The 144,179-nt window shown below is 31.9% G+C and overlaps 1 protein-coding gene across 2 annotated transcripts; it reads right to left on the bottom strand.

The window, feature by feature from the left end:
- Positions 1-27,310: 27,310 nt before the first annotated feature.
- Positions 27,311-127,347, bottom strand: Mccc2 (methylcrotonyl-CoA carboxylase subunit 2). Of its 2 annotated transcripts, XM_085827444.1 has the most exons (18): positions 127,089-127,135; positions 119,857-119,923; positions 119,097-119,254; positions 114,402-114,486; positions 109,983-110,084; positions 99,656-99,783; positions 87,282-87,394; positions 72,287-72,400; positions 63,051-63,115; positions 55,955-56,060; positions 55,688-55,783; positions 49,168-49,240; positions 46,452-46,528; positions 41,098-41,164; positions 40,415-40,571; positions 39,371-39,485; positions 35,905-35,990; positions 27,311-27,500 (listed from the first exon to the last, which is right to left on the bottom strand). In XM_085827444.1, the coding sequence occupies exons 3-18, from the start codon at positions 119,134-119,136 to the stop codon at positions 27,383-27,385; spliced, it is 1,542 nt and encodes a 513-aa protein (XP_085683570.1). In that variant the 5' UTR covers positions 119,137-119,254; positions 119,857-119,923; positions 127,089-127,135; the 3' UTR covers positions 27,311-27,382. The 2 variants fall into 2 exon arrangements, with proteins under 2 accessions (XP_085683570.1, XP_035213920.2); XM_035358029.2 differs by lacking the exon at positions 119,097-119,254 and having other exon boundaries at positions 127,089-127,347.
- Between the last annotated feature and the right edge of the window lie 16,832 nt (positions 127,348-144,179).

Raw genomic sequence — 144,179 nt, 5'->3', positions numbered from 1 at the left:
CCTGCTGCTCCTCCTTCTGCTCCTCTTTCTGCTGCTCCTCCTCCTCCTGGTCCTCCTCTTGCTGTTCTCCTACTACTCCTACTTGCTCCACCTATTTATAACCAATATTAGTTTATTGTTGTTATTGATTTTGAAGAAAAGTAATGCGAAAGCTCACTTGTTCCACCAGATAGTTCATGAGACTTGAGCAGCATGACTCAGCAACAGATAAGAGGAACACTTCAGATAAGGAAATACTTCAGCAACAGATAAGAGCTATAATACAGATGAATAAGACAACACAATAATATATGACACCTAGATCTGGAAAGAATAACGAATATATTGTTTCGGATTTTGTATTTAGTTAGCAAGTTTTGGTAGAATTGTAATTAAAACCGTTTTACTTCCCCGGGTAATGCAGCGCGTGACGAGTTTTAAGAGAAGCTACGCCGAAAAAATAAAAATACTGCGGCACGCGGCATTTAATAAATCTGGTAATTTATATTTAAACGGAATGAATGTAATTGACTTCTGTGCTAGCTGTGACAGTAGTTCTATTCTTTTGCTTTCCAGAAATCTCGAGAAAACGGAAATTACCAGAACCTTCTCGTCTATATATATAAAGAAGAAAGTCTGTGTGTTTGGTTGTCCTCTAGTAACTCAGTCAGTACTATAGCTATCGTCACCAAAGTTTCTACAATTCCAGCAAAAGACAACTGAAGCTTATGATTTTTCTGATGATTATTTTTCTGAACAAGTAGTCATACGTAGTCATGGATCTATTTTATCTTTTGCATAATTTATTGAATAAAATATAATAAAGCCATACACAAGCGTAGAAAGGATACCATAATTATATAATTACAATTAATGCCTTACGTACAATATTCCATAATTACAAGTTTACATTTCACATAGCTAAAGACAGGGGAAAAAAAGAGAGAGCCGGTAGATGACACTTAACTAGAAACAGAAGCAAGCATCAGAAAAGTGAAGATTACGATATTGATGTTAAATTAAGAATGCTGTAGCTAGTTAATTTCTCAACACAAGGTCATAATACTCTGTTTTTAATATAAATTTAGAATTTAGTTACAGTTTCAGTTTATTCCAAGTAAATGAAAGATCTTAGTAAAGGAAATACTGCAATCACGAAAAATTCCGGTTATAATATTTCAAAGAAATATCCATTTTCACCGCTATCGAATGCAATATAACGATGTTTTGGCGTAATATATGTACGTAAGGACTAAATAAAGGATTGTTTTTCTCAAAACGCATTAATAAAACTGATTTAAAATGGATGCAGAAGAGATTTTTTTCTTCAGGTCTGTACGTAAGTACGTATGTATCTCGCTTAACTCAAAAACGAGTACCCTCAGAACGTTGAGATTTTGTGTATAGGACTGCTATAGCATGTAGATGTGCACCTTGTATTTTGGTTGCAATCTCCCGCACCAAACGTGTATAACCCTTAACTTCCCAATTTTTTTAAATTTCTATGAAAAAATTATATCAGCTACTTCTTAAGTAATAATAAAAGGAAAAAATATCTTTTTTAAAAAAAACTAAGCAGTTTTAAATTGAATTTCAGTCATTTTTTTTTTGTTTGTTGCAGAAGTGCAACATTGCGCAGTAGTGCTGTAAAATTACAAAACTTTTTTTTCTATGAGGATTTTATTATTCATTGTTATAAATTGCTTTAGCCTTACATACAATGAAAACTTTTAAAGCAGTTATTGACTTTGTTGTAAAACGTCCCCTACTTTACACTTTTCGCACTCAGTTTGAGTGTAGCTCTTGCAGTTTGGAAACTTGTACCGTATTCTTTTCTGACCATATTGGCCAATGATATATACCATCTCTACGAATGTCCTTACATGGAACGGATTGGGCAGTCCCTTTGCATCTTTTAGTCTGAGACATTTGTTCTATTGAAGTATTACTAGGTCTTCCTCTTTTAGCATTTCGATCGTACTCCATTTTGCATAAGCATGATGCAACTTCAGATTTGAATTTTTGTAAATTCATTAGATTTTTTTTATTATTTTCAGATTTCTTCATTGTTTCTTTAATTCGATCAAATCCAAGCTCTTCTGACCAGTATGCTCTATAATTTGGCAGGTGAACTAGAGATGCATAAATGCAAATACCCAAATATTAATTTATTTCATTCTCTGATATAGTCAAAGGCTTACTTGGATTCTTTCGAATAGCATATCGTTTGCTGTCTTTATAAATGTTACTTATGATCTCTTCCGTCCATAAGTATTTAAAAAATTGGTACGTAGTGTCAAATCCGTAATTTCTCTTGGGAGCGTGTCATCTCTATGGAATTTTATTACTTCTTCAATCAATGAAATGTTTTGGTTTTTCCATAAAATATTCTGAGACAATGTTTTATTATTCTTAACAGTTAAATTTAAAAAAGGTTCTTTCACTGAAATATACCAGCGGCCGAGCGGTAAAGTCGCTAAATACTGATAGTTCGGTCCGAAGTTCGAATCCCACGAACGGGGCTGGCTGCATCGTCTTCCCCATGTGTAACTTGTATACAAGCCAGTTTCCCTTAGAAAATCCTCCACGAAGGCATCCCTCCCCGCAGGCAGATAACTCTCGAGGCTTTGCCATAATCACACACACACACTGACTGAAATATTTCTATCAAATTTATTATCATCATCATCATCGGATTTTTTTATATTCTGAATTGTATTTTGTGAAACAATACTATTTTCACAGTCGCTATCCAAATCATCGTTAGATGACACACAATCAGGTAAAAAATGAACATCATCAGCAGAGTATTCAAGACCATCCTCACTTAAATCACTTCATTTGTCCAAATTATTCATATATCTAACAATTTCATCTAGGGTTAGTATACGCTTTTTGGCCATGTCAAAATGGTAACCAAAGACCGATGTTGCAGACCTGCAACATATAATTAAAATCAAATTTCTTTCAAACATTTTTCATTAGAAAATCAAAATTACTTTTAAATGAACATAAAATGTTTAAATTTCTTAGCTGGTAATGGTTTTCGTCAATAAACAAGGGGAAGTATAAAATATAATGGATTCTTTTTATAGCAAAAACACAGTTCTTGAGGCATCAGAGATTTTTATAATTCTTGTGATTTCTGGAAAAAATGTGCTGCTATCTAGTGACAAAATTAGTATGTATTTCGTTGCAGTAATCTTTTTTTCTTAGATAAGTGATTTGTAGGTAATTAAAAAAAATATTGAGTCTGTTAAATTAAAATAAATCATATGTTGCAGAAATGCAACAGTGGGAAGTTAAGGGATAAATATATATATATATATAGCCACTCTGTTAACCGGCTCAGTGATCTCAGTTTCTTTACTCTTATATGTTTGTAAGTTTTGAATTGTTTGCTTTAAAAATGATTGAATTATGTTGCTAGTATATTCCGGTTAACGTTTTTATGCCTTTAGTTAATCTGCATGCAATAGTTGTAGAATTATCAGCAATTTAAGAGTTGTTTTAAAAGTACGGCTAAATTTTTTTTAAAACCATAGCAGCCATATTTGTTCATATTTTGAAACTGAGCGGAATACTGAATGAAGTTAGTTTCTGCACCTTCAGTGTCTTTTTTGCCGTGGGGGACGGCAAAAGTTTTGCGCACCGAAAAATCTGCCTTCTTGCCTGCTGGCGGAACTGCTTGTTTTTGCGTAGAAGCTCTAAATTTAATTGTAAAAATTGGTTTTTAAATTGTTTTAATGTTGTTTTTTTCCCTATATTTTTTCAGTTTTTAATGAAGATAGTTTGATGTGTTATCTATTTTTTCCTTGCCGCGAAGTGAGAACTGAATTAATTGAATATATTTCTGAATATTTTTAATTTAATTTTACTTAAATAAAAGTTGTTAATTATACGCTTCAAATTTTGCATGTTTTATATTTTCTAAGCAATAAAATGAGATTTTATTTTTATTTTAATTTTAAATTTTAATTTTATTTTACTTTTGTTTTTGTTTCTGCGGGTTGTATTCGTTTGTGTAAAACAAAATTTGATTGCCAATATTAACAATAAAAACATGTTCCGTGTGGATTTCGCTCTACCACACGGAAGTATGGTACTTAAAAAATTAAGAATTTGTAACGTGTAACAACTGGAATTGGGAATGTTTTGTATCGGCATATATTTATTCTTTATGTGCTGAGAAGCTGTTGCAATTCAACGTCGTAGTTAAGTTTGCTTTTTTTTTTTTTTTTTTTTTTTTTTTTTTTTAGCAATGATAATAAACATACATTTTTTAAATGTAGCAAATAAATGTCGCCATTCAAAATTATTATTGTATTCTCAAATTAAATATATTTCATCACTTTAAGGGCACATGTACTATTTTGCTATTTTTCATTTTCTATTTTTTGTTTTGTTTATTTAATTAGTACTCCTTCTTGGTGTTTTTGCACGTGGTAAGACTACTAAGCCATGGGCTCGCTCGACCCTCTCAAGTGGCTGTCATTTCTGAAGAACTTTAGTGAGGTAAACCAGGCAGCTATTGCAGGTTCTAGTTTACCAGTTACCCAAAAAGGGCCATGTGGCGGATTACTGAATACTGATTCTTACATTCAAGGGCCTACACGTACGGTGGCGCGTACCCTTGAATTAACAGGGCATACAATTACAATTTCCAAATAATCGAAAAAAAATTCTAAAAAAAATTACTAATGATTCTAAAAAAAATTCTAAAAAATCCCTCTTTTTCATTAATAGTTTATAATTATTATGTACCTGAGATGTTTTCAATATTTCAATTGCTTATAACAAATGCTTTTTAGTAATTTGTATTAATATTGGTTTAATTTGCTTAAATATTTCGAATCAGCAGAAAGAAGAAAAAATTTCACACTAAATTCTTAGAAATAAATTTTCCACAAAAAAAAAAAAAAAAAAGAAAAGAAAAAGAAAAAAATTGTTTCTAAATTTTCAGTCAAATTAGTTTTTTTATCTGCATATCTTTATTTAGTAGCAAATGACATAAATAGGCTTTCGACTTTCAAATAGTATATTGAGAGAAAATCATATGATGCATTCTGTACATTTTTAGAATATTAATATATTCTAAAAATGTACTATTCTAAAAATGTACAGAATGCATCATCAAAATATACGAATTAAATATTTTTTAGAAACATGTTCTCAAAAAAAGAAAAAGTCTGGAGCGCAAAATAGAAAAAAGGAAATTGTAACGAGAGGAAGCTAATCAGAAACTGGTGGGATCTCTAAATAATCAATAGTATTAGAAACACAATAGGATTCGACCAGTTGTATAGGTAGGATGGGGCAAGGGGGGACATCCGTCCCCGGGAGCAGCATCCAGGGGACGCCAAATTGGTGATACACATTTCAGAATGAAATGAATTCTTGGAGTACAGAAAGAGGCGCAAAATCTTTATGTGTCCCCGGGCGCTTAAAATCTTAACTATGCCCCTGGATTAGACGGACAAGCAATTGGACTAGGATCGTCAACATCAACTTCTGTTTTGGAATTTCATAATGAAAATTTATCTTAAAATGTAAATTCATCAGTTATATGATCAAGAAGAGGAATTATTCAATTATGGCAAAGCACACGAGGGCTATCTGCCTAAAGGGAGAGAGGCCTTCGTGGAGGACTTTCCGAGGGAAACTGGCTCGTATACACGTTACACATGGGGAAAACCACGAAAACGCCCATGCAGCCAGCCCGTTCGCGGGATTCGAACCTCAGACCGAACTACCAGTGTTCAGCGTCTTTACCGCTCGGACGCTGGTATATGATTAAGAAGAAGCCACGATTTGTACCAATAGAAAACTTACATGTTGACGTAGAAAATTTGCTGGGTAATAACGTAATATCTCAAAACGAAGATTTTGACTTTGAATTAAACGATCCAGCTATCTGGCCTGATACAATTTCTATAAAAATTAGAAGTTATTTAATTAAAAATGGCCCTCCCCGCTCGATAACCAAAAAATTTTCGAGAGATAATCCTGGCAGAAAGTTTTCAGAATCGTTCTATTACAGAACATTACCAAATGGAGAAAAAGTATTTAGAAATTATTTAGTATATTCAAATTTCGGAAACGCAGTTTTTTGCTGCCCTTGTAAACTATTCAGTGAGAAGCATTCACAGCTTATTAAGGATGGATGTAATGATTGCGCACATTTAAGCCACATTTTGAAAATACATGAAAGCAGTCAACTTAAACATAGCTTAAAATGCAGTGAACTCAAAATGTCTTTGCGTAACTTATGTACTGTTGATGCAGCTCAACAAAGACTTTATGATGCAGAAAAGGTTTACTGGCAATCGATTTCTGAACGGCTTTATTTATTTAATTCAATATTTAGCCCGACAATGCCTTGTATTTAGAGGTTCTTCGAAAGAGTTGTATCATAGTGATAATGGGAATTTTTTAATGTTGGTTGAAACCATAGCAAAATTTGATCCAGTAATCGCTGAACATCTCCACAAAATTCAAACATCTCTAAACAATAACATTGCTCATTACTTAGGGGATCAAATTCAGAATAAAATTATAAGTATTATTTCAGAAGGAATTAAAAAGCATTTATTATTACATGATTAAATCGTCAAAATATTACCTACTAATTCGGGATACTACACCTAATGTCAGTCATACCGAGCAGTTGACTGTTGTAATTCGAATTGTTTATAAGAACGAGAAAACCAATAAAGCCCAAATTGAAGAACATCTTTTAGGATTTCAATCTGTCGACGTCACTATTGGACAGGGTCTGTTTGAATTCATAAATGGACCTTTATGTCCATTTATATGTTAAAATCGAGAGAACTAAATTTAGCATATTTACGAGACCAATGGTGCTAATATGAGAGGAAAGCACAGAGGATTGCAACAAAAAATTATTGAAAATTATTCCCCGCTCTGCCTTCTCTAAATTTAGTTGTAAATGATTCAGCTAAAATTTCCTTCGAAACAGTTAATTTCTTCGGAGTACTTGCAGGTATAACTACTTTTCTTCATCCGTTAAACGTTGGTCAATTTTGCAACAGTATGTTGAAAATATTACTTTAAAGCCACTCTCCAACACCAGATGAGAAAGTAGAATTCAGGCTTTAAGACCGTTGGAAAACGATTTGAAGGGAAATCTGAGAGAGTTAATAAATATTTAAGAAGATCAAACAAGAGACATGTAATCAAGAACTCAAGCAATAAAGTTGATTCAGATACTAGTTTCGTCGCTTAAATGAATTTGTTCCATTAACATCTGGCACGATATTTTAAATTTAGTAAATGTGGTAAATGAAATAATGCAAAATTCTAAATGTGATTTACAAATCGTGACTGACAATTTACGAAATATTATATCAGAACTCAATAATGGTAGATCAGGTGAAGTGCATGAACATGCAATTGCCAATGCAAGTATCGTTGTTGATAATTTTGGGGTGGATACTGATTTTCCAAAAAGTCGAAACAGGTTTAAAAAGAAACTTTCAAGATGAACAAACCAATCAACAATCCGAGACAAAAATTTAAGATTGAATTTTACAATATAATATTAGACACTACTAGTTCTTCAATTACTGAAATATTCAGTCAATTAAAAGTACATTACAATTACTTCAAGGTAGTACGCTATATACCTAATTTAAAAAACTGGAGTGACAATGAAATTTTAAAGCATTGTAAAGAATTAGAACAAAAATTAATAGATACTAAAAATGTTAATGAGAAGGATATTGATGGATTAAATTTATTCGAAGAAATAAAATCTTTGCGATGTTTTACCAAAGAGGATATGTCACCTACTGATGTTTAAATTGTATTTATGAAAACAATCTTACCGATACATTTCCAAATATTTCAGTAGCTTTACGGATTTCTTTTTAACCCTGCCAGTTTCGGTGGCTACTGGAGAACGAAGTTTTTCAAAACTTAAAACTACATGCGATCTATGTACTATGGAGCAGGAGAGATGATCAGACTTGTCAATTATATCCGTAGAGAAAGAAATTTTGGATAAATTAAATATAAAGGAATTGATACGCGCGTTTGTAGCTGCTAAAGCTAAGAGAATAAATACTTGAATATACGTATTTTCTAATTTTTATATTTTTCTGAAAAAATGTTTTATCATTGCTTTGTTTTTAAAATTTATGAAATAATAAAAAAACAATAAGACTAACACGTGTTTTATTTAATATTATAATTTTAAAGCTTTTCAGTTCGAAAGTCAAATTTTGAATATTATAAAAGAGTATTTCACATATAATTTGAAGCACATATCAGTGCAACAGAACCACTTAAATAAAATTCCAATTTGAACAAGCCGAATTCCAATTTGAACAAGGGCGCCTAATACCCACGCGCAGGCCCTGATAACAATATTAGGCCACCGTGAAAACCAAAGATCAATGGCCGATTTTTTTTTTTTTTTGTGAAATTCGATATGAATAAATGTAAATAAATATTAATCTTATCAGAGACAGAGAAGTGTTATTAGCATACCTAAGTGCACTTATGTCATTACGTTACCTTCACGCTCTACATCAATAATTTTTTCGATATTTCAAATATTATCTTTAAATGAATCTTTAATGAATTTTAATTTAAAATGAATGATGAATAGTTAAATTTCAACATACAGCGTCTCATAAAAGTGATGGGACACTTGTGCTTTACAAAAGGAAACTGTAATAAAATAAATTTTTTAAAAAAATGTAAAATTTTTTGTGGGTGTGTTTCATACTTAAATTTAGTAACAATTATTACATAACATACATTTTCTCAAAATATTAAAATATTAATTTAATAAAAATACAATTGTTCAGAACGGAGCAAAAAATGGCTCACATAAGTGATGGGACACCATTAGATACTACTAACGTACTACAATAAAAATATTTTTGAGGTTTTTATTTTTACTCAAAAGCAATTGGCAATGATTTATAAAATCGTCTGCAGTATTTCTCTCTAGTTTGTTTTGGAAATTTTGTGTTTTTTAGCTTTGTGCAGCCATGAATGCTAAACGAAAAGAAACTTTGCCTGAAATTCGAAAATTAGTTATTAATTTGCATATTGAACGTGGAAAATCTATTAGAGAAACTGCTGAAACAGTTAACATAAGTCATTCAATAGTTTTCAATATCATTAAACGATATAAAAAGAATCATATGATTCAGGATAAAAGAAGACCTGGCAGACCATCAAAGCTATCCAATGGAATAAAGCGAATTATCGTTCGAAATATTAAAAAAAAATCCAAGAATGAGTGCTCCTAAAGTTGCTGCTGATTTACAAGCATTATATGGAGTAATTGTTAAACCTGAGACTATTAGAAGAGTAATTCGGTCTGCTGGATATCACGATAGAGCAGCCAGGAAAAAACTCTTCGTGAGTGAAAAGAATAGAAAACTCAGACTGGCTTTCGCAAAATCCAACATAAATAACAATTCTGATTACTGGAATGAAGTTATATTTGCTGATGAGAGTAAATTTAATATATTTGGTTCTGATGGTAGAATCTTGGTGTGGAGAAAACCCAGGGAAGAACTTCGCAAACAGAACTTGGTGCCAACAGTAAAACATAGTGGAGAATGAGTCATGGTATGGGGGTGTCAATGTCATCCGCTGGAGTTGGTAATCTCGTTTTTATTGACAGTATAATGGATCAATACAAGTATATTGACATTTTAAATCAAAATTTGAAATCTTCAGCACGAAAATTGAAACTTCATAACGTTTTTAAATTCTACCAAGACAATGGCCCCAAGCACACTGCTTTGAACGTTAGACTCTGGCTTCTGTATAACTATCCTAAAATAATAAAAACACCACCAAAATCTCCAGACTTAAATCCCATAGAGAATATTTGGCAAGAATTGGAATCAAGAATTCGCAAACACACCATTTCTTCAAAGCAACAATTAAAGTCAGTGCTTCAAGAAGAATGGGGTAAAATCGCTCCAGAAATCATAAAAAAATTAGTCGAATCCATACCAAGAAAATTAAATCATGTTTTAAAAGTAAAGGGAAATCCAACAAAATATTAAAACCTTTTAAAAAGTAAAATTTTTGGATAAATATTTGATGGAAAAGTAAGTGTCCCATCACTTATGTGAGCCATTTTTTGCTCCGTTCTAAACAATTGTATTTTTATTAAATTAATATTTTAATATTTTGAGAAAATGTATGTTATGTAATAATTGTTAGTAAATTTAAATATGAAACACACCCACAAAAAAATTTTACATGTTTTTTTAATTTATTTTACTACAGTTTCCTTTTGTAAAGCACAAGTGTCCCATCACTTTTGTGAGACACTGTAGTTTATTTCATCCGGTCATGTTCACTTCAGATACCGAGCTTTTACTATATCTTTTTAAAGAAGTAATCATTTTCAAATCTAGAGGTAACTCTTGTAATATATTTTCATTTAAAACGGAAAATAATGACAAGAAACTTCACCTGCGAAAACTCTCAACGGATCTTTCGAGAGTCCGAATTATGAGTGTTAAATTAAAATTAAACCTATAGAAATTCACATCTAAAAATAGCAAGAGTTACTTACCAATTCCTCTTATATTCGTCATATATTTTCGTATTTCTAAAAATTTCCGACAGCAGTCGACAAAGTATCTCAGCAAATTGAATTTTAGAATTTATTTACATGGTTACTCATAAAAGTATAAACAGAATAAAATGAGCGGGCGTTTGGAACGCACTGCCATTTCCAAACGATTCTGTAAGTAATCCAGAGAGATACCACTACATGATTACAGTTCATTTATATACAACGATATTACAAGAATGTTACTGAGTAGAAAAGTAATCCATTAGAAATACATTTTAAGTCAATATTTAGTACAAGAGCTTTGCAAATAAATTTGAAAAATACATGTGTTCGCAAACGAATTCGAGCCACAGTATATCAAAAGTCCCATAAAAAATACAATATTACGTTCCATAATAAAACGAAGAAAATTAGCTTTTAGACTATATCGAAACTTATAAACTTTTGAAATCGAAAAAACAAGAGAATAACACGGTAGATTTTATAGCTAATAATTTCAAACACTAACAATTATTCTCTTCGGAAAGAAGAAAACACGTTCTTTTGACCATTTAACTATTTAAACGTATTTTAAACATTTTAATCAGTTAAAAAATTTGATGGTTAAAAAGGTTAAAAATTTTATGCAAATTTTATTTAAAAGAATTTCTTTGCGCTCTGCCCAGTGTTGCAAACAGTAAATTTCTGATACGTTTAGAACGAAGATATGTGTGAAAAATCGTTTAAACGTTAATTAAAAATTCCAAAACAAAATTTTGAAGAGTGGAAGGTAAAAAAAACCGCTTCACCACATTATACTCATAAATAAACAGTATAAAAACAAAAACTCTTATTATGCCAGATTAACTAAGCAGAAAAATTGGATAATTATATTTTCAAAATAAAATTTTTAGTGAAAGAAAAGTCGATAAATATAATAACAATGAACCATAAAAAGTTTCAGTTAAAAGTGCTACGTCAGCGCGATTTCAGTCCGTCCTACTTTCGTTTATTTGATAGCAGGGGTTTTACGTCTTGTTATGGAGCTTTATTTATATTTCTAAGTTTTATAATTTTTTTTACCCTGCTGGAAATTTTTTTTCCCGCAATGCCGACGTGGTGTCGGCAATGCACCCGTTTTTTGTTAAGACGTTTTAATATTTTTTTTGTTCTTTTTTTTTAGAATAATTTATTAGACGAGGTTTTTTTTCCCTCTAGGTGCAGTAGTGGACGTCCAACACGCTCTCGTAGCACTCCGCTCAAGGTAACCGTGAAATTCAGTATATATAGCAGTAGAAACTTCACTATTTTTTTGCGTGGTGATTAAAACATTTGTAACAGTGAGTGATGAAAAAAATATTTGTGACTTCGAATTATATTATGTGAATATTGATGAAAAACTTTTTAAGTTTACTACAGAGATAAATTTGCTATATATTCCTTCGTATGTTAGAAAAATTAATGTACTAAACGATTTATCAATATCTTTTGGGATAGATGGCGCTACAGTAAATTCAAAATGCAATGTTTACGTATAAGAATAGTTACTAAATTCTATAAATTAATGAAAGTTTTCATAATATAATATTTTCGTAATGTACGTAAAGTAATATAGTTTATGATTAGTTTAAATTGTTTTCTTCAAAGCATTATGAATAATTCAATAATTTTAAACATATATCGTGTACTCTGTAAATATAAAACCCGAAATTATTGATATCACTTAATTCCGAATTATTCCTCTGAAGTTCATTAATTATAATTACAGAGTAAACAAATCAAATACTGGATTTCAGAAGTTAAAAGTTGAATGTAATACGCATATGATGATATCGCTTAATCATCACGCGTAAGGTGTTCTGTACCACATGCAATATTAGTTAGGTCAGTATTGAAAAATATCTTGAATTATGTTTTATTACATTCATATTTATTTGCAATTCAGTTTTTTTTACATGTTATAAAATGCGTTTAATGAAGAATAAATATTATTTTGATGTCAGACGTACTGAGTTTGTTTCTGTGTCTCAATTTAATCTCATGTTGATTGAGTGGTTAATTTATTATGAAATTAACAAAAATCTGTGTATAAATTGTGTTGTATTTATCATAAGTATAAATCTAGACTTTTTTATTTATCATAAGTATAAATCTAGACTTTTTTTAGTGTAATTATATTAGCAATATTTAAAAATTAATCTCAGAGACAAATTCTTAGAGTAAAGCAGTTATATCTTAAATTGGTATCAGTGAAGTATGAAAATGTATAAATTAAATTAAAAATATTTTTATCTCTGAAGTATTTGAAGCTCTGATGCCTGATTTATGAAGTGATTAATTTCTGTGGGTAATAATATATGAATTTGTCTGCAGAAATTTTATATTCTGATTGATTCTATGGATAAAATGTTTATCATCAATGAGTTTTGATACTTTAGTAAAAGAAAGTTCATTATATTTAGTGAAATATGTCTAAAATAATAAATAATTAAAAGTGCTATTTCTTAGGTAATAAATTACTCTTTCATAATTCAACATATTTCTGTCTTCTAAGGCACTGCTATCAATTCCCACTGCAATTTTTTTCCCCCATGAAACACTGACCAGGATCTGTGTCGTAAATCTCTTTGTCACATTTCATAGATTATTTCTTACTGCCATCAAAACTGCTCAGCTACTGTTTTGCAAATTTACTTATCAAATTTTATTTTTGGTGCATTTTGTTCTCATATGTAAATCGGAATAATGCATATTCAAAGGTCTTGGATTAACTGCTAAATATATCAATGAAATAACTCTACTATAATCATGTACTTTAAGCATATGTGCCATTGATTTTTCTTATCATAAAAATATTCATTTATTTTTTGTTGTTGTGACTAATCTCACCTGTCTCATCTAATTAAAAAATGCCAACAAATTTTATCATTGCAAAGTGTATAAGATTGCATCTGCCATTGGCTTTGGGCACAGTACAATTTTGTTCACTTCCACCCCAATTTCAAGGAAAACCATCTGGAGGAGAGGATGTACAGTTCGAGGCTCTTTCGCCCATCTTTTGGCTGGCCATATATTTAGAGTATCCCCGTGATTTACAACAACCATGCCTTCTCTGGTATTCAAACCTGAGCCCTTCGGTACAGTAGTCAGAGTCATTAAACACTATATCATTGAATAGCATTTATTTATTTAGTATGTGGTACAAACACAATATATACTTTTACTACTTAGTTTCTCAGTATAAATATAATATAAATAACAATGTGTAGTGTCTAACAATAATAGTTGATCATTAATAGAAGATTTTACTTTGTTTATAAAAAATTATAAACTTAATTATTATTTTCAAGGATTTAATTTCTATATCTGTTAATTTTCAGATGTTTGAAGAAAAGAACATCAGTAGCCATGTTTTTTTTTTTTTTTTTTTTTTTACTTTACATCCTTAAATCTCTGTTATTTATAATTAATCATTTAATCATTTGCTTGAAATTTATGAAGCTGGTAGTTCAGTCTGAGGTTCGAATCCCGCGAACCGGGCTGGCTGCATGGGAGTTTTCATGGTTTTCCCCATATGTAACATGTATATGAGCCAGTTTTCCCCCTTAGGCAGATAGCCCGAGCGGGCTTTACTGTATTCACAATACATCACACACCACTTGAAATTTATAAAATAATAAGTAATAAAATTTATTGATTTTCGATAATTTGCTTGAATGATGTGCATCTTTGAAGCAAATTATCTATAAATTAAATTAATATTGATGTATTTGTATGCAAACCAAATGTTACATCATTAGGATAGCTCATTAGGTTTGATAACTACATAAAGTATAAGCTATTACACCTTTATCTAGGGTTTTATAACCTAGGCTATCTCAGCTTTCTCTTCTATTATTGTGTTTAAAAATTATGAAATTTATACTTCTTATTAGTAACATACGTTTCATACTAGCTATCATTCAGCTATACAAAATAACGTAAATAATCCACTTCATTATTATATTTTTAATTATTTATTAGAAAATTTATTTACAGAATAATTTTATGCATTTATTTGTAGCCAAATTATAATAGTTTCTTCATACATTCTTCTTCCTTTACATGCAAACAATTCAACTGAGTATTTTTCACATTTATTATAATACCTATTTCTGTTTATAAAACATAACACTTCCTCAAGCTTATTTATTTTTATGTGCTATAAATTTTCTCTAGCTATGATTATGTGCAAGAATAGTCCTAGTATTACACAGGTCATTTCATCAGCAAAATTGTTATAAAAGATAGTCTTAGATATGTCTGTTATTTTTATTAATAACTGATTTAGCATTAATAAAATCGGTTGATCTTTACATTATGGTAACTTGGCGATTTTTTGGCGAAAATTTGGCAACCAACTCTCCTACAGCAACCCTCTATTTTTTTTCCCCCACCGCCATTTTATCTTCACGAAGTAAAGACATGTTTCTTTTCTTCTTATCTACTGAACACTTCTTCCAACAATCTACTAGCCGAATTACACTTATGCTAGAAATTTTATCAAACAAAACTGCTTAATCATGACAAATATTCACTGCAAAATTGGGAAAAAGTGCACAATACCATACACCTTACGTGTTTTTCAAAATAACACATACACATAAACCATGTACACGCCGACTTATTTTTACTTAAAAAAACATCCCAGAATTGCACAAAAATGGCATTGCGCACACTCTTCACTATATCCATGTACACTGCTTTTTTCTCATAAATTAGAAAAATTTCACGAAAATACATGACAATTTTCTCAATCTTTAAACCCGGTAAAAAGAACATATGTGAAATTACCTGATCGCGAAAACGTATTTACCCTTTACAAATATGAACATTTCCACATATAAAATAAATAAAATATCCAAAAACTTTTACCTCTAAATCATCTATTACATTATACACGTCACCAACGAATTCATACCGCAAGCATTACAAATATTTAAATTATTTCCATGCACGTTTATTTCAACTTAAACGTATACCAAATTCCTACAAACATAAAATTCACAAAATAACTATCATTTAATTAAAATATCACTAAACCATGTACATGTCGACTTATTTTAAAAAAAAATCCCAGAATTGCACAAAAATGGCATTGCGCACACTCTTCACTATATCCATGTACACTGTTTTTTTCTCATAAATTAGAAAAATTTCACGAAAATACATGACAATTTTCTCAATCTTTAAACCCGGTAAAAAGAACATATATGAAATTACCTGATCGCGAAAAAGTACTTACCCTTTACAAATATTAACATTTCCACATATAAAATAAATAAAATATCCAAAAATTTCTAAATCATCTATTACATTATACACGTCACCAACGAATTCATACCGCAAGTATTACAAATACTTAGTATCAAATATTTAAATTATTTCCATGCACGTTTATTTCAACTTAAACGTATACCAAATTCCTACAAACGTAAAATTCACAAAATAACTATCATTTCATTAAAATATAATTAAATTCAAAAACACTACTTAAAATATAAATGAGCACATACATTAAATTAATAAAAATTACCTTACAATCCTAATTACTTTAAACTAAATCATTGCTAATAACAATTTTCCCAATAATACCAAATTCCTTTCCACCTTACATTTAGAACAATGCATAAAAATAATATCCTCAAATAATTAAAAATACTAACTTACCTAATCTTCTTCAGAATCTTGATTACGTGGCGGATACACTTTTCTAATTCATTCGATAAAATTATTCAAAGATTTTTTCTGCGAATTTTTCCTCCATACTTCCTCCGCTAAATAAAAAGCAAACTTCTCTTTATCACAATGCCTAAATACCCATTTCGAATCACTTTAGTTAGGGCCATGGGATCCAAAAATTACACAACACTGTTTCACACAACACAGAATAAAGCTAAATACAAAATTTCCACATTTTTTCCCGATTTTCCCTCTTTTCCGATTAAAGAACCGTAATTCGTCCATTAATATCACATGACATATCCCATGATCTCCGATTTCCCTCACGCAAAATAATGCATAATCGGAACTGAGTACTGCTCACATTATTACCAAAGTCCCAGGTAGTAACCTTTATCGCCTCCAAAATGTCGCCAAACTACCAGTTACCATATTGTAAAGATCAACCATAAAATCATTATTTACCTTTCAAAGAGGGCACATATTTAAATTATTAATTTAAACTTGATCATAAGTAGGCAATAGTATAAAGAATGACAGTTTTTTATGATCCAGTTAAAAAGCATTGTAAGTTTTCATGAGACAAATGGTAACTTAATAACTAGCATGTACTAAATAATGTAAACCATGGAAGCCAGTTTTGTATGTAAGATCCTGTTCTGCTTGAAAGAACCTCAGCATAAGTGTTCAATTTGTTCTGTGACCATGCTCTTCTTATAACCAATATTCTTGTATCCTGAACGTAAGCCAGTCTTCTCATATCCTGAAACAATGTATTTTGTACTGACTACTTTTCTTTTACTACACTGGTACTACTTTTCTGTGGCCTATGCAACTAGCTCAGAATATATGTCATTGGTTGATATGCACATTATTTTACTGGGTTTAGATACGATTTTCAATTATCTATTCCTTATCATTTATTGAAACATAACTGTGACATAAATCAATCATTTGGCATGAATGCAGTGTTCTTCATCATTAACAAACCTGTTTTCTTAAATATTGTTATTTTATGAAATATTCTTTAACTATTAACTGTGGATGTCTAGTTTTTTAAAATTTTAAGCTGACAGTGTATGTAATTATTTCACTGATGTTTGCAGTCAAGCTTGACAATTTTCCATTGTGTAACTAACTAACTATACTATGAAGGAAAATTATATATACAGGGTGTTTCATAGATCATGGGACAAACTTGGAGGGGTGGTGGAGCATACTAAAACATACATTTTTTGTATAGGAATGTAGGGTCTAAAGTGACGGGTTAAGGCAGGACACAAAAAAACGACACAAGAGGAAAATGTATTTATGTACGAAAACAACGCAAAGTGCCTCTTTGCAGCAATACAGTATTCACAATAAATGTTCAAAAAAGGGAACACTAACAGTAATAGGAACTACAGCTGTGATTGGCTGGTAATGCAACGGTAGTGAGCTGGACCAGAGGATCATTCACAACTCCGATGTCGAGCGTGATGTTTGAGTTTACGCACAGGGAAAAAGCTGACTTGCATCTCATGTATGGTGCTGCTGATGGGAACAGCAGAGCAGCGCTATGGTTGTACCAGGAATGGTTTCTGAACAGGCGTATGCGGAAGCACACAATGTTCGAGAGATTGCATTGGACTCTATGTGAAAACGGGTCATTTGAAGCCACCTCTGACACTAGGAGTGGAAGAAGAAGTGCACGACAACCTCGCATTGAAGAATCCTTCTTGAACATTGTGCATGAATCACCTCAGACAAGTGCAAGAGCTATTGCACATCATCTGCAGCTGAGTAATTCCACCGTTTGGAGAGTATTGCATGAAAATAGTTTGCACCAATACTATTTGCAGAGAGTCCAAGCTTGCAAGAGACAGATTACTCTCTTCGAGTTTATTTCTGTCATTGTTTCTTGCAGCAGTGTATGGCGCAGGAGGATTTCCCACCAGATGTGCTATTCAAGAAGGAGGCAACTTTCTCACAGGACGGCATCTTCAATAGCCACAACATGCACGTGTGGACAACTCATAATCTACATGGCACACATCCACATGCATTCCAAACCCATGAATGTGTGGGCGGGTATTGTTAACAACTATCTCATAGGCCCATACCTCTTACCTGCATGTACAAATGACTTATTTTTTTGCAAGAGGTGCTACCAGAATTGCTGAGGATGTTCCGGCTGTCATTCGTGATCGCATGTGACTCCAAGCATGACGGTACACCAGCCCATAACCACGTGCGGGTCCGCAATTACTTGGATGGGACATTTCCGGGCCGATGGATTGGCCGTGGTGAACCCGTTCAATGGCCACACCATTCGGCAGATTCATCCAGCTTGGATTTTTTTTTTTTTTTTTTTTTTTTTTTATGGGGCCATCTGAAGAGCATCATTTACGAGAACATCATTGCGTGACTATCCATTGCGGCTGCGAGGGTACGCAAAATGCCTGTCGTTTTTCAAAATGTTCGTCAATCCGTTCTGCGACATTACCAAGCATGCATTACTGCTGGTGGTCACAATTTTGAACATTTGTGAAAACTGTATTGTTACGAAGAAGCACTTTGCATTGAATTTGTACATAAACACATTTTCCTATTGTGTCATTTTTTTGCGTTTCTGCCTTAACCCGTCACTTTAGACCCTACATTCCTATAAAAAAATTCTTTTTTTAGTATGCTTCACCACCCCTCCAAATTTGTCCCATGATCTATGAAACACCCTGTATAATATTTTGAAGTATATGATGCAGTTTTATACCTTATATAGTTCACGCCCTTTATAAAGGCCTCTCATATTTCTAAAATCATTATTAAAAATGGTCATTATAACAAAAGTTATTTAACCCTTTTGACTACGAAATTTTTTTTAATTACTCTGTTTTTATCCAAGTGAAGAAAATATGTCATAAATAAGGAAAATTTAGTATTTGGGATTTTTTTGACAAACAGTTTTCAAGCCAAAAGCTGGGGACACATATGTCCCAGCCGTAATTAATGGTGGGATACATACGTCCTACACATAGCGATCGACTTGCAAATACGTACTAAACGTGTGATGTGGGTCTGTTTCATGATTGGGTCGTGGGACTGTTTTGCATTTTAGAGGCATCAATCACCCTTACTGTTTATCTGAACAAGTTGGAATAATTTAAAATTCCATAGGTCAAACACTTGTAAACTGACAATCCTGCTGCAGAGGTACAGTGCCTCTCTTCACTGGCTACGATCATTAGGAGGACTTTGGACATCTTATTTCTAGGTCACTTGGATTTGTCGAGGAGAACCCATTGCCTGGCCTCCTGAAATTACCCCAGTAAACTTTTTCCTGAAATTACCCCAGTAAACTTTTTTCTTTGGGGCTTTGTGAAGCATGTGCATGAAGTGCAAGCTTGCATTTGCGCAGCACTTGAACACTTTATAGATGACATGCTAGGTTGGACATGGACGAACTAGAAGATATCCTGCATGCTACAGATAGTGCACACATTGAACTTCGTTATATGGCTATTAAAACTTTGTGTAAAAATTATGTCGCAAACCACACCTTTTTATCTCTATTAGTCACTGGATTGGTCAAGGAGGATCTATTTCTGACTTATTGAAAGTATCATTTGAATCAAACTTGACATCAAAGTTGAAAATATCATTTTGGAACACCCTGGATATATGTGGACAGGCATTATCATGTTGAAAAACATGGCAGGGCAACACCATGTGTACTACAATGGGTCACAAGAAGACATTAACGTAATGTTGGCCAGTTAGCATAATGTGCAGAATGACTAAAAGTGACCAGGTGGTAATGTCAGGCTTGATGGAAGTATGTCACCTCCACATAGGGCATTGGCCTGACTGCACCTGTACGTGGATATGATAGTCATCTGAATCAAGCAAGAAACTGGATTCATTACAGAAAATTAGACTCCCTTCAACTGCATTCTAACTGGAACAAGTGCAACACTACAGCAAATATCATTATCAATGAGATGGCATTAATAGTAAATGTAGTAAGGTTTGCCAATAATATTGTGCACCCTCTGCAAGTTGTTGCATGACATCAACATGAATCATCCACTTTTACGTGACATCAAACATCCCAGAGTTATAGAAAGGTTCTGCTCAATGGTTTAGTCTGTACATCAAGTCATCCTGTGTGACATACCTCTGCCCACAGAAGGACACTGTGTTGAAACCACTGCTGGCAACATCATCTCACCAATTCATCACTTTGACCCTCATAATCGGCAGTTCAGCTGCATTGACCACCCTTCTTCCAGAAGGCAGTGATGCATCCTCTCTGGAAGTCGCTCACTAGTTTCCAAGGCATTTTCTTTGTCTATGGTGAGCAGCTATAGACAAGGAGAGTGCTCAGTGAAATTATGTACAGAAATCGCTTTGAATTTACATGACAAGCAAGCACTGAACCTTTTATACCTGCTGGTATTCTTAATTCGAGTGTGCTTTGCACTGGAGTGGGCCGAATAAACATGTTATTTTTAATCAATATACCTTGGAAAAGTTGCCTAATGCCTAGTTAAGCAATTTTTTTTTTTTTTTAAATATTTCAAATAAAATTTTATCTTTTGTTTGTGCATCACACTCAGAATTTTATAAAATGATGGAATTTTTTTTTTTTTTTTTTTTTAAATTTTTTTTATAGTTACTAAATTTTAAGGCATAAGGAACATGAAAAAAAATTTTAAATCTGTAATTTCAAATTATTTATTGTTTGTAAAAAGAGCTAAAAAATGCTATTTTTGGTAAAAATAGCAATGTCTTGTAATTTTTGCTATAAATATTTTGAAGTGGTGACTGTAATTATCAAATATTTTGTAACTGTGAATACTGTGTATGTGACGACCGATTCAGACAATTCTCACGTTGTTGACAAAAACAAAATAACAGGAGGAAAAACTTGTAATAACAGAAATGATTTGCAGAATCAGTAATTAGAAAAATTAATTCAAAGTATTATCAAAATTCTGAAAAATAAAACCATTATTCTGCCATACAAGAACAGAATCAGAATATATCGGCCATCTTTTTTCCCTTTACAGGACTTGCTAAAAATATAACTTTAACTATAATTCCCCATTTGACAACACAAGAGATTTCTCTTGAAGAATTTGAGTAATAGAACTGTAATTAATATTGGTTTGAAAACTGGTGTTATCTATCATATCTAATTGCTCATTGGTGAAACCACTGCAATGGACTACATATCTTTTGAAACTTCAATGAACTGTCATGAACTTGCCCAAGTTTTTCTCTTCCAGAAATCTTCACAGGAAAATGCTAGTGAGGCAGTTTTATTTGATATAATAAAAAATTACTTAATCATCTTTAAAGTAACAGCCATTTGAACACACATTTGCCCTAATGTTCTTGAAAATGATCTTTTTGTTATGTCACATACCTTTGTCATATTGTTTTGGATAGCTTGAACTAACTGAAAATACAGTCTTTTGTTGAACCATCTTGATAAGGCAGGATGAGACACCTGTTAAAAAAGGTAGTTCTGGCATAATAAAGATATATTTTTAATCAAAGAAACCCAAGCTTCAAAATATGACATTACACTGAATTGCCAAAAAATGCTTCACCTACAACTGAAATTGCACTGTCCTTGATGACCTTACATCGCTGCAAGTGTCATTTATATGAAGTAACTTTTCTGTATATTTTGGTATAATTTCCATGAAAATATTTTTTTAAAGTGTAGGGTCATAATAAAAAAGTATACATTTTCAGTAATCGATGTGAAAAAGAACATATTAAAAGATTTGCTTAAATCTGAAAGGCACATAGATGTGAACTTTTAGCTTTGATGTTATTACATAGGTGTTTATACATGTCACATGATCTAATGGATAAAATTGCCACATCTGCAGTGGAGAAAGCATTCTGTATTTTATTACTCAGCAAAATGGAATCTGTTAGCATTAAACTTGACCAAGCTTCTGATAATTACTTCCAAGCAGATATTCAATCTAGGTACAATTGTTATCGGGATCAGATTCAAATATCGCCAAAATCTGACGAAAAATTCGCAGTACAAAAATAATCAGCAAAATATCTATGATACAGTTAAGTTGAAGAAAGATCCAAGGGAAAAATAACTTAAAAGATGTTTGTAAAATTAAATATTTTTAATGTAACTTAAACAAGTTGCCAAAGAAATAAAAAAAAAAAATCTGTTAGCAAATTAAGATTGATGTGGAGGCATAAAATTGAGAATATCATTTAAAATGTCTGAAAACATTTGTGCTTTAGAACGCTACTAATTGCATATGCTACTCAAATAAGAATTTAATTGGTTATGGTCAGTGCTGCATTGACGTTTATTTCGCCATTCCACACTGCCTCATAACCTTTCAATAGTAACGCAGAAATGTTCAAATCTAGCCTCTTTATTCTTCGATGTTAAACCATTTCCAATAGTCTCAGAACATTACAGTGGCATCAATAATATTTTCTTCATTAACTTTAAACTAATTTCTGGCATAGCGGTTAGGCACAGCAAGCAAAAAAAACATTCTTTTGTTTCTCTGCAAGTCCCATTGGGATGGAAGGATAGGACCAGAGCTGTTTTTTCAAAGCAAAAACAGACAATATTACCAGTGATGCCTATTTTAACTGATGGTCTACATTTATGACACATTAATGTATTGTTTACAGGTTTCCCTTACATAACTGTTCTAACCAACAACAGTGCATTGATTCATATCAAGTTCAATTGATGTTAATTCAATAACATCAATTGAATCGTTCGTAGTGATCGAACTACTAAGAAACTACATATCGTATTCAACGCGTCTTCACATGGACCTGGTGAAATCTCGTTAAATGACTGCTTGCATATTTGTCCAAATTTGTATCCTGACATTCTTGAACTTCTGTTGGCCTTCAGGCTTCATCCTGTAGCATTTACAAGTAACATAAAGCAGGCGTTTCTTCAAATAGAAGTAGATGAGAAGGACAGAGATGTAACGCGTTTTCTGTTTACTAAAAACCCATTCGATGATCCACAAAATTTTATAACTCATCGGTTCACACGTGTGTTATTTGGCGTAAATAGCAGTCCATTTTTACTGGCTGCAACCATTAAACACCATTTGAAACAATATGAGAAAACCTACCCTGCCACTTGCGAATTTCTAAATGATCACATTTATGTAGATGACATCATTGGAGGACACCAAAACGTTGAACTTGCTTTCAATACCAGTTTAGAATGCATCAACATTTTTAGAGATACTAGTATGATTCTACATAAATGGCACACCAATTCTCAAGAACTGCGCGAATTACGGATTAAAGAAGGTATTGAATCCGAGGAATCTAGTCATGTTTCGGAAGCTAGAAATCCTCCATTGAAAGTGTTAGGAGTCGCTTGGGACAACCAAAGTGACATAATTTATTTTGATGTAAAAAATTTGATAAAATTTCTATCAAAATAAGTTAATACTAGACATTTTGTCATACAAGCAATAGGACGAATTTTTGATCCTGTAGGTCTACTATCACCGTTTGTACTTAGAGTCAAAATCATATTGCAACAAATTTGGACACTTGCTTTAGATTGGGATGATGAACTACCAGAAAATTTATGTTCTGTTTGGAAAACATGGTGCAAAGAAGCTTCCAGTTTAGACGAAATCAGTATTCCACAATATTATTTTTCTGCAATCGGTAATAGTGATGTGGAAAGGATTGAACTGCACTGTTTTTCTGACGCTAGCAAAAAGGCGTATGGTACAGTAGCGTATCTGCGTACAATTTCTAGCAATGAACAAATATTTATGGTTTTTGTTGCTTCAAAGACTAGAGTAGCACCTTTAAAACCGCTCACTTTACCTAGGTTGGAACTAATGGGAGCTCTTTTATCAGCCAAACTGGGCACTAGCATCACTAAAATTTTGAAGTTACAACTTTCTCGTTTTTTTTTTTTTTTTTTTTTTTTTTTTTTTTTTTTTTTTTTTGACTGATTCAAAAATCACACTTTTCTGGATAAAAGACTGTGCCAAGAAATTTAAGCTTTTCGTTAAAAATCGTATTCAGGAAATACAAAATTTGACATCCCCAGAAAATTGGCATTATTGTCCCGGTAAATGTAATCCCGCTGATTTGGCTTCGAGAGGAGCTAAACTTCATGATTTGAAAAACAATCCTATCTGGTTTCAAGGACCAGAATGGCTTAGAATGTTGTCTGAATTGTGGCCTTGACAGAATGAAGAGAAACCTGTCATTGAGGAAGAATTAGAATACCGCAAGAATATTAATGGTATTTATGAATTTGTGTGCACAGCAGTTGAAGAAAGGATTATAGACATCTCAAAATATAGTAATTTAAGAAAATTGTTGAGAATAACTGGTTGGATAAAGAGATTCATCGGTAAAATTAGGAAAACAATCCATGTGACAGGTCCATTAACGACTGAAGAAATAGAAGATGCCGAAAATTATTGGATTCGATCTGAACAAGAACGTTTTTATACCAAAGAAATTGAGTCTCTGAAGAGAGCGAATAAAGTCGAAAAGAAATCCTCTTTATATCTTTTTAACCCATTTTTAGCCCAGAACGGGATACTGAGAGCAGGTGGAAGATTAGAACATTCTAGTTTGTCACATGATGAAAAACATCTGGCAATTCTTTCAAGAGACTCCTGGCTAACGAATTTGATAGTAGAAAGTACACATGTTAAAATGATGCATGGAGGAGTAGCAACGACCTTAGCTGAAACTAGAAGTCGCTTTTGGATCCCAGAAGGACGTCAATTTATCAAGAAAATAATACACAAGTGTCTTATTTGCAAAAGGTATTCATTGAAGTCTGCTGACCAGACCACTTCTCAACTTCCAGAAGATAGAATCAATGAGACACCACCATTCTACGTGTCTAGTATCAATTTTGCTGGACCGATTTACGTAAAAAACATCGAAGGAAGTCAAAAAGCCTATGTAACATTATTTACATGCGCTATCACTAGAGCCATACATCTGGAACTTGTAACAAATCTCTCTACGGATTCTTTCTTGATGGCTGAAAAAAAAACTGCTGATAAACTGATTCCTTATCCTTCAAACCAATTTTATGTAAGCTTTTTTTCTTGGCATGTCATATTTTCACATCCCCATTTCAGTGCTTGCTTCATTTTAAGCTTTCTTGTGCATGTTCTTTAAGAGTGAATATTTCCTTGTTCCAGAAGAAATTGTGTGGAAGATGTTCCACCATTAGTAAGTCCCAAAGTTTTGTAGCCGCAGTAAATACAATAATAATAAAAACACAAGTGAGTTACCTTTATAATCTGTATTCTTGTTGCCAATTTTAAATGGCATTTTTAAAATTTTAACATTGTACTGACTTTAAGGTAAAACATTGGTGACTTCATATGAATCAATCTATTTGCACGTTTAGGAAGATATTTGGTGATGACTCTGGTCTCGATAACAGAACAAAACCTCTATCCTGCAAAACAACTTCTAACAAACCCAAGAAAATCAACAATGGAAAACCTAATGATGAATGAAGTACATCTAAATTCCACTACATAAAAGTTTGGAAAATTTTTATTGCAATGACTGTAGACCTTAAATGAGCTCAACAAAATCTTTTGATTTCTATACCACACCGAGAAATCATTTTAAAAACAGTGTTTTTGCTGATCACCTTGTAATCACTTATAAGGTAATATTTTATATATGTGGAAAAGTAAACAAGCAACATATTTAGTTTTAGGGATTTGAAAATTCCTAAACAGCATTACCATACAAACTATATTTTGTTAAGATAAAACATATTTTGTAAAATTCATTGTACATTTATAGTAAAAAAGTGTGTGGTTCTTTCTTTTTTTCGTAGTTGACTATTACTGATGTCGTAAATCTCTTTTTTCAATATATTAAATGAGTTGATACCACTACTGGAGAAGGATAATGACGGCTCCATTCTCCCATTAAATGGAGGTCCATCATAGCAGCATATTGATAAAAAAGAATACAGTAGAAATTCAAAGAAAATCTTCATATATGGTTCTCAGATTGTGGCCTCCTTGAAGTCCTAACTCCTTGATTGTTTTATAGGGATATGTGACAAGCAGGCTTTTTTTCACTCTCTAAATTTAAATCAACTGGAGTGATGTATCACAGCTTCTATTTCTGCATTTGACTCAAATGGATAAGATAGTCAGATTTGTCAAAAACTGGATCACCACATAGATAATATGATTAGCAAAGCATTCAGATGAAGGTTTTACAGTCAGGACCAGCATAAGCCATGTTGCTAGGCAGGCAGCCAGCCAGCAATGAAACTATATCATAAAACTGGAATAAGGATTTTGTTTAAATATTCTTATTGTTCAACTTTATGCAACTTGTACTCACGAAAGCACACATGAACTAACATCCAGTCGATGATTTCAAGTCTACTACCAAGCACAACTTTACCTTCCTTGATTGGCTGTTCAAAAAGTATGAATGAAGCTAAGGTACTACTATCCCCAACGAGTACACGTATAGAATATTTTAAAATTGCTTCAATAGATTAACACAATTTGTGCAATTTAATAGAAGTAATACATAATATCTTACACGTATTTATATAAATTATTGAAATGGTACATTTCTTTTGAAATAACCCAGTACTTTACATTCATTTAATTCATTCCATTAGTTTTCAATTCTATATGTTTAGCGCATGTAGATACGATTCCACAATCGTAACTACTTTTATTATAAAATTTTGTAACTAAAACAAATAATAAGATGATCAAAGAACATGCTTATTTTAAATAATGGATATAAATGTGATATGGGGTGCCTACAATCACTGTTTTATATAACAAAGTTTGCATATAAAAACGTTATGATTTTCTGCTCTATTATAATTCTAAAAATTATCACATTAAGGCTTATCAAAACTGTAACAAAGTGATTTGGAAGAATAATAGAATTTATTTCTACCGTTATATAATTACCATATTCAATTAAAAGATCATTTTAAAACCAATTATTGAAAGAATTGTGCCTTAATGGAAGCAAATGTTAAAGAATATAGAAAAATATTTCATAATATTTTTATTATATAAAATAAATGTAGTAATAATATGTACAATATAACAGTTTTTCTTCTTCTTACATTCTAAAGACCCCAAATGTAGTGTCTTCAATGTGTGCATTCAGAGCTGCACTTAAACTGAGTCCAAGGACTTTTCTTGTGTCTACTGGGTCAATAATTCCATCGTCCCATAACCTTAAATAAGAAAATTACATTTACTTTGATATAAAAAAATCATTTAGGTAGCTACAATGGAGAAAATATTTAAGATTTACTTTCAAGCATTTTCAGAATAAGCAGGTAACATATCAATAACAAAACAAATAAATAATTAAATTTAAGTATTTCCTTTTAAAATGGCAAACTAATTTAAAAAGTAGATTTGGTGTATAACTCATTCTTATAGTGATAATTATTTGTTTTCTTAAACTATTAAATTTACATAATAATGTTAAATATTCATACAGACAAGATATCAAATGTTTTTAAAGAATTAAAAAGTATGACAGTACTTGCATAAGTAATAATTTATTACTTGATATTCTTCTCTCTGACATTTATCAATTAATATTTCAGAACAATATATTAAATAGACAAATAAATTACATATGACAAGTTGCCAAATAAAAAATTTCTAAATTTTATAATTGCATGGAGAATTTTTCAATAGCCTCTTTCAAATCAGATGGAAGTAAAACTTTTTTCCTTCACATAAATTCTTTTCATCCACAAAATTGCTTGAAAAATTTATACATGAAATTTAAACCCTTAAATAAAAATTCTTGATTATATGTCTGTTCTTAAGACTGTCTTACATACAGACTTTTAAAACATTTTTGCTGCAGCAAAAATCATTACTACTCCGTTTTCAGGGGGCTTTAAAAAATCACCAAACTATTACTGACGCCAGTGTGATTCTCAGTTGTGGTGAACCTAAGACAATGACGAGTTCGATTTCACAGAATTGACTTGAATTTCTTTTTCACTTCAATTTTTCACAAGAAATAAATATTTATTTAAAGCTTCCCCCCTCCACTTGCCATGAATTTCACAATTAGGAAACTGCCATGCATGGAAAGTCTGGCACTGATTTATTTCAAAAAAAGAGGCATCATCAAAAATAAACAGTTAAGCTTAACCCCTTAACTGGTTTGCCCGTACAGTGTACGGGCTACTGATCATTGGGCACATCTGGTTTGCCTGTATGGTGTATGTGCATCGATATTTCCCCCTTTCTTATTTTGATTTGCCCGTATTTTTAATATATTGAAAGAGAGGCTTTAGTATTAGAAGATTTCAATAGATGGCATAGCTTGTCCATACTATTTAAAATCATTCTAACCAGTTTTTTTCTTTTGTTACCAGAAGTCGAAAATATTTTGCATTCTTGGTTCTTGAAAGTTTTGCTACACGGTTTTTTGGTTGTGAATTCAAAACTCTTTAGTTATGGATGATATAATAGATAATGATACTCTATTGTTAGATGCTTCTGATGATTTGGATACAAATTCAGAACTGTCTTGTAAATTTTTGGATAATTCTTCAGATGACACGTGTAGTGAGATCAGCTCTGATGAAAACTTGACTTCTGCTAGAAATTTTATTGAAAATTGATGTAAAAAACCCGCCTCTTCCGTGTCCCAGGTTCAATTTTACTGGTGTTCCAGCAGTAAATATACAAATTGATGGTACTTCTGATGAACTACAATTTTATGAAGCATTTATTGATTCTTCTTTGATGAATAAAACTGTGGAAGAAACAAACAGATATGTGACACAGTGCATCCAGTCAAGCACTGCAAAAAAATTCTCAAGAAGTAAATTTTGGGAACAAACAACTCAGGAAGAGATGCATATATTTTTTGCTCTGGTTATACTGCAAGGAATTATAAGGAAGCCCGCAGATGATCAGTACTGGAGTAAGAGACATTCCACGTACACGCCTTTTTTTCCCCAAATAATGACTCATCGTCGATTTCACCTTTTGCAATGATACTTACATTTTTTGGATAATTCAGCATTTGATGCACAAAGTCATGAATGCCCAAAATTAGTGAAATTGTGGCCAGTTTTGAAACATTTAAATGAGAAGTTTCGCTCAACTGTGACACCACAACGTGATGTAACTATGGATGAAAGCCTTATGCTTTTCAAAGGAAGATTAGGGTGGAAGCAGTATATTCCCTTAAAAAGAGCAAGATTTGGAATAAAATGCTTTATGCTGTGCGAATCGATTTCTGGTTATGTATGCTCTGTAATAATATACGCAGGCAAAAACACAATTCTGAAACCAGAGTTTTCAAATCTATGTATTTCATCACAAGTTGTTATGACAATGATGCATCCATTACTGCATAAAGGATATTGTCTTACGACGGATAACTATTATTCGTCGCCAGAATTAGCTGATAAATTAATTTCGTGTCGAACGGATACATATGGCACCCTGAATCTAAAGAGAAAAGAAGTCCCAAAGGAAATGCAAAAGAAAAAACTAAAAAAAGGAGAAATCATTGCATTTCAGAGAGGAAAAGTTACTGTTACAAAGTGGATGGACAAAAAGAATGTTTCATTACTGTCTACTATTCATAATACTGCAAAGGTAGAAATACAGGTCCGCTCTGAAACGAAACAGAAACCAAAAATTATTATGGATTACAATAACACAATGGGAGGAGTAGACCGCATGAACCAAAATTTGAAAAATTTTGAAGTTATTAGAAAAAGAGGAAAAAAATATTATAGAAAAATTTTTTTCCACATTTTTTATATTGCCGTATGGAACTCGTATGTCGTATATTGTAAAAAAGGTGGAAAGAAAACTCAGTTACAGTTCAGACTTGATCTTGTTGACAGAATTATCGAGAAATACCATTCTGGGATGACTTCCAAATATGGACGACCTGGTTCTAAGCCTAATCCTTTGAGACTGACCGAGAGACACTTCGTAGAAGTTATTGCTCCAACAGAGAAAAAACTTAGACCTGCCAGACAATGCGTTGTATGCTGTTCCAGGAGGAATGAAAGTGGAAAGAGAATCCGAAAGGAAACACGGTATTTCTGTCCTGATTGTGATGTAGGACTTTGTCTGACACCGTGTTTTAAATTGTATCACACAAAAAAGGCCTACTCAACAATGGTATTGGAAGTATGAATTTTTAAGGTATGATAAGTTTTCTTTTAGATTCACAGTTCGTGAGATCTGTATAATAGGCTTCACTGCATATACTCCGTGATTACAAAAAGCCAACATGTAGGGGCATTTGTGTTACAAAGTTATAAAATAAAAAAATGCTTAAATTCATTATTTATCAAAATTTTTTAAAAAATTCTTTCATTTTCCTTTTATACTAAGTTAGGCCTTTAATTATATGCAATAAAAAATATGCTTTTTTTTTTTTTTTTTTTTTTTTTTTTTTTGAAACATTTCTGGGAAACAATTGACCAGTTAAGGGGTTAAAGATCATGAAATGAAATTGAGTTTTGAACAAAACACCTTAAATTGGTATTGCAGAAAAGAATCTTGCAATGAGTGAAAAGGATTGCAAAGGCAAAATTGGTGTGAAGGTTTAAAAATCCCTTTCCTCACAATTGTGAGGTTCATACATGTATTTCTGGTATTAGGAGATGACATCAACTGAATTTTGCAAATTACAACTTAAAATGAGCCACAATACAACCGTTGATTTGAACAGTTATATGCAGAAAATTTGCACAGCAGCTTTAAGAGCCTGGCCAACAGTTAAATCAGCAGAAGCGATGAAACAGACAAAAGCCTTTTCACTAGGAGAAAGAACAACATTGGGTGGGTTCTTCTACAACAATGGGTTTTTGGTGGATTGTGTAGAGAATCCAATGGATGCATTTTAGTTTCAGTTCCTTATTGATTGGCAAAAACTTTATTGGCTCTCCTTAAGGAAAATGTTATGGAAGGAACAACAATTTAAATGGATTGTTAGAAGGCGTGTACATTGGATGAACTGCGAGATGCCGGCTTCAAACATTTCACTGTGAACCACAAATTTCATTTTGTTGATCCAGAAACTAGATGTCACACCCAGATGATAGAGCATCTGTAGATAGGGTTGTCATGCAACCTGGAAAACCAGAAAAAGTCAGGGAATTCAAAAATTGGCCAAAAAAAATCAGGGAATTCCATACAGCGATCGCCAAAAGAGCGATTTTTACACCAACTTTGGAAGAGATCAATTTCTTGGTGAAATATGTATCACATGAGCGTCATTTGGGAAGCTGACATAGAGCTAAGTTTTACAGTTTTAGAAAGCCAAAGTAAGTTTTTCAGCAAATTTGGTTTCCAATAACCTCTAGAATCTACAGATTTACGTGCAGTACATGTTGAATGAAAGAAAATACCTTTCCATTCTCGTATAAAACAAAACTGGTTTGATCTTAGTTTACGGTACACACGGGATTTTGCGACATTATCATGAGCAGTAAACCAGATATTTATGATGAGCAGTAAATGGGTCAATTTGGTGCTCGTGACAATTTTCAAAAATTGTGCCAAGGTCATACCGTATACTAGGATTTTACAATAAAATCTTTTAAACCCCCCTTTTTTTTCTTTTTAATAACAGGGTTGCCACTCAAACAGGAGAATGAAATTCCCTGACTTTTCCAGGTGTGTTTCAAGAAAATTCCAGTCTATCCGCGTAATGTACGTTGGCTGTACTAAGAGGTAAATTAATTATGGTATTACTTGTATTGTGTAGCAAATTCACTTAATTATTTAATAAATCCCAGAGGACATTTATTCTTAATTATTCTTGGTATACTTTGTTTGATAATTTTGTTTAGTTTTCCACTTAAGAAACTTAATAAAATTTAAGATATATATATTGGATAACAAATGTATGTTTTATTTAATTATTACTCATGATCATCACCAGTTCAACACAAGGCTAATCCGGTCCTTATAAATCACAATGCAATGCTAAATAGTTAGGTTAGATTTTAGGTAAATTTAATTTGCGTGAGGTATGTTCTTAAAAGGCACCTTAACTTGAAAACACAAATATAATTATAATAGTTGTTGTTTTCTCCACTGAAGATTGAAATTAGAATCTTCCCAATCTGGAATAAAATAAGGCTTTTTTTGCAGACATTCTGCAGCTAAACGAAAGAAAGAAATCTATTTTAATAAATTGAGGTATTTTATATTTATTTCGCAGCATACATAAGGAAAAAATATGTGCATTAAATTTGGTATGTCATCATACTCCTATAATTAATTTCAGGATTATGCCAGAGAAAATTTCCTGAAATTTGGAAATATTATTTACTAATAATAAATAAATTTAGAGGGAAGAAGCAACATTAAATTATATGAATAACATAAAAATAATTACTTAAAAATTGAATTAGAATAATCAACGATATTTTAGCGAATATAGTTATATTACATGGCTAGCCTAGATGACTGATTACTATTTTTTTATTTTACTGAAAAATAGCAAGGTATTTATTAAAAAGAAAAAAAAAGGTTTAAAAAGATTTTGTGGTAAAATTCTAGTATACGGTAAGGCTTTGGCACGATTTTGAAAATTGTCGCCAAGACCAAAATGACCCGTTTACTGCGCATCAAGATGTCGCCAAATCCCATTATTATTCTAACCAAAGAAAGTCTATGTAAAGAAGAAAAGGTTCCATACAAGTAAAATGCTATTACGCCGCTAGAATGCGGAGGGAAAATTTGCCAAGGGATTTGGCGACGGAACCTGGCGGCCAGAATTTCCCTCTCCGCGATGTGTACAGGAAATTGAGAAACACGTGTTAAGAAGAAACGCTTTTTGACAAAAAGAAAACTACGAAAATCCGTTTTTAAATTATTGCGAAAAATCCAAGAAGAAACGTTTTATCAAAGGACGTTTCTTCTTGGATTTTTCGCAATAATTTTAAAAACGGATTTTTTTTTTTTTTTTTTTTTTTTCCCTGAAAATAACTAATCCATGAATTAATTTACTTGCGCCAAAAAATATTTTCTTTTCCTTTAGAGTTTAACCACTTGTGCTAAGACTAAACTTCACGGTTGCGGTGCAGTGCGCTACAATATAACAAGCGGTAAAGTGTCTCATTTACGCCGCTCCGCATCTGCGAGTGCAATCCAGAGCTGTAATTCGAGAAATAAACAATCTCGTTGTTAGGCGACATGTGCACCACGTTATTTTCATTTTTGCGATAAATGCTTATCGACGTGTTCACGTCGCTCGCGGTTTGAGACAAAAGCATCTTGACGTGCGTCGCACGTCTTTTTAGCGCAAGTGGTTAAAGAAATTTTAAACGATATTCATTTTATGAACTCTTGATAACGTGACCTTCGAACTTCGACACCGGTTTCGAGCTTTGGCAACAGATATATCAGACATGCACAGCTGTTTTCCCTCTATGATGGAACGGAGCCACAGCCACGTCTGTTGCAGAGAGGTTTTCCTTCTTTACAATACATATTCTTTGATTCTAACCTCCATGGTACCGTATACTAGGATTAAACCCATTTTGTTTTATACGAGAACCGGTACTTTCTTTAGCTCATGCACTGCACATGCGATTCTCGAGAATATTGGAAACCAAAAGTTGCTTTGCCTTTCTAAAAGACAATCAAATTGGAGCTGCGAAAATTGGCTCTATGCCAGCTACCCGAATGACACTCACGTGATACATAATTCGCCAAAAAAGTTACCTCTTCCGACGTCGGCGCAAAAATCGCTTTTTTTGGCTGGATCGTTGTATGAACTTCCCTGACTTTTCCAGATTTTGACAAAAATACTTATATTGCCTGACTTTTCCCTGAATATTTTGGTCAATTTTCGAATTCCCTGACTTTTCCCGGTTCTCCAGGTTTTCCAGGTAGCGTGGCAACCCTGTAATAAACACCTTATTCATCATTTTCAGTAAAATAAAAAAAATAGTAATCAGTCATGTAAGCTGACTATTTAATATAACTATATTAACCAAAATATCATGGATTATTGTAATTCAGTTTTTTAGTCTTTAAGTAATTAACTTTATTTTAATGTTATTCGTATCAATAAAAGTGGCTTCTTCCATCTAAATTTATTTATTATTAGTTAATAATAATTTTAATACACAATTTTCTCTGGCATACTAATGAATCTAATTCTAGCACTATAACCATCACGAAATTTTATGCACATATTTTTTGCTTATGCATCCTGCTAAAAAATACATGAATTTATTTTAAAATATCATTAAATAGATTTTTTTCTATCGTTTCTTTTCGCAAAAGGTCTGCAAAAAATAGACATTTTTTTAAAATCCAGATTGGGCAGATTCTAATCTCAATCATCAGTGGAGAAAGCAATTCCTATTATAGTTATAATAGTAATGCTTTGGAAAATATATATATATAAATATACAAGTTATATGTAATTGGAACATTTTTTGGTTTACAAGTGGTACAATTAATTTGTCTCTCAGCACAGCCAAGCACGCACTACGTGTATAGGTTAGCATTTTCTTAAAACACACCTGGAAAAGTCAGAGAATTTCATTCTCCTGTTTGAGTGGCAACCCTGTGTAGAAAAGCGTAAAATGGTGTAACAAGCAGCATCGAGACACGGCTCAAAAACACTCAAATTGTACTTGTCTGAGTTTATATGGTGATGAATCATAAATTTGATGTTGGAAGGTATTAAAAATTTTATGCCTCCTCAGTAAATTAATAATTCAAGATTAAGATCTAGATTTCAGATATTTGCCTTATTTTGCGTTTAGCGAAAAAAATTTAACCATTGCAAACAGCCCTTAGAAACAAAGTAGTACCCAAACATCTAAGTAATGATAATTACACCTTAAATATATGAATCTTAAAAACTTGCATAAGCTAGTTTTTCAGCAGGAATAACTTATTTGGTAATGTTTTTCATCAATTATATAAGATCGAAAGTTCCAAACGATCATTTGGAATATGAAATATATTTATTTAAACTGTTACAAAAGAACTAATTGTGCATTTTTTTAATTATAAGCTGTTTGTCACTCATACTGAAAGCATTGTTTTAAAAAAAATCTGATGTGGATGCCACGACATTAAATTATACACATTTTTACTGCACTTTATTTAAACTTATTTCCTTGAATTTTATTAGAGATATATTTGCAACAAAAAAGGATGGTGCACAACTACATGTTATAGCAGTCCCATATACAAAATTTCAATGTTCTACGGCTACTCGTACTGAGTTATCTAAGCTACATACGTACATACAGATATCAAGGAAAAAACCTCTTCCTAGTCCATTTTAAAATCCTTTTTGGCAAAAATTTATTCTGTCTGTACATACAAATGTCACACAAAAACATCTTCAAATGGTTTTGAAAGTGGTTGAAATGGATATTTTCATTGAAATATAATCCCCTAAATTTTTTGTGATTACAATACTTCCTTTACTTCGTACAAGGAAGTAAAAAGGTTGAATAAATATAAGTAAAACTTAATTGGGAGTGTAATAGTTTAGTATTCATCATTAACATGAGTTTTAAATTTGATAATATGTTATTACATCACTAAAATAATCTATCTCTATCTTCATTATAATAGCCTCAAAATACTGCTTACCTAGCAGATGAGTAATAAGGATGCCCTTCTTCTTCAAATCTTTCAATGATAGGGTTTTTCAAAGCACGTTCTTCTTCATCAGTCCACTGTAATACATGAAGATTTTATACACAAATTGCAAACTTTTCTGATATATAGTAGTAATCATAGGAAAATGAATGTCTCAAATTTTCATTTTCATATTCCTGAATAACACTTTTAGAAACTGTTAGAATTTTAAAACAGTGGCATAGAGTATTTAATGATGAATAAAATATTTATTCTACTTTTTCTTCCCCAAAAGCATCAAACTGTTTTATATCAGTTTAGACTAGAAACAAAAAACAAAAAAATAAATAAACAAAATAAATCAGATTTTATATTAAGCCCAAAGGGGTATTTTTTCAACGTTTTGTGTGTTACCTTTATTTATTATATATCATATGCTTCGCACTTAATTACAAAATTCAATTCAACAGCAATATCACAATATAATTTTAAAGAACTTTAGAATTTCTGATACACAGTCTCACATGCTGGAGATTTTTTTTCCCCCTATACAGTGTTGCCAATCCCCCCCCTCCATACAGTGTTGCCATTGCTCACTTTGAAATCATTGAGTTTGTTAATCAAAATAATCAAAAATTTGTTAAAGTATTACAAAATATGAAATCGATAATAAAACAAATTCCAAACTAGGGCTTCCAGATACCCATATTCGGTGGAGGATTATGTTATTCAAAATTGGAGGGCTTTGGGTACTGTTGTTTTATCACAATATGCAAGACATACATATATTTATGCAGATTCTTCATTCTTTAAATTCTTTCAATATAAAACAGGGTGATAATATATGGTAGCAATAATTTGAAAAGTGAAATGGACATTTGAAGTTTTCAACACCAAATGCCAAAACAAAATTAATAGCCCTTCTGGGTTAATGCCCTTTGGGCTAAAAAATAAAATAATTATTCTTAGAAAATATTGAAAAACATTTTTAATTTTCAACTTTCTATTCCAAATAGACACATGAATTCATTTTTAAATCAGCTGATATAAGGAATTTTCAGTAATTCATGACTTATCGATGAAAAAAATTTTTGAGAATTTGTAACTTAAAACGCCCATCCAGCCAACAGTTCGCCTGGAATTGAACCCAGGTTAGAACTACCAGTGTTCAGTGATTTTACTGGTGGACTATCTGCTATTCTCCAAGCATGACCTTGTGGTCCTCCTACATTTACAAAAAATTGTAATTAATTGCATATATAGCACTGCAGGTGAAAATCTCGTAATTTAGAAATTACGTATGGGAGTTATCTATCATTTTTTCTCCCACGACTAACAGTTTATGAATTTTTTGCCAGTTACCCTGCTTATAGACTTCTCATAATACTTAGCAACAAAAAGAGAATTTCAATCCAAACATAGAGCTGCTATACACAAATCCACACATTCATCCGTCTCATTAATGAAAGTACTGACATTTATTTAATGTTTAGTTAATAAAATAGATTACCCAACCTTGAATTATTAAAAATGAATATAAATTTTCTTATATTAGCTTAATTATTTAATTCCAAAATACAATTAAATTAATATTAATTGATTGTATTTTAAGCACACTATCAGTAACATATGCTAAAATAATCTCTTTTCAATGGGGCAAGAGTAAAGCAGTCCCCACTTGAAAAAAGTCTGAAAACTCCTGCTTTAAATAGTTGCGAACATGAGCATACTCATATATACACAAATATTAAATGATTGGCCTTTTTGTTTAAAAGTACACAAGCTTACATATGGCCACTAGTAGTCTTAACTGTTCATAAATAATTACAAACTAGACCTAAATATCTACTATTTATGTTATTACAAAATGTTCTGTTTTGCACTTCTTTAGGCATAGTTTTTACATTATGTACTGATTTTATTAGAAAAGTATTATTTCTTAGCTATATGATGAAAAAATTTTGTTAACCAAAAGACATGGTGATATATTTATCATTATCACTGTTATTGTTGAGGGCATTTATTTTCATTAATTTCATTGCAATTAAATTTTTCATTCATTTCATTTCAGTTTAGTTAAATTTATTTTCACTGTTTTCAAGTTATTAAATTTTCATCACTTCCATGCTGTTTACAATGCTGAAGAATTTGAAACATGAAAGTTTGTCTTTTTATTAATTACTCTTTTATAATAATGTTCAGCTTACTTTTCTCTTTCAACAATTCAAGTAACATTTTAATAATTCTCTAATATTTTTTACTGATGATAATGGTAATTGTTATCAAAAGCATGAAACTGTGATTTTCTTTTAAATATGTAATTTTTAAATATAATACAATTGGTAATACAATCAACAGTACCTGCACATTGCTGACACCTGTACAAGAGTTTATGAAATAATTTCCTGGCAATGCAGAACAAAGACATGCAACATCATCACAGATCCATTACCATTCTGTATAGTCAACAGAATTTGTTTTACGTTCATAGCTTTATGTGATTAATGCCAAATTCTATGCACCAACTGACACAAAATGATTGGATTGTTAACTATCAGATCAAGCACTGAGACTGCATTTTGCAAACACCCAGTGACAAATATTGCATGAATGGCTTTTAGGCATACAGTTCTTGACTGATGATGGTATTTCCTGCACTAACATATACTCACATTACACTTTTATCATAAATTATGCATGAAGTTTTCAATATATTAGCTACACTTGAATGTGAATTATCTGTGTTTGGCCATACAGAAATGCATTAAATCACAGCATTTATTTTGAGGTGCATTGTACTCAAAATAAATGCTGTGATAACTGATGCAGTGCATCTATAAAAGTTCGGGAACAATGAATTGTTCTCTTCTGATTTTGTAGGGAAGTTTCATAATCATATCTCATGTATGCAGTGTGCCAATTTACTTTCCACTTTATTGCTCATACATAGCTGCCTACCTCAAAATCTTAAAAACTGGAAGATTTTTTGGCAAGAGAACCAAGACGTTTTTCACACTGTGTGGTTACACCATTTTGAAGGAATTTCAAACTGACTTCAATTTACGTTATAATGCGTGGTTTAAGTAATTGAAAATTCATAATTAAATTCTGATGTAAAATGTAGATATTCTAAATCTTATGTATTTTATCTAATTTCATTTTTAAATTTTTATACATTTTTATACTGAAAAAATCCATAGCAGTGAAATTATTTTTTAAAGCTTTTATTTATCAAAATAATTTCAAATAGTTTAAAAGTAATGTACATAATATTTGTGTGGACTTAAATATTATGTATTAAACTTAGTAATGTACCATATATTGAAGTAAACAAAGTTAAATAGAAATATTTGACTGATTAAACATTGCTTGAATCCTCATATAAAAATCTATATTAAAATACTGATAAAATATTTTAGTATAGATTTTAAAACTTTTGAAATGATTATTTATATATTTTCAATTAAAAAGAACCTACAGATTTTCCTTCTCTTTGACGCTGGTCTCGAGTAATCTGAGCTAGGACATTTGCTGCTTGTTCTCCTCCCATTACAGAAATTCTTGCATTTGGCCACATGTAAAGGAATCTTGGGCTAAAATAAAAAAGAGAAACAAATATTTACAGAAAAAAATCCTTATAAATTATTTTCATTAAATAAATTTATGTATTGTTTTAATATACTTATGTTAAAATGATCTGAAGCATGCATTTAAAATTATGACCATTATTCCATAACAAAGGGTTAATAATAAATGCAAAATATCAGATAATTTATATATATATTTTTTCTTACAAATTATTTTGAAAAAAGTATATTATTCCACAACATTATGTATTCATGATGACTGCAAATTTGCTGACTTACATGTCAATATGTGCAAATTAAAAAGAAAAATATAAAAATGAAATCTTTTTTTATTATTATTTATCAACCTATCTAAACAAAAAATTTGTTTTGATGACCACCATTTTTATAAAATAAAAATATTGTTTTGACTTAAGCTGCTGGACTATTCAAAAATAATGAATTATTTAACTCATTAGTTTATTATGCTTATGATATCATTAGTTTATTATGCTTATACAAAATCAGATGAGCTAATGCTCATCTAAACTAATTATGCAGTCAAGATAATTATTTTACTTCAATTACCATTTGTACTTTCTTCTATCCATATTCATTAAAATACAACAAAATTAATTAAATTAATTTAATTTCTTTGAAATGTGTGCCAAATATACTGTTACAGGAGAAAAAAGTTTTACTTTGTAATTCATATCAATACTGAGAGTAAACTCTTTGCTTTTCTATCTGTTAATTCTCAACTTTATAAAATTAGATTAAAGAAAACACAAAATTTTAAGTATACTGATATTTTCTAAATTTATTTTTGCCATATATTTTGTATTCCATCAATACATGGACTAAAATTATCTAATGATCATTACATAAATACAACATGCAATAAAAATGGCATGGATATGTATTGTTCCTCCAACAAATATGAAACCTGTACTTACGAATAAGCTCTACCACACATGCCATAATTTCCAGCACCATATGAACCACCAATTATCAAAGTCAATTTAGGAACTTTAGCACAAGCTACAGCTGTAACCATTTTGGCACCATGTTTTGCAATTCCTCCAGCTTCTGCTTCCCTTCCAACCATGAATCCTGAATTAGCATGAAAAAGAAATCATATAATATATGTAATGTTAAGAAAACACTAATTGTTTCTTTTACAAGCAAGGAACAAACCATCTTATGGAAGATTTTTTAATGAGATATTTGAATCACACTAAAATATTATGCAAGATAAACATAAGTTCTAAGATTTATTCAAATTGAAATCTATCACTATTTACTATATATAAAAGTAAAATTAGTCATTCATTCCATTTTTGCATTTAATTTTTAAAACACTTATTTCATCAATTCCATATAATATATGGAACAAATTTATTCATATATTTAATTAAAGCAACATTACGTATATTAGCTGGACAAGAAAAGCATAACCATATAATAAAAAACTGTGCATCACTACACTGGTGTCATATGCAATGTGTTTAATATCTGATAGATGATCTAAAAAGGCAAATAATTTTCTTGCATTGTTAGCACTTTATTTATAACTCTTCTGATAAGTAAGTATTATAAATTTTTAAGAGAGAAATTGGTTCATTAATGAGCAACATACCAGTTATATTCTGAAGAAATATTAAGGGAATCTTTCTTTTGCAACACAGTTCAATAAAATGTGTGCCCTAAAAAAATTTAGTCCTTTCATTAATGAAAAAAAATACATATATATTTATTATTTAACATAAAAATGCATATCTGCTTTTCAGGATATCTTACTTTATAATTTTAAATCCATAAAATCTTATTGCAAAAAAATAACAAAATATATTTTTAAAAAATCAAAATCACAGTAAATGTGGATATGACAAAAAAAAAGAATTTGGGGGTTTCATGCTATTTCTATGCTTGTTTAAGCTACAACACAGCTATTAAGGCGAAGCTCTCATAGATAACAGCACTGAACTTAAAAACTGATAGCAAATACTCTCTTTGGTCTTGTATAATTTTAATCCAGTTGCCAAGAAATCTCTAGCACCTTCCATTTCTCAAAATTACTGGAAGGCATATAAAGTTACATCTAAAGGCCAAATACAGTTACATATAGGGATGAATTATGGAAGCACCGTATGAATAAGTTATACAGGGAAGAGACCAAAATGTTGCCAAGTTCGCCGACTTTTGGCAATTTCTCACCACATTTGGTGACAAAAATCAGATGGCGATATCTCGCCAATTTAGTGCGACAGCCATTTACTTAATGTTAAATGTAGGCTTGCCTCCTGTAATCTTATTTTTCCAGCAGAGCTTCGTCTCTTTCAAGCATTACATGTTACATTACAAAAATATTAGTTTCACATATAATTTCATTAAAATTATTAAACACATACATATATAACTTAATTGCTCATTTATTTTTTGGCACCATTTTTTTAAATAGATATATATATATATTTTAATATATATAATATATATATATTTTTAATATATATAAGTTGTATATGTGTGTGTGTGTATACATATATATATATATATACACACATATACAACTTAATTGTTCTTTTATTTTTGGGCACCATTTTTTTATTTTCTCCCCTCTATCATTATTTGTTTCCTGACAGAATTCTACATACAGCAGGTGCAACACCCAAGGAAGGTTATAGATCATAAAGTAAGGCTAAACAAGCATATGTTAAGAAGCTACAGAGCATTTTTATCAGATAAGGGACAAAATAAAGAGATGATGAAATGATCTTCTTTCTAGCATTTCCAAATAGACAAAGATTCTTATTCGTTGATTTAACTCTCTTCAGTTTATATAGGTGAAAATGTATTGCATAAAAACACGAGAAAAACTGTAAATGCAAATTATTCTGCATTGAAGATATAAAGTAAGTATTATTGGAAAAATACAGAACAAGAGTAATTAAGCTGCCAAGGAGACAAACCCAAATATACTTGAGGAAAAAACAAAACTTGATCATTTTTGCTCTTAAAAAAATAGATGAATAAACTGAACAGAGAGAAAGATAGCACAAAGATGCTGAAAAGGCACAGCAGAAACGGCAAAAAAGGTTAACTCTAAAAAAAATCTACTGGTATCTGAGTAAATACTCCTCATACTGACTAGTGTTGTTTGTTTGATTATGATAAAGTATGTGAGGTTTATCTGCCTAAGAAATAATCTTGTGGAGGATTTTCTAAGGGAAATTGGCTCATATATGTATTACCAATGAGAAAAATGACACATATGTTCATGAATTTGCAAACCTTTTTGAACTCAAATGACTGATTGGAAAAGTCATTTGAGCAGTAAGGAATAAAATTTTCTCACAAAAGAAGTATCCTAAAATCGGGGAGTTTAAATATTTGATGCTGAAATGTGGAAATTGTTTAGGATGATGTCTTTTATTAATATTGTGGAAAATATCTTTTCAACAATGATTACATTTGGTTGTTTTATATATTAAAATTTAAAGGCATAATGTGCACAAAGAAAAAAGAAAAAAAAAAAAAAAAGGTGTCAAATGTGTGAACAATAGTTCTTACATGCATGAACATAAAATGAAAAATATATCTTAAACTTCTGATAATTGTTATAGTAGACTTTGACTATATTTATTTATTCTGCAACGTTTTGTATCAAAATTTATTTATAAAGAAAATTCTGAAAAAATGTACCTGATGATGAAATCTTTTTCTTCCAGAATTTGTATTACAATCTAGATTTTTTATGAGCCTAATGCAGTATACTCCAATTATATTATGAATACTATCCAAACATGATAATATTAAAACTTTTCATGATGGAAGATCAAGTACTCTATAAAATATATAATGAGATATCAGTTATAGGAAAGATAATTTTATACGAGTTTGTTATTTATAATGTTTAATTATCACAATTTATATTAACTAATGGCATAAATTTTATGGCTTAATTATGAAATAATTTTATGACATATTAGTTTATAATTTGCAAATTATTTAATATTAAGAGGAAATTTATGAAAAATCATAGTTATCATAAAAAAGTGATTCAAATTAGTTATAAAAGCATCAAATAATTATGAAATTCAGCAGAAAAAAAATCCTAAAATTTTTATTAACAGAATTACCTCTTTCTCCTGTATTAATTTCCATAATAAATTAACAGTACATAAAACTGATATATGCTTAAATAGAGTTATGCTTAAATTTCATTACATTAAGATGTGTTACTTTTGAGTAAGTGCACTCATAAAAAATGCTTAAAGTATATGATTCAGTTCATGAATGTTGAAAATATACTGATCCAGAAAACATATGGAATCAAAATATTAACTTGTTTTTTCAGTGGGAAGGTCTAGTTTTAACCACTGAAATTCCATCAGCTAAGTTTATCATCGTATTTTATAAAACAGTTGTAAATACACCTATCCCTCAATAAAACACACACATCACAGAAGATAGGTTCTGCACAAAACCGTGTAAATCAAAATCTTGGGTTTTGCACACTAAATGTGCATAATTTAATTATTTATTTACATAAAACAAAAGTAACACATCTGAAAATAAATTAAGTTATCCTTCGTTCATAAAATAACAAATATATGTAGGTAATAGAAGTACATATTTAATTTATTTTGCATTAGGAAAATAAAGATCGTTCAAAAAAATTATTAAAAGTTTAATCACTTTCATGAACTAGTAGTCTTTTCTTCTTGATTAGTATGATGTCACTTCCATCACTTGAGCATTCTTGATAAGATTCTGCTTCAATGGTTGACAAATTGGGGAAGATCTCAGATCAACAAGACTTTTTAGTGAAATCCATAATTAACAATTGCCTAGGTTTATTTCCTAAATCTTTGTAAACCTCCTCATATTGATTTAAGCATTAAGCTCCCGTTGGAATCAGAGAGCTTGTTCAACATTCATGTCATATTGTAAAAAATGGTTACCGAATTTTCTTTCCAGTTCAAGAATTGGGCACAGCAGAGTCAATGCTGATGACTCTTACTGTGAATGCAACTGGTTCAGATTGCTCTTCATCAATGTTTATTTGTTTCATGAATCATGTTAACTAACTCATCCTCATTTAGTACTTCATCAACCATTATTTCTTCAATATCTGCCTGAGCTAAATCCTCAAAACTTTCTCCTATAGTTTGGGCCAATTTAGTGATCTGAGAATATTCATGCTCTAATGTCATCTATCATTCTCATCTTTAGCAGCATCCGGTCATGTTGCTTTCCAGCATGTGTTGAGTGTTGATTGTTTAATCTGAGCACATGACAGTCCAACATGCTTAACACAATCTAAGATTGTAAATTTCTTCCAAGCATCCATAAGAGTAAGAGATTCATCATTCTTCATTTGTTCTAAAATATACTTGAAGGTTTGTTTGATATACAATGTTGAAATTGTCCTTAAAAGTCAAAATTATTCCTCGATCTAATGGCTGTAATAAGGAAGTTGTATTCTTTGGTAAAAAGACAACTTCTACATTTTTGTGTTGTAAATCTTGAAGACGACCAGGGGTATTATCAATTAATAGAAGAGCCTTAAAAGGCAATCCCTTTTTACTTAAATAATTTTTGACATCTGAAACAAACATGTTATGAAACCATTCATTGAAAGCTATGGCAGTGACCCATGCTTTCTTACTAGCCATCCAATAAACGAGAAGGCTATTTATGTTTATTTCTTTAAATGTTTTTTTTTTTTTAATATAAATGTTTGTAACCATTCTTTCAGGCATTTTTTCCCAGAACAACCCAGGTGCATCAGCACTGATCAGAAGTGTAGGAGCTGGCGGCAATGATTTCAGCAAATCTTGCTGGATATAGTTGTGTTGCATCCGAATCGGCAGATGCACTTTCTCCTTTCAATCTTAGATGTAAAGAAGATCTTTGTTTAAACCAACCATGACTTGAGGAAAAAGATACCTTTTTCCCATCAGACGAAGTCGACGGTGACTGATTCTTAAGTGCTTTATAAATCTTTAAAGCTTTATTTGTGGTAGCTTATTTGTGTAGGTAAAGTATAACTTGGAATCCGTTTTTGATTTTGGTCTTCTCTCCATATCACTAATGCCTTTCCCATATTTTTCATTGTATCATCTCTTACATATGAAATTGTGCTCTTACTGCTGCAAGTTCAGGCTGCTACACTTTTTCTAATAGAGTCTCCATTTTTTCTAATTGTCCTTATTGTGACTTTATTCACGGAGTAAAATTTAAGCAAAATCTATTGCTCTTTTTCTATTACGTAGACGATCTAAATTTAAATTTTTGTTTCTAAAGAAATAACTTTTCTTTTTACTTGATTTTTTTCAAATTCTTTGACATTATAAAACCTTAAAAAATTTGTGTAAATTATAAAAATGCCGCAAAAAATATAAATGTTGAAAACTTACCAGTAAACATTCAAATACGTAGGTAAAAATGATGTAAGCTTTGCTGCTAAAATACTGATACTGCACTAGTTCACATGAACCAAATAGCTTTACTGTTATGAAATACTTATGTATACTTTGGGGAATTCCCATCCTTGTTGTTGCCACCATCGAAATTACCAAAGGAATGAGATTTAAAAATGGCTTCAAATACATGTATTTGCGTATATGCAGCCGAATATACCTTTTTACCAAGTTTTTAAAATCTGTTCATTTTTAAACTGTGTAAAACTCAAATTTTGTAAAATGAGTACAGTGTAAATCGAGGGATAGGTGTACTTTATCAAATCTTTAAAATAACTACATTAAAATTGAAAATACATATATTTTTTAATGAAAAATTTAATACAAAACATGACACTTAGCAGAAAAACCATTCCTACTATATTGAACTATTATATTATAAATTTGTTTCCTAATGTTCTATTACTTATTCAGAACTCTGTGTATTAATACTTTCATTATATTATTCTGAGTCATAAGAGCAAAAATTTGAAACTCAATGTTTAGTGTGATATAATTTCTTAATTACCTTTAATGCAGATTCTGAAAATAACACACCATTGTTTCCTATTACACCTACAGGATATCCATAAAGACGACCAAATCCTAAAAAAAAAGAATTTGACATTACTTTCTCAAGCCAAATGTATTCTGAATGAGTAAAATTTATTTTTTTAAACAGAAAATTATGCAAAGAGTACTTTTGTTTCCAAATACAAAATTTCATTTTCTTTTTTCTTTTATTATTTTTTATTCCTTTCCCATTTTATATTACATATTTTCAGTTTTTAAAATATAGTATTAAAAATTATACTGAACATGTAATATTAAGAAAACTTGTGTTTAGTTTGAACTATGAAAACAACAACTTTAATAAATTTGTCTAGGTAACATATTTAACTGATTAAATTTTCAAGATCACAGGTTAATGCAAGCACAAGAGCCATTTCAAATGTGAAATACTGGTACATTAATAACTAGTGTAACCGGCAGAATTTTGAAAGCAAATGTGCATGCATTGTGTCGTACAGGTCTGGATGTCAGTTTGTGGCATGGAGTTCCATGCCTGTTGCCCTTGGTCAGTCAATACAGGAACGGTTAATACTGCTTGTGTCTCCAATGATGTCTCATACATGCTCGATTGGAGAAACATTTGGTGATCTAGCAGGCTAAGTCGACACTCTGTAGAGCACACTGTGTTACAACAGCGGTATATGGGCTAGCATTATCCTTTTGAAAAACATCCCCTTAAATGCTGTTCATGAATGGCAGCAAAACAGCTTAAATCCCCCGATGTTATAATATTATACTTATTTATACCTTCCAATAAAGTATTACATTCCAGCTCATTAACTAGTATATATTCTACTGTCAGTCGATGCATACGCATAAAATTCACTAAAATGTTTTCACTGCAACAGTGCATCATTATGAAACTGATAAGAAAAGAAATCACATTATACAATGTATCCATAGGTCTCTGGATATTTAATACTGTAAATTAAATATTGTTACTATAATTCCCATCACACTGTTTCACAATTTAAGGCCACTGCCTTCACAGTAAAAAGTAATGGACACACTATTCAAATATACTCCATGGTCAGAGATTATAACTCTCCATGGTCCAAAGTGCATCTTAAGTTGCTGGTTGCGAGTTGTGTCTTGAGTTGCTGGTTCACCCAAGCAAAAAGGCCTTGAGCACAAAGGGTTAAAAAGAGCATGAAAATCATTTAAAGTTTAATTTTTATGGCTATTCAATAACTTTTTTAGAAGTTTTGTAATTAATGACTTAATAAAAAAAAATTGTTATCATATACTAAATTCTAACTGACTACTGTTATTTTACACAAATATATTTTTCACAATTTACAGTCATACATCATTGAAAAAAATGACAAATTACACATGCACAGCTGCCAAACCTGTACTATGAAAACTGGGCGATTTTCATGTTGTAAGGCAATGGTGACTTTTAACTCCATTGAACAAACTTGACTTAACAAATTTTGTAATGCATAATTAAGGTTAATAAACTATAACATAACTTTGATGTGGAATAATAATGAATTTTAACATTTAATTCATTATTCTAAATTTTAAATTAATAGCTTTTGGAAGAAGGACTAATTGCATATGATTTTGTAATTTTCTTAAAATTTTATATTCAAGAAAATTAAAATAGGGACAGAAAGCTTATATTTATCAAAGCACTTTTAAATGTTATGAAAATGAAATCAATAACTATTGTGTACATTATAAATTTGGAAAAACTTAGTGAAAATAGACGTATTTATGTATTAAGCATTAAAACAGTTTAGATTAAATAAAAAATTAATCAGCAATTTAAAAAATTAATCAAAAAATCAATAAATAATCTGCATGAAACATAATTCACTCAGATTAAATGTCATTTAGAAATGATAATGCTGTCCACTAACTTAGTTTTCTTTTAAGAATTTATCAAAACTACCCTTTCCTTCCAAACTTTACCAATTAACTGCCAAATTTTGTTTTAAAGACAGGTTCTTTTTATGTCCGGCCAGCATGACTGGAATTTTGCACTAAAAATAAAACCAATTATTGTTAGCAATCATGCATTTTTTATGGATTCTTATTTGGAGAAATAGCAATTACCATCCAGTTTCTGAATAAAATCCAATAGAACATATTCTAAATAGAATCCAACACTGCACTTGTCACACCTATTTTTTATGCATGTTTTGCACACAGTGGGTTTTCTTCTTTTCATAAGACATGTCGATCCGCAAATGTATTGTCTGTTGTATAACAAACTGTCTGTTGCAATTGTCCAGGAAAAAACAATATGCTAAAACCACTGGAGCAAAATTAAATTCAAGTAAACATTTCGAGTCACAATATATAAATTGTAATAAAATATGATCTCACCAGTATATAAAATCTTCATATGAGGATCACAGTGACAATGGATTACTAATACACAATTCTTTTAGAATCACCTTTGAAAACAAGGTTCTTATCATATAAATTAAGAATCTCAAGATTTAACGGTGACTTAATGAAAATCAGGAATTTCAGAATTGTATCAGAAGGTTGTACACTCTGCATACGCAATAAATCAGAATAATAATGCCACGTATGAATTCTTTTCCTCAATATATTTAAGATTAAAGATTACTTTTGCATTAATAAGCAACATAATCAGCACAAGTCTAAAGAATTGTGTCATTTTTCTCAGCAGTATAAATACAATAAACAAATACCTGTTACTAATGTATCTCCATACAATGCTTTGAATTCGTCAAATTCACTTCCATCCACTATCCTAGCTATTACCTATTGTTTAAATAAATAAGTCATTCATTGTCAGTATTCACTGCATAATGACAGTTTATTCAATTTTCTTAAATATAGCTGAATTACTAGATTTAAAGATATGCCAAGATTCAAAATCATGCAAAATATTCATTAGTATTCATTGTAATTTATCCATGTACTAGGCTAGCTTTAAACTATTTACAAAGAACCTTTCTTAACCTGAGGAGAAAACCACTACTGCTTAAAACTTAACATTATAACTAACTTCATATATTGCTTAAAAAATAACAGTTTGGAAAATTTTTCATATTTAAAAAATATGATTTCCTACCAAGCTGCTTTTTCTATTCTGATCAAAAATATATGTATAAAAATGATGGCATTGCAATTTATTTATTTTTTTAAGTATATATTGGGTCATATAAAAAGTCTCCGTACTTTTTTGCCAATAGATGGTATTGATTGCTTATATATCTGGCAGCACTCACCCTATTGTCTCAAATGAACGTGTGTTTAAAAGGTGACATTCAGCTTCCACTGTTTGTAAAGATAGTTTTCTAATCTGTTGCTTGTATCAAAAGTTATATTAATTTCAAAATGAGTGAAATAGCTGAAGAAATATGGTATGTGATGCTTTTTTTACTATAAAAAAGGTAAGATCATTTCAAAAACATGTCAAAAAATTTGTGAAGTATATGGTGAGAATGCTCTGAGTGAACGAAGGACCCAGCAGTGGTTTGCTTGATTCCACTCCTGAAATTTTGATGTTCAGATTGAAAGGAATTGCCCATTATGAGCTGCTGCAACCTGGTGAAATCATCAATTCGGCCCTGTACAGTGCACAACTCGACAGTTTCAAAGAAGCAATACAGAAAGGGCAACCAGACTTGGCAAACAAAAAGCGAGTTGTGTTCCATCATGACAATGCACGGCTATGCACATTTTTGATGACTTGGAACAAATTGACGGAACTTGGTTGGGAAGTTTTGACGCACCCACGGTATAGCATGGACTTTGCACCATCTGACTACCATTTGTTTCGTTCTCTGCACAACTCTCTTGATGGTAAAAAACTGAAGTGCCACTGAAAATCACTTGGTCAAGTTCTTCAACTATAAATCACAGAACTTCTACACCGATGAAATTATGAAGCTACTCAAAAAATGGCCAAAGGTCATAGATAATAATGGCCAATATGTAGTTGATTAAAATTGATTTTCAATAAAGAAAATTTTTGTTTAAAAATGTACAAAAAAAGCACAGAGATTTTTTATATGACCTAATATTTAATCTTTCATGGAAACCTTTTACCAAACTTGCATGCTCACCCCCTAAATACATACTATTTTTTGTCCACCATTTTAAGGTTTTTCACATTTAGTTGAGCTTCTCATTCAATTTCAAAGCCTAATTGTAGCTAAGCAGTAAGACTGCTGGAAACTGGTAGTTCAATCCTGGTAAAAAAATCCTCACAAACAAGGTGGCTACGCGGGAGCTTTTGAGGCTTTTCCCATTTGTAATGCAAATACAAGCCTGTTTTCCTTAAAAAGTACTACCTGTAAGCATTCCTCATCTTAGACAATTAGCCCTCATGTGCTTTGCCATAATCCAAATAATCTTTAACTTAATCTACTGGCTGTTTCATCATGTGTTATAGAATTTGGTTTGGCCTTTTTCTGCCTTTCTGAAGTATATACAAGAAGCTTTTCCCCTTAATTATGCATTTATGCCTTGCTGTATTTAAACAAATCAGTTTTATGCTAAAGAATTGTAAAGTTGCAACAAAGCATAAATCTCAGTTCATGTAATCCAAATTTTTACACAATAAAAAGTTATTTCAACCACAAATAAAAAGTTATTTCAACCACAACAGTAAATGAAGCTTTCAGCTGAATAAAAGGCACATTTTTTTCATTTTTATGACCTATTAAAAATACCTTTTAGCTCAATAGAAATTTTAGTGAAAGCATTTTATGTTTTGTCACTTACTGTAGAAATAAAATAACTTGATTCGTGGCTCAGTGTGAAAAAAGTGCTATATCTTTACATTTGATAAAATTGTAAACTGCACATTAAAGATCTTATTATTTAGCTATAATCACTTCAGATATCAGATGAATTGAAACATGGATATAATGTTTGTTCAATACCATTGAAAAATCTAAACTTTTAAAACACTGATTAAGAAATTAACTAATTTAAGAAAACCAGTTTCAATAAAAAAAATCAAGTTTAATATATTTATTCATTCAGAAAATGTTATAAAAGATAACATAATTTATAATGGAAATATAATAAATTATACACATTAAAACACCATGCCTTTGCCTTCTTTTTATCAATACACTTTCAAACAAATTTAATTTAACTACTTTAGTAATTCATTTAGTTATTTAGAAACTTAAAAAAAATTAAATGCTGTGTTAATTAAATTGACTTTGTAATATGTAACAGCACACTGTTACACATTTAATTATCATGATTAATATTTAATAGTGAACTTATTTAAGTAATTTAATTCTTCACTTTATGCAGTCAAGCAGTTTTAATTACCTAGGGCTTTGGCTCTAGGTAATTAAATGTAAGTAAGCTAATTAATTTAATGTCAGGAAAAAGGCTCAATTTTGTGGAAAAAAATAGGAATAAATAATGAGAACTCTTTTATATAACAATTATAAAATTACCCAGAACAGTAGGCAATTCTTGGCCATGGCCAGGTTAATCAGTAGACAAACAAGACAAATGTCTAGGGTCCATAATTCAAAAGAACAGAGGAAAATAATAATAATAAACTTTAATTTTTTTATAACACAAATAAATGCTATTTTGATACATATACATGACAGTTCTAAATGTGTGTAAAGTACACGAACTCAAACAAAAATGGGACAGTTGTATATGCCCCATTCCACTCGGTTAATTGATGAAATTCAACTCGCATTTTCAATGTTCAAAAAGCATGACTTAGGATACATATTAGAATTCTTTATATAGTGTTGTTCTAACATGCAAATTAGCACCTGCGTCCATCTTTTGCAGAATTTGCCCTTTTTGCACTACCGTCAATGCAATGTGTTTACGTTTTTCAACGTTGCAAGCAGCAAAATCATGAGAGCGTTTCTTATCTGTAATTGTATTAAAATGTGCTGAAATTAAAAATATTCTTAATTTATCCACAAAATATCTGGATTAAAAAAGGGAGACAGCACCAAATAATCTCGTGAAATAACAAAGTTCAGAAAATACAACAATGTGAATCACGAACTTGAAAGAAGAGTTGAGTGAATCGTCTGCTTTTTTACCTCGATGCAGATTAGGGGGGGGGGCTTTTATCATGATGTCGATAATTTGGTATTTCCGTTATGACTCATTATTATTCGTTAATTATGACGTCATTTATTTGGTAAATATTTTTTCTTCGATATTTCATACTCAATGTTGTGGTTTCCGGAACCTATAAACTGAATGTTTATATTTTGAGAGGCAACGCGGATTTCAGGAGTTGGCGGATTTTCGGTATTTGACTGTAATCACTTAGCAAACTTCTCAGTTTAAGGTAACCTTTTCACTTTCACTTTTTGATTTTTTTTTGCAAATGTGGAAAAAAGAATTCAGCATTTGTTCTTTCTTGCAAATATTTTTACTCTATACTGTATTTTTTAATCACGGTCACTACTTATAGATATTTTTTTTTTTTCATTTTAGATTTTTATTTAAATAATATTATGTGGTTGAACTATATTTCTTTAACTAAATATTTTTTTTAAATTTCTGTTTATTCATTCGTACTGTGTACTTTAAGCAATTTATATAAATGTTTTTTTTTAAGCACATGAATTGCATTTTGTTCAAAAGAATATTTTGTGATCACATCATAATGCATTTGAAAACTGCATATTCTAAAAGAGAAAATACAGTAAAGCACAGTTAATATGTCTCTCAATGGGCCCTTTAGAAAGTATATATAGATTAGAATAATATATAATTGATGCATTATAATAATATGTATACACGAAATTTTCTATTGCTTTGAACAGTTTCACCATCGTGTTTCATTAATATATTACTATTTCAGAATTAGTTCAAATTTTCCATTTCTGAAATCACGAAAATCAAATGGTATAACATAATTTTAAAGAAAAGGGGGGGGAAGAAAAACTAAATTTTATGCCAAAAATAATTTTTTTTCTTCTAAATGCCTTGATGATGCCTTGAATTTTTTTTTTATTATTATTATTATTATTATTATTATTATTATTATTCCTTTAAGAAAATCTTAATGCTTTAATGACTTTTGTGAGACATTCTGCAGATACATTTCCAATTATCCACCCTTTTTACTTCCTTGTACGAAGTAAAAAGGAAATATTGTAATCACGAAAAGTTTCAGGCAGCATATTTCAATAAAAATATACATTTCAACCGCTATTGAATGAAATTTAACGATGTTTTTGCGTGACATCTGTACGTAAGGACAGAATAAAAGACTCTTTTCCTCTAAAAAAATTATAAAACTGCTTTAAAATGAATTCTGAAGAGAATTTTTCGTGGTGTCTATATGTACTGTAATATTTTGTTATTTAACAAATAACTATATTAATTACTGAAGTGGCAACGACATATTTGTATAAGGTAACTGTTGCTCAGCAATGTAAGAAATTGGTTTAAAATTAGATTCTGAAAGTTTTACCAGCTAGTAGTCATATGAAAATTTTGCCACTAAAGAATTTTATTCAAATTATCTATCTCCGTAAAATAAAAATAAAATTTATGTTTTACTAAGAAGATTATCTGTTACTAAAAAGATTTACTAAGAAGATTATCTGTTATTTTGTCAATTACTGCAAAATACATTACAGTATGTACGAACGTACGTATCTTGCATAACTCAATAACGAGTAGCCTCAGAATATCGAAATTTTGTATATAGAACTGCTATAACAGGTAGATGTGCACCTTGTATTTTGATTGCAAGTGGCCGTACCAAACATATATAAATATATTTATATATATTTATATATGTTTGGTGGATATATTTATATATATCCACTCCGTTACCCGGCACAGTGATCTCAGATTCTTTACTCTTATATGTTTCTAAATTGTGCATTTTTTGCTATAAAAATGATTGTTTTATGCCTTTAGGAAATCTGCAAGCAATATTTTTAGAATTATCAACAATTTAAAAGCTGTTTAAGTGCGGTTAAGCCTAATTTTTAAATATCATAGCAGACATGTTTGTTTACATTTGAAACAGCAGAATAGTAGATTTGTTGCCAATCTAGAGAGACTAAGCTTCGCCACAACAAAGATAATGCCTTCATTTATTATTGCGAATTAAATCATCCTTAATCCTTTCTGGAATTTTTTCGAGGAAATAAGTATTTAAGATTTACTTCATAATTTTTAATACAGATATTTTGAATTTTTATGTATGTTTGCCTTGTCGCAAAGTGAGAACTGAATTAATTGAATGAGAAATACTCAATCGTCTGTGAAAAACTGTTTCGTTTTTGTTTAGTTTGCTCAATTTCTTTTATACATCGTTAGAGCATGTGGCAACGATAAGATAATTCTTCAAATGTTATACATTTTGTGCATTCTGAATTATAATATGAATGAAATATTAAGTGAACTTAGTGCCAGAGTGTCGCTGTGGTAAACAAATATAGTGAATTTTAAAGAGTGCATTTCTTCTATTGTGGTTTATGAGCCATCGACGAAGTAGATTTAATTCAATCCAATCAGTTTAGAGGAAATGCAAGAAAAAAAATGTGTATAATTTAATGTTCCATACAAGGAAGTCATGTGATGTACACATCAGATTTTTTTATTTACTGTGTAGCATAAGTACTTTTGAAACAGCTTGGTTTCTGTGGCAGTCTTATAAGAACAGGTATCACCTGCTGTTTCATCTGTATTTGATCACAGTAAAATAATGAAGAGATTTTAACCATGATACTGAACATCTTCAAAGGCTAAACATTTTGAAGGCATAAGATGGAAGAGAAGATTGGTTTCATCAACACTGGAAATGTCTTTAGTTGACATTTTTATACTTCTTTGGATGAAGTATTCAATCGTCAATAGATCTGGCTGAGACAACTTTGGATTCTCTGCCTATGATATGACACTCTATGCTGTAATTTAAATTATACAGCCATTCAGTTAAAAGAACAGTTGCCCTTCATATTCACTTGTAGTGTTATTTCTTGTGTCTTTTCCTTTAGCATAGGCCAATTAAATGGAATATTTGAGCATCAGGAGATTTTTTTTAATATTTTGAATACTTTTATCATCTTTAAAATTGTAAATAATTAAATTTTGAAGAGAACTTGTCATCAATTTATAGCAACTTGCTGTGTTCCAAAAATTTTAATATAATTTAAATATACTAAAAATTTTATACTAAAAGGAAGAAATAACTATTAAAAAAATTCTATATTGTAAAAAATGAAATCTTACTTCCCGAACATCAAAAGTCTTTTTCAAGTTTTCCCCAACAATGCCATACAGATCATGAGCAGGAAACTTTGGCTCTTCATATTTCACAACAGTAACCTTATAGACATACAAAAAACAAATACTTAGAATTTTAAGATATTTCTAAGAAATTTATAATTTAAATAATTTAGTAATTATTTTTACTAAAGTTAATTATTCCATTTATTCCTTATTATATTTTTATAAAAACACAAAAACAAAGTACATTTTACAGAATAAATAACATACATTTTCATGAACAGGTTGCTTTCTGTTGAGATTATTCACTATTCTACGTGTTAAATGTAAAGCATGTTCATCATCTGTTGCATAATAATCTGTAACTCCTGATTTCCTGATAAAGAACAAAGATTTATCGTTAATTTGAAATAACGAGTAATTTATGATAAAATCATTTTCTATAACATGTCTCTAAATAATTTATGTCATACTCTGAAAATTTCTTTACAGAAGATAAAAAGCAACTAAACAAATCTCAGTTTAATAAGAATAATTTTTAAGTAGGTACACATTGTACCCTACTTTAGAATATTTTGAATTTCTTATTCATAATCAAATATTTTCAAAATAAAAATCTAGTAATACATCAAAGACATAAAATCATTATTATACTTTGTAACTAAAAGTAACACTTAAACTTTATTATGCCAATGTTAAAAAATTAATACCAAATCAAATCAATCATGGTTACACTAGATTATTTGATTAAAGCAAAACATACAAGGGCTATCTGCTTAAGGAAAATGCCTTTGTGGGGGACCTTCTAAGAGAAACTGGCTTGTATTTACGTTACACATGGAAAAAAATTATAAAACTATTCATGAAACCAGCTTTTTTGCCCAAGTTCAAATCTGGGTTGAATTATCAGTATTCAGTAGGCTTAAAACTCAGCCACTGGTGAGGCATATAAAGCACTGAATGAGAGAATATATTGTTTAAATAATTATTTAATATTGTTGTTTCTTACGGCTTTATTCGAAAATCAATCCATTTACATCAGGACCCTTAACCCCCCCCCAAAAAAAATCAATATTACATCACAAAAATTTTAAAATACTTAAGAATTACAGCACTAAAATCTTTATAATACCAAAAAAAAATTAAGAGGTAAAAATTTTGCAATTAAAATCTTAAAAAATCCTCAGTGATTAGAGGTGAAACAACTGTGTGCTCAGGACCCTAGCCATCCAATACCCTAGCCATCCAATACAACTGGTGAACCAGTTCCCTTACCAGTTCAACCATACAACCAGTTCCCTAGCCATCCAATACAACTGGTGAACATCACCACTATATTGTTACTTATTGTCAAGGTCTGGACAGACGAGCAAGAACTGCTTACTTATAGTGTCTGTTTTACAAATAGGACTATATGTTCCCACTGTGGATATGTTCTCACGCCTCTACGAAGGACCTGATGGCAAAACACCCTTAGCTAGAGGTACCCTCTACAGCGAAGTGCTAAAAAGGAGACCAAGTCAACGCACAGCTGAAAATGATGAAGGTCAGTCTGGGCCCCGAGAAGATAAACTGCAGGATCTCATCGAAAAAATACTGCAACTACTCACAAGCATCAAGAAAGCCAAAACTACTGCCGAAAAGCTCTCAATCGGCTTCAAAGCTGCAGTTTACCTAATGAAAATTGCTGAAGAAGAATTCTAGAGTTCTGCATTCCAGTGTCGAGGAGAATCTTTAACTTTCTCAACTGTTCTACATCGCTTCAATGTCCCTTAACAGGATTCCTAAGCAGCATCGTTCGGGGTCAGCTCTTTGGAGGGTGACCTCCCACATGACTGGCTCCAGCGAATCAGATGTTAGCACCTTCGAATCTCGCGCTTTTCGATGATTTGCAGGACTGTTCGTACCAGCTTATCGCTTTCTACCTGTTTCGGCAGAATTTACAGCTCTCGTAACCCAAGATTAAGTACTTTTTATGTTGTGTAATTATATTTTTCTTTCTCACAACTATTCTAGGTCCTCATCTTGGTTATTTCCTGTCATCAATCGAAACTTCTAGCTGTTCTACAAGGGGTAGGGCCTTCGGCCTAGGTACCCTGGTGTACCAAACACCGCTCCACTGGGGAAGTGCTACGAGTCAGTATGCCTATTCTACTAAGATGTTCCGCTAAGCATGTAGAGAGAATAGGTTTCTTGGAAGCAGGCAAGATGAAAACTCAGCAACCGCCTTCGCCAGGAATTGAACAACGGACCTCTGAAATACTGGCCCAGCGTGCAGAACCACTACACCACGAAGGCACATTAGGAAGGCGGGAGAAATACCTTATAAGCAGTCGTGCCCTATATGCAATCTGAAATTAGCCATAACCTCTCTTACATGGCCTGCGAACGAACTCATTCCAATCATTCCTGATATTGAGTTTACCCTTCAATTAAATTGATAGTTCTGTGTTGTAAGCTGCCAAAAGATTCTCTCGTATGCTTCTTCTAAGGGAATTCAAAGGAATGGAACTCTAAATAAATAACTCTGTACCCCTCTTTGCCAAGAGATCTGCGATTTCATTGCCATCAATACCGATGTGGGATGGCATCCACTGAAATTCTACTGCTTCACTGTTCCTATTTAGTTCTCTGATATCTCATTTTATTTTTGACACAAGAGGAGGCTCAGAGTGGAGATGAAGAGCTATTCCCTCTATAGGCAACTCAGAATCAACAAGAATGTAATGATGGCCTTTGTAAAAAACTCAATTCTAGATTTCAAATTAGACACAGCCCCCCCCCACACACACACAAAAATAAAAGACTTCTGCATCAAAGTCTGAAAAATGTTGACCCACTGGAATCAACAGTTTGCAGTATACACCTGCGCAAGCAGCATTATTCATTCTAGAGCCATCTGTAAATTTGTGTATCCATTACGGTTCAGGATAGTTGGTCAAATGGTTTTCAATTTCACTGCTCACTATTGGGCAATAACTATCCTGAACATCAATGGATATGTGTACACTAATTATTTAATATAGCTAATCGAATTATCAAATCACCAAAAAAAATATTAAGAAGTTGATATCTTTTAAAAATCAATGCAGGTAGGTTATTTAATTAACTAATATAATACTAGGTTGTAATGAGATGTTTTGCATTAAAATAAATATTTCAATAACCTTCATCTATGAATCATCATATTAGTATATTTTCCTTTCATAATTTCAACTTTTATTTACAGGACAAAGAGATACACGCTCATTTGAAATGGAAAATTTTAATAAGTAATTTAAATTAAAATTAACAAATTTAAGTTTATTAATTTGATATACCAGTTCTCAAATTGTGAATGCATAAATAAGCTCTGGAAATGCAAGTAGCTCTCGAGAAAAATTTGGCAATATAAGAAGAAGAAAAACAAAAAAGTTGCATAGAATTTTTTAAATGAATATACTTTCCTTTGATTGACTGCTGAACATGCTTGCCTATGTTGACAAACTATTATTTTCCTTGAGGCATGCATTACTGAATTTTGATATTTCACTTAAGGCTTATTCTTTTGATACATTCTGATTATCCGCAACCCCATGAAATGCTTCCAACTGATTGCGACTTTATGAATTGACAGAAAAATGCTTATTTGGTTTAATTTTACAGCTCATGAGTACTGTTATACTCATAAAATAATAATGAAAATGATTATTTTATAAGAAACAATTAAATTTATGAGGAAAACAAAAGTCTGTAAGGTCAATATTTATATAATTTTAGTTGACGCAAAATGATAGATAAATACAAAACAAAGAAATCCACATGTACTGAAACATGAGTTTGGATTAGCTATCATCGCATATCTACTCTAACCCGGCGAACAAACTGGCTGCATGGGTGTTTTCATGATTTTTCACAGGTATAATGTTTATGCAGTACCTTGTGGATGCATACGCGAATAAAGCCGGTTAAAATCACCGGACACTGGTAGTTTGGTCCAACTTTCGAATCCTGGTGAATGGGCTGGCTGTATGGGTGATTTCGTGACTTTCCGCATGTGTAACGTGTACGCAGTATCTTGTGGATGCATACATGAATACAGCGAGTGCAACTCAGGTAAAATCGCTGAACACTGGTAGTTCGGCCCAAATTTCGAATCCTGCCAAAAGAAAGACGGCGCAGCCCGCTGCATTAACGGCTGAGCGGTAATCACTGTATTAGTAGTTCGGTCCAAGTTTCGAATGCTGGCGAAATTTAACATGTGAAATCTTTTAGATATGAACACTGGTAGTTCAGTCCAACTTTCGAATAAAGGCCAACGAAAGCGGGCTTCAGCAAGCTCAGCTAGCGGGCTTGCCTGCTAGTATCTACTCTAAAATATTACAGTGACAAGGCAGTTCTCCTGCCCAAACCTAGAGATGCATATAATCATTCTTTTATTATTTTTGAAGTACCCAAATATAAATCTAAAAAGGCAATTTTGCTATAAATAAATAAGAAGATAATCACAAAGAGCATACTATACACATAAAATTCTATACATTTGTCTTAAACTAAATATTAATTATATGATCATCATTTAAAAATTGGCAATTCTACTTTAAATTTTTCCTCATTTGATAATAAGTATTGATCTAGAATCAATACTCCTTGTCAATGCCATAAAAAAAATTTTTGTTCCTAAATTCCAAAGGCTCACACCCCAATCAGCTAGTCACACCCATCTTCTTAATCGTCCCACTGTAAATACTGATCCCAATGTTAATATCTTTAATAATAATATTTCGGAGGATCAGATGAAAGTATTAAAATATATCTTCAACTTTTTACATCTAAACCTTGAAATCCTCAAATCATTGCCCCTATTGAAAAGGCTTTTAAATTCTTTAAAATTTCAGAAACAAAAAAAGATACAATCTGCCACTTAATTATTCATAACAGAATTTTAATAACAAATCATTTGTTTTGAATCTTAACCAAAAGAAAATACAGGCCTTATGTGAAATTTATTATAATTTTTGAAGCAGATAAGGGCGGACAGATCATTATTATGGACAAATACACATATATTGATGGAGTAACAAAACTGATAACTGAAGGCCCATACTGCTCGATCCCTAAAGATCCTCCATCTTCTGATTTTACAAAAGCAGCTGATAATTCTTCTCATTTAATCCAAACTCAGTTTAAAAAATCACTTAATAATTGTGCTAGGTGTTATGCTCTCCCTAATGCCCACAAAATTGGAATTTCCTTTCGACCTCTAATTTCCAGCTTAGGAAAAGCCGTCAGATCCTTTGGCCAAATACTTCATTTCCATATTTTCTTCTTTGCTTTCTAACATTATTCACAATGTAAAAAATTATTCTGAAGTCGCCATTAAATTTAAACATATTTCTCTCTTGCACATCATTATGTTTTCTTTTGATGTTAAATCACTGTTTACAAATGTTCCAGTCGAAGGAGTACTAAAATGTCTTGAAACTAGACTTTGAGAATTATATTTTGCACATAATGAAATTGAAGAGTTAATTTCTTTTAACTTAAGTCTCTTTGAGTCAGACCTACTTTATTTTCCAAAATGAATATTATTGCTAAATTGAAGGATTAGGTATGAATAATCTTCTTAGTCCCGTACTTGCTGATGCTCTATTTTGAGGTCAGATTATTTGAAAAACCATATTTTCATCTCTAAATTCGTAATCAGATGACAAGTTCATACTTTTTGGTGGTAATAAAGAAGATTTATCGCAGATTTTATCTATTATAAATTCAACTGACTCCATCCAGTTCACTTTTAAAACTAAATCTGACAACGGCCTTCTCTTTCCTGATATTCTTATTATCTGCAATGAATCTGATTTCAGCACTATGGTAAACCCTTTTCTATTTGTTTGCCATCAAAGCATCAAAGCCTATGTTCCCTATCAAAGCAATTGGCTTCTTTTTACTGTTATATATTTCACGCTTCTGGAGTTTATTTTTCTGAGCTTTTGCTTGCTAATGAACTCAATTATGTGAGATCAGTTGACAACCTGACCAAAGTCTCCCCCCCCCATGTCATTGATAAAGGCCTTTGAAAAATGTTCATCTTGTCATTAAAGAAGATGTTCCACAGTTTGAAATAACATTAATAACCTTGTTGTGCTTCCATTTCATCCTTCTGTCAGTTACAAAAGTGCAAATTCCCCAAAAGTTCAATTTTCAAATCATTGTTTTGCCTATCAATAAAATCCTTAGTTTGATTATTAAAGATGTCATTTCTGACTTTAATTCATGGGGACTTCATTGCATATTTTGTCATTGTGGTTTGAGATATATCGGCCAAACTAAAAGAGTGTTAGAGTTTTGCATCAAGGATATAAATCTTGTGTCCAAAAAATAGACAAGTTTTCAAAAGCTAATCATAGAAATTTAATCATAATTTTGACTTTTGAGTCTGCAAAAATTATCCAAAAAGCTTTTTCTTTCGGTGAGTTGGACTTTCCTGAAACTTTTCACACTAGCAAAAGTTTATCTTGTTTAGTTAATGACTTTAAATTCAATCCAATCCTTCTTAATGCTTTTAAAATTCTATTAACTTAATTTTTCAATTTTAGTTACTATTTCTGCTGACAGATGGCACTACCTTCTCGTTCTCTTTACTCATGTTGGGTATGAATACAGCTGTGGCTTTCCCTTCATTGCAAATGTCTTGTCCTGTTGGCCCTTGAAATTAATAGTCTTGTTAAAACCTACAACAAACGCAAGACTTTTACTTTGTTAATTTCATGCATCTTATTTTTCCTGTTCATACCATCATTACTAAGATGATGGAAAGGAAAAAAAATGCCTGTTTTTATAGATAAGTTTTTCAATAAATTAGAAATGATCTCATTTCCTTTGGTAATAATTTTAAAAAAAAAAGTACCATCTGCAAAATTTTATCACAGAGGTTAGTCATTTACTAACACTCTGTTTAAAAAAAAAAAAAGTTTAACAACTAAAACTTTGAAATATTCTAATGACAGGGAGCAAAAAAATGTAAATGCTAGATTAATTCTGCCAATTAAAGCAAGGAAAAAGATCTCATTACATATAGCATTACATTTTTCATTTTGGTTAATTAACTTTTTGTTAATCAGGAAATCTATTTTAAGAATATAAAATCATGATTTATATCTGCTGATATCGTAAGTTTTCTCTTTGCTTTTACATGACTGAAGGGTCTTCAAAGTGATGTTACACAATTAAAAACATGTGTTTACTTTTACAAATATCCCATAATTAAGTGTTAAAATCAATTTTTACCAAATTTTAAAACGTCAAACAGAGCATTACTAACATATTATTCATAATGCTATTAATCATGACATAAGGAAAGAAACACAAGACAGAAAAACTATACCTGCAATGTAAATCAGCACCACCTAAGTCTTCAGAAGATATTTCTTCTCCAGTTGCTGCTTTCACCTGGATAAATAAATCTTGTATTATAAAATATCATAATTTTTTTACATCAGAATCACTAATGTCTGCAAGTAAGATGCAAGTCAAAATAAATAATGTAATCTAACAGATATAGAGATAACCGTACTACATACAAAAGACAACATAATTATTATTACAGAATACAAGTGCTTAGTTTCTACAAGCTACTTTAACAACTGAACATTTTTATTAAAGTGGCTTAATTATTTAAATTACAAAATGAAGTAGCGATCTTGGATTTATTTTTATTTATGCACACAATAAAAATACATCTTGAAGGAGTTTACATTAAAAACTACCATTGCTGAAGGAAGGGATACACACCCACAATGATTTTACTGTCACACTGAACCAAAACTTTACCATTACTGTCCACACTGAACCAAAATTTCAATGTTGATGAGTAAAAAGATCACAGCTACAGAGAAAAGCTGGTACATAGAACCATTTTTTATATTCAAAATAAATCATTCATTAACCATCTCATAAATCTCCACTGTTTTCTGGTATTCATAAGAAACACCCTGGCAGTTTACTTCCAGCTAATGACCTCCGATAAATTTAAAGCAGCGTGTCAAAGAACTTACTGAATGTGCTATAAAGTTATGCTAGGTTCTTTGAATACAGCAAAGCACACAGGGGGTTATCTGCCTAAGGGAGAAGATGTCTTCAGAAGAGCTGTTAAAGAGAATTGGCTCGAATTTCCATCACACATGAAGAAAACCATGAAAACCAACCAAACAATGAATCTGTTCACCTGGAATCAAACCTAGGTCAAACTCCTAGTATTCAAGCAGTCTTAATCACTCAAATACTGGTTGAGTCAAATGTGCAATAAAACCTCTTGCTGTAAAAATATATTCATGAATTTGAATACTGTTTCTTATTAATAAATTGAATTTAACACCTTACAACTGAAGGCTGAAGTCAGAGACAAAGGATTTGTAAATACAATAAATTAACAGAGAAAATTAATAAAACATTTCAAGTACTGGTACTTTTTGTACCATAACTCCTCAACAATAAAGATTTCTTTTAAATCTGTTTTTTGCCTTCACAAAAAATATACAGCATAAATATACAGTCTGGCAACTAAAATGGATTTTTTTTTTTTTTTTTTTTTTTTTTTTTTAATGACCAGTCTATGGGAGGAGAATGCAAACCTAAATCAGAATAAATTCAAGACTAACATTTAACAGCTAAAAATATAATAGATTTGAAATGCATGGAAAAAAGTAAATTACTGTTAAGAGGCAGATGGTTAAACATTGATAAGGTATGTCTTATAAATAACATGAATTAGATGCATTATTAATTATATCAATAAGATATATTATTAAAAAATAAATTACTAAGTACAGGTACTGTATCTAGATTGTTTAGTTAGTTGCTTAATTTATGCCTAGTAGAATGGATATTTGTGAGGTTGCATGGATGATAAATTCCTACATAACTTAATGATGAGAAAATGGAAAGAAATTAACTATAGATTTCTATTGACAAAACTTTGGAATGCTTTTAAAATAAGAGCATTAACACTGCATAACATCTGATAATGCACATTAACATTATATTTTTTAAATTTTTTAACTAGTTGTAGGGAAAATAAATGGTAATTTCATTTGATAGATTGTCAGATAATATTTAATAATAATGTTTTTAATAAATTTTTTAACAAGCACACAAATGTTTTCCACCAAAAAGAACAGCTCAGCATAAAAATTTAAAACATATTCTTCCCTGAAATAAAAAGCTTTGCATATTTGTGTTCCACTGAATACATGATTTCTGGTACTGTTAATTTCCCTTACTTTCCAAGCCAGATCTGAATAATTTCCTTGCCCCAATATACTAAACTAGTTATCTGTTAATTTGAACAACAATAATTTTATATGTTTACTAAAAACACAATAAAGTAACTGAGGACATTTCTTAAATTATAAAAAAATCTATTTTATCTCATTCACTGTAAAGTATATGAAAGAAATACTCATAGAAGATATTCAACTATACCATTCAGAAAAGAAAATAAGATTTTTAAAGAGAAATATAAAAGTCTCATATTCCCAAAGAAAATTATAATGATATATTACTCACTATTAACTATTAAGGTGTTTTAAAAGAAAATTGAGGAGTTAAGAATTATAATTATATCAAACTGGTAAAAGTGTTTAATTAATAAATTTTATTTACTATAAAATATAATAAATAACACAATGTGGTAACTAAGTTACTTCACTTATTTCTTTCTTAAATGCACTCAGAACTCTAAGTATTCTAATAAAAGAGTTACATTTTTATAGAGAAAGGCAATTTACATTTCTATAAAGAAACTCAATAATACGTGGAAAGAATCATTTTAGTTGATAAAACTACATCTATGAAAAAAATTTCTTCCAGAAAACTTTAAAAGATTACAATAACTTTCATTTATTAACTATAAAATATAGAGATACCATTTATAAATTAGTTTTTAAACTTAACATATGGTCATTATATGTCAAAGAGAATTACATGCAATATTCTGCAAAATTAAACAGTTTGATAACGGAAAATGAAATAAACTTAGACGACAATGCTAAAAATTGTGCAATGGAGCACCTTTTTCAATTGAAGAAAACTATAATAGCATATTTTTAAGCAAAAACTAAATATAAATGGATAAAAAAACCCATTTGAGTACTATGATAAAGGAACAACTTATTGGCATATCAATAGATTCGATGTTAAAATCCAAATTTAAGCACAAGTAGCTCCTAAATTTTTGGCTGTAGATCCATGAAGTCCTAGAAGTTTCTCACACAGCTATAAACATTTTAATGCTATTTGGAACAATATATTCAAGCAAAAAATCTATCTCGACATATGTGACAAAGGTTCCAATTTTCTCAAATTTTTTTTAAGAGTTTATAATTTCCTTGACTTTTTGCTGATAATTTTTTATTCCCTTTGTTTTCCAGGATTTTTCAAGAGAATTTGTATGCATGTTGAATTAACTTCTTTGTAAAATATTTAAATTTTTTACAAGAAAAAATAGGAAATGGTATCAAAAGCTAAAAATGCTTTCAAACAGATCAATTTATTGCACTTATTTTTCCCTTTATTCTAAATATATGAACATTTTGAAGAAACAAAAGGAATATGGAGGACAAAAGATATATGGAAAAGGAACAAAAGGAATATGCATGTCAAAAGGAATATGGAGGTATCAAACTTGACATTAAACTGACTGTTATGTATTAATTCCATTTCTACACCCTGATGTACTTATATGGGTTTCAACAGTTCTGTTTCAGTTTGATCTAGAATGCATTTAAATAATGCTAGGCATAAGAACAAACATGGATAATTTTATTTTTCATCTTTCCTGCTTCAGTATTTTACCTCATGCAAAATATTTAATTCTCTAATTTCATAGCTTGAAAAAGAGATCTTTCGTGGAGAACATATATGCACACATACACATATCTATATCCAAAAGGCTTAACTTAATAATTTAGTAGAAGTAGACTAAACCATCCTAGGAAAATCTGAAAATGTATTACAAGAAACCTATCACATTTTAAAAACATGAAGCAAAAGTTAAGATGATCCCACACAATTTTTTTGTTGGAGGAGGGGGGGGAATTATTTAAAGTGAACTTACTAATCATATTAAAATTTTATAACATATTTTAGATTATTCATATTTTTATGCTTCAGACCAATTTCTCAAGGGGATCTGAAACATTAAAACCTGAATAATTCAAGAGAACAAGATCATATTTTGTTCTGCATGACCTTTTGAGCAATTAAAGAAAAAATAATAAAATAAACAAAATGAAAATGAAAAGTTATATACAATCTTTACAAGCCAAGCTCACAAAGTTTGTGATTACCCCAACATGAAAATGTCTTGCACATATAAAATAATAATCCTTAAAAATAGAAATTACCATTAAAAATATAAAATACAATGGCAAAGAAATATATATATAATATGTAATAGGATGACTTGTAGAAAGCTTCAACAGATTGCTGATGGTTCTTTGCATTGTAACTTGGAGAAGCTTTACTGTGTAGTTAGAAAGATGACACTTCAAAACAGACGTAGCCGCAAATTCCACAAATAATTTTACTCCTTGATAACTAATTCTTAGGATACATATTCCTTTTCATTGCACATCCTCATTGTACACCTATACACCCCACAATTTTATGCAGATTATATTTTTAGAACCATGGATAATAGATAGCAGAGGTTAAGAGTCAGTGTCAGTGAGCTAAATAGCATCTTGGGTGCAAGGCAGCTGAAGCTAAAGCGTGCACGTATCCAATATGGAAGCTCACCAAGAAAGGTTTTAGTTCTTGAAATTTTGAGTTTAGTTCCGAATTAGCTATGCCATCAGCATTATGCACACCATACAAGATGGATTGATCTAGAAATAATACAGCACAGAAAACTTATTAGAATTTTTTAATTTTTTCCTACAAAGATCAAATAACAGTACTTTCTAAAAGTATAATTTCACCGTATAAAAGTTCTCTGTACGATGATTTTATGCATGTCCTTGTCTACAGAAACACATTTGAAAAAATTCATTGAATTATTTATACTTATTTGCATTATTCACAGCACTCTCAAGTAAAAATTTAAAAATATATAACCACGATTTTCATGCAATCTATATGATAAAAATATGTGTGAGTCTGTCTGTTTGTTTGTGGCATTATCTCCTCCAGTACGGCCAACAGTTGAGCTTCAAGAGCGGCGAGGAGTTCAGTTGAGTCCCGGATTCCAAAAATTCGAGGGAAGCATTGAATTCCAAAAATTCGAGGGAAGCATATCAATAGATTCGATGTTAAAATCCAAATTTAAAGATAAACTTACAGTAATCGGAAAATGTTTCATGTGTTGAGAATTTTTTTTTATTTTGAGAGAAATTTTTATCAGCTTTATGCTTATATTTTGCAGTATTCGACCATTTTCATTGTCGAATGACTTTAACTAGCTATGCTATTAATTAAAAACTTGGAAAAATGGTAATTTTTGCACTAATTTTTTCAATTGGCAACAGTCTTGCACGCTTGAAATAAAAATCTGCTTTATTTCAAAAAGTCTGGCCACTACTCTGTTAATAAAAAATTTGTAAGTTTGATAAAATATGAAGTAAAAATAAAACTGCCAAACATTAAACATATTATTATTATATAAGGTCATATATACATGTTGAAGAAAGCATGCGACTGCATGTGCCATCACTGTAAGTCGAAAATTTTCTCTTACAACATCAGCATTTTAAATAAATAGCCGCTGTTGGCAATTTTATGTTTCAGGTTAGTATAATTGATATAATATGTTATTTCCCCATTAATTATTTAATTAATATTGAAAAAATGTTCTTACATTACATTAAATTTAAATCATAACGTCATATGCATTAACGCGAAATGTTGAATTTTTTTGTTTCCTAGTTTAGCAATACAAAAATTATTTACGTATTAGTTGTTGCTTGGAAAGAATAAACTAATTTCTTTTACACTGAAATGTTTTCATACATTTGTTTTCAGGGGTATGTAGAACTTATAAATTTTGCTTTGGCTGCAGCCTGTTCATTTGGTGAGCTTGCCCGCTAGTGATATTTATATTTATTTCTAGTTTTAACCAACAAGATCAATGCTTATGCATTTACAGATCTTCAAATGTTATAGAATATGATATGAAATTAGCTTTGTCTCCACTTCCTTTTCCTTCCTACAAGGAAGTAAAAAAGGGGGGAATATTATTTTTACAACAAATGCAAGGTCAGAATTTTTACATTTTGAAAGCAACTGCTTTATGTTGAATTTTTATTTTCAAATTTTCCTTTTTTAACAAAAACTTGAAAATAACATTGTAGAGACATTAGGTTAATTGGAAAAGCCAGAGAGATGAAAATTGCCTTTGCCAGGAATCGAACCATGGACCTCTGAAATACAGGTTCAGTGTGCTGACCACTACACCACGAAGACACGCTAGGAAGGCGGAAGAAATACCTTACAACATGCTGCTACATGGATAAATATTATGACTATCGACCCATAATTGATAAATACATTGCCAACCTATGACACTCAAAAATCAGGAGATTTTTCACAATGTTAAAAAGACTTTTTAAATGATAAAAATATAGTTTTTAATAATGAATTAACTTTAAATAGTTACTCATTCTTAAATGCAAGCAACACAAACGTACCTTACACATAAAAAACTTTTTTATTACTTGCATTGTTTAAGAAAAAAAAGACACTTTAATCAGTTTTCGTACAAACGTTATAAACAGTGGCAGATTTTGCTTTCGTTAAGAAAGAAACTTCATAATTTTGTTCATGGCAATTGCCACGTAGGCCTTCTTTCACTAATAAAAGTTTTTCTAGTGTGTCATGACTAATATTAGATCTACATTTAGTCCTCGTTTTCGCAACAACACTGAAAATCCTCTCACACTCTGCATTATTATGGTGAACTGCCAAGATGGCCAACATAATTCTAGACAGTTCACTATATTTTAAAATTCCATCAGCACCTTTCGGTTCTCCAATTAAACTCCACTGGGTGTCAATCCTAGCTGATTTTCTAACTTCATCCAAGTTTCCTTATTGTAAACTGCAAAATTGCGACTGCAATATTATCAGTGGCAACATCAATATCATTATCTTTCATGACTAAATGAAGTAACACATGAAATCTGTTCAAAAAGTACCTTATATCAGAAAAAGATGCATTTGCTAGAGCAGAAACATCAGCAACTTTAGCATGCAAAATCACTTCGTCGTTGACTAGAAATTTATGTAGTATGTAATCACATACTCAACAGAAGTAACTTCTCACATGAAGAATAAAACTTATTTTTGTCCTCTTCTGAAAGTTCTTCCACTACTTTTGTAGTTGCAGCTCCTATTACCAAATCTTCATCTTTCTTCTGATTTTCTATTTCACCATAAATCACATCATATATAGAATAATTACAAGACAAAACACAGACTGGTTTTACAAGCCTTGATAAAATGTCTTTAAACAGATCATAAATCATTGATTGCAAAACATGAATTAATGGAATCCTGCTTTGTAGAACTGTGTTAATATCATCGAATGATGGCAGAATGAATTGTAAAAAAAAGCAAAAAGCTTTGTTAAGGTCCGAAGGAAAAAACATAAATATTCGTTCTTCACGAGATAAACTTACAGTAATCGGAAAATGTTTCGTGTGTTGAGAAATTTTTTTTATTTTGAGAGAAATTTGTATCAGCTTTATGCTTATATTTTGCAGTATTATTTTCAAAACTGCCAGCTGAATTGCTGAATGGTGCAGAAATTACTTTAATTTTCTCAAAGCTGTTTTTAACAATGGAAGTAGTAACTACATCTCCATTTACTTTAGGTATTTTATAACTTTCAATAGAGCCTTTTATCTTAACTCTCGAAGCATTTACTTCTTTAAAAAATACAAGTGGGTTTCATTGATCAAGGATTCTAGATAAGCATTTCTTTAAAGACAGCCAGTGTGTACACACATTTAAAAATTTTTCTCATTTCAGTATTATGCAGCTGTTGGAACTGTTTCAATTTTTCCTTCCTTTTAGAAGTCCTTTCAAGATAATAATAAATATCAACAATGTGTTCATCCACATTTATTGGAAAAAGAAGCTGCCCCTTTTTCAGCTGCTAAATTTAAGAGGTGCCAGGTGCACCTCATAAAATGCCTGCAACACCAGTCTTCAAGCCTACCATTAATCGGCACCAAGTGCTAAGCAATTACCCAGAGGGACTGCATTTTCTTTTAAAGTTTTAATAATTAGCTGTGCTATATTAAAGCCTGTCGAATGTCCTTCTAAAGTGGGGACAGAAAGTAAACTGCACTCAATTTCTGAAGACTCTGAATTAAAGAAAGAAACAACAATTGGATACAGTTTTGAATCGGTATTATTGCTTCCATCCGTAGAGAGGCAGAACGGAGCTGTTTTATTGCAATCAATAACTGAAGATTTATTTTTCAAACCCATTTTTTTAACAAATGCACATGTTTTGGTCCTTGCACTTGAGTATTTCTTGGTGATTTTACTATTGGGAAGCATTTTCTAAATAAAGCTGCAGCATGATCCAATGCATTCAGTGGCAGATTGTGCTCCAGTAAAAAGGCAGAGAACCAAAATTCTGCATTAATAACTTTTGGGTCGGTCCTTTGTATCCGAAGAAAAATTTAATTTTTCGTTTTTTCAAAACAACTCATGTTGTCCTTGTGTTTTTGTGTACGCACATATTTGAGAACATCCGCCCTTCTATCATGCGAAATCAAAAAATTGCAACAACAGACGGTACACATCGCAAATTTATTACATTTCCTTGGGGAAATAATGGAAGGAAAGTCAACTGTGTACGATTTTTGAAACGTACACAAGTTTTTTTACCTTTCTCACAGACATAACAAAAGATGATAATTTCTAAAACTATTTCTCAAAGGCACGTGTACTCGCACAACTCAGTACAAGATGAACGAAATAACTAAAAAACATCCAAATAACAGCCTTGAGCTTGCTTTATGCTCATTGGCTAATATATGCCAGATGACACGCAGTGGAGTTCGATGCCCATTGAAGCAGAAATTCTCATCTGATTCACAAGGTTTTGTTTTAGATATTATCTAGAAAAAATTCAATTGCTTTCAGACGTCTAAAATCCCCGCCCCTCTTTTTGTGTGTGTGTGTGTGTGTGTTCATATAACAATGGATTAAGCCAAGTTCCAATAAAACTCGTAAGAAATTTTAAGAATAAGAAAAAGTCGGGAAAAATATATTGTATATCAGGTTGGCGGGAGAGCAGTCGAAAATCGGGAGTCTTCCACTTTAATCGGGAGAGTTGGCAACTCTGTAAATATTATAACTACTGCATGGGAACTCTTGTTAAAAATATCAGATTTCAAATTTTGTTGGCAGGACCACTTACACAAAACAAGGAAGAAAAGAGCTGAGATGTAAAGAAACAAACATCTAACAGTCTATCTACAAGTTAAAATAACTGCCAAAATCTGCATTACCCTATTTTAAATGTCAAAATTTGTTAAGATGGTTTTATATACAAAGGAATAATAGAAATAATAAATATTAGTTAGAATTTATAAGCATTCAATAACTCACCAAAGGTGGGCCACCTAGAAATATTGTTCCTTGCTGTTTAACGATAATGCTTTCATCAGCCATTGCTGGAACATAAGCACCTCCAGCAGTACAACTGCCCATCACAACAGCTATCTAAGAATAGTGAAATGCATTTTAAGTCACACATTCATTATTAATAAATGAAAAATGATCAAAAGAGGCTAAAAGTCAAAATTGATATCATTTGTCATGTAACAACAGCTAAATTTTTATTTAAAAAGTTAAAAGTAAGTTATAAAAACAAAAGACTCCCATTTCTATCAAAATTCATTACAACTTCTGCATTACATTTCATATTTGTATTATGTTTTTATTAATATCATATCTTTATACATAAATATTTAAAATTTTTTTATTTAAAAAACTTCATTACCATGGATTTGCTCATTCATTCACTATTTTTTTAGTTAATCTAAATGCACAAAAATTAATCACTTTAAAAGCGAATGTGATAAATACAGCAATAAAAAATGTAACCTAGATATAAAAGTTTTAAAATGATTTTACAGCTGCACTAGGAAATAATTCTTTTCACTTAATTCACATCTACAATCTGTTCATCTTTTGAAACATTTTGTATCATTATAATAAAATAAACTAAAAATATATATATATATATATATATATATATATATTATTTTTTTTTATTTTTAAAAACAGTATATTCAACCGGCTGGGGGGAAAATAATAAAACTGCTACAAAAAACAGTATGTAATCAAATAAGCTACGTTATTTAAAGTATTCTTACATCCCTAAAAGTTTGCTGGTCACCATTTAACTACGGCTCCCAATTTCGATTCAGTCCTCTGTGCTCATAGATTCATCTGAACACAGAAATCTATCTAAGTGTTTTAAACCAAGTCTAGCTCCAGGCATAGGTAAAACAAGCAGCTGCCCAGGGCCCTAATTTATGAAAAAGACCAGGTAACTTGTTTTCACAAGCAACAATTAAATAAAGGTATTAATATGTTTAATTTATATGACACACTAATTATACTGATTTCCTCAAGTGCTGAAAATGCAACAGCTAGGCTTGTTTTAAACAATTCTGTTTTATCCATATGGTGACAACAACTTGGATATGGGCTTATTCCTACTTGAACATAATTATGTAAAAAAAAAGTATACCCATACAAAACTGTTTTATTGATATGGATATTGAAAAATGAGTGATCTGCTGACAGCTCTAGCTTCAACTCTAAGAACAAACTGGAATATCAGCTGCCAGACATGCCAATTCACCTGATATCAAAACAAATTTGACCATTGCTCTTTTGCATGAATGGTATTCACTTCCAATTGCAGTATTAAAAAAATTAGTGCATAGCCTTCCTCATATACTGGTAGTTGTAATCCGAGTAAAAGTCATAATATCATCGCATCAATTCCTTACTTTCTTGCACAAATAAACAATATGCCAAGACACTTCTGGATACATAAGTTGCCTAGATACTTCTAGATATATCAGGTATTCTGACAATTCTGATTTTAAAAAAATGTGCTTCACATTCATAAAGCTTAGCAGACAAACTAGCCTAATATCATGTTCATTGGAAGAGTTCACATTCATTTTATTCCACTGAAGTAATAGTTGAATATACAACTCGAATGAACAAGACAACTTCTGTCCTAAGGCTGCCACTAAACGCCAATCAGAATTAAGTGCCGTCCCGCCACATGAACAATCTACCATGTTGCGACCCCACAGAGCAAGGACAGACAAGGCAGTACCAGTACGGTCCCTGCCGAGCCTTACTCTGTCCCGAGGACCCTCAGGCTTTCTGTGAAGTTTGTTTGTTTGCCCCCGTGGTTGAGACTGCCTAGGTACAGATCCTAACCAGTACTTTCCAGGGATTTCCCTGAGTCAACCCCTGGGGTGAAGTTGAATATACAGTAGAACATAAGTTAACAAACAAAATTTCTAAATGAAAAATGTCTTGGATGACAAATGATATCTCAAGATACGAAAAAGTTAACTGGTAACAAATAATATTCCAGCATACATTTAATATGGTGGAGGAAATACCTTTCCAGCGATGAGAAACAGGGATGAGAAAATCATGTGTGTGATCCCTGTAAGTCATTGTTTTCAAGCTTTTACAATGAGTCACACGATATTGTCTGACATCGCAGACGCAATAATTTGCTTCAATTGACAGTACAAGAGACATAACTTCACGATCACTGTCAAGAGATTTTACATTCCAGATGTAATGAATCACAGGATGTAAAATACTACTGAAAAATTAAGGAGGCGTGGCTAATTCAGTCGGCAGATTTTTTTTTCTAACCGAACAATATGCCAGAATGCTCTTGAACTCTCCTCTACAGAGACCACACTACCTGAAAAATGGGGAAAACAATCAAGGAATTCGAAAATTGACCTAAAAAAATTGGGGAAAAGTCAGGGAATTTAAATATTTAGTCAAAATCTGGAAAAGTCAGGGAATTTCATATGGTGATCCCCAAAAGAGCGAGTTTTGTGCCAATGTTGGAATCAATCACTTTCTTGCAAACTGTTTTGCGTGAGCATCATTCAAGCAGCTGGCCTAGAGGCAATTTTCACAGCTCCAATAAGATTGTCTTTTAGAAAGGCAAAGCGAGGCTCCAGTAACCTCGAGAATTGAGAGACTCACATGTGCATATTTAGTGCATGTCAAACTAAAGAATATACCTTCCCATTCACATAAAAAACAAAATCAGTTTAATCCTAGTACACTGGATTTGGTGCCATTTTGAGGAACAGTAAATCCATCATTTTGGTGTTGGTGACAATTTTCAAGATCGTGTCTAGGCTGTTGTTGCATATACTAGGATTTTATTGCGAAATCTTTTACACTTTCTTTTTAACAAATGCCTTATTTGCCATTTTGCAGTAAAATAAAAAAACAGTAATCAGTCATCTAGGCTAACCATTTTATAAAACAATGTTTGCCAAAAAATTTTATATTATTGTAATTCAATTTTTAAGTAATTAACTTTATTTTAAGATTATTCATATCTTTTAATGTTGCTTCTTCCCTCTAAGTTTATTTATTATTAGTTAATAATACTTCCAAACTTCAGGCAATTTTCTCTGGCATAATCATGAAACTAATTCTAGCAATATGATGACATACTATGATGAAATTTAATGCACACATTTTTTTCTTATGTATGCTACTAAATAAATATAAACTACTTATGTAATCATAAGTCATATGTAATTGGAAAATTTTTGTGTTTCCAAGTGGTTCCATAATTAATTTACCTTTCAGGACAGCCAACACATACTACATGGATAGACTGAAATTTTCTTAAAATACACCTGGGAAAGTTATGGAATTTCATTCTCCTGTTTGAGTGGCAACCCTGTGGTAAGCAACCTCATAAATCTACTAATCATTATATGGAGTCAGAAAAGCTACCTGCCGCCAGTTACTTACAATGGTAACCATACAAATCATGTTATGGCTAAGAAAATGTGAGATACAATTTGATCTGCCCACAATTACCAACCATATCACAAAATGTTCGCATACTGTAGCAAATTTAGACTCGTCAACTTTACCACATGTCTCAGATTTAACCTTTTACATGCTACACTATGATCCAGGAATAAAAGGCACAACTAATTCATCAAATTCACAGTAGAATACACCCATAAAGACTATAAAACAAAAAACAAAATTGCAGTAAAAAAGTTTAACTCTATAATTTCCTGAATGTTCCATTTTTGGAACATTGGCAGGTAACGTTTCCTTTTTTTTTTAGCTTCATCAAAACAAAGTGTTGTATGACAAAGCTTTTAAAATTTCATGCCATAATTGTTCTTTACTAAACAATTGTTTTAAACAATTTGATGTGAAATTACTAAAATTTAAGTAAAACTCATCAAAAAAATTTACATAATTTTTATTTACATAAATTAATGTGTGTAATTATTGAATATTTTATAAGAAATGCAATGCAAAATGGATAAAGAAACAATAAAATCAATTTTACACTTACACAAGCTTGACTAACAATATACATAATATGTATAAATGCAATTTTAAAAATGTAAAATAACTTACCAATAAAAAGTAAAATATTTTATCCTTTAGAAGGCACGTGGGATTTCAACCAGTAGCACAAAAAATATAAAACAATCTAACACACTAATTTTTTGTAATCCTTTTTAGCAGTTTTTCAATGTCCATGGCATTGTGACATTCAGTGTCCATAACAGTGTATGTGGAGCTTGTTTTTGCATTCAGAATACATGTTTGTAGTGTTTTTTGGCACACTACACTATGCCCTTGTGATGATGAAACTATTAATGTGTGTCTGATTTTCTTGCAGACATCGACTGATATAGACAGCGTTGTAAATTAATCAGGCATTTGAGAATAAATAAATAAAATGTTTTTTCTAATTCACTTCTGGTAACCATAGAAATGCCAAGATGCGTGCACGTCAAACACGTCAACTATGTTAATCACGTGATATTCATTTATCCCATGATCCTCTTGTTCTATAGTTATTATAAGGCTTCTGTATGTGCTTGTATTAACAGTAAAGCATCCCATCACTTATATTATTTTAGTTGCAGTAGAATAAATATGTTATTTGTGTTTAAATCTGCATCGTATTATTTATGGATAAATCCCTCATATCATCATCAATAAAGTTTCAGAGACAACTGCCGCTACTGAATGCACAAAAGGTAAGCTGCTTTCGCTATCTTTATTCTTCATACAGTGTCCAGGTATAAAGTGAGTTCTAGCTCGAAGCAAATTCAAAGTAACTTCTCTTCTAAAATTCCTTGTGTTATTTCTAATACGCTTTTTTTTTTCTTTTTTAATGCCTGTGTGTGTGTAAATCAGCGTGTGAGATCCACCCAGCAGCCACAATTATATTCAGTCTGTTCATGCATAAGCTCCAGTATCATTTTTTGATACGAAATTTTTGGTCGATAACTCCGTTCATTACTTCATTACATAATTTTATAATGTAAGGTTGGGGAATATCAACTTTTTTTTTTTTTTTTTTTTTTAAAAAAGCTCAGGCATACCTTTTTGCTGTTCTTAAAAGTTTGTGAACAATAAAATTTGATGCAATAGTTACAACAGAGCTATCGTTCCAACGGCACATGTAAACTTCTCCCTCGCAATGGTAATCAAATTTTCCATGCTGAAATTTGGACATTTCTATTTCTGTTTTAAGAGGACATTGTTCTGTTCTGGAATCTCTTACTGTACCGATTGCCTTAAGCCTTTGTTAGATAAATCTGTCAGCAGACTGAGCAACATAAAAAAGTTATCGAAAAATACTTTTGTGTTTCTCTGGATTCTCAATAAAAGATAATTGTCTGGAGACAACTTTTGATCCAAGCGGTAAATTTTCATTTTTTGAACATTTTCCACTGTAGATAGACATGGCAAAAGGATAACCATTTACTAGGCAGAGCATTCAAACTTTGAAATGAAAGCGAATTGGTTTTCCATGTATGAACATCTTAGCAGAATGAACCATGGATTCATTAATACTCAGGTTTCAATGGAAAAATCCAAATTGACAAAAATTACTTTCAATCTATTCATAAAAGGGAGAGATTTGAAGCACACGTGGTCATTTATAACAAAAGAAACAAGCAGCTATTGGAGCTCAAAACAGGAAAATGCAGCTGAAACCAATTACTACCACCCATTGGAGAGTGAGATGAGACCCCCTTCAATCCTCTTCCCCACTTTCTTTAGAAATAAATGACACATTAATACCTCTCAAAAAAGAGCACGTTTACGAGATATGATCACTGAACATATTTAAAGCTAATAAAGAAAAATATACCTGTGATATCACTGATTTTGTGCATTATTACAAGCCAATGTTCCTTTTTTGGAACAATGCAGTTTTATGCAATAGTGAGTTATTGTTATTAATTGAATTTCTTTTACTAAATCATTAAACTTGTCCTTTGCAAGTAAGATCAGAAAATTTTGTGGTGAACTTGAATTTTTAGGAATTTTGCAGAATTTTTTCCTTAAATACTGTAAAAATTGAAAAAAAAAAAAAAAAAAAAAAGGCAACTTTTGGAAATTATTTACTTTTAAATACTCATATTTGAAAGATTAATTTTAGCACAAAAAATCAACCATACCTTCTATAATAAACGGTAATTTTCTCAAAATGACAGATATGATAGTTTATTTTTTAAAACATATTAACATTATAGCATTATAGCAAATCCATAAACTCTTATCAGAATTATAATTATGTGACAAGAAACCTAGCTTCCTTTCGAAACAAATGAGAGTCAAACAAAATACATGATAATTTTCTAAAAAATTTGTGGCTACAAAGACTTCCTTGCAATATGCAAGCAATTTTATCCACTTCGGATCCAGATTTAGTTAGTCTATTTCGGATAGCAGATAAGGTTTGGGAAATCACAAATCATGCACAACTATTTGCGCAGCATCAAATATTGAACAAAATTCAGATTTAAGTTCAGCACTAAGCTTAATGACTATACAAATAGAGAATCTCATTAAGCAAGTTGAAAAACTGTCTCAAAAACAGTACAATAAAAATCCAAGATATCGCAATAGCTACAATCATTCAAAAAGTAGGCAACACAATTTGCACACAAATCATGCCAACATTGTTGTAGTTATTATCACCAAAAGTTTAAATCTGATGCTCCTAAATGTATCCCTCCATGCTTGTTTCAGGAGGAAAACTAAATTCCAAAGCAAGTCATGGATACTGGAATAGCAGCTAACACTTTCCAACAAATTACACATATATGACAAACATGAAGTTTCTTGTAGACCCAGGTTGACATATCCTATCCTGCATTCCAATGCCAAAAGGAAAAAATATCACTGCTACTACGCTACAGCTATTAGCTTCAAATAATACTAAAATTAAAACATACAAGCAACTAACTTTAACTTTTGATCACAGGCAATTTTTTAAATGAGATTTCATAACAGCCAATAATAGGCACCGACTTTCTCACACATTTTAGATTTCTAGTTAGATTTTAGATTTCGATTTCAAAAAAAAAAAAAAAAAAAAAGTCCATACATTAAAAACTCTTGCTAATAGTGGCAAATTAGAGCACAGCACTCAACTGAATGTTAAGATCATTTCAGAATGCTCTCCATATCACCAAATTCTTAGACAATTTCCAGAATTAACTAATCCTTCTATTCATAGCAAAGCAATCAAACATGATGCAGTTCATTATATTGAAACAAAAGGACAACCAGTTCACTCCAAAGCAAGACAGCTCTGGCCCGAAGTTTATCAGGAAACAAAAATGGAGTTTGAATTTATGATAGAACAGGGAATTTATCAACTTTCTAGAAGAAACTGGTTGTCATCTCTACACATAGTACATAAAAAGGCTACCAGTTGGAGATTACAGAGCAGTTAATTCAATCACAGTTTTTGATTCATATCCTATTCCACGTATACAAGATTTCGCTCAATCTCTTCATGGCAAAACAGTGTTTTATAAATTAGACATTGCAAGGGCTTATCATCTATGAAAAGTACATACCTAAAACAGCAGTAATTACACCTTTGAGTCTTTTTGAGTTTCCTTACTTGAATTTTGGACTCAAAAATTATACTCAAACATTCCAGCATTTCATGGATGAAATGTTACGAAGACTAGATTTTTGTTACACATACCTAGATGACATTCTAGTATTCTCAGAAAATGAAACACTTCATAAACAACATATTTCCAAAGTTTTACATTAACAAATATGGACTTAAGTTAAATACTTCAAAATATGTTTTAGGGCTTCCAGAAATAGAATTCTTAGGCCATTTAATAATAAAGAATGACACTAAACTTTTACCTGAATGGGTAGATGCAATCCTGAACTTAAAAAAAATAATAATAATAAGGCGAAAGATGTAAGGAAGTTTTTAGGCTTACTAAATTTTTACCGTAGGTACTAAATGCATCTCTAATTCTTTCAAGTTGATGCATCAAACTGCACTGTTGGTGGATCTCTAAATAAAGTTGCTAAACAAGGACTCAAACATCTAGCATTTTATTCTAAACAATTACTGAGGCAAAATACAATGCCTATGATATAGAATTATCAACAATATGTTCATCCATTCGCAAATTTAGATACATGCTAAAGAGACATAAATTTATACGATTTACCGACCATAAACCATTAATATTTGCTTTCAAACAAAAACTTGAAAAATGCTCCCCACGTCAAACTCGTCAACTAGACTTTATTTCTCAATTCATAACTGATATTCAGTACAATAAAGAAACTGATAACATTACCTCGCATTCATAAAATTAAAATTATTGGTCCTATTGATTACGAAGAAATTCCTCAAGCACAATCAAGAGATGATGTGTTAAAAGAAATAATTAACATTAACAATTCTTTACAAATGAAAAAGGTTAAGCTTCCAAATTCAGAAATAAAATTATACTGTGATATATCTACTGGCATAGCAAAACCCTATATTCCCAAGGCATTTCGAAAATCGTATTTTAATTGTGTACATAATTTAGCCCGTCCAGCCATTTGAACAACATCAAAATTAGTTCGTAGTCGACATGTGTGGCCAAATATCAACAAAGATGTCACGAACTGGGAAAGACAGTGTATTTCATGCCAGAAATCTAAGATACACAAACATACTTCAACCCTTTCACAATCATTTAGTGAAATTTCTATGCAATTTCAACATATTCATATAAATCTCATCAGCCCACTTCCACCTTCCAATGGATTCACATATTGCCTATACACAGCTATCGATCAGTTTACTAGATGGACGGAAGCTATCCCACCCATTGATAATCAAGCTACAACGGTAGCGGAGGCCTGCTTTGGAGTGCCAGCTACTATTGTTAATTCATTGACAAGGATGTCAATTCAAGTCTTGCTTATTTAAAATTCTAACTAAATTCCTAGACATGCAATGAATATGTACAACTGCTCATCAAAGCAATGACTTAATTGAGGAATTTCACCATCCATTCAAATCCACATTAACCCATTTTATCCCAATTTATTTATTTTGTTCAAATTTGAAAAGAATGATATTTTCTAAGGTTAATTAAACCTAAACAAACTAAATATAACAAAATTAGACAATATTTTATATTTTATATAAGAAATCTGGCCCGTCCTCTAAATAGGACACTGGGATAAAGGGGATAAAATTTGCACTTACATGTTTTTAGTGTTTTCTTCAATGATGAAAAGTGATTTCCGTGTACAAATTTTACTTTATTCGACTAATACTTTCTTATTTACAAGATAGTTCACTTTTCAGATGAATTTCACTCTAATCTTGGTGGAAAGGACCAAAGCAAACTTGACAAAGTGTTTTGTCACATTTGCCACAATGTTTTTTTTTTGGTTTTCCTCTGCAGCCCTTTCTTTGACAATGACGCTGTTTTTCTCGCTTTAGTAAAAAATGACCAACACTATCTTTACGGATGTCTCCTTTTGCATCAGAAGGTACAGTCCAAATCCTAGCTTTACCTTTTCAACTTATCACAGCTTAACTTTTTCAACTTATAAGATTTCAACTTATCACAGTTTCTTTTAGATAAACTGTTGTTACAGTTCTTCGGAACTCCTTCAAGTTTAGAGCTTCATTTTTGTTCAGAGTCTTATCCAGGTGTTTACTATAGCCATATCCAGTGAACATATAAAAAGTGGCCAGAACCACTTTTTTCCACGAAATTTAATGGAATAAAGTCCAGCAAAACAGTCGGTGATCCACACCGCCCATATGTTTGTTGTAGAATTAATCAAATTTGGCATCTTTATGTTAACAGTATCTTTTTGTCCTCTCACTCGCCTCTTCAGATCAAAGAATGGTTCTAAAGTGCTGAAATTTGTAGCAACAGTGACAGTACTATTATCATTCCATCGCACCAGGAAAATCTCAGATTTCTCGTCAAATGCAAAATCAGACGTGCCTCTTTCTTTCTTCCGCATAGACTTAGATTCTTCTAAAGGAAGCTCGTGGTTTAGCCGATTTTCTCATATGGTTACTGTAGCTCGAAAACTCTGTTCATCAAGACTTTTCAAAAGATAAATTATTAAAAAAGTTATCAAAATATAAAGTGTAGATTGAAGGATTCACAATATTCTGTGTTAGTTTCATCACAAACCGAGTACCAAGAGGAGTATCATTTCTCGCATCAGATTCTTTATAGCAATAGAGAGAAAAATTGTAACAATATCCCTCGCTCCCACAGAGAGCCCAAAGTTTATATCCAAAACGTATAGGCTTGCCTCGGATAAACTGTTTCAGACTATTCCTACCATAATACATGACGATCATTTTATCAATTCTTAGATTTGCAGAGAAGTGTCCAAATTTCATAAAATTATTATTGAGTATGGCAAACAAAGGTTTTACTTTGAAGGATCGATCCTGGGCATGCTGACTGACAGTTCAGTTGTCCACAAAGTATAAATAAGATTCCAACTTTCGGAAGCAGTTTCGTGACATGGCATTTTTCACCAGGGTAATGCCAAGGTCTTCAGCATCTGACCAGTAGTCACGTTCGCAGGTATTTGAATGATAACCAGTTAGAAGCAAAATTCTGATAAAAACACGTATTTTGTTGACAGTGGTCAAATTGTGTTCGTGTTTTACATCTGTTGCATATCGCACAGTTTCTTTTACAATGAAATCATAGACTTCACTGGAATAAAACTGTTCAGAAAGCTCTGATGGAGTTTTATCTTTCAATGCAGTTTCCATCTGCTTGAGCAAGTCACTTGCAATTGATTCATCCTGTGTTTTCCATTTTGTATATTGTGGTGATTTATTCTTTATCCAAGATGACTGGTGTCTTTTAGCTTTTTTTCTACTCTTTGCTGTGGAAATACTAGAGCTTGTGGACAGTTCAGGCTGGAAACTATCTCCAGTTATAACCTCCAGAGACCCAGGAACATTGGTTAGAATAATCTCACCAGTATTTACTTCATTCTCATCCCCTTCATCTTCGTCAGTTAGTTCACTGGCATCTGGTGGTAACACAGCAATTTCAACTTCACTCTCATCTGAATAACTATTGAATAGTTCTAATTCTTCCTCTAACTTCAGAAACCTTTGCACTGACATAACTCAGCAGGGGTGAAACACTAGAATTTTTTTCTCTTATTTATAAAGAGGGAAAGAACGCGTCAATTTCGTACTTATCGTCCCATTGTCCTATTTAGAGGACAGTTAAAAACAATGCGCTAAAACTCACCTACCGTATATACCCGCGTATAATTCGATACCGATAAAGTACTACATTTATTCAGAATCATCTGAGAAAAAAAAGTAAATATACGATAAAAAATACCTAGGTAAATAAACAAAATCAAAATCCTTCAACGTCCGATTCATGGTCAGATTCGCCAAACATTTCATAGAACTCTTCTGTCATCATTGGCTCGTCATCATACATATTTTCAGTCTCGAACTCTGTACTGTTACAATCACTACTAGAGCCTTCGTCGTCATTTTCACTTTCAAAAACAGCATCATCTTCCGTGCCGTCTAGTTCGTTGCTAATACAACATTTTTTAAATGATTTTATAATCATTTCAGAGAGTATTTTATTTCAAGCATCTTTAACCCACTGAGCAATTAATGTAATATCGGGCTTTTTAATATTGCCTTCTAGAATTTGAAGTTGATCGTATATAGTAACCTTCTAGAATTTGTTCCGGAAAAGATTCGCGTACGTAAAATCTATCTGCATTTTCCCTTTTTAAAAGTTAAAAGAAATATTCAAAACAAGTTCAGTTATTGCGTGGGCTATTTTTTTTTTAATTTTGATGTGTACGCCTGTTAACAAAAGTATTTCATGAATGAACAATAACTATTATAAAGCCTTATACATACGTAAAAACTATCTGCATTTCTCTTTTCTTGGCGTGTTGGCGAAACTTTTTTTATTGCTCGATATTGATCGGTTGTTCGGGGGCCGAAAATTCTTTGGTTTAATCGAAACTTACTATAGTTAAAGTATGAAACTCTGTGATTAGTTCGTCACATAATTTAAGTCATGAAATTACTTCAAGTAAGTGACTTATTTGATAAGTCGTCCAATTTGAGTGCGGGAAGAAAACAACTGCATTATATAATGAAATTTTTGAACTTCCGATTCTTTTAATTTTTTATGGCCCTGCGTATAAGTCGACCCCCCCCCCCACTTTAAAGTCTTTTTTTTGTCCAAAATATCTCGACTTAAACGCGGGTATATACGGTAATAACAATAAAGCTTTCATTAATCACCAGGATGATAAGGAAAGAGTACTTTCACATACAATATACCCATCTGAGTGTCCAAAGTAAACTGAAAACGAATTCTGCTACCACAAAGAGATGATACAAAACACGCCCACTAATGCGATGAATAATCAAAATGTCCAGAGGTAGGAGGATGGGGCGAGACACATAACTCACACTAGCAGATGCTAATACATATCCCTACATATTCCAGCTGGCAAAATATTCGCACCAAGCAAATACTGATTTCTACATGCTATTTTTCAGCTGTCCTATAAATAGGACAGTGGAATAAAATGGGTTAATGTGTCACCCAAAAATGGACGGAAGTTTTACCAACTGTGCTACCTGGGTTGAGACAGCTCTCAAAGATACCATCGGTAGCACTCCCATTGAAATTGTGTACGGAACTACCATTAAATTCCCGGGTGACTTTTTCAGCACATCGAATGTTGCAACTGATCCTGTTGAATACATAGAACAACTTCGAAGTTGCATGCAGCAGCTTAAACCAAAAACAACTGGATCACATACAGCAAAAGCAGTCTTTATTCACAAAGATTTAAAAATGTGTTCACCTGTGTTTGTGCAATGCGATGCAGTACAATAGCCACTATAACCAAGCGACGACGGCCCCTTTAAAGTTCTCAAAGATGGTGCAAAAGTGTTAAAATTATCCATTCATGGAAAAATTAATTTAGTCTCAACTCTGATGCTTTGAAACCCACATCAGCCTATCATGCATTTCCCAGATTTTTTATGTACCATCACGATGATACTGGAGGGAGAGTATGTGGCAGACCCCACAGGGATGAGAAATTGTGTGTGCGGTTCCCGCAAGTCCCTGTTTTGACTTAGCAGACACAATAATTTCTTCCAGTTGACAGTACATGAGACATAACTTCACGACAACTGTCAACAGATTTTAGCGTTCTGCACTGTGTCTGTCATCAAAACCTTCAGATTACAGGAGAGCTGACAAACAAATGGTCCTTGTTTTTCCTCTGATATCATTTCAGATATAACGAATCACAGGATGAAAAATACTACTGAAAAATTAAGGAGGTGTGGCTATATCAGTCTGCAGATTTTTTCCAACCGAACAATATGCCAGAATGCTCTTGAACAAGAATAGAAGAGAAACACGCCAATGTGACAATCAAAATCACAATAACAACCTTGTATTTAGCGTACATATATTAAAACACTCAATCAATTTCGAGGGCAGCTAAAGATCCTTCCTCATCAGGAGAATGAAATTACTAGAAAGGGGAAAAAAGAAAAAAAATAAAGCATTGGCAAAGGAGTCTCAGAAACACGTGGTCATTATCAGCACTGCAAATGGTCGTAACCAGATTTTGAATCAGAGTTACACTGGCCACCTACTTTAACTGAGCCAGGCTATCTGATCAAACATATAACACATAGACTAAAACGCAAAAAAATCAGCGAAGTCATAAAATAGGGAGCGAGGGGCAACTGCACCTTCACACACCAAGGACTATGCTTTGTTACAATAATTATTCTATGTTTCCCATGTTATCAGCTATTGTAATAGAGCTTCTCGTAATTGTAACAAATATGTTTTGAGTTAAAAAATGCAGTAAGTACTACATAGCCTTACAAATGTACTAATCATTATATGGAGCCAAAAGCGCTATCTGTCGCCGGTTTACCACACCTTTATAAGAAGTAGATAAAAGAGAAGATGTTCCTAATTATTTTATCCACAAAATTTATGCAAAATAAAGTAAGATGCAAAAATTCATAGAATATTATCTCCCTGATAAATGTAAGACACGGCATAAACAATTTCAGTGACAATGCCATGTCCTGCTATAAGAATATTTTAAAACATTTACAAAGAAACAAATTACAGAGGACAAATTTTTAATGATACATACGCTCAGCAATTCTTAAGTAGAAGCAAACAACGTTAAAAGAAAGTAAAAAAAAAAAAAAAAAAAACAGACAGACAACAGCTACCTCAGATTTCACTTTCAAAAACATTTTACATCTTTGGCTTCTTCACTATTTTCTGCTTAACGATTTTTTATAGAGATATGATAAAATTTAATTCAAGATTCTCTTTTTTTTCCATGTTTATTACTGCATTATATACTGCATATGTATGAGATTTAATGAACTCCATTGGTTTTGCATCATGAGCTTGATATAGACTCATTCTACTCTCTACTCAGAGCACTCTTTTCTACACACTTACTTGAGATACAGGAACACATTAGTTCATTTTACATTAATTCCTCAGTGAAAATTGTTTCAGTTCATGAATATTTCGGATGATGAACTATTTTCAGGAATGAATTGAGTTCATGAACAAAGGTTTCACTATATGTATTATAATAGAATTTGTGCATTATTTATTTTCAGCATTTTGGATATACATTTGTGATAGTGAAGCGCAGAAATGAGTAACAAGAACATGAAGTAAAACAGAATTTTTAAAGTGAAATCTAAATTCAAATGCACTCATAAACATCTATGAGCTTCAGTAGAAGAATACAGATTTAATTTGAAAGCTATGGAATTAACAACCATTAATGATTTCAAAAAATATCTCAACTCCTAAAACATGAAAACTGTTCTTTCTTATATAATAACAGTCTGCAATATAGTGAATGTTTATAATTCTACCTCTAAAAACTTATAAAATATTAAGAAGCTTATTAAAAAAGTTTGAAACATTACCTGTGGTATTCCTTGAGCAGACATTACAGCTTGATTATAAAAAATCCTACCAAAATGTGTTATATCCGGAAAGACATCAGCTTGACGAGGTAAATTTGCACCTCCTGAATCAACTTCATATGAAAATTAAAAGTAATAATCAGAATACAAAGAAGATTTGTTTAAGTCAAATGTCAAACATTTATTTTGAAATTAACAATGATCTTTAGCTAATAAATTAATTATAAGGTTATAGTAGACTTTAAGGTACCCCTTGTATTATGGCGAAGTTGTTGTTTCATTTATCACCAAGTTGTTGTTTCATTTATTGCCAAGTTGTTCTTTCATTTATGGTAGCCTGAGTAGTTGAATGTTATGGAAACCCTATTGTGACATAATCAGGTGCATGATTCTGGGAAATTTTGAATCATGAGATGTTTTGTAAGAGCTTTGGTGGTATGTGTTGGTTTTATTGTTTAGACGGTAGAATGGCTGACTGTAGTACGATTAATTTGACGTTTCTGTACAATTTGGAACGAAAGGTAAAAAGAGCGTTAATTGACTAGTGTGTAAATGAAGGTTTACTTAGTAGCCATTATAAGTGTCCTGTATGTAGGAAGGATATGTAACTAGTCGAACGTAAAAACCATTTAGATGGATTTTAATGGGTTTGTAGGAAGAAAGGTTCAGATGTGGCAATGCCTATATATGGATTCCAGTTCAGATAATTTTAGGAAGTTTTTGGATGCTGTTAAGGAATTTTGTATGCCACAGACTAAAGACGAAGGAACTTCTAAATAGGAGTAAGTGGATATTTGCGTAAATGTATAACATGTTTTTCTTTTTTTATGTTATTTTATTGTTTGGTTTAAAATGTAGTTTATTGAGATTATGTATAAGGGGCAAGAAAGTGCACAATGCCATTTTTGTGCAATTCGGGGATTTTTTTTAAAGTGAAAATAGGTCAATGTGTACATGGATACCGAATTTGTGCAATTCCTTGTCTTTTTATTTGGGCTTTGTGTAGCATCGATTTTTGGCACAAAAATTGCCGTTATGCAAGCCAAAATAATAAGTCAAAGAATTACACAAACTCGGTATCCATGTACTGCCAAAAATCACCAAGTTTCGTCGAGGGGTACCCTAAAATATACTTTTATCAATTATAATTTAAAATAATCACCTTAATACAAAGAAGATTAATTAAAATTAAATACCAAACATCCAAACATTTATTTTAAAATTAACTAAAATTTTTATCAGATAAGATCCTGGAAGAATTTCAGCTATTAATTTTGAGAAATTTCATGCCAAATAAATCGATAACTTGTATTATGTATGTTTAGGAATATAAAATTGCATTTTCTTATTTATATTTATTTCCTTCTAACTTATTTTGCAAAATTTGGATGAAATATTACATAGAAGAACAAATATTCTGTTCAGTAGAGTAAAAAATATGGCAACTATTAATTTATTACCATTTAATTCAACATATATAATTTTTAATCCTTTAAGCTCAGTACTTTTTATTGTTAGTATCCTACATCTGACTTAAGAAATATGTTCAAATTATATCATATGAAAACATAACTAATATCTTAAAAAGTAAAGTACCATTTATATACCATTCAAAGCATAAATTTACAGCACTGTATCTATTTAATTCAGTATTTTTGGTACTTGTGCATTATCTCATCGACCGTAAAACTGTTCCCAAGTAGCATTATTTAGCACAAATTATGGATAAGTATGAAATGGCAACACAATGATAACATCTACATTTTTGTTTCATGTAGCCCAACTGAGTCACAATAAACCTCATTTTGTTTTTATGAACAAAGATATATATTAATATTTTTTCTTGCATGAAAAAAGAAGGGATTAAAATTTTGGGATTTGCCTTTTACAAAATACTAAACAGTAGTAGATCATTTTCAAAGTTATGATATTCTACCTAACTTAAAAAAGTGCATATTAATGGACACGATATGGTCAGCTGAATACGGCTGATGAAACAGTAACAGCCAGGAACAATTATTATTTTTACTTCCTTGTACGAAGTAAAGTAAGTTTTATAATCATGAAAAATTCCAGTTTAAAATATCCATTTTCACCGCTATCTAATGCAATTTAACAATGTTTTTGCATGACATCTCTATGTCATCAATGAATTAAAAATTAATTCACCAAATGAATTATAAAACTGATTTAAAACGGATTCAGAAGAGATTTTTCCATGGTGTCTGTACGTACTTAATTACGTGCGTACATATGTATGTATTTATCTCGCATAACTCAAAAACTAGTAGCCTCAGAACATTGAAATTTTGTATATAGGACTGCTATAATATGTAGTTGTGGAACTCCATTTTTGGTGGTAATTGGCTGCACCAAAGTACATAAATAAATATATATACAAACTAATAATTCATAATAATTTATAAAAAGAAAACTTTCCATATACCATCCCCAAAGAATAGAAATTCAATTTAAAACTGTGAACTAAGATAACAAAAACATTTTTTAGTCAGTATCTTAATTAGTATTTGAAATTAGAATTTTCTAGACCTCCTTTGCTTTAAAAACATAAAAATTTGCAAAGAAAATTTTTAATTGCAAAAATACCAAAATCAAAAGTAAAGTATAGAAAAAGTAGCCACTGTCATTGATCACAGATTAACCCTCTGGCTGCTCATCCTGCAATTTCCACAGGACACTCAAATGTAGCAAAATCTGCTCATCCAGCAATTTCCGCGGGCATGTGTTTTTCCTTCTTTATTGAATAGCACATCCCTTTTCTTCCCAGTTTAACCACTGAAATAAATTATATAGAGTATTGGACGTTTATTTTACGTTTTGGCCAACAAATATCGTTAGTTGTCCACTAAACTGCGGCATTTGAAGACACGCAGTATTACCGCTTAAACTCCACTTTTTGCACTTTTTTCTTACAGAAATGACTGCTAGAAAATATTCAGCGATTATCTTGATTATTTAATTACATTATTGAATTATTAATAATTAGATTGATTATTAGTTAGATTTATTGAATCTGGTGCAAAGACTGTGAAGTTGGACTTTGCCTTGAATCCTGTTTTGAACTCTATCATACTAAACTGCATTTCTAAGATATTTTTTCCTCAGTGCTTTATATTTTCTTAAATTTTATATATTTTACTTTTTTTATATTATGCAATAAATAGAAAACTGTAATTCAACTGAAATTTATGTAAAAAAAATTTTTTTGGTGATAACATCTGAAATTAGTTTCTCTGACAACTTAGTTTCTCATGATAAAAATCTATATAAGAAAATATTTTCTAGAAAGGAAAAATGCATTTTTCAATTCTCCAATATATATAGATTTAAAATATGAAAAAAAAATTAAAAAATTTTTGAAGTGATTTTGGTTTACAAATTGAGCAGTCAGAGGGGTTAATCGACTTATTAAGGGGAATAAAGTAATCAGAGGTTATTTAAGTTATCAGAGGGTTAATCGACTTATTAAGGGGAATAAACTAATCAGCCAGAGCCAGATTTAGACTTGATAAGGCCCTAAGCTATTTAAGATATGGGGGCCCTTTATAGATCTGTTATACTATATTTATACAATATTTTAATTTTGGGGGGCTCCCAAGAAGGTGGGGGGCATAAAGTTATAGCTTATGTAGCTTATACGTAAATCCTGAACTGCAATCTACCTACCATCAATTAACAATAACTAAATTAAGAGAGAGCGTTTCGTCTTATTTTAAAGTAAGCATCAAATTTTTTGCTACATCCAAATCTTACGTCACAAAATATTACTCAATCAAAATAAAGACATTATTTAATTTAAGCCAAAAGAATCCTGTTAAACAAAAAATAAATAGCAAATAACCTTTAAAATTAAAGTTGTTCACTAAGAATACAACTAAACGAGATGCTCACCTTAGAAGATACATCCCCGGCACTCATTTTCAAACTCAAATACAAGAGTAAAAACAAAAGTATACATTTTGAACATTAAAAAGTAATTCAAATCTTAACAAGATTAAAATAAACTCTCAATAATAATCCTAAGAAGATTATTATTAACAGCCTACTCTCTGTGTATTATCTCCAAGAAACTTACCAGTTTTCTCACCAATTTAAGGCTAAACTTTCTGAAATAGAGAACTACACTTTAACAACAACTCTTTTACATTCCATCACTTAATAACTTGCACTTCTTTCACTTACTCACTCCACTCACTTAATACTTACATTCCATTACTTAATACTTGCATTCCATCATTTAATATTTAATACTTAATACTTTTACATTCCATCACTTAAATTTACACTACATCACTTAAATTTTACATTCCATACTTAAACGTTTAATTACGTTTATCTAGGATATATGTATTTATTATGTTTATCTATGATCTAGGAACTCTTAATAATTCAAAATCTTAAGAAGATTAAACTAAAACTATTAATAAAGATTATTACTAACAATGTACTCTCTACATCTCCAAGAAACTTACCAGTTTTCTTGCCAATTTAAGGCTAAACTTTCTTAAATAGAGAAATACACTTTCCAACAATCCTTTTATATTTCTTTTACATACTTGCATTTCCAGCCATTTGGTTCAAAAATTTTGCAGGCAAGTTAGTTAATTTTAATTTCCTAGTTTGATATTTAAATTTCTAATTAACACCTAGTTTTAAACTTAAATTGTAAGGATTATATCATTTTGTCTTAAGATTTTGAATTACTTTTTAATGTTCTTGTGGTGATGGCGATAAGGAGCGCGCCTTGCACCCTCCGATAAGTGTGGCAACCCTAGAGGAGAAGTTTTTTTACGAGTAGCGAGCAGAGCGAAACAGGCAGGCTGTCGGGGAGTATGCGCGATGTTCCTAAATAAAGCTTAATTTTTATTGTGCACTATGTCTTGTTAATATTTATATTAATGCAGTAAGAACATAATCTGTGATATGGAATTCGAGGATTGGTGGTAAAACATAACAGGAAATCTCCATAATGGTAACCCGGACTGTGTTAAATCGTATGAACAGTTCTCAAGCACTTTCGGTTTTGACTACAAGCCATCACTCAAGATCTCCAAACCAGAAGTAATGGATTACATCGGTTTTCGTCCTCCGAATCACAGATGAGTAGTAATTATAGATCATTTTATAATTCTGTTTATAACTTATCATTTAATTTCATTTTCTATAGTTAAATTTTTGCTTTTATTTTGGCTTAAAAACCTTGCACAATGTCTGATGTTCATGCCGTCCAAATTCCGGTTTATAACCGATCAGACCCATCTTTATGGTTTATTATGTGTGAAAGTACCTTTGCTCTTGCACCCCCAAACCTATCACAGAATCCATTACTAAATATAATTATATAGTTTCTCATCTTCCTCCAGATATTGCATCAATAGTACGGGATTTACTTATGAAACCAGACCCTATTGATCCATATACAAAGCTCAAAACTGAGTTAATAAATCGTTCAGGAGAATCTTCTCAGCAAGAAATTCGCCAATTATTATCTGGAGAAGAATTAGGTTCTCGAAAACCTTCCGATTTGCTTAGAAATATGAAGCGTCGAGCAGAATCTTTAAATGTTCCTGATAACTTAATGTTAGAATTATTCCTTCAACGTTTGCCTTCGACTGTTCAGTCTATTTTGGCAGCGGTTTCCAATTTAACTGTAGATAAAGCTGCAGAAATTGCCGACAGAATTTTAGAAGTAAATCCAACCCCAGGGACTTGTGCCGTTTCTCGCACAGTCGATCAGTCTCTTGAGGATAAATTATTTAAACAAATAGAAAAATTAAACAAACGTATTGATCGCATTTCTCTTTCTCGTGGTCGCTCGCCAAATCGCGGAGATCGCAATAAGGAAAGAAGCAATTCCAAAAGGAGAGATTATTCTGTTTGCTGGTATCATAGACGTTTTGGGAAAAAGTGTATAGATGACAAATGTACAAAACCTTGTTCATGGCAGGGAAACGAAACCAGCAAAGAATAGAGGCGACTTATTCTTTGCCTCAAGTTTCACGTCACCTGTTCATTCGTGACCGTAGAACAAACCTTTCATTCTTGGTCGATACCGGCTCTGACGTGTCCTTACTTCCAGCAAATAATTCTCAAAAACAGAATTCGTCCCAACAAACACTTTTCGCTGCTAATTCTTCTACTATTCATGTTTATGGTCAAAAAACACTTTCTTTGGATTTCAAATTAAGACGACAGTTTACATGGACTTTTCTTATAGCAAATGTTAGTACACCCATTCTTGGAGCAGATTTTCTCCATTTCTTTGAATTAGTGCCTGATCTCAGAAACAAATGTCTCAAAGATTTAAAAACGCATTTTAAAACCGTCGGTTGCGTGAAAAATGCAAGCATTTATTCAGTAAAAACTGTATTTAGTGATACACCATATCACAAAATTTTAAAAGAATTTCCTTCAGTTACTAGATTACCAGATCCTAACCAACCTGTTAAACATAACACCGTTCATTATATCATAACTAAAGGTCCACCTGTGGTTGCAAAAACTTGTCGGTTGGCTCCAGATCGCTTTAAAATAGCAAAACAAGAATTTCAAACTATGATGCAATTGGGGCATTTGAGACCTTCGAGCAGCAATTATGCATCCCCACTTCACATGGTTCCAAAAAAGGGCAGTCTGGAATGGAGACCTGTAGGAGATTATCGAGCATTGAACGCTCAAACAATAAAAGACCCTATTCCATGCTTAGCCGATTTTACTGCTGCATTGCATGGTACTAAAATTTTTAGTCATGTCGACCTGATTAAGGCATACCATCAAATACCAATTAACCCAGCCGACATCCACAAAACCGCCATATGCACACCATTCGGTTTATTCGAAAGTACCCGTATGCAATTCGGCTTATGCAATGCATCCGCGACTTTTCAACGCTTTATAGATGAAGTCACGCGGGATTTAGAAGGTGTTTACGCTTTTGTCGATGACTTGCTCATAGCCTCTAAAGATTCTGAGGAACATTGCAGGCATTTGAAAGCTTTATTTTCCAAACTTCAGGAATATGGACTTTGCATAAATGTTTCAAAATGCACCTTTGGTCAAACGTTTATTGATTTCTTAGGTTTTCACCTTAGTGAAAACGGAATTGAACCTCTTCCTGACAAAGTCAAATGTATTTTAGATTTTCCTCAACCTACCACTCTCACTCAGCTTTGCCGATTTTTAGGCATGTTTAACTTTTACAGATGTTTCATACCTAAAGCAGCACATATTCTTTCTCCTTTAATAAAATTGTTAGAAGGCTATATTAATAAAAAGAAGTCTCGTTCTCGTGTTCAGGATTCATCCCCACAATTAAATTGGAACGAGAATGCTGAACAAGCCTTTATTGCTGCCAAAAATGCCATTGCTCAGGCTACCCTTTTGAGACACCCTATTCCCGGAGCCCAGCTAAGCATCTGGGTAGATGCCTCAGACGTCGCAATAGGCGGCACACTTATGCAGTTGTCTCAACAAACATGGGAACCTATAGCATTTTTCTCTATGAAACTCAATAAAAGTGAACAGAAATGGTCCGCGTACGATAGGGAATTATTTTCAATTTATTCTGCAATTAAGAAATTCCGACACATGTTAGAGGGCAGAAATTTTATAATTTATACGGATCAAAAACCGTAAATATACGCTTTTAAACAGAACCCTCATAAATGTTCACCTCGACAATTGCGCCATTTAGATTTTATTTCTCAGTACTCTACTGATATTAGGCATGTGCAAGGTTCAAAAAACGTCGTTGCTGACACTCTTTCAAGAATCGAAATTGATTCCATAACAAAATCTCCATTTTTGGATTTTAAAAAATTTTCAGAAGCTCAACGGCATGATCCGGAGGTACAAGACCTTCTCAAAAACAACACATCATCTTTGAAACTGGAATTTAAACCGTGCCAATATTCTGATGGTAATATTCTTTGTGACATATCAACAGACATTCCTCGTCCATTTGTTCCGAATTCCTTTCGCAGACTCATCTTTAATCATCTGCATAATCTGTCACATCCAGGAATTGCAGCTACTACGAAACTTATTTGTTTTCGTTATGTATGGCCGGATATGAAACATCATATCAAAAATTTGGTGAAATCCTGTGAATCTTGCCAAAAATCGAAAATTACTAGGCATACTAAAGCACCACTGGGCACATTCTCTCTTCCTGATGCACGTTTTTCAGAAATCCATATGGATATCGTCGGACCGTTACCTCCATCAGAAGAGACGTGTACCTTTTGACTCTAATAGATAGATTCTCCAGATGGCCTGAAGCCATTCCCATCCCAGATATGAAAACGGAAACCATTTGCAGAGCCATCTTCAACTGTTGGATATCTCGTTTTGGCTGCCCATCGATCATAACAACAGACCAAGGTTCTCAAATGAGATCCGCACTTTTTGCAGAATTTACGCGCATTTTGGGTACAAACAGAATCACAACAACAGCCTATCATCCAATGTCCAACGGCATTGTTGAACGATTTTATCGACATTTAAAATCTTCTCTCAAGGCTCACGAGACCAATAACTGGACTGAAACACTACCAGTTGTTATGCTTGGTATTCGGACAGCCGTAAAGGAAGATCTACAATCATCTTGTGCTGAACTGGTGTACGGCACAACTCTCAAGCTGCCTAGTGATATGATAACGTCATCTAAGATATCTCCGTATGACACACAATTTATCACGAATCTTCGGCATAGAATGCAACAATTGAATCCAATAGCAACATCTGCACATTGCCAAGAAAAATGTTACGTAAGTGCTACCTTAAAATCGTGTACGCATGTATACTTACGTGTCGATCGAGTAAAGCCACCTCTGTGCCAACCATATACAGGTCCGCATAAAGTTCTTTCTAGAACGAACAAAACTTTCACAATTGATATTAATGGTCTAAAATCTACTGTGTCTATAGACCGTGTGAAACCAGCCTATTTGCTTTCGGACTCTAATTTGCCTGAACTGAAAACAAATAAAGACTTAAAGGCAGTTCAGCAGAATAAATCTGCAAACGAACTCTCTAATACACAAACTGTCACCAGATCGGGAAGACATGTTCACTTCCCTAAGAAACTTGCTTCTTACATAACAATTTAAAATATTTTTTTTAAATTCATATCTTAACATATTTCTTGTTATTTCATGTTTATTATATGTGTCAATACCTTGTTATATATTGAATTGCATTTTAATCTTTTCTAATTTTATATTCTAATTTTGTAATCATAAAAAAAAATACCCGACAGCACGGATACTCTGAGATAATTTCATAACCTATGTCGTTCCTTTGAATAGCCATTAAAGGAACTGGGGGGAAACTCTGTGGTGATGGTGATAAGGAGCACGCCTTGCGCCCTCCGATAAGTGTGGCAACCCTAGAGGAGAAGTTTTTTTACGAGTAGCGAGCAGAGCGAAACAGGCAGGCTGTCGGGGAGTATGCGCGATGTTCCTAAATAAAGCTTAATTTTTATTGTGCACTATGTCTTGTTAATATTTATATTAATGCAGTAAGAACATAATCTGTGATATGGAATTCGAGGATTGGTGGTAAAACATAACAGGAAATCTCCATATTCTAATACTTTTCTTTTTACTTTTGTATTAGAAATTGAAAATGAGAGTGTCGGGAATATATCTTCTAAAGTGAGCATCCCATTTAGTTGTATTCTTAGTGAGCAACTTTAATTTTAAAGATTATTTTCTATTTATTTTGTTTAACAGAATTCTTATGGCTTAAATGAACTAATGTTTTTATTTTGATTGAGTATTATTTTGTGACTTAAGATTTTGATATTGCAAAAAACTTGATGCTTACTTTGAAGTAAGACAAAACACTCTCTCTTAATTTAGTTATTGTTAATTGATGGTAGATTAGTTTATTCTCCTTGCTAAGTCGATTACTCTACAATCAATGACAAAGGCTACTTTTTCTATACTTAAAATTTTTACTTTTGATTTTGGTATTTTTGCAATTAAAAATTTTCTTTGCATATTTTTACGTTTTTAAAGCAAAGGAGGTCTAGAAAATACTAATTTCAAATACAAATTAAAATACTGACTAAAAAAAAAAGCTTTTTGTATTCCTAATTCAGGATTTTAAATTGAATTTCTGTTCCTTGCAAGATGGTATATGGAAAGTTTTCTTATAAATTATTATGAATTATCAGTTTATTATTTGGCAGCTTTAGCACAAGTCATAGGCTTTTTAATTTACTTTTAATTACGTTTATCTAGGATTTATGTAGGGCCAATGTTGAACACCAGATGGTGGACAGATTGCTCATTGTATAATTCTTTTAATGTTTTTTGCTTGTCAGTTGGCAGTGAAATGAGTTAGATTCTAGACACAGTGAAAGAATGACAACGATAAAGACGTAAATAAAAGTGTATCACAAAAGTTAATTCAGTTTATGTTAACTTATTTGTAAAAATGTAAATATACTTTAAATGTAATTAAATATGCTGTTATATAAACCTCCCAATGCTCAGTGAGCTAACTTTTTTTTTTTTTTTTTTTTTAATTTTTATATGTTGGTAAATTACGCATTTTTTCCTTTAAAAATGATTGAATTATGTTTTCTTATCTTCCGGTTAAGTTTTTATGCCTTTAGTTAATCTGCAGGCAATAATTGTAGAATTATCAACAATTTTTGTTTACCATATTTATTTACATTTGAAACTTAGCAGAATAGTGAATTAAATCAGCTTCTGCACCTTCACAGTCTTTTTGCCAAATGGAACCAAAATTAAACTCATTTTTGTGCACCGAAAAGTCTGCTTTGTTGCCTGCTGGCCGAATTGCTTGTTTTTGCATAGAAACTCCAATTTTAGCTGTAAAAATGGTTTTTTAATTATTTTAACTGTACTTGGTGTTTTATTTTTTCCCCTTTATTTTTCAATTTTTATGAAGATATTTTATGTATTTTTGCTTTGCCGTGAACTGAGAATTATTTGAATGAGAAATATACCTCTAATGAAATCTGAAGAAATAAGTTTAAATGAATTGCAGCAAAAGTGTATATAGTTCAATATTCTGTACAAGAAAGTCATGTGGTGTACACATCATAATTTTTTGTTTTTAGAGAAAAGCTATAAATTAACTGTTAAAGCTGTAATTTTTCTTGTATTATAAAAAGATTAAATTTGGAACCTACCTTCAATAAAACATCAAGCAGTGGATTAATTTCAAAGTTATGGAATCCTACCACTTAACAGTTTCATTTTCCTCTCATATTGTGACCAAAAATAAGCATATTTTTTATAAACAATTTTGCATTCTAATTGATTATATGAATTTAAATCAGCAGTCAAAACTGTTACAAATATTGCATTTATTAATTCAAGATAATTTTTAATTATGCTGAAATTAAGGCATTTTTACTTAAAGCTGGCTTTTTTCTCACGAAACTGTACAACTGGAAAGAACATTTAACAGGCGACAAATGTGAAAGAAATTGTGGCGGTGGTGGAAGAGGATTACTAGTATCCATTTCTTAAGTTCCATGCCTAAATAAGATCATCTGAACTTTCCGTTTCCTCATCATTACTGCAGAATTCAGATAAAGAACTTTCAGGACTGCCCTAATCATTTATAGAAAATTCAGATTTGCTATCTGATCCAATATCAGAATTATATTTTGTTATGAGCTTTTCACTGTCACCCATCGTTCTTTTATTTCATGACAAAATTGGGAAGTAATACTATTCGCAAAGCCTAATACACTGAGCATGTGCAAACGAAATTGTTGAATTTCTCCCCCTAATGAAAAGTGGTAAAACCTATCCTTGAATTGATTTTACGATTCAATCTCTCCTGGATTACTAGAGACATCTATTAGAAACATTGCAAAACACAAAAATGAAGTGAGTCTGTTGTTTATTAAACAACTGATTGTTTATTAAATAAACAAATGTTAATTCCTTCAAAATTCTGTAGGAACACTGGCACAAATTTCCACCAACTTCCATGGTAGTCAGTTTTCACAGTTGATGGGATAATACATAAGCACCATATTTTCTTTCTCAGGAAAAATTTTTAACCTTCCCAGTTTTACATCCAAAACACACTGCAATGATTCCTATTATTCACAGCAATGTCTTAAATTTATTAGTTATATAGTCACTTTAACATTTAATTAATATGCAGTCATATCACATAATAAAGAGATAATAAGTAATTTCAAATTTTAAAGTAGTAAAACTTTTACCGCTAAAATTATTTCTTTCATGTAGATGACCAGATTTAAATATTGTCTGATTTTGAAGAGAAACAGAAATGACAAGCACCTTATTAAATCAAAATTTCTTTGAAAAAAAATTATACTGGCACAGTTTTCTTACCCAGATAAATACAAGGAAGTTTATTTTCTTGAGCAATTTCTTGGGCCCTTAAATGTTTTTTAACAGTCACAGGATAGTAAGTTCCTCCTTTTACAGTTGCATCATTGGCAATCACCATACATTTCACACTGAAATCAGATAGTAATTCTTTTAAACATAATACAATTTACACAAGAGAACTCAACCATATACTTAGAATCACTTCAAAAAAAAAAAAAAAAAAAAAAAGACTCAAACACAAAATATTAAGACAAAAATTATATAAAAAATTATGAAGATAATAGTCTTATCAAATATCATTATAAAGTAAATAAAAGACAACTGCATAATATACAATAACCTTTCATCTTATGTTCCACAGTCTTCACTCCCCTCCCCCTTTTTTTTTGGATAATCAATATCTTCTTTGCACTATGTCTCCGACATCTTCCTTTAATTTACTGATCTTTTCTTTTACTTCTTTTTTCATCTTCAAAATAATAGAGAAGTTGTTATTTTGGCATTTATGATTTCGCTCCTTCATCTTAGTATAATTCACAATAACTTAATTCTCAGTTAACAGTAACTATATCTATTACTATTACTTTTGCACATTCTTTCTAGTCATTTAGTGACAAGCACTAAAAAGATCTCATTCTAGTACCAGTTTTTGCATTTTAGTAGTTTACAGAAATCTAAATACACAAGCCAGATGAAAAAAAAAAAAAACTTTGAATCTCTCTCACGGGTTTTAACAATTTTTACAGGTAAAAATAATAAAATAACTAAAACCAGAAGACACTGTTTTATTCTGTTCAACAATGAATTATAAAGCCACTCATTCAACAAAGGCTAAAATTACTGAGTACATAAATTTCATAATACTTTAGTCTACAAGCTGCTGTAAAGAACGCTCCTGAACTCTACTAGAAAGACCTATGATGCTCTTGACTAGAGAGAACGTCGTTAGCAAACTCCTCACAGTACGAGTACTATAATTCATTTTAACACCTTATTTAAAGAACTGTGAATGGCAACGACTTAACTGAGAATTACGCATGCGTAAAGAGATGAGATTTCTGTGAGACGCCTGTCAGAGAAGAGTGTTGAAAAAGCTCCGCCAGCGAGCTGAGGTGTGGAGACTAAATTTGTCCAGTGATGACGAGTGCTATCTTCGTTAACGTCTCTGATCGTGTCACCAACTCGGATATGTACTCAAGTTTTTCTAAATGTATTAATTAAATGTTGTATCTGTGTTACGTTGTGTGAATAAAAGTGATGGATCACCACTACCAGTGTTGATACTGAAGCATCCACGACGTCACAGACAAAAGAAATAAAAAAATTGGAGGTTTCACCGAGATTTGTGTGACAAGAAACCAGGTATGTGTTCTCCACAATATTCATTTCCAGGCCTGAAGTGTATAATGTAGTTATTTATTACTTATTCGGGAAATCAATTCCCAAAGCAGAAGTAGCACATCAGTGCATACGAGTTTAAGCAATGTGTTTGGTTTATATATCTAACAAGATATTTTCCTTTTGTGGTACATTCGGGAAAACATTTTCCCATTAACACGTAGCACATCAGTGCATTTTATAGCACGTCAGTGCATAAGAGTTTTTGAAAACAATCAAAGTATTGCGTTTATATATCTAACGAGATATTTTTCTTTTGTATGATAATGGGAAAAATCCATTCCCGTAAATAAACAGCACATCAGTGTATTTATGTTTAATGTTTCGTTATAAACTGGTGCAATAGAATCTGAACTGTTTATTTTGTGTATATGTGAAAGCACATCAGTGCAATATTGCAATTTTCATTTCTAAGTCATTAGAAGAAAATTTATGTTAAATTCTTGTGTAAGAAATAAGTAGTTGAATATATTAAAAACTTGATACTTTGGTTTTCTCATGAAAGCACACCAGTGCTGTATTTTAATATGATGTGTTTTTTCTGATAAGTAGAATGTTAAATTTTTATCATTACATTTTACATTTTAAAGCTTTGAGCAGTAAAGAAATGTTCTAATAGTGTTCTGATTTAAACCTGCGCCTATCGAATTTATGTAGTAATTGCGTTGGCCATATGGTTGCCAGCGGAAGTAGCTGTCATGAAAACGAAGTTAATTAAAGGTGTTTATATTTATTGGCGACACTCTGGTTTTTTTTTCTGTCTGGCTGTACTAAATGAAAAGAATTTGTTATTTTTTTTATACGAAGTATTCAGTAAGGTTGTTTATTTGTTTTATGTTTGAATGGAAATAAATCCACAGTGATTAATGCTTTTATTAACCTTTTATTTTTATTTGCCTAATTTTGTAAATAAGAAGAAAGTGTTTTTTTATATCTCTGATATATTTTTATGTGTATTATTTGTGAATAACTATTTGAGTTCTTATTTGTTTTGAACAATTACTTTTGTGAAAATGGCATTTTTGGGAAAAGCTAAGAAAAGGGATCTATTCCTTGTCGCTTCAGAACTTGGGGAAATAGCTTTAGAAGATATGAAAGTGATAGATTTAAAATAATTAATAACGAATAGTAAAAATTATGAGGAAGAATTTGTTAAAAATTTGTTAGAAAGTATTATGACTGATAGGATAGAAAAGGAAACCTTAGAGAAACAAACAAGAGCGAAAGAATTACAGTTAGAACAGGAAGCTAGGGAGAGGGAATTTCAGATAATACAACAAAATAAAGAAATTGAAAAGCAACAGTTAGAACTAGAATGCCTTAAAGCAAAACAGAACACTGAATCTGCTAAACCTGGAGGTGAAACGGTATTTAATCAGAATTTTCAGAAACTTATGCCCAAGTTTAATTTAAAAACTGATGATATCAGTTTATTCTTAGAACTTTTTGAGAGGCAAGCTAAAGTTTTAAAATTGCCCACGGATCAATGGGTGTCATATCTCATTGGTGTCCTTCCGGTTGAGGTAAATAATATAATTGCTAGGGAACCTGAAGAACAGGCTAGAGATTACCAACATATTAAAGAATTACTACTTAAAAGATTTAAGTTAAGTGCCGAGAAGTTCCGGAAACTTTTTGTTAAGACTCAAAAAAAACTGGATTCTACGTGGTACGATTTTTATCACGAAATTAAAACATTTTTAGATGGGTGGCTCAAGGGATTAAAAATCGAAACATTTGAGCAACTCAAGGATTTAATGTTGGTAGATCAGATTAAAAGGTGCACGCCTAATGAGTTTAAGGAACATTTTATAGATGAATGGGCCATGATCACTTCACCAAGACAGTTGGTGGGTAAAATAGAGGAATTTGAAGATGCGAAAAAGACGATGGTTGGGAAAACGAAATTGGGTGAACTGAAAACGAAAATATCAGGTAGACAAATGGTTGTTTTTCAGTCCACTGGTAACGTTTTCAAAAATAAAAAAAACTCTCAAGGCACACAATTTAAAAAAGATGATGGTGCACGCAATGTTGGGAAAAAGTCGGACTCGAATTTTGATAGGAGAAAAAGACTCCAGTGCTATGAATGTGGATCTTTTGATCATTTACGTCCTCAGTGCCCTAATTTTAAAACTAAAAAGGCAGATTTGTATCAAGTAAGCGGGAGATCAGAAAAGAATCTGTTAGATCCCTATACGTTAAATGTAAGAGTAAATGGTTTTGAAGTACCTATTCTAAGAGATACAGGAGCAACGGTAGATATTATTTGTCAGAAATATGTAGACAGAGATAGAATGAAGGGAGAACATGTATGGGTTCGACATTTGTTGGATGATCATATGACTTGTTTACCTGTTGCTGAAGTAGATATTGAATGCGATTTGGGTACAGTAACCACCAAAGCAGCTGTTATAGGAGACCACTTAGACCAAGGGCGATATATATTAGGCAACAAGACAGCGGCTCTTCTCAGAGGAACTGAGAAAAATTATTCGTTGTATGTCGGTGATGTTAATGTGGTCGTTACTCGATCTCAAGCACGACAATTTAAGGAAGCGGAAAATTTATGTGAGACGAATCAAAATTCTGAGCAGAATGAGTTAGAATTGGAAGAGGAGGACGATGCTCATGAGAGGTCAGAAAACGGAGAGATATTGCCTCCTGTCGACCTTTGTGTCCCCACAAGTCCTGCAATTCAAATTGACTCAAGTACTTTCATTGATGAACAACAAAAAAGTAAAGAACTTGCCCCTTTATTAGAACTAGTAAAAAGCGGAAGTAAAACAAGTTATGGGATTAAAAATGGGGTTTTAGTAAAAAAGAAGGTAAATAAGTTAGGAGGAAAAGAACATTTAATTGTTGTTCCAGAAAACCTCAGAGAGCAAATTAAAGCAATTAGTCATGAAGGAACTTCAGGTCACTTAGGAGTTCTGAAAACAAAAGACCGGTTACTAAGACATTTTTTCTGGCCAAATTGTTATAAAGACATTGAGGAATTCGTTAAAACATGCGACTCCTGTCAATGTGTGGGAAAAACAAATGACAAAAGGCACCGTTGGTAATAGTAACCGTTGGTAATCCTGTGATATCGGAAGTCTTTAGTAAGGTTAATGTAGATGCTTGCGGGCCTATGCCTACATCTACTGAAGGTAATAAATATCTTATTACAGTTATATGCTTAGCATCTAAATATCCTGACGCCGTCCCGGTACTGGATATAACGTCGAAATCTGTTGTAAGTGCACTCTTGCAGGTATTTAGTCGGATGGGTTTTCCAAGGGAGGTTCAAACTGATCAAGGAAAATCGTTCATGAGTCGCTTAACCGTTGAATTTTTGAAGAGGTTTGGTATAAAAATTTCCAGAAGTTCAGTTTACCACCCCCAGATCAATCCTGTAGAACGGTTCCATAGGTCAATAAAAAGGGTCTTAAAGGTATTATGTATTAAAGCTGCCCCAAATTGGGAAGTACAATTACCTGCTGCTCTCTTTGCCCTGCGAACAGTAACGCATGATAGTACAGGATTTAGTCCAGCTGAATTAGTGTACGGGACCAACCTCAGAACACCTGTCGCATTATTGTATGAGAAATGGTTAGATCCTCAGGAAAAAGAAGATACCGTAATAGAATATGTTTTCGAATTAATCAATAGGTTAAAGAAAAGTAGAGAATTAGCTACAGAGAAAATGGAAGAGGTGAGAGACAAAAGGAAGAAATGGTATGACAAAAATGCCGTGAAAAGGGAATTCCAGCAAGGAGATTCTGTATTAGTATTAGCAGTGAATCAACCCCATAAACTCGCTCCTCAATGGAAAGGGCCGGGAAAAATAGAGAAAAGATTATCAGCAACAAACTATGTGGTTAGTTTTGAAGGGAATCAGGAAGGGAATAAAGTGTATCACATCAATATGTTAAAACCTTATCATAAGAGACCTGAACTTTTGAATATGGTGCTCCTTGACAATGAGGAGATAGTTGAACCCTCGGAATTAGAGGAGGATTTTCCTTATATGTTAACCGACTCCAATGTGTTTGATTTTAATGAAATAATAGCAAAAGATAATCTTAAAGACTTAGTGATGAACAAATCCTGCAGTTGGGAAAGTTGTTGGTAAAGTTTTCTGCTATATTTTCGAATATTCCAGGGAAAACAAATTTAATCGAACATGATATCGAACTAATCGATGACAAACGCGTACAGCATAAGCCTTATAGAATGACAAATCGACAGAACGAAATTCTTAAAGTCGAGATTGAAAAAATGTTAAAATACAAGATTATTGAACCAGGACCCTCTGAGTATACTTCACCCATTATCCTTGTTGAAGCACCAGGTAGGGATCCTAGGCCGTGTATTGATTACAGAAAGTTAAACGAAATAACGCGTACTGAGTTCTACCCAATCCCCAATATAGAGCAACGTGTTGAAACTGTTGCAGCAGCCAAATTTATCACCTTGATAGACTTAACTAAAGGTTATTGGCAAATTCCGCTGACCCCTAGGGCTCAGAAAATCGCTGCATTTGCTACAAATTTTGGCGTATATAGGCCATTGCGAATGCCATTTGGGCTTAAAAATGCTCCTTATTATTTTAGTAACATGATGAGCGAAATATTGTGCGGATGTGAGAAATATGCGACCCCTTACTTAGATGATATTGCTATTTTTTCTGAAACGTGGGAGGAACATTTACAACATTTACATGAAATTTTAGAAAGAATAAGAAAAGCCAATTTAACTATTAAACCCTCTAAGTGCAAGTTTGCACAAGAAGAAGTGCAATATCTCGGTCACATAGTAGGTCGAGGAAAACGTTCTCCAGCAGAACTAAAAATCGAAGCGGTTCAAAATTTTCCTGTTCCCACAACTAAAACTGAGATTAGAGCTTTCTTAGGGTTAGCTGGATACTACAGACAATATATACCCATGTTTTCTGCTATAGCCGCACCTTTGACAGATTTGTTAAAAGGGAATAACAAAAAGGGTAAAATTGTTTGGAATGATGAATGTAATGAATCATTCAAATCGTTAAAAGAAAAGCTATCTAGTAGGCCTGTGCTACATGCACCCGATTTTTCTAAACCATTTATACTACAGACAGATGCATCAGATCAAGGATATGGTGTTGTTTTAGCCCAGAAGGATGATAAAGGAAAAGAACATCCCATATTGTATCTCAGTAAAAAATTTACTGATAGTGAGCGGAAGTATTCCTCCACTGAAAAAGAGTGTGCTGCAATTCTGTATGGAATAAAAAAATTGAAAGGGTATATAGATGGGCAGACTAAATTTTCAATTCAAACGGACCATAATCCCCTAGTATGGCTAAAAAATAATGCAGGTAGAAATGGTCGATTATTACGCTGGGCCTTAGCTTTGCAATCTTATAATTTTACGATACATCATAAAAAGGGAAGTGACAACTTAAATGTAGACTGCTTAAGTAGAAACTCTGTACATGCCAGTTAAATAGACTAGTTATCATTTCTTTTAAATTGTCTTGTTATTTGATTATGTATATTGTATTTTTTTTTAAATTCATACTATATAGTAAATTGTTAGCTTTATTTTTACAGAGAAAACTTTTTATTTTGGTTTTTCATATATTGTATGTGTATTTTTATTGTGTTCTTTTTATGATGGCCTGGTTATGAGAGTGGAGAACCTTTGTAACAGTGTGGTTTAGAATTAACTGGTAAAATGTTGAACAATCTGTATTGAAACCAGAAACTGTGAACTGTGAAGGTTTACTTCTCCTGTGTCCGGAGAAACAAAAACTGGAGGCGGAAGGTGTTTGTTTGTAGCGAACGCCTGCCTGAACTTCTATTTTATCCTGCAAAGTTTTGTTTCCTCTGTGTCCGAGGAAAACAAAATCTGGAGGCAGAAGGAGTTAGTCTGTAAAGAACGCTCCTGAACTCTACTAGAAAGACCTATAATGCTCTTGACTAGAGAGAACGTCGTTAGCAAACTCCTCACAGTACGAGTACTATAATTCATTTTAACACCTTATTTAAAGAACTGTGAATGGCAACGACTTAACTGAGAATTACGCATGCGTAAAGAGATGAGATTTCTGTGAGACGCCTGTCAAAGAAGAGTGTTGAAAAAGCTCCGCCAGCGAGCTGAGGTGTGGAGACTAAATTTGTCCAGTGATGACGAGTGCTATCTTCGTTAACGTCTCTGATCGTGTCACCAACTCGGATATGTACTCAAGTTTTTCTAAATGTATTAATTAAATGTTGTATCTGTGTTACGTTGTGTGAATAAAAGTGATGGATCACCACTACCAGTGTTGATACTGAAGCATCCACGACGTCACACTAGGCTATTAACTGACTCAAACATCTAACATCAGCATAATCTATATTCTCGACCAAAGGAAAGAGAATGGACTACCAGAACATTCTCATATCTTCTAGAAGTTTCCAAAATATTATCAAATTGGTGAGAAATAGCAGCCTGTCACCAACTTGATCACAAAATCTGTTACCAGAAACAGAGAGTGTTTTTCCCCCTTTTGGGGGGACAGATTGTGAACAGTTAACAGTGTAACACAGTCCATTAATCTATACAAGGCCAGATGTGGTGGTCTCTATATTATAGAGGCCCCTAATAGATGAGCCACCATCGCCTCCTATGAAGGCACAGAGAGTTACAACCATGCCTTCTCCGAGATTCGAACCCAGGCTCTTCAGTATCGCAGCCAGGCTCCCCTAACCACTATACTGTTGGGCGGCCCAGAACCAGAGAGTTCAACAGCATATATCTTCTGTTCTATTTCATCTATTTACATAGTTTCAATGTATGTTCACAAAAAGCTACAAAATAATCATGTGATTAAATATGTAAAAAGATATTAAATCCCTATGAATTAAAAAATAATGTAATATATAATTATTAAACATAAAATTATAATAAAATAAGGCAAAAATAAATAAAAACAAAGAGACAAAGTTACAAAATAGAAAAAAAAAAAACATACAACAAAACATAAGCAAATTATGCAACCATTTGCATAAAATTCATGTTGCCAAATTTATTCGCATATTCCACCTTCCATAATCCCCCCCCAGTTTTTGCAACATATGATTTAAAAACTTCTGATTTAGCATAGCAATGTAAAATGTATGTAAAAGTTGATGTATTAATGCAACCACCTTAGCAGAAGTTGCTAAATCTTCAAAATGTGCCAAATCTGGTACCCATGCCCATAACCATTCTTTGGCAACCATCCCCATAACAATCTTTCAGTCAAGCAATGCCACCATTTTCGTATGTGTTCTTTTTTGTTGTATTTCAAGTTCCAATGATTTTTTTATAAATAAACTGTGATATTTTTTTGCCTTAGCTTTAAAATAAGAGTTTGGGGAATTTACCAGCAATGGACGAAACTGTAGTAAAATTTCTGCAAGAATACAGAATTGTGCGGAAAATTTCCAAAGGGTACAAGGAGGATATGCATTTCTTCGATAACTGCTATTGCCGAAGATTGTGTGAAGCTGAGTCTTTACAATTCTTCGATGTTTTTAAAGAAAAACAGATTGCTATGTACTTTGAGAGAAGAATAGCACAAAAAATTAAAGAACAAATTGAAGAAGAATACAAAAGCTTTATTTTTTATGTATGACATAATTATTTACTAACTCAAATTTGTATTTTAAATTGCCACAGAATGTTTTCTTTTCACATATTGATAATGTTTATTGACTTACAATAAATATCGATACTTTAGGAATCTCTTAGAAACTGCACAAAAACCACCCAATAGGTAAACTTTACCTCTTCATCTGTAAAAAGGCATTAAATTTTGCCAAAGTGGTTGCATTAATACATAAGTACCCAAATAGAAAAGTATATTGTACACATAAAAAGAATATTATTGAAACTGATAAGCCATCTGAAATACATAATATTAGTATGCTTTTTAATGAGCTATGCTCATCATTTAAGCTATCTTTTCAAAAATAGTACACAACACTTATTTTCCCCTCACTGATTTTCAGCTTGTAAAATTAGCAGGAAAAGGGGAGGGGAATGCATGAGTAAATACGATACATAAAAAGATCTGCTGAAATTAATTTTGATATTATGCATTATCCCACCATAAAAGTTGGTAACACGGTAAAAACGTAAAAATCCTGCCAAAGTTGTGCTTATTCTTCTTCTTCTGTTGAATTCTGAACTGCGTAAATCTGTTGAATTCTGAACTGCACTTACCTGCAACTCTTGCAATAAAATATTTATCCTCCTCTCTGTAAAATCCATAAAATAGCCACTGATGTGGAAAATATTTGACCTGCTTTGTTTTTGAGGTACATAAAAAAGGTTTTCATCAATCTCTACTATTTGTTGGCCCATCACATTAGCTGGAAGCTCTAATTAAAATACTGTGGGTACAACAGGGTAATCATCCCACGGGTTCCTCCATATTTAATTGTTCTAATCAAACATGTGATCACAATCAGTCACATATGTGGCCTCGAACTGTGTCTGTAACCTTTCCAAATGACATTTTTGTCACAAATTTTCCCTTTGTTTGTTGTTTTTTTTTTTCCATAGTTCTAAAAGAAAGTGCAGATATATGAGTATATTGCAATATCACACTTATTCAAAATTGGTGCTAAATCATGCTACTTGGTGACAGCTTTACACTTGATGGAACAATATTTGAGTACCTTTAGTTTAAAAATGCAAATTTTTCATGCTCATCTCTTTAAATTTTTCTAGTATGAAAATTATTGCACATACAAATATGTAATAAAACTTCACTCATTTTAAGACCTAAAAAATAACTGTATATAGAATAAATTTTATTTTTTAATATAATTTGGCTTTAAAATTGTTTTAATCAAAGTTGTAAATTAATTCGTATTATAAACTACAATTCTCTCAGAAGGTAAAATAAAAATATAAATAAATCCATTACCCACGTATAATTCCAACACCAGTCACGATACCGGCAGCTGGAACTTCTTCTGAACCATAAAGATTATAGGCAGCTAATTGTCCTATTTCTAAAAAAGGAGATCTGAAAAATAAAGATCAGAAAATAATATAATAAAAACTTTTAAAAATTTCAAATTATTTGCATACTCTCACTCATAAGAAAAAAGCTTCAAAACAAAACAATTTATCATTCTTTGCTCATTAAATTATTATGAAATAGCATTTATACATCATTTAAAAACTGATAACTAAAAACTTTAATCTAGTCTGCTTGCAGAAGTTTTACAATTTATGATCATTTAAACTGCATTTATTCTATGCTAAACAGAAAGCTATTTTTCATATTTTGGTTTAACAAAAGTATTGTTCCAAAAATCACAGAGAACGTTACAAATACAAAAGTCACAATTTTTTTTAATAATGAAATCTATCAAATGTAAATTTAAATAAAATACATAAGCAATTATTTTCTCAAACAATCAAAAAAATTTATGCTATCACTTTCCAAATGCAAATGTGAGATTAAAAACAAATGTGGCATAATTCAAGACTGGTAAAAAAAAATTACGAATACTTTTCAAAATTCTTTTGAGAGAAAGGTATAGATTATTGAACAGCGTAATAAAAGCTTAAATTTAAAGCATATGATTTCAATATTTTTCAAGTTCTGCTGAAATCTAATGGCAGACAATTAATGTTTGCACGTTTATAAAATATTTCCTTTAATTCATATATTCAGACACTTTGAAAGAAATCCATATTCAAGAATTTGTTAAAATATTTAAATATGACTTCATAAAAATTAACAAGAATTACATTAAACCTTCTATACCCAAGTAGAAAGAATTATTTGATACAAATTTTAAAAATCAAACTCACTAAAATATTTTTATATATGAAAAGTTTATATAAAAATTATACTGTTATGAATTCGAATGTATAAAGTGGCATTTAATCTTGAAAGGATGATTTTCAGTAAACCACATAGCCAGACAAGACGATAGGCATGTTCAACAGAAGACAGTTCTACAGACTGAAACAAGGTATGGAGAAGGCCACTGGCTAAAGCTCAGAAAATTAAATGATCATCCAAGGTTCAGTTTCAACCAAACGAAAAGATTGACTGCATGGGATTTTTGTGATTTTTCCCATATGTAATGTAAATGTAGAGTAATTTCACTTAAAAAGGCATTTTTTGCCTTAAGCTAGCAAAGGCAAATCTTTAAGTTTGATATGGAAAAAGTAATAATTCTCTATATACATTCATTTGTTAAGAACACGCTCAAATCACGTGAAGTAGTATATATTGAAATATCAAATAATTACAAATTACAAAAGTAAAAAATATTGGTACAGCTCCAGGGATTATAAAGTATTAATCACTATAAAACAGGTGTTAAAAAAATGGTTTCTTATAAAAAAACAGTTATCTTTTCTGATTATCCACTTACCCCTCTCCAAAGTATTCACAAAGCAATGCATTATGTCAGCGAAACAGTTATGTGGACCCCCATGTATGGACATAGCCGCCGTGCACTCAGATTTCCACCTTTCAAATCCGACAATATTTTTCTAATTAGTACTTTTGCATTAAGTAATTTTTCCCCATAACAAATCATAATGGCCACATGATCAACAGCAATGAAAAAAGAAAAAAAATGCAGAGAAATTTCTTGAAAAGAGTCAGATTTGGTTAGGGATGTTTCTTGTTTTTTTAATGTTATCGATTCATAGCTCTTCTATGGAATTCTTGGTGCAACTACCAATAGCTGTTGCCTTTCGTGAAAAATTAGTCACCAAATTAGTCAGATAATCAAAAAGCACGAAAATAATTGTAGATAACATATTAAAAAACAGAAAACTGAAATTATAAAAGCAGAAAAATTAAATATTTATAATGTACAAAATAATATGCAGTCTATAACTGTGCTTGAAATAATATTCTAAAAATTACCCTAATTTTGAACTGAACTGAAAAGAATTCTGAATCATATTGCATTTGTTATTGTTAATATCAATTAATGATCTTTATGTAGCTGAATCTTAGTGAATTAAGTTTGAAAGTAGACAGCCATTGTAGACAGGCATAATTCATTAACCTCCATTACAAAGATTTCCATAACATATTGTTGTGAAATGCCCAGCTGTGCTGAGAATGCTTTCCCCCAAAGCAGTTTTATGGTTGCCAGGTTTGCCATAAAATTGCCCATTTGGCAACAAAATTGGCGACATGCCATACATAGGCCAACAACATTCTAGAACGTATTCTCAGGGATTTCCTCTGGAAAATTCTTGAAAGTAGGTTAAAGATATATATAACCTGCCCATCCTGGGAGAAAGTAGTATCTTGAGTAATGCAGTAGTAGCAACCTGAGTTCAGAGATTAGCTTGAGAGCAATCGACCGAGTCAGGAGTTCTACTTTAGTACTTTGCCGTGAAACTGCCATTATAGTTTATAGCCTGAAGACTGTGTTGCTGACTGTTTCAGCATTTTTATCATAGTTTTTCAATGACTGTGACATGTCTTTGGAACTGTTCTGCGTGATACTGGTGAATAAACTGGCTGAAGAAAACTATGGCAGAGGAAATGAAGGCTTTGATGGACTTGTTAGCAGCTGTTGGAGCTGGACAAGAAGAGATGAAAGCCAGACAAAAGATGAAGGCCGAGATCAAGACCGAAATAAAATCAGGTCAAGAGATAAAAACCGGAAAAGAAAAGTTGCAAGAGCAACTCCAATGGATGGAAGTGGAGCAAAACAAGATTAGAAGCGACATCGTGGAGCTTAAAGAGGAAATGGAAGCCAAAACAGAAGATGTAGAAATGACAGTAGTGGCATCTGAAGAACCAAACGGCAAAGAAATGAAGGAAGTAGTTGGTGAAATGTCTGAGAAAGATCAAGAAATGGAGGATGAAACATCTCACGAAATTTTTTTTTTTTTAATAAAAAGATGAAGAAATGAAAGACAGGAAAGAACGTTTTGATTCTCAAGTGCCTGAACTGAAAATTAAAGAAAATGATAATCCACAAGACAATACACCCACTTCACAAACTAATTGTGTTTCTCATACAAGTTGCACAGACACTTTTCTGTGGATGAAAAATCTGAAAGGACTGAATCTTCAGACTGTGGTACATAAAACAGAAATACATTTTAAAACTGCGGTGAAAAAATAATTAACCAGGGTATAACTTAATGAAAAGCCTGAAACTGAAATTCATTCTGAACTTCAATTTCCATAATTTTAAATTGTTATGTGGTTAAATAGTGTACATAATTTGTAAGTAGTTACTTGTAAACAAGGTAACTATTTGTTTCTTTTATTTTTTTTTTTACTTTATTTTTTTGTTTCCAGCCCAAAGGGGCAACTTTCCCAGAAAAGCTATTAATAATTATGTTTTGGCATTTTGTGTCATCCACTATAAAATGGCGTTTTACTTTCCAAATTGTTGTTACCAAATATTAGAACCCTGAATTATATTTAAAGAAATTACATAATTAAATAATGAAAAATCTGCATGAATGTATGTATGTTTCGCGCATTTTGAAGGAAAAAAAAAAAAAAGAATGATATCTAGAGACATCAAATTCTGAATAATGTAGTTCTCCACTCAAAAATGGGCACCTGGAAGACCAAATTTGGAATTTGTTTTATTATCTATTTCATATTTTGTAAAACTTTAATGAATTTTTTATTAACAAACTCAACAATTTCAAAGCAAGCAATGGTGACATTGTACGGGGGTAAAAAATTTATCTAAGGTGTAAGGTTGCCAGAAAGTGGCAGGGAAAGACAGAGTTGCCAGATTCGCAGCAAAATAGCCCATTAGGCCACAATATTGGCAATATGCCATAGATGGTGCGAGAGAATTCTAGAACGCATTCTTACTGGTTTCCTCGGGAATATTCTAAAGCTGTACATACCTTGGCTATTGTGGGAGAAAGTTGCATCTCAAGTAGCGTAGTAGTAGTGTCTTGAGTTCAGAGATTAGCTTGAGAGCTATCAACCGAGTCGGAAGCTGTACTTTAGTGCTTACCCATAAAGTTGTCGTCATCATTTTAGCCTGACGGCTGTGTTGCTGATTATTTCAGTGTTTTTATCGTAGTTTTCTAAAGACTTTAAATGTATCTTTGGAACTCTGCTGTGTGATACTGATGAATAAATTGTGTTTTGATTCTTCATCAAGTGTTATTATCAATCATTCAAAATCCACGAATCTGCAGAATGCAACAATATGGTACACTTACACCATATTGTTTCCATACAAGGCAAACTTCATGAGAGGGCAAATAATTTATATAGAAAAAAACACGAAACTTGATCATAAGAAGTATAATTATTGCTGTACTAAGCAATAAAAAACAGGAAGCTTTTGATTTTTTTAATAAAATTCATTACCCAGTATCAATGAGATTTGCTATCCTTTCTCTAACCAGCATCTTGCCTTTGGATGTGTGGCGGGAAATGGCTTTCTCACCCCCACCTAAATTCACAAACAAACAAACAAAAAGTGAGAGCAAAATAATTTTAAGGAAGTATAAACTAGTAATTTAGGCAAAATGAAATTTCCACCTCCAGCAAATACTTTCAAAATGTATTTTAGGGGATTTTTTCATTCAAGGTCTGATAAATTTTATAGAATTTTTCACATGATTCAGTATAAATCCAAAAGTTCATAAAAGTTACTAATTTGATATACATTATAAATTAAACCTATTACAAATTATGAATTAGACATGTTATTAAAGATAAATTAAAACTATCAAACTAATAACACATTTGTTTATTATTTTTATATAATTACATTATTTAAGCAATTTCAATCAGAATTTGAAAGATAAAAGATCTCATAAAACATATGCCTGTGGTTATGGATATATTATAGAGACATCTGCTGATAATCCAGATGTCTTCAATGGGATTTATATCCTGAGAAATAGCAAGCAAAAACATTCAAATCATACCTTTACTTTCAACAGCATATCAACAGCTATAGTTCAATGGTAAACAATGTCAATAGCTATCGTATTTGAAGATAAACTTGGGCATCAACGATACTTCAGAAAAGATGCAAATGCAACAAAATTATCTCACTACATCATCATTCAATGGTTACAGCACCAACTTCCATTATCAGTAGTTCCTTATGTTCATTTAATATAATAACTTCTCCAAATAAGAATACCTTGATTGGGATATAGATTTCTTTCAGTAATATTTGCAGGATGGTACACTGACTATAAATAAGTATTTGGACACCTATGCAAATGACGATATCTACGGTCCTAAGGTAGGTCACGGTCTCCGCCGGTATATATTGTGTAGGAAACAGCATCGGCTTTAGTCGCATGCAAGATGCCTCGCAGTTCGAAGCTTTCTGATTTCGAGAAAGGTATAATTATCGGGTATCACAAATGTGGCCGATCCATAAGGGACATATCTAGCGCTCTGAAGTATCCAAAATTGACAGTGGCCTATGTGATTAAGAAGTGGAAGGTGAGCGGTGATTGTCGGAATGTGCCCCGAGTCGGCAGACCAACGAAACTGGGAAATAGAGACCGAGGAGTGCTGTCCAGAGAAATTCGGAAGAACCGCACCCAACCAATCGCCCTCATCCGCGAGGAGTTTCAACAGTCATCCGGGAGTATTGTTTCAATGAATACCATCCGTAAGGAAGCATATCTGCTTGGTTTTCATGGTCATGCTGCTGCCCATAAGCCTTTGATCACAAAGTCCAACCGCGCTGCTCGGTTAATGTGGTGCAAAGCACATCGAAATTGGACTGTAGAGATCAGTGGAAATGGGTTCTTTGGAGCGATGAATCAAGGTTCACCCTTTACCGTTCGGATGGCAGGGTCTGGGTCTGGAGTCTACCTGGAGAACGTCTCTTGCCAGAATGCATTGTGCCAACAGTCAAGTTCGGCGGAGGTGGAATTATGGTCCGGGGTGTTTCTCCTGGTATGAGCTGGGACCCTTGGTCTCCATTCATGGTAAGCTCAACTCCAATGCCTACTGCACTATTTTGGATGACAATGTACTTCCTACATTGTGGCAGTTTTACGGGTTGGACCCCTGTTACTTTCAGGACGACAATGCCAGTTGTCATGTTTCGACGTTAACCAAGGCTTGGTATGGGGCCAATGGAATTCATCGAATTGACTGGCCTGCCCAGAGTCCAGACCTGAACCCTATCGAGAACCTCTGGGATGAGTTGCATCGCTGAATTCAGGGGTGCACTACCCATGCAAAATCGGTGAATGAACTTCTATGTCTTCTCCAAGCCGAGTGGAAGAAAATACCACTAGCTGTGATACAAAGACTTGTGGAAAGTATGCCCCGGAGGGTCCACGCTGTAATTACCTCTCGTGGAGGCTCTACCAACTATTGATTTTGAATAAAGTTAGTTTTTCTATTCTATCACAGGTGTCCAAATACTTATTGGTAGTCAGTGTATCACATATCAACCTCTCCAGCAATCAAGCCTAAAGTTGAATTTATTTACATAAGTAGAGAGGGACTTATCCCAATGTGTTGTAACATCCAATTGATCCCATAAAATGATATCAAGAGCAATACTGAACTTAATAGACATAATCCTCATATGTCAGCTCTAAAGTTTGGTACCTGTATTTTGTTGATTATATTTTGTAAATCAAATATTATTGACAATTAAATATAACATTAAATAAACACTTTTTTCCTAATTTTAACAAATTTAATTAATTATTAAATAACTTACTTAAACTAAAAATAAACAAATTATGAAAACTTTCAAAGAAAATTTTCAAGTGGGACTTAGGAACTCCAAAACTTGGGAATAAATAATAACAAACTAGTCTATTTTATTTATTAAATTGTTCTTAAATGCATAAATAAAAGTATATACTTTTGTTTGTAAATAATTAAAAACTTCTTTATTTCTAACAACAGTTTGACACTTGATAGCATTTCAATTCTGATAAAGTTTGTAGCCTTGGAGAGAAATTACTAGAAATTGTCTTTATCAAGGATTGTAGATGCTCATCAGTTAATTTGATTCTTTAGTTATTAATTTTCTTCAAGTAAGGAGAAAAAAATGTTTACATATAAAGGTATTCACAAGTAAACTGATTTTCTTAGTGCAAAAATTTGTATCTGAGCTTAATTTTTTGATGGATAAAAATAACAGTTAACAAAATTTGTATCTTCAAATCTTTGAATATTATCTTTGAAACTCCAGATTGTTTAAAGGGTTGTATAAAAAAAATTAACAATTTTCACAACACATTACTTCTGTTTATGGATACAAGGTCATGGAAAAAAACTTATGCAGCTGTTAGAGCAAGGGAATTCAAGATCATATTTTCCATTTTGCTTCAAAGTTTCATGACACTGATCAGCTTTAAAGTTATCAGAAGTTCTTGAATATTTATTAGATATTTTTCTATTAAATGAACTACTAAGAACTACAAAAGAGTTTAATTGCAGTTTTGTGAGCTTTTGGAAAATGTGTGTTGAAAGAGCTGAGACAGAAGTTTTTTAAACTGTGTACAATTTTTTACATGAGAATGATCTTCACCTATCCCAAAATGTGAAAGAAAAGTCCTTTTGTATGCACACTCTTCAACGGAGACAAGAAACAGTTGAATTGTTTATTCTTTCAAAGACGAATTCATACAAAAAGTTAATCCATTTATCAAAGAAAAACAGCAGTTAACCAAACTTTCAACAAAGTTGCCTTTAATTTCTGATTTCAAATGAAAACATTTTAATATTTTCTGCACATATACCAGTGAGGAATATGCACAACACAGTGAAAAGGCACTTTAATACATCAGTGCTATTTTGGTAGACGGTTGCACGGATTTTTGGCGATTTGCGTTGCCGCAATTGTTGGTGCAGTTTTTACAATCGTCAGCCTTCTTGAAAAATGCTGTTTTTACGTATTTTACGCATAGTAAAGTATTCGAAACTTTAAAAAAAATAAATATCGTTAAAAATAATTGATTAACTTTTTGTTGAAAATGTTGTTTTTTAAGATGGCAGGCAAATGTGAATAAATACATTTACTATGAATAAAAATACTAGAGTAAGGTTAAATTATTTCATATAGCAAAGAAATAGAATAAAAACATTGCACCAAAATTTAACTAGATTAAAATATTACTTAAATTGAATATCGAATTAAAAACATCATACTAACTTTTAAAAGGATTAAAATATTACTAAATTGAATATCGAATTAAAAACATCATACCAACTTATAAAAGGATTAAAATATTACTTAAATTGAATATTGAATTAAAAACATCATACCAATGTTTAAAACAGTCAAAATATTACTTAAATTCAAATCCTTTAAAACAAGTTTTATAGGATATAATTATTTAACATTAAAACATATGTGGCAATAAATATCTCGACAATTTTTGAAAACTGTGTATTAAATTAAAAAAGTATACAATTATAAAGTAAAAGAAAAATATGTACTTACATTTTGAGTATTTAACCTGTCGCATATTGATAAGTACCACAAAAAATTCGTAATCATAATTTAGATATCAATGAAAAAATTTGAAAATGTAATATAATTTAAAAAATGTAATCTAAGGAAAAAAATTTGAAAAATATAATCTAAGGAATTCGAAGAGATGAATAATAAAATTTTAAAATGGCGCGGTAAGGCGCAAATATTCAGTAACCAATCAGGGAGCTGATTACAGCTTGTTAATGCACAAATATTCTGTAACCAATCAGGAAGCTGATTACATCGCGAATAGAATTAAAATTATTTAAATAATCATACATAATAAAATAATTTTTAAAAATGCAAAATTAAATTGTATTTTAATGTTTAACAGCCATAAATAATGTTTAAAACATTAGATTAAATTTATACATATTAAAACCAATTACTTTTAAAGTAATGTGGTGTCATTCATTACATCATCCACAACATAAAATATCATAAACAATAAAATTTATTTCAAATAAAAACACAAAATTAAATTGATTTTTAATATTTAGAAGCCATAAATAATATTTAAAACACAGAATTTATGCATAATAAAACGCATTATTTTTTTAATAAAATGACAACAAAGCATCCGTTACCATAAATAACTTGTCTAGCAATGGGTTTACCATAAGTCATATCATTCGCAAAAAAAAAAAAATCGCCAAAATCCGTGCAACTGTCTACCAAAGCAGCACCAATACATCTTGTTGTTTTCTAGTACTTGAAACAGTGGAACAAGCTTTCCCTTTCACATCTTCATAAACAAAACAAAAAATTAGTATTGTAGTAAGCTTAATGCAAATCCATATATAACTTGAAACTTTTGAGCACAAAACTGTTTTAAAATACAATTTCATGAGTTCAATGATTTCAGTAGTGACGTTTCTATATAACAAATATTATAATCTTCTCAAATAACACAAATAAACATCATTAATACATTAAAAGTTTGTTAAGTGCTAAATATTCAATAATTAACATGAATTCATATTCATTTCTGTTACAAATGTTTTAAAATTAAATCTATAATTTGTACTTTTAATGTTGCAATTTTACTTCACTAACCCTTTCTCTACTTTTACAATTTTATGCTAATATAAGCATTGAACATAAGTATAAATGCTTTAAAAAGAAGCTTATTTTAAAAACAAAATGCAAAATTTATAGAAATTGTTTTAAAAGAGGTGCACAAGTGGGAAAACACCTGAAAATAATGCTTCAAGGCATTTTGAAATATGATAAAGCAAATAAAAATAGATTCAAAGAAAATAAAATGAACTCTGGGAGAAATTTCAAGGTACGATAAATCAAATAAAAATAATCTTTGGTAAAATTTCATTCAGCTCATACAACTACCTTGGGAAATCTTGTATACAACTTGCTTTAAATCATTCACTAAGGCTTGCATTTTTGAATAATTCTCCTAAGAAATTAAAATAAAAATAAAGTTTACAGCATAAGTTTATTCATTCATTACGCTAAAAAATAAAAATGTTTTGCATTGTTTAAATCAATATCAAAACATAAAAAAAATGTTAACATTATATCAATAGATGTTTTTGATTGTTTGTTATTACAATGAAACTCAAGCTTTTGTTTGAAAGGAAATAAAAAAACAATAATTAAAAATCTACTTTATAGTTAATGATGAATGTGTATGCATGAATTACAGAAGAAAATGTAGAAACTACACATGACCTTTTAATAATTTTTAAAATAAGAATTACATGTCCATGCACAAGAACTTAAAAATCTAGATGTTTTAATACAAAAGAAGAGACAAACTAGACAATTAGTATCAAATTTGAAAGATCTAATATTGGTTATCAAATGGGTACTCTTATATGCACCCTCAGGTCGCCGAATGTGGCAATATGTGTTCTGTGCTGGTTTTTGGCACGACTACATGTTCTGCAATGGTTTGGGGGATGATGTTGACTTTAGTTTTCCTTATGCAAATTTTGGTTGCGGCTGATTGGCCGATGATGTCAAGATCGGCGGGTTGGCCATGTATGTCTATATGTACGCCGGTATCGGCAAATGTGTATGTGTTCTGAGTTAGTATTATACTAGTTTTCTTTTCCTCAAATGGTTTTAAATGTAAAGGCTACAGTGTTAGCTTATTTTATTTTAATTTACGGAATAAAGTGTGAATTTTATTTAGATTAGTCTTAGCTTTATTTAAAGGAAGAAAAATATGCTTTGCATATATCCACATTACCTAGAGGGTTTTGGGCTCAGCACCAACAGCTAGCCTGTTACCCAGCTCAACTCAGCATTGAAGGAATGTAGGTGAAGAGAGCCGTTATCCACGAAAAGAAGCTGACCTGTCTTAGAAGTTTGTTCAAGTTGTTGTGCTCACACTTAATTGCAGATGTCATTACTACCTGAAGGTTTTGAGCCTGTTAAACCATGACAACTGGGATTGATGGAAAGTCGATATGAAAATGCTGTTACTGGATAGAAATTGTTGGAGCTTCATAGAGGACAAAGGTAAAAGTGCAACAAGGCGTGAAAAGCAGGACTTCACATTGATAGAGAATAGAGCCTTCATTACATTATACAGTCAAAAGTCGTTAATTCGGACACCCATAATCCGGAATGATCTATAATCCGGACCTCAAAGCTACAAACTTTCTGCGCATGCGTCGCGTTGACGCATGTGCGTAAGACCTTTACCGCTGCTAATTTGCGTGTGCGCGTGTGCAAAATACGTTTACGAATGCGCGTTTAATGTATAACGGACGGGATAAGCTAAGCTAAAATTATCTAATTATCTATTTCAGTTAATGTTGCAGATTGCGTTGTTCCTTAATCTTCGAATTGGATCCGGATTATTATTTTTTGCAGACTGTTAGAGCAATTTTATAAAAGTAAGCTTGAACTTTCGATTATGTCAAATAGAATTTCCGATATATATTTACTAATTTGTAAAGGATATACAAAGCGAAAGTATCTTTCGGAGTCCATTAAACAAAAAGTGGAATTGCTGCAAAAAATGGATAAAGTTTATCTAAACTTTGTTTATCTTTAACGCTGCGGCGGCGAGCATTGAATTGGAAGTTGATCTGTCAACACTATCCTTATCTTAAGGGCAGATGTTTTTATTTTATTTGGCTTATAATTGCTTACTCAATGTAGTATTTCATCTCGTCTTTGATATGATTTAAATCAAATGCCTCGTCATTATAATTCGCTTCCGATAGCGAAGAAAGTGACAGAGGTTATTGAAAACGAAAAAATTTCGATTGACAAATTAGTCGGTATTCTCGACACAGCAATTATATCACTTGAACAGCGGAACTTTGTAACTGAACAAGAAATTATGTCTGTTTATAGAATTAAAGAGAATGTATTATAACATAAAAAACGAAGCAACTTAAACAACTTACATTGAAAGAAATGTTTAATAAAGTAAACAAATAAATATTAAGCTTTTTTTTTGTAAATTTTGATACCCTTTAAATCATAATTGTTGTTTATTTCGTAAATTACGGTTTCATATTTTTAATTTTATAATTTCTGCATGCCATTTTACCAGATTTAAACTGATGATCTATAATCCGGAAAAATCGATAATCCGGAATCGCCGAAGTCCCGACGAGTCCGGATTAACGACTTTTGACTGTATTATGGAATTAAAACTTGAGTTCAGGCCACTGATACAAGAATGCTCAAGTGGTAAAGAAGTATGGGAAGTTCTACAGAAGCAATTCGAACTCAAAACAAGAGCAAGGATAATTCAGTTACTGGATGAATTTTTTAGCATTAGATATACACCAAATGAAGAAATAGGGTTATTCATCGTGAGGATAAGAATGACTGCAAAGAAGTTGGCTGAAGCTGGACACAACTTGGCAGAGCTTTTTAAAGGATTTCAGGCAATAAGGAGATTACCCCAGGAATACTCCGGCATTGTACAGTTGATCTATAGGTGGGAGGACGAAGATTTTACGCTGGAAAAAATTGCTGAAGAACTGTTAAGGGAAGAAAGCCAACTTTGTCAGGTAAATGCTTATTTAGAAGACAGCAAGTTAAGCATGTTTAATACTATTAGTTCAAATGCAGGGAAAGGTAGAGTTGAAAATAAAACTAAATCTAAGAAAAAAAATGGGGAATATGAGAATAGGACCTTGTTTCAGATGTCATAAATTTGGACACATAATCGCTCAATGTAAAGAAAATGTAAGTAAAAATCAGAAGTTTAAAATAGACAATAAAAATGGACAGTTTAAATATAAAGAATTAATGTTAGTAGAAAATTACGTAACAACTACAGATAAAGTAGGTAGTGCAGATAAATTTAACTGGGTCATAGATACTGCAGCTACAACTCATTTCTGTAATAATAGAAATTTAATGATAAATTTTGAAGAAATAAGAAAGTAAAGTACAAATTTGCAGTAAAAGTAGGCAATCGAATAAATTGGATTGAGTTAGATAATGTGTTATATAATATAAATCTAAGGAGAAATTTACTATCGGGAGCAAGGTTAGAAAAGGCAGATGCTCATTTTGTGATTTCAAAATGGAAGATGTGGATATACTTTAATAATTGGGATAGATTATGCTACAGTAAACAATATGACGGACTTTATCACGTAAAACCATTTAGATATGCAACAGATAAAAAGGAAGCTGGTTACGGTACAGAAATTGGAAAGTTAAGTAAAGTAGACGATGTGATGCTATGGCCACATAAATTTTGATTATATTAAGAATACTAGTAAGAATCAAAGCATGAAAGGGTAACCAGAAATTGAAAAACCAATGAAGAAGTGTGAACCTTGTATTTACTTGTACTTTTAAAACTGTTCCGAAGAAATCGGATAAACCATTACAGTTGGTTTATTTAGATGTTTGTGGCCCACTCCCAGTTTCATCTAAGGGTGGGAGTAAATATTTCCTCGCTATTGTGGATGACTTTAGTAGATTAGTAACAGTGTATTGTATGAAAAATAAAAATGAATCGTTCTACAATTTTAAGAATTATGGGTACTATTCCGTTTTGAGTACCGTAAAAAATTGCAGCGAAAATGTATACGCAAAAGCGCCAATCTAACAAATGCGGCCGTTTAACAGCGCACCAAATCTAGCGTACACGCTGATTTCAGATTGCGTAAGTTTAGATAGTTCTATATTTCTTAAGATGCCATTGAAATACTAGTTTCATTTTTAAATCCTTTTTTAATATCCTACAGATTTAAAAATTTGGGAATTGCCCATGACGAAAAGTTTGCAATAGAATTTTTTCATCAAAGAAAAGGCATCATTCATTGTGGAAAATTATGTTTGAACAACCAACGAGATGAAATTATACTTTAGCGATAACTAGCAAAACAGCAAAGCAGGAATCCATTTAGTTATGTTTAGCCATTTTTAATATAAATTATGATAATGATCTGAAATAGTTATTTACTCTTATGCTTCCATTCAGTTATGGATTTTTATATAAATTATAATAATAAAAAAGCATTATATGAAATTAACCTTTCATATCAATTAAAACAATAATCTTTAAATAGTTATTTACTATTATACTTCCTTTCTTGCATTAGGGTAGCTGCAATTATTTTTGGCAGCACTGGCTCAACAATAGTTTGGCGATTTTTTATGGTCCTCAAAACAGAATAGTACCGAATTACATTAGGCAAAAGGAAAGACTGACGAATTGAAAATTAATAAGTATACACACCGATAATGGTGGAGAATTCTGTAACAGGCAATTCAAAGGGTAATTAGCCAAAAATGGAATTAGTGTTGAATGCACAAACGCGTACACCCCAGAAGTGAATGGTGTGTATGAACGTTTTAACCAAACGGCATTAGACACATTTAAAGCTATGCTTAATGATCGTAAAATGGGAAAAGAATGGTGGGAAGAAGCTCTTGGCTGTTTCATACATAAGTGGAAAAGAGTATGTTATAAAAGCAACCGAACCCCTTATGAAATGTTCCTAAAAAGAAAACCTAGTGTTGTTTATTTTAAAGTATTTGGTTCTAAAGCCTAAGTTGGCATGCCAAAACAGATTAGAAATAAATTACAAATGACATGCAAAGAAGGAATCGTGGTAGGATATGGGAAGGATGGTGTATTTAATTATGGCAAAGCACACCAGGGCTATCTGCCTAAGAGGAGGGATACCTTTGTGGAGGACTTTCTAAGGGAAACTGGCTCGTATACACATTACACATGGGGAAACCACGAAAACACCCAGGATATGGGAAAGAAACTAGGGGTTATAGGATATGGCTACCAGAAGAACGCAGATTAATAGAAACCTGTAATGTGAAGTTTGATGAAAAACTGAATACAGCAAATGGCATCCTGGACCAGAAATCAAAAACTAAGTTTAAAAGACTAGAGGAATCTGAGCTATTAGCACAAAGCGGCCGTGAATGGTTTTGTGAATTTGAAAGTACTTTAGAAAATCTACATGTTAAGAAAATACAATGGTGTACTTGTGTTTATAAGAGTTCAAATGTAATTCTCTTGTTATATGTAGATGATATTGTAATTTTTAGTAAAGATCAATATAGTAAAGATAAAGTAATTTCACAGCTGAGTAAGTTTTTTTATCTTAAAGTATTAGGCAAAACTAAAACGTTACTTGGAATTAAATTCATAAAGAACGAGAATGGGGTTTTTATACAGCAGCAAAAATATATTGAAGAAATTTTTGAAAAATTTAAACATTTCCAGATACCAATAACTTTACTTCCCATAGCTAAAGGCACTATTCTTACAAAATTAGATTTTCCATCTAAAAGTGCAGAAATTGCAGAAATGTGTACATTACCCTTTAGAAATCTGTTGGGATGTTTAGTTTTTGTAGCTAACAGGACAAGGCCTGATATTAAATATGCAGTGAATATCTTATCACAATTTCAGGAGAATTAAGCATTGGGAAGCATTGTTGAAATTGCTCGGTTATCTCAATAGTACTAAATTATATAAATTAAACTTATCGAAGATTAAACATCTAAATTTATATTGTTATTCAGATGCTGATTATGCAAGTAATAGGGATGACCGCATGTCTGGGAGGATTTATATGATATTTAGATAAAGCACCATTAATCTGGAAAACTGTTAAAAATGTGTAAGTTTATCAACCATTGAAGCGGAGTACACTGCCTTATCGGAGGCAGCGAAGGAATTAATGTGGACGAAAAACGTCTTACAAGATGAAATTTTAAAGTTTAATTTAAAAGAATGTAAACTATTTTGTGATAACAAGTCTGCCAATGATTTTTCTAGATCGTCATAGCACATAGACATAAAATATCACTTTATTAGAAGACTATTAAATGATGGAGTGTTTGACCTTGAATTTATCACCAGTAAATTAAATACTGTGGACTTATTTACATAAGTGTTGACTGTTGTTAATTTAAGGAAGTTTTGTTTGGATGTTTTCACTGTTTAAAGACAATAGGTGTTTTCGTATAATAGAATTGAACTATGAGCTTCTGTAATTCTGTGTAAGTTTTGTTTTCGTCTTTGCATGAGGAAAAGAGAGTCGTGTGTTGACCTTAGTTTTCCTTATGTAAATTTTGATTGGAGGTCAATCAGCGGTAAGTTAACGTGGTTGCCGCTGATTGGCCGATGACGTCAAGATCGGCAGGTTGGCCGAGTATGTATGTATGTATGCCGGGTATCGGCAAATGTGTGTGTTCCAAGTTAGTATTATACTACTTTTCTTTCCCTCAAATTGTTTTAAATGTAAAGTCTACAGTGTTAGCTTACTTTATTTTAATTTATGGAATAAAGCATGAAGTTTATTAAGATTTGTCTTAGCTTTATTTAAGGGAAGCAAAATATGCTTTGCAAATATCAACACTACCAAGAGTTTGTATGGCAACCCTTTTGACATTGAAACTTACTCTTCAACTGCAGTGGTTTTGTTTGCTCGTTGTTTAGTGTCGGGCACGTTTGAAATGGTATGTTGCAATTAAAGACATGGTGGGAAAATTTCAGTCCTGTATTTTAGATTGTGTGCAAAGTCTTAGTATTAAAAGGTATGATGTTGGAGTTGTTAACGAGTCTCACTCAGGGGGGTGTTTATGCAGACCGAAGCGTATTTTTGGAATTTCTGTGGGAGTCAGGACTTCTGTTGTTCATGGGTTTGTTTATGTGGGTCGAAGCGTATTTTTGGAATTTCTGTGGGAGTCAGGACTTTTGAAGCGGAGTTTGTAATGTTCGAAATACAGAGCTGATACGAGAAGTCGTACAAAGAAGGGCATTTCTGAAAGACTTGTGTGGGTTTGCAGGCAAATGGTTGCTGGTAAAGTATGTGGCTGTCAGCTGAGTTTTAAGATTTGGATTGTAGTTTTTGTGTAGCAAGTTAACTTTGGAAGAAGTTTTTATCAATATCTTCGGAATTCTGAATCGCAGAAAGATGTGTGATATTGCTCTCATATAATATATATATATATATATATATATATATATATATATATATTCCAAAGATCAGCTAATTTTAAGTATCTGTTAAAAAAAAGGTTCAAGTTTTTTGTGTACTACAAAAGCAAATACAATGCAATTCTTAATGGAAAAATATAGTATATTATAAATATAACTTTACCATGAATTCAGCAGAATGCCTGTCCGGTTCAGAGCCAATGACCGAAAAACTGTCCGAATGATATGCTCTGTTAAAAATATTAAAGCGTTTAAATACAGATATTTCATTTTGTGTGAATACATTCCTAGTGATTTGAAAATTCAAAGATTTCCCAAATATATGAGTAAGATTCATCTTCCTCAGCAAATACAGAAAATAAACAAATCAATATATTAATCTAACATTCCAACTACAGTTTAAGAAATTCGCCGTTCGAAGTCTTTCTGCCCGTAGGGCGAAAATTCATGCTGGGACGACGAAAAAAATTTTTACACTAAATAACAAAATAAAAGGTTTTTCTGGTTTTGCTACTAAAATATAAGGAACGCTTTTAGTAATTTTTTGTAATTCGGAGTCTGAGGATAGATATATCAATTTTACTGGCAGCGAATGTATTAATATATGCGGAAAGGCAACAAGTCGTTATTTAGCACATAATAAATAAAGGAAATGTGAATGGCAACTATCTTACCACCGTCCGCCACCGTCTAACCAAAGAATGTCTAAGTATTATTCTTTGCTCTCTATACCTTTGGAATAGTACATATTCTTTGGTCTAACCAAGGAGGTTAACGGACTGACGATGTTCTTTACGTAGATTATAATCTCATTTGTATTTGCCGCTGATAAACCAGCAAATAATTCATTATTGGTATTGGCAACTATCTTCATTTTCTTGTTTTCTTTCATTCCTGTCGCTGAGCTCTTAGAAACTGGACAGGAATTTTTTCGCTCTTGCTTCTTTTGGAGGGCGCCTTGGAAAGCAGCTTGTTTTGATTTTGATTACGATTTACTCGGGCTTGTTTTCCCTTCCTGGGATTATGGATTGGTAAGACCTTTTTTTTGCTTGTGCTTTTGCTTTTTTGCTTTTTTTTGCTTGTCTCTGAAAATGATTTTAAGGCAGATTGTCTGAATACACAACAGGGGATTGAAGCGTTTAAATTACTAATTCATGATTTTGATGCACAAAATCTCACTGTAAATTTCATAACTGCATGCATATACAAGGAACAACTAATTGATAAGCAAGACAAATTAGTTAACCCGATTAATATTAAAAATAAAAATTATGTGATAAAATCATTAGCAATCTGAGACCGAAAAACACTGAGAGCAATCAAATAGTAAAACTACTAAAGAAAAAAGTACTGAAAAACAGATCTCTAGACAGAGTCGTAGCTAGGGTTTTCTGCACCCAGGGACAACTGAAGGTTTCGTGCCCCCTACTGCTTGCCAAGGATGGAAAACATTTAATTCTAAAATGTCGTGACATCAGTTTGCCGCCCGGGGACAGATGCCCCTCCTTGCCCCCCTCTAGCTATGCCCTTGTCTCTAGATCAGCTGGGAACAGCCCAGTTAAAAGTAAGAATAGCGAAATCCGAAAAAAGAAACGTATCACCACTGATAGCGAGGGATTCAAAACGCCTCATCTCGCACATAAGAGAAATTTCGCCGATACTGAAATCACCCCCTTTAATAAGTATGAAAAACTCACTAACGATGATAAAATGGAATCCAATAATGAAGGATTTATCTATCCTAAAAAGAACGCAACTAGTGTACCTCCAATTGTACTTCAAGATTTGACAGCAAATTGGGATAAAATGAAAGAGGAGTTCGAATCCTTAGGGGTTAGCAAAATTAAAGGAAACCTAATCCATCAGGAAATAGCGGATATGGGCATTCCTAAAGGTTAAGCAAGTCCAGAAATACATAGATGGTCAGGTGGTCAAATTACCAGTGTTTGTGGCGGAAGCCAAACGTTCCCTGGAAGGGAAGAAAATCCTCGATATTAAAACCCTTAGAGGGCTAGATATTATGATGGGCACTTACAAAAGCCACCCTGGCCCTGTGCAGTGCCACAGATGCTAAAGATATGGGCATATCAAAGATCACACTGTCATTACAAACCGAGGTGCCAGAAGTGTGCAGGGCTGCACGAAGGCTACACATGCAAGCAGGATAAGGCTAGATTGCGGTACATTCTTTATGATGAAGGTTAATGGATTGTGATCAGTTATCAGTTCCACAGGTGATCCAAAAATCCAAGTTTCAAACTTTTTCTAGCTCCAAATAACAGCATAAGCTTCCCTCTCGATAGTTGGCCATGCTTTTTGTGTTTTGGCTAGTTTCTGGCTGGCGTAACTAATTGGGTACAACTTTCCGTTTTTCCGTTCCAACACCTGTTGAAGATGCATCACATTAAATTATAAAAGGTAACCCTGGAACGGATGTAAAGATTAGGTGCTAATTTATCGAATGCTTCGTCGTGTTTTTCTCTCCAGCACAGCTCTTCAGGACTTCTTTTGGTGAGCTGGGTTAATGGATAAGCTGTTTCGGCATAATGTGGCATGTAATCTCTGTAATAATTACAAAGGCCTAGAATGCTTTTCAATTGTTTCTTTGTTTGAGGTCTAGCTAATTTAGCTCTAAGATCAGTGTGATGTCTACCTGAACCGATAATATGTCCTAGATACTTAATATGAGTTTTAATGAAGGAACATTTCTTGAGATTTACGGAAAACTGTAGTTCTAACAGTTTTGAAAAAATGGTGTCGAAGATGTATTAAATGTTCATTCCAAACTATTTGAATAAACTGCTATGTCATCGACGTAGGCTCGAGCAAAATCTTTGTATTTAGCAAGGGCCTGGTTCATCACTCTCTGAAATGTTGCAGCGGCCTTGCGTAGCCCGAAAGGCATGACTTTAAATTGATACTGAGCTCGATGTGTCTTGAAACAAGCTAATTCTTGACTTTTTCTTTCTAATGGTATGGCCCAATAGCCTTTGAGTAAATCGATGCTGGATATCACTTTGGCTTTTCCAATGTGGAATAAGAGCTCTTTAGGATTTTCCATAGGGAAGTCATCTGGTTTCGTTACTGCATTAAGGGATCTAAAGCCAACGCAAAGACGAAGTCAACGCAAAGGCCGTCTGTCTTCATAACGCATACAATAGGGTACGAAATTTCAGTGTTTGTTTCTTCAATTAATCCCATTGACAACATTTCTTCGATTTGTTTATCTACTTGCGGCTTCAATGCTTCTGGAATTCGATAAACATATGGCTTCTTTCTTTCAGTGTCATTTAATCTTATTTTATGTTCTCCTACTTTGGCAATTTATATCTTATTTATAAATAAGTTTTCATATTTTCTTAACAAGTTCATCATGCCATTTCCTTTATCATCATCTAAATGGCTTAGGTCTACTTCGTTAAGATGAAAATGATCGGACTTGTCACTCGCTCTGGGTGTGGGATGGACTTCTCCTAGTTCTTTGTTCTCAAATATTACACCTACTTCTTGTACCTTTGGATTAAATTTTCTAATTTTATTTACGTGTACTTTTCTTATTGTACCATCTGTCAGTTTGACTCTGTAAGAATCTGGATTACAACGAGATACTATTTCTGCAGGTCCTGTCCATCTGGCATATAATTTATTACTCGAATCAGCAGGTACACTTGATCTCTAGGATTGAATTCTTTATATATAGCCCTTGTCACTCACACTGGATTAGTATATCTTGCATATGCACCTTGTTTCAATTCTGCAATTATAGATTCTTTGCTCTGCTGCTATTTCTAAATTCATTTTTATCTCCTGTAGATAATCAACAGCACTTTTACCCAATTTTATTGGTAATGGAATTTCTCCTGACTATGATGATTTTAATACTGACAATGGACCTTTGGCCTCTCTTCCATACATTAATTTAATTGGGGATACTCCCGTAGTACAATTTGGAATTTCGCGGAAAGCGAATAACAAGTATGGTATGTGTTTGTCCCAATTTTTAGAGTCGTTTCTAATGATATGATGAAGCATACGTTTTAGAACTTAGTTATACCGTTCAACTAATCCCGAATTTTGTGGATGTCCTGGTGTGGCAAATCTAGGACTTGCTCCTAATCTGGCATGAAATTCTTGTGTTAATTCTGCAACAAAATTGGTACCTTGATCGCTAGCTATTACCCGAGGTATGCCCGTTCTCATAATGATTTCTAATAATGCGTCACATGTTGATTTTGCTGTAATTGTTCTCAAAGGGACAGCTTCTGGCCACCTAGAATATTGGTCGACTAAACATAGTACGTATTTGTGTTTACGTTCCTCATCCCTAAATGATTTGCAAAAATAGATTCATGAGGTAATTTTTAAATTTGTTCCCTTCTAACTTTAGGTAATACGAATTGACTAACTTGTTCTCTGGAAATTCTTTCGGTATGATAAATCAAATCGTCCATTAAGAAATATTTGTTATTTCTTTGTGCCTCTTTATAGATATTGCGTAATGTCTCACATTCCCTTTGCTGCTGTTTAAAAATACTGGCATCTGATGTTGACTCACATTTAATGTATCCTCACTTTCATTTTCGTCCTGAATGCAACGTATGACTAAATTTTTCTCTCCTCCTGTCATAAATAAATCAGCGCGTCTTTCGCCTTCGAATTGTTTTGACTGATGACTCCTCACTTCTGGTATCTGCGATGGAAACACTGTGTCTCAATCATGATTCGCGCTAAAGCAAATGTGATTCAGAGGTCAATAAATAAATCATAAACATTTGGAGTAATTACGCAGGGAATATGAAGTTTTTCTGTTACAGCTACTAATATTTCGACAGGTTTCAATAAATTAGGATTATCAGCATTTCTAATGGATATAGGAATTCTAGCCACTTTAGCTGATATGGTTTCTCCGAATGCAGAAATTAGGTCAATATTACAATTGTTCTCAATAGAGAAATTTGTTATGTGTTTCGGATTTATAACAGAAATCTCGACACCCGAATCAATTTGACAAGCATGAAGATCCGATTTTTGCTATTACTTTCTTTATCACTAGTATTTTTCTCTTGTGTTCCTTTTTTTAGAGGAGGGTTTTGTTTTACCGATTTGTTTCTTTGTGGACAAGATTTAGTGAGATGCATTAATTTTCCACATATGAAACAGTCTTTGGGTGGATATTTATTTTTATTTATGTTGCTTCTCATATGAGGGGGAATATATTTTGATTCTCTTGAAGAGTGGGACGATTTAGCTATGTTTTCGTTAGTGTTAAAAGTGGTTTCGTTTAACAATTTGCCTTTGTTTACAAAATATAGTTCAACTTCTTTAGCTAAATCCTTAGGTTTTAACCAATTTTCTCCTGTTTTAATATTAATGTAAATTGCCGTTTATTTATGTAACGCTTGGGAAAAGTTTGTCGGAAATCGTTAGTTGACAAAGTGTATCAAAGTCATTAACTTCACGTAATTGACAGCAATACTGGAAATTTGCAGACAGTCTAGAAGCGAACTGAACATGTGACTCTTTAGGATCGCGTTGTGCTCTTCGGAAATTCATTAAATATGCAGATATGATAAGCAGTTGGTTGATATTCTTTTAATACTAGTTTTTAATGGTTTCATAACATTTTAGTTCTTCATCATTAGTGTAAAATAGTATATTAGTTGCTTTATTCCCTAAAATGTTAATCAAAATTTCTGATTTGAGCTCCTGTGGTACATTTTTAGTTATGAATGCTCTCTCTGATGTTTGAAAAAACAAATTTAAGTTTTCCGATCTTCCCGGAACAGGAATAGTTAATGTTTTAACACTCTTTATCAAATTTTCTAAATAATTTCCCGAACTTGTAACCATGTTTTTATCTGCACGAGATCCATCTTTAGCTGTATTCTGACTTCTAACTTTTTCCAATTCTAATTCTTTCTCTAGCTGCGCTAATTTTAATTTCTCAAGTTCAACTTTTTGAGCTTCTAAGGCCAACTGTGTATCCCTAGCTTTTATTTCATTTTCTTCTCTAATTTTTCTTTCCTCGACTATTGAGTTTAAGAATCCAATTACAAATTCTGGATCATCTTTAAATATTTTACTGTCCTCAGTTTTACCTTTTAATTGAACCAACAGTTTGTGTATCTTCAATTTCACCAAGAAGGTTTACTTTCTTTCTTAGTATTCTTATACATTTTAATTTATATATATCAATCTCCTCTTCTTGGAAGTTATAGTAGATCTCTCATCAGATCATTTACCAGTTATCTTTGATTTCTATAGGTTTTACCTTCCTCTTCTCAGATATTGCACAAAAGTTAATTGCACAGAATTCAATCAGAAACTCAATAATTACAGTTGCAGGAATAATTACCAACATTGTCTCGATATAGAGGAAGAAATTTACAAAATGACTTCTGATATTCAAAATACATCAAAGAATCCTCTTCTTTATCCATGTAAAAAAAAGGATCTATCTCTTCCTAGTCATATTAAGGATATCATTAAACAGTGCCATTAAAAACTGGCAGCTCACCCGCCACCACAGAGATAAAACTCACCTAAATTATTTGAACCGAAGAATTAAAAAAGAAATACAAGAACACAAATCGAGCAAATGGAAATTCCTTCTGGAGAATATGGAAATTAGCCACAATTCTGTTTGGAAGATTGTCAAGTCTCTTAAAGGTACAAAAAAACATCAAAATTCACCCTATAGAGTACGCAGGTACTATTTACCACCCTGAGGAAGAAATTGCCGAACTTATGGCACGAACAAGCAAAGATCTACAGCCCACTCTGGTCTTTGGACTCTGAGCATGAGGAAGAAGTGCAGAATTACTATCACAGTGTCAATAATAGAAGTAACTCGGCCAATATTGCTCCTACTACTCCTATTGAGATCAAAATATTATAAAACATCTAAAAACAAGGCAAGCAAGTGGATTTGATACAATCAATAATGAAGCACTTAAAGCACTGCCACCTAGATGCATTGTTAACACAAGTAATATAATTAATGCCTGCATTAGACTTAATTATTTCCCACAACAATGGAAACACTCTACAGTTATATTTATCTTAAAACCTGGTAAAAACCCCAAAGAAATTAATAGTTACAGGCCGATCAGCCTTCTTCCCGCTATGGGGAAAATTTATGAAAGAGTCCTTAACAAACGCCTGACAGACCACTTAGAAAAGTTTGACTTGATTGACAAATTTCAATTCGGATTTAGGCAAGGTCATAGCATTACCCATCAAATTTTAAATTTAGTTGAAACCATTGCCCTTGCATTCCAAAAGAAAAAAGCAGTAGCCGCATGCTACCTCGATTTTGAGAAAGCTTTTGATCGAGTGTGGCATGCTGGTCTCATTTGCAAGTTATCTAATTTTCTATTCTCAGAAGGATTCATAAAAATTATCAGTTCATTTCTTAAGAACAGAACTTTCCAAGTAAGGATAGGAGATACTCTTTCTACAAGAATGTTTTGTGGAATCGCACAATGAAGTACCCTCTAGCCAAAATTATTTAGCTTTTATATTAATGATCTGCCTCAATCATTAAACTCAAAAGTTTTAAAATATGCAGATGATACTGTTCTTGCTGAATCAATAAATCTTTAACATGCATTGAATGATCTTCAACTTTATGCTAGCAATATAGCCCATTGGTGCAAAATATGGAAAATTAATATTAACACAAATAAATGCTGTACAGTCCTTCATAGAAGATATAAAAAGAACTTGGGAGTAAATGCTGACATTCTCATCAATGATGATTGATTATTCTGCAATCTGATATGTATAAATAGTTGGGAGTTATAGTGGATAAATTCCTTACTTATAAAGACCACATTCAATATGCAGCAAATAAAGGGAATGTCACCTTTATGGCCATTTACCCTATTATAGGAAGAAAATCAAAACTGAATTTGAGAATTAAGAAAATGCCCATCATTTTATATGCAGCCCCGGCTTGGGCTATTGGATTAAAGTCAGAGAGGAAGAAGCTTGATATACTTCAAAACAAAATTTTAAGAGCTATTACGAATGCTCCCTGGTTCGTCAGGAACAGGGATATTCATAAAGACCTGGAAATTCAGCTCCTGCTTACGCAGATGCTGATTAACACTCATGAATTCTATGAAAGCATGATTAATAGCCCTTATAACACGCTTAAAAATATTGGTAAAAGTATAGTTTAGGGTACCCCTTGCCGATTTTTGGCGGTACATGGATACCGATTTTGTGTAATTCTTTAACTCGTTATTTTGGCTTGCGAAGCGGTGACCACCACTACACAAAGCCAAAATAACAAGACAAACAATTGCAAAAACTCAGTATCCATGTACACATCGACTTATTTTCACTTTAAAAAAAAATCCCCGAATTGCACAAAAATGGCATTCTGCACTCCTTTGACTTTATCCATGTACACGTCGACCTATTTTAATAAAAAATCCCAGAATTGCACAAACTTGCATTGCACACTCCCTTTACTTTGTCCATCGATGTACACATCGATATATTTTCACTTAAAAAGTCAAAGGAGCACCAAATTCTGCAATATAGGCAAACAAAAAATACATAATCTCAATAAAATACACTTTAAACCAAATAATAAAATAACATAAAAAAGGAAAAACATGTTACACATTTAAGCACTACCAAAAGCAAATATTCACTTACCATGATTTTCGAGTTTGCTTCATACACCCAGAGCAACGTAAAATTCAAAATATCAATCATACTCAAATGACTTTTTCAAACCAGGTACCTTTTCTGATCGAACGCTTCACATAGTGACCATCTGAACCTTTCTTCCTACAAACCCATTAAAATCCATCTAAACGGTTTTTACGTTTGACTAGACGCATATCCTTCCTACATACAGGACACTTATAATGGCTACTAAGTAAACCTTCATTTACACACCAATCAATTAAAGCTCTTTTCCCCTTTCGCTCCAAATCGTACAGAAACTTCAAATTAATCTACATTTGGCCACTAAGGAATGAAACTAACACACACCACAAAAACGCTTGCAGAACATCCCATGATTCAAAATTTCCCAGAATCATGCACCCGATTACATCACAATACGGTTTCCATAACATTCAACTGCTCAGGCTACTATAAATGAAACAACAACTTCGCCATAATACAAGGGGTACCTTAAAGTCTACTCTACCCAAAATATTATAGACTATGACCCTACTTTAGAGCATGTGGTCAGAAGACCGAAGACTGTGCATCACAGTTTGAAGTGGTATTGTATATTTGTATATAGTTTTCTCTCATTTAGTCAAGATCATTTTATTTATTCAAGTATTTACTTATTCTAATGCACTCATGTGACCGTAGGGACCAATCTCTTTTCATCTCGCGTTCAGCCTTACTATTGGCCGAGATACATCACGTGACTGATGCTACACCCTTCTTTTCACTGTGCTCCATACTCAGATAGAGAGAGGACGGTGTGTTGATTATTGCCATTGCTCATCAAGATATGTCTTGAGACTAGTCAGAATGCCATTGATTATGCCTCAGATTACTAACAGGACTGTCAATTATCGACTGTGCTTTTCTTACTGCCTTTTAGGACTTTTCAGATTGCTTATGGACTTTTTAGGAGCTGTCTCTGAACTTTATCTTCATATTTCTTCAGTAGATAGGTCGTCATTCATAGACCATATGCCTTATGCTTCATTCAGTTTTTGCTTATCTCACTGTTTACGGTCCCCCTTAAAGAGTGTATGCATTTGTAGTACCAATTTTCGCCTTTCGGTGAGGTGTTTAGACATCGTTCAATTTTTAACTACAGCTAATGGCCAAAGACAAATAATGGAACGACGAATTGCTGTAGTGAATTGTGTTGTATAGTTGTATTGAATTGTGTTGTATTTAGTAGTATTGATTGAGGTTGTTTTGTTGTATTTGAATTTGTCATTGGAACCATTGCTGTAGAGTATCTTTCTCATATTGTTGTCATTGATTTGCATTGTCTTGGGTCCTTCTTGAAAGCTCTGACCACTTGTCACGTTTTGCGAACTTGTCTGATTGGATTGTCGTGCTCTTTTTGGTACTTATCTTTTCCCCTTTTCTCATCTGAGATTTTCTCCATGTCCATATTTTTTTATGTCAAGTGCCCCTTAGGCTTTAATTCTGGAACCGGCAACGTTGCTCTTCACAATTGCTCTGTCAATTATAGAGTCTAAGTCTAAAGCAACTATCTTACTTAGCCAACAGCAATTGTGCATTTGGTTAGCTGACTTGTGTGTAAAAATTAGAATATTATATGTTAAAATATTGTTTGTATTTCATTGGCTTTACACTTTCGTGTTATTTGTATTTCGGGGTAAAGTGCAGAATCGCCCACTGCTTGGCATGTTTTTAAGAATTGCACAAAAATGGCATTGCGCACACTCTTGTATCCATGTACACATCGATATCTTTTCACTTAAAAAGTCAAAGAAAATTGACAAAAATCCAGTTCTTCTTACTCTTGTAAAAAGTGCCAAACAAATAAGTGGGCGATTCTGCACTTTAGCTATCAAATTTTTTAATTGTTTTATAAAATACCCGATCAAAATTTTTAATCTTTTTATCTCTGTATGATTGTTTATTGATGTGATAACTAACAGGTGAAAATTTATACTGAATTTTTTATCTTCTTCCAGCCTGTTATACGCATTTCAGCAACACCTACATTTTGCAGTACTTTCTTCATTGTCTCATCTTGCTTGTGAGAAATTTTAAATGAGTTTTTTTTATGGCTGTTTCCTCTTTTCCGTGCCATTTGATTTGGAGTTTATTCACAGAAAAAACAGCTTTCTTTTGATTGTTTTAAACAGCCAGCTGGGATGTCCTGTAGAGCAGGGTTTAACATTTTTTAATTCTGTTCCTAGGACAGACTTGCTAGTTCTCATGGTAAATGAGCTCTGTAAGGAAGTATACAATTGTATATTCCTCTGTTTTGTTTACATAAAGCATATTTCATGATTGTAGGTTTAGTTAAAATAGCATGTTGATAAGAACTGAAGGCTAAAAAAAAGGAGCATTTAAATTTAGTATGTGCAGACTGAATTATTATAAATTTGTATATATTTTTTATTTGAGAAAAAGGTAAAAGTTTACAATTGGGTGCCCCTTATTTCTTGGCGATTCTTTTTTGCCGTCAGGAAGGCACAATTTCAAGATGGCCGCTACACAAAACCAAAATAAGATGTCAAAGAATTGCACAAACTCTGTGTCCATGTACACATCGATTTGTCTTCACTTAAAAAAACATCCTAGGATTGCACACTGCCTTAAATTTGTCCATGTACACATCAATCTATTTTCATTTAAATAAAATCAGGAAGCTAAAACAAAGTTAAAACTATCATAGTAACCAGAAGTGAGGTTTAAAATGTTTAAAAAATTGTTGCTAATCAAAGGGGCACCCAATTCTACACTAGAGCTGAGAAAAATTCCTCCAGTAATATTATGCAGAAATTAAGCTATAATTTGGCATAGAAAAAATTTGGGAAAAACTTTTTGTAATCGCCCTCGAAATCAATAAAAGTTCTACTCAAAATCTATGCCAAAGTTGTATTTTTACATGATGTTAAATTTTTCTTTGGAGTGTTTTTCTTTCATTTGTTTCATCTGTCACTAAAATTAACTAGAATTGGATAAATTTACATAGTATTAAATATATTACTAAATTCTTTGGCCATTTAAATTTCTTCATTGCAATTGTACAGGTGATTCTGGTCCAGAATGAAATAGCCATAATTCTTGCTTTATTTTCTCAAATCCAAAGCCTCCAGATTTGAGAAATTGCATGTATACATAATCATCATTATGTAGCTTGTTAAGTCATGTTTATTCTGGGCAAGTTATCTTGAAGATAAATGTCTGTGATTAATTTTTATTGTTGCAGAAATTCCAAAGATTATTAGGAATTCTGGAAAGGTAATTCATTAAAAAAAAAGTTAAAATGTATTCTCAGTCTCTCTTCTTGAAAAGCAAGCTAAACTTAATTTTTCCTTTGGTAATGAAACTGTTTGAAAAATTTTTTGTATGCATATATGTATGTATATCATATTAATGTTGTGAATTATATGAAACTGTTGCATTTTTACACCAAGGTAATTTTCAGAATTTTTTAAATGGGGTCACAGTCACCCCTGATAAGAGCCTAATTAGATAATAGAGATATTAAATAAATAATAAACATTAAAGTAGGTCAATGAAAACACGAATAATAGTCTGATACCAATTTAATACACTAATGTGTGTGAAAAATGCAATACCTTGAAGGAATTGTTGGAAATGAATGAAATTTATTCCATATATTACTGATAATGGTAGAAATAAGTGATCAAATTTACAATAGAAAAAACACCGAACATTGGAAATCAGTATGTACACACTAATGTACACTAATCTAATAGATGAATGGCACTAACTACGCATCTAACTGTGTGTCTAACTACGTTATATATTGTGAATCTGAATTTCCATAAGTGGAGGTTCAGTTTTGATTCTATGATCAAAATACTCAATCTAGATTTAAAAAGGATTTATTAAATAATAAACAAATTACAGTCAAAAGTCGTTAAAACAGACTCATCGGGACTTCGGCGATTCCTGATTATAGATCATCAGTTTAAATCTGGTAAGATAGCATGCAGAAATTATAAAATTAAAAATATGAAACCGTAATTTATGAAATAAAGAACAATTATAATCTAAAGGGTATCAAAATTTACAAAAAAAAAGCTTAATATTTATTTGTTAACTTTATTAAACATTTCTTTCAATGTAAGTTGTTTAAGTTGCTTCGTTTTTTATGTGATAATACTTTCTCTTTAATTCTATAAACAGACATAATTCTTGTTCAGTTACAAAGTTCCGCTGTTCAAGTTCTATAATTGCTGTGTCGAGAATACCGACTAATTTGTCAATCGAAATTTTTTCGTTTTCAATAACCTCTGTGTCACTTTCTTCGCTATCGGAAGCGAATTATAATGACGAGGAATTTGATTTAAATCATATCAAAGACGGAGTACATCAAGATGAAATACTACATTTAGTAAGGAATTATAAGCCAAATAAAATAAAAACATCTACCCTGAAGATAAGGATAGTGCTGACAGATCAACTTCTAATCAATTGCGCGCTGCGGCGTCTCCCTTGCCGCATAGCAGTGTGAAATTGATAAACAATGGTTAGATAAACAAAGGATATGCCTTTATCCATTTTTTGCAGCAATTCCACTTTTTGTTTAATGGACTTCGACACATACTTTCACTTTGTAGATCCTTTACATATTAGTAAATATATATCAGAAATTCTGTTTGACATAATCGAAAGTTCAAGCTTACTTTTATAAAATTGCTCTAATAGTCTGCAAAAAAATAATAAGCCGGATCCAATTCGAAGATTAAGGAACAACGCAATCTGCAACATTAACTGAATTAGATAATTTTAGCTTAACTTATACCATCCGTTATACATTAAACGCGCATTCGTAAACATATTTTGCGCATGCGCACATGCATATTAGCAGCCGTAAAGGTCTTGCGCGCATGCCTCAACGCGGCGCATGCGCAGAAATTTTGTAGCTTTGAGGTCCGAATTAACGACTTTTGACTGTAATCTAATCTAATTTTTCATCTTAGCAGCAGCATTCAAGCTGCATCAAACAAATCAAAAAGCTGACCGTTGCCATTCCGAGGCAGAGAAAAGTTTCTAATCAAATGGGAACACAGTACTTTATGTGTTCACCATGCTGAGCACTGAAGTATACATGTTTTGAGTGTAATCCTGGGCATTCCATATGGCTTTGACTTGATGCCAAAGTTCAGTTTCAGTGCGTGCTCCTCCAGCTGTTTAAGTGAGTTTTTAACTGATGAAATCCCAGACATGCACAATGAGTGACGTATTTGGGAATAAGCTAAGGAGGGCATTATAGTCAATTTTACGATATGGAATTCAGCATTATCCCGCTGAAGAATCTCATCACACCTATCAATTAATGCAAATTGTCAGACAGTTAAAGCCCATTTCAGATGAAAATCCCAGATAATAGGAAGAATCAAGTTGGGCTTGAAAATGATTGGTAGCATAATAGTTGAATACAGATATTCAGTATACAATCACATAGCCAAAATAAGAATGCTGAGATAATTTTATTTTTCAAAGTATTTGGAAGTATGTTGTTTTAAATCTGTGCAGTCATCTCTATCATTGCAATTGCCCAAATATAAATCTAGTATGCAAACACATAAAAAAATTCATTCAGTAAAATGTAGAAAATTAGAACTTTCTTTATATATGATGATTACTCCAGAGACTTCTGTCCCCAAATTTACTAAAATTCCAAATGTATTGTCTTTCTATCAAGCCATTTTCTGTTAATAATAAATATGAACTGTGTAAAAAGTACATGTCAGAAATACTGATTTTAATAAAAGATCCTACAGTTCAGAAAATAGTGTTGCCGCATATTACCAAAATATTAAAGAAACTGGCAGCAGATTGCAAAGCTATCCTTTCACCTCGAAGATATTACACAGAAAATGCCAAATCTCTGTACTCCACCAAATTTAAAATTTACCACAAAAAAATTCTATAAAACTACTAGAAGTAAAAATCTTAAATGAAAATGAGGTTAGAGTAGACTTAAGGGTACCCTTTGCATTATCGCAAGTCTTTGTTTCATTTATCGCCAAGTTGTTGTTTCATGTTTCATTTATGGTAACCTGAGTGGCTGAATGTTCCGTAAATATACTTTTACCTAGAACGTATGTTTTTTTGACATTTTAGGTGAAAATATATCGATGTGTACATGGACAAAGTCAAGGGAGTGCGCAATGTCAAGTTTGTGCAATTCTCTGGGTTTTTTTTTTTTTTTTTTAAGTGAAAATAGGTTGATGTGTACATGGATAAAGCCAAGAGAGTGTGCAATTATGTTATGTTTTTTTAAGTGAAAATAGGTCCATGTGTACATGGATACCAAGTTTGTGTAATTCTTTGATTTATTTTGTCTGTATATCGACAATTTTTGGGCCAAAAATTTGGGCCCAAAGGCAAAATAACAAGTCGAAGAATTGCACAAATTCGGTATCCATGTACTGTCAAAAATCGCTAATTTTTGCCAAGGGGTACCCGTAAATATACTTTTACCAAAAATAAAAAAGAATTATCCTGATTTGCAAGAGCAAAAATTTGGAAAAGAAAACTCATGATATTGATGAAAATCTTCCTCCATACAAAAAGGCCTCAGCTGGTGTATACAAAAACCCTTTATTCAGACATTAAAAGTTATTTTTCTGATGTTAGGAATTACATATTATATTTTGGTGATTATATCTTTAAATTTATTAGAAGTAAAATCTTTTTTTTACCGAAATTTTAAGTTCCATAGCTTGCAGAACTGGCTGGCTTTAATATAGTATTATAGATGCAATTTTTAGTATTATTTTAGATTTAAAATAATTGGCTTAAAACTTTTTTGAGTTTAGAAGATTTACGTACAATTTGTTAGGAGAAGACTGTCTAGCAAGTGATATATGTATACAGTCTAATGATGTAAATAATAGATGCTCAATATGCTATCAAGGAGATTGATAATCAGGATTTACAAGTCTCTTCCACCAATAGAATAGATCATGGAAAAAACTAGGGGAAACAAATAGATTTCTTCTACAAAATTGGAAGAAACTAATTCCTGACTATATTTGTGTTACTACATGCATATTTTATTCATATTTAGCACTGTTATATTACTAATTTAAATATTTTTATTTTGTACACTTTGTGTGGGATCTTTCCCATCTGTGAATTGAAACTGAATTTTAGTTCTTATCAGTAACAAAAATAGTAGTGCATGGTATCAAGATAAATAAGAAGAAAGTTCATTATGTCAAGATAATATCAATCTGTAAAATAGCTAGAATTTATATTAGTGTACTTCTATGCATTATTTTCTGATCAGTCATATATTGTATATTATTGTGCTTATTATTTATTATTATGTAAAAATACATGCAATTTTTTTTTTTTTTTTTTTTTTTTTTTTTTTTTTTTTATGTATTTGAACCATGGAGTTCATTTTAAATGCAGTATACTTAAAAATTGCCACGGATGTTATAAGTAGATTTTTGGCTGCAGTTTGTAAACTATTCAAAGCAAATTTTAAATTCTCATGCATAATTTGTAATGTACTTTCATTGCTGTCAGGATATTGACAAAAATTTGTCTTAGAATAATTGGTACTGTTCCGTTAGAGTGGTGTCAGTTAAAAATGCAGCACTTTTTCTTTACCACCAATCCTCGCGTAGTATTAAATTATAAAATAATATTAGAGTTCAAAAGAAAAAAGAAAGGAAAAAAATTAATTCTGTAAAAAGTTTTTTTTTAATTTCCTTATTCTTAAAGAAAGCAAATTTTTCTTTTTAATTTTGTAACATAGTACAATCTACACATAAATAAAAAATATCAAAACAAAACAAAATACAATCTAAACAGGCGCCATAAAATTATGAATATCATTCAATAATGCAGAAACATTTTGAGGTTTTGAATATAGTCGGCGCCATATAAATTCTATTAAATATAATTTTCTAAATGATGGTGATCATTGCCAAGCTGACGTTTATTTCTCCATATAGCACTGCCCCAGAATCGCTCCACAGTTTGGGTAAGGCATCCAGTGTCGAGGTCTACAAAATTATAGCTGTGATTAACAGTGAAATGTTCATAACCCAGCATTTCTTAGTTCTTGCTTATATTCTTTCAAGCAATCTGAAAATATAATGCTGCCATCCGCGATATTTTCTTGAATGGCAGTCGTAAATGCTATAGCACAACGATCAGGAACAGCGACCAGAAAACATTCTTTGCTTTCCCGGTATAAACCGAATACCCATTGTTCCGGAAGAATACATTGTTTTTCATTCTTGTAAAAAGACTTTTGTCTGTTTCTTCAATTTTGTTGGCTCCACCGATTTTAATTCTTTAACAAGACATCAAACTGTTTGCACATACCTTCCTCAAGTTTGTTATTCCAGTCTACTGTCATATTATGGCTCATTTCTAATTGAAGTTCGCAAAATTCAATTGACGTCAATTCTTGACATCACAGATAGATGAAAGGAACGGCATTGAGGAAAGTAGGACGTGAGCCTTCAAACCATGTTTTGGTTCTACATCCTTTTTTTTCACAGCAAAAACATACATAACAACACCATATAAGAGCTCTGTTTGAGTCAAAAGTTAA

This window comes from Stegodyphus dumicola, chromosome 12 (genome assembly GCF_044657685.1).
Source record: "Stegodyphus dumicola isolate Sdum_Otavi_A_Nest chromosome 12, ASM4465768v1".
NCBI classification, from domain to species: domain Eukaryota; kingdom Metazoa; phylum Arthropoda; class Arachnida; order Araneae; family Eresidae; genus Stegodyphus; species Stegodyphus dumicola.
This window is presented reverse-complemented; position numbering and strand designations above follow the sequence as displayed.

Bases quoted from the DNA above. Each gene is read 5' to 3' on its own strand.
- Mccc2 (XM_035358029.2), bottom strand. From the start codon at position 127,262: ATGAATCTTACTCATATATTTGGGAAATCTTTGAATTTTCAAATCACT. The intron at 40,572-41,097 runs GTATGTTGCTCA...ATGCTAATTCAG, and splicing joins ATTTCTTCAGAATATAACTG to GATTCATGGTTGGAAGGGAA. The intron at 27,501-35,904 runs GTAAGCAGTATT...TTCTTATTTAAG, and splicing joins CCTTATTACTCATCTGCTAG to GTTATGGGACGATGGAATTA.